The sequence below is a fragment of the Perissodus microlepis genome, chromosome 11, assembly GCF_051167445.1.
Source record: "Perissodus microlepis isolate ML-2025 ecotype Zambia chromosome 11, ASM5116744v1, whole genome shotgun sequence".
Classification (NCBI taxonomy): domain Eukaryota; kingdom Metazoa; phylum Chordata; class Actinopteri; order Cichliformes; family Cichlidae; genus Perissodus; species Perissodus microlepis.
Window position 1 is genome coordinate 5,568,909 of NC_140471.1, and position 144,179 is coordinate 5,713,087.

At 40.7% G+C, this 144,179-nt stretch overlaps 4 protein-coding genes across 5 annotated transcripts; 3 read left to right on the forward strand and 1 right to left on the reverse strand.

The window, feature by feature from the left end:
* The first annotated feature begins 5,779 nt into the window (after window positions 1-5,779).
* LOC146377112 (uncharacterized) lies at window positions 5,780-10,321 on the forward strand. 2 transcript variants are annotated; one of them, XM_084944016.1, is made up of 5 exons: window positions 5,780-6,239; window positions 6,447-6,552; window positions 7,162-7,887; window positions 8,877-9,095; window positions 9,709-10,321. In XM_084944016.1, the coding sequence occupies exons 3-5, from the start codon at window positions 7,394-7,396 to the stop codon at window positions 9,917-9,919; spliced, it is 924 nt and encodes a 307-aa protein (XP_084800142.1). In that variant the 5' UTR covers window positions 5,780-6,239; window positions 6,447-6,552; window positions 7,162-7,393; the 3' UTR covers window positions 9,920-10,321. The 2 variants fall into 2 exon arrangements, with proteins under 2 accessions (XP_084800142.1, XP_084800143.1); XM_084944017.1 differs by lacking the exon at window positions 5,780-6,239 and having other exon boundaries at window positions 6,246-6,552.
* Window positions 10,100-16,961, reverse strand: LOC146377113 (G2/M phase-specific E3 ubiquitin-protein ligase-like). The gene is made up of 13 exons (XM_084944367.1): window positions 16,872-16,961; window positions 15,838-15,964; window positions 15,396-15,496; window positions 14,994-15,303; window positions 14,811-14,893; window positions 14,636-14,655; window positions 14,445-14,573; window positions 14,049-14,132; window positions 12,095-12,411; window positions 11,842-12,023; window positions 11,454-11,626; window positions 10,990-11,204; window positions 10,100-10,873 (listed from the first exon to the last, which is right to left on the reverse strand). Exons 2-13 carry the CDS (start codon window positions 15,956-15,958, stop codon window positions 10,638-10,640), a joined length of 1,971 nt encoding a protein of 656 aa, XP_084800493.1. The 5' UTR covers window positions 15,959-15,964; window positions 16,872-16,961; the 3' UTR covers window positions 10,100-10,637.
* A 389-nt stretch (window positions 16,962-17,350) lies between these two features.
* On the forward strand, window positions 17,351-20,581 carry LOC146377114 (general transcription factor II-I repeat domain-containing protein 2B). The gene is made up of 4 exons (XM_084944369.1): window positions 17,351-17,359; window positions 17,471-18,317; window positions 18,525-18,924; window positions 20,575-20,581. Exons 1-4 carry the CDS (start codon window positions 17,351-17,353, stop codon window positions 20,579-20,581), a joined length of 1,263 nt encoding a protein of 420 aa, XP_084800495.1.
* A 29,255-nt stretch (window positions 20,582-49,836) lies between these two features.
* tgfb2 (transforming growth factor, beta 2) lies at window positions 49,837-110,199 on the forward strand. Its single transcript, XM_084945122.1, has 7 exons — window positions 49,837-51,128; window positions 72,771-72,934; window positions 104,741-104,873; window positions 104,964-105,074; window positions 105,677-105,851; window positions 107,097-107,250; window positions 107,365-110,199. The coding sequence occupies exons 1-7, from the start codon at window positions 50,783-50,785 to the stop codon at window positions 107,521-107,523; spliced, it is 1,242 nt and encodes a 413-aa protein (XP_084801248.1). The 5' UTR covers window positions 49,837-50,782; the 3' UTR covers window positions 107,524-110,199.
* The last annotated feature ends 33,980 nt before the right edge of the window (window positions 110,200-144,179 follow it).

Here is a 144,179-nt window from a genome sequence, read left to right on the forward strand (position 1 = left end):
CTTCTTCTTGTCTCAGCTTGATTTCTTGTTTCTTCGTGTCAAACACCGCAGCCGGCGATTTGGCTACCAACACACTGTGCTACACACTACACACAGTTTGTGTGTGCTGACATTTGTTGAGCTGATAGAAACGCTGCATTTGAAATTATCTGCCAATTCAAAAAAAAAAAAAAAGTCACTCCCTTTATGCTTCTTCCTCTTCGGATAGGTAGATCCCAAGGTACCGAAGCCGCAACTTAGGGACACATGCCGTTTTTTCCGGTCTTGTGGCAAAAAGAAAAAGAAAAAAAGAAGAAAAAAACCAAAGTGTCCCACTCTTAACTCCTGACCTTTTCAAATGTCCACAAAGTCCGCATTGACTCTACAAATCCCTTTTATCTTCGTTCCCATGGTAACGAAGGGATACACATATTTATAAAGGAGAATGCGCTTCTATCTGATTCTATCTGAAAAACCGTTGAGAAGTGCTGTGGTTTTTAGCCCCACTTATTTGCGCTCTTCCTCTCCTTCATCGGGTGCAGCTTCACCTAGGGATGGATGGACACACACACACACACTGGCCTCTTCTCCCTAACCGTCTGAGGCAGCATCTATCTGTGAGAGCTATTGTTCTCGACCTTGCTCTGGTTCACTCCCCCATTTCTGCACTCGGACTTCCACCAACTCTGCACAAACAATCCTCGACCATGTGAACCTATAACTTTTTTACTTATATTATTTTGAGTGCTCAGTACTGAAATTAACTATTAAGGTGATCTAAAATTAACTATAGTCCCCATACTATTTGCCCACACAAGTTTGTTCCAAATATTTAATTGAAATAATTTATAAAATTATTTTAACTTTTGAATGTAGGTGTGTAGTACAGTTTGCGTCATATAATTGTCTTGTCAGCGTCCCCTGACATCACAACCTGAACCCACTGCTCCACCCCTCCCCTGATGCTGCTCAGCCACAAACCACACCCCGCCACAGTGCTTTTCAGATTTTTAAAATGTAGTTAATGAATTATTCAGTGTGTTTCAAACTAAACTGTTTATAAAACCAACAAAACCCCTAAAAATTAATCTTAACTACGTGTTTTGTCAGTTACTCAAAACATTTTTCTAAATGAGATAATATGTGGTTTGTGGCTCAGCTGCAGGGAGGGCTTTGGCTGGTGGGTTCAGGGTGTGGTGTCAGGGGATGCTGACCCACACGGCTGTTCTGCATGATCTGATCATGTTGGGACTGTGTGCTGCACGGGAAGAAGGTGGCTGGAAAACTGCACAAGCAGAAGAAACCAACGACAAACTGTAAATAAAAGCATCTACGTGCTTGTAACATGCATGCTTTACACCCTAACTGTTTATTAAGCATAACAAGGTTTTAATAAAATAGACATTGATTTCCTTAAACAATTTAGAAGAAAAAATAGCAGTCATCATAAAGCTAACAAAAAAACAAAACAAAAAACAAACAAAAACACGGAAAAAATGCCTGAATAGCATAAGTCAGGCATGTCCAAAGTCCGATCGGCCCGCGGTCAGATTTCATGTGGCCCACAGCTTCGGCTACATTCACACTGCAGGTCTTAATGCTCAATTCCGATTTTTTTGTCTGCTTGTTCACACTACAAATAAAATGCGACAGCAAACGCTTTCTAGTGTGAACGCTCAAAGCGGCCCGCATGCGCAAAAGAAGATGTCACACACAACGCGCTCTGTACAACCAGAGCAAACAATATTGTTTGACTGATGGCCCTTAATATAAAGACTTCGGACTTTACGTTTCCCAATTTTTGCTTTAAGTTATTTTGTTATTTACATAATAATGCAGATAACCTAATAATTATCCTTATTGCTGTTTTAGAGGAGCGGTGCTTCAAAGGATAGTTGCAGATTTCTGTCAGAATCTGCAGATTATACAGTACAAATAAAATGTTCACGTTTCTCCAACGTTGTCTTCCCAACAGTTTCACTAACATCTACACGTATTGGCCAGGAAGCGTTTGCGATGTCTTCTCCGGAGCTGATAATTGGCGTCTGTCTTGTGTCAGTGACGTAAAAGACGGATTTAATGTGACATGACCATTCACACAGCAGTCGCTTTCTGTTGTTTCATTTTTTGGTATAGTCATTTAAAGAATACTCATTTATAATGAGCGATGATTTAGATTAGAAATCATATGATTTCGAAGCCAATATTGATCTAGAAGGGAATATGCTTAACACAATTAATGAGACATGTGAATATTATACGGAGGAGCAATTTAGAGATAACGTTGATATAAGTAATATATTTTCTTTAATTAATTTTAATTGTAGAAGCCTCTATAAAAATTTTGCTCCGATCAATGATTTTTTGCATAGTTTGAGAGGCAAGTTTAAAGTAATTGCATTATCTGAAACATGGCTAGATGAGAAAAGGGGCTGTGTGTTTTATATTGATGGGTATGAGTTATATTACATAAATAGATCTAATAAGAAGACAGGAGGGGTGGCACTTTTTGTTAACCGTGATCTGAAATGTAAACAACTTAAAGATATGTCTATGGTTATTGACGACTTGATGGAGACTGTTACAGTAGAACTAGAAATGGAAAGAAGAAGTAATATAATTGTTACGTGTATATATAGAAAACCTGGAACACTGACAGAAAATTTTATAGATGTAGTGGAAGATTTATTAAGTAGGGCTAAGGGAAATAAGACTTTCTGTTTGTGTGGAGATTATAATATTGATTTTCTAAAAGAGACTAATCACATGGCATCAGACTTTTTAGAATTACTACTTGGAAATGGATTATACCCTCTGATTTCAAAGCCGAGTAGAATAACGGATACATCAGCAACATTAACTGATCATATTTTTATTAATAGTTTAGGGAATAATATTAAAAGTGGCCTCATCATAAATGATATAAGTGATCATTTACCTGTTTTTTTTTTTACCTTAGATTACAATATGAGAAATCGTAAGGAGGAGGAGGAAGAGCAATTGGACAGATGTATAAGGATAAGAAATGAGGATGCAATAAATAAATTTAGACATGACCTCATAGAAGAGGACTGGAAGGAGGTTTATGTAAATGATGTAAATGTCGCATATGACGCGTTTTTAAATACTTATTTGGTCTTGTATGGAAAACATTGTCCACTGGTACCACTTAAGGTTAAGAAGAAGAAAACTAATTTTAAACCATGGATAACTAAGGGGCCAGTAAACGCGTGCAAAAAGAAGAACAAACTATACAGTGATTATATAAAACTCAGAACAAAGACCGCTGAAATGAAATATAAAGTCTATAAAAATAGGCTAGTATTAATATTGAGGAAGGCCAAGAAAGAATACTATAACAAACTATTTCAAGAAAAGAAAAATAATATAAAGGGTATTTGGAATATTTTCAGAGAGATATTAGGCAATAAGAATGTTTCCTTAGATTTGCCTAAGTATTTTTATAAGGAAGATAAGATTATAAAGGACATGAATGAAGTGGTAAATGAATTCAATTCCTTTTTTGTAAATATTGGCCCTAATTTGGCGAATCTAATTAGAAAACATGATAAGTTACAACAAAAGGATGATTGGAAAGGTGAAAGCAGAGTAGTTAAGTCTATATTTTTAGCTGATATCACTGAAAAAGAAATTGCAGCAATTTTACACAAGACTAAAAATAAGACATCTACTGATTGCGATGGTTTAGATACGGTTATAGTTAAAAAGACATTGGACTGTATAATTACTCCTCTTTGTTATCTTTTCAAGCTTTCATTCCATACTGGCGTATTTCCTGACAGAATGAAAGTGGCAAAAGTGATACCTCTGTATAAAAAGGGAGATAAACATAGTTTTAATAATTATAGGCCAGTGTCACTTTTATCACAGTTTTCCAAAGTACTTGAAAAACTGTTCGTGGAAAGACTTGATAGCTTTATTGAAAAACATCAATTACTAAGTGAAAATCAATATGGATTTCGGAAAAATAGATCAACGGCATTAGCACTGATGTCTACTATTGACGATATTTCATGTGCAACAGATAATGATAAATATACAATAGAAGTATTTATTGACTTAAAAAAAGCTTTTGATACAATGCAACATTCTATTTTGATTTCTAAGCTTAATACTTATGGGGTGAGAGGAATTGCATTAAACTGGTTAAGAAGTTATCTAGAAAATAGGACCCAGTATGTGCATTATTTAGGCAATTCCTCTGAAAGACTGAAAATTGAATGTGGGGTTCCTCAAGGGTCTGTTTTGGGACCAAAACTTTTTAATTTATATATAAATGATATTTGTGATGTGTCCAAAATGTTCAATTTCGTTTTGTTTGCTGATGATACAAATTTTTATTGTGCTGGGGATAAATTGAAAGAATTGGCTGAATTAATGGTTTCTGAAATGGAAAAACTAAAAAAATGGTTTGATGTAAACAAATTATCTTTGAACTTGACAAAAACGAAATTTATGATTTTTGGAAATCGGGTAAAAGAGGATGAAGTAATTCTGTCCATTGATGGAGTTCCGATTGAGAGAGTTACTGAACTCCGTTTTTTGGGGGTAGTATTGGATGATAAATTAAAATGGAAATCTCATATTGAACATGTTAGAAAAAAGATGGTTAAAAATATTTATATTCTGGGTAATGTCAGAGATATACTAGATTATAAGGCAATGCGTATTTTATATTTCTCACTAATTTTCCCCTATCTCAGTTATTGTGCTGAGGTGTGGGGGAATACATATGTGACTTATATACATCCTCTATACTTGCTACAGAAGAAAGTGGTACGAATGGTTCATAATGTTAAATATAGAGAACATACAAATAATTTGTTTATAAAATCGAAATTGTTGAAATTTGAAGACTTAGTGAAATTACAGACATTATTATTCATGTGCAAGGCAAAAAATAACACATTACCTCTTAAGTTACAAAGTTTGTTTGTATTGTGTTCAGGAAGTGGGGACAGTAGAAGGAAGTTTGACTTTAAGCATAAGTTTGCTAAGACCACACAAAGGCAAATGTGTCCGACAGTTAAAGGTATAAGAATATGGAATTCTCTTGTAGATAATCTCAAGAGTTGTACAAACATGCACCGTTTTAAAATGTGTTACATACTTAAAAGGATAAATCAGTATGAAGAACATGAAAGTAATTAGGGCTAAATGTGGAAGAAAAATTTTTCATTGCCATTTAATGCTGTATATTGCTGATTATATTGATTTGTTGTTTAGTTTTGCATTGTTACATAAAGATACATGTTAGAGGGTTTTTTGGGGGTTATTGGCGCCCTCTTGTAAGAATATTTGGATTGCAGATAGGGGGCAGGTGCTAACAAGAATTTATTCTTCTTCCTGCTCCTTTTCACCCATGGGTGCAGTGTCATATTAATGGGAAGGAGGTTCTGTATGTAGGAAAAGAAACACTGTTGAACCATGTGTGAAATAAATAAAGAAATGAAATGAAAACATCGGATATGTATCGGATTCAGTACCACATACGAAAGTGACCCAGATCGGATTTGAAAATATCGGATTTGTGCCGTTCACACTGTCATACCATGATCGGATATGGGTCGCATAGGGTCCAAAAAAATCGGATTTGATGTGCTTTCGCCTGCAGTGTGAATGTAGCCTAATTATGTATAATTTATGGCTCACTTTCTAAGTCTGAATAAATAAATCCTGGCTTTATAGGTGTAATTCCTTTTTTCACCACATGGTGGCTGCACATTTTTTCTGCTACTTGCACCTGTGCTGCGAGCCCGCCCTTCTCTCCCCCTACGGTGGCCCTGAGAGGCCAAACGGACTGCAACTTCAGAAAACACTTGCAAAAAGAAAAATGCTGCAAAAAGGAAAACGCTACAAAAAGAAAGACGCTGCACTGCAACTTCAAGAAAAACGCTGCACTGCAAAAAGAAAAACGCTACAAAAAGAAAGACGCTGCACTGCAAAAAGAAAAACGCTACAAAAAGAAAGACGCTGCACTGCAACTTCAAGATAAACGCTGCACTGCAAAAAGAAAAACGCTACAAAAAGAAAAACGCTGCAAAAAGAAAAATGCTGCAAAAAGAAAAACGCTGCAAAAAGAAAAGCGCTGCAAAAGCACACAAAGCACAACGGAAATAGGAAAAAAGACAACGGAAATGTTCCTGGGGAGACAATAACCCGACGGACCAGTTGCACGAACCAAAACATGCTAACCAGTGCGCTAGGACTGGGACACACTTCAAAGAAGTGGAGGAGAGGTAAATGTGTTGTAATCTCATGATTCTAATAATACTACAGATATCTGGAATATACATTCAAAGATAATTCTAACAAAGATAATGTTTAATGTAGCCTTAGAAATGAAGCTTTTTTAAACTCGAGAACAAATACTAATAAGTCAAAGTCATTAAGGAATATTGCAGTTAATGTGTTCAGGTTTTCATTTGGCATTGTGTCTTCATCAGGCAATGTATTGTCCATATTGTGGAATCCAGCTAGTGGGGCAAATTGGAGTTTTTTGTGGGTCCTGTGGAACTAACATTCAAGTTTTAGCACCTTTTATAGAGAATGGTAAGCACTTCACTTTCCTAAGTTCTAGTATTTATTGCTCACCTTTTAATTGCTTCATAATGACTTATATACACCACAGTAGCTTCAGTAGTGCGTGTTTAACTTTTTTTTTTTTTGGGGGGGGGGGGATTATTATTCATGTGCCATTCCAAAGTACTATATTCATTTCCTTATTCTAAGGTTTTTGTATTGTTAAAGACTCTGTATGCAAAGATAAATCAGAATTCCAAAAATCGTAAAGGCATGAATTGGTAGGTACTAAGAACTGTATTCTGGTTTAAGCCTGCCATAATTTTAAAAACTAGTTTATGACTTAATAGGACATATGTACACAGTGACAAAATTCTTCTAACTTCTCTAATTTTGCTAATTTTGAGTTGTCAGCATAGAGGTCTTAATGAGAGTGATAAGTCCTGAATCCTGGTCCATGTTCTTTGAGCTTTTGCTGGCCTTTATTTAAGCACACATCAAGAAGATTAAATACTTGAGTCATGTTTATTGAGACTTGTTTCAGATGTGGTATTTTTTTTTTTTAAAAAACACTTATTAAGTGCATTTGTGGATTCCTGTGGTCGTAATTATCTTTTCATGTTTTCTCTTCAACCTTAGGCCCAGTCTCAGTCACAGACATCATCAATAAGTATTTCTCTGAGGGCCATACATATGAAGTGATCCTGGATTTTCTTGAAAACAAGCATAATATTTGTATGAGTCTGAGAACATTAAAGAGGAGGCTAAAAGATGCTGGAATGACTAGAAGGACTGACTTTACTCCCACTTTGTCATTTCCACTGTTACACAAGAACTGAGAGGCTCAGGTCAGCTTCTGGGTTACAGATCCATGTGTCAGACACTGCGACAAAAGTATAATCTGAAAGTTAAAAGAAATGATGTAATGCACATACGCTCAAGACTAGATCCATATGGTGTTAAGCGTCGCTGTAAACGCAGGTTTGTTCGAAGAGGATATTTTTCAGAAGGACCAAATCAAGTGTGGCATGTGGATGGTTATGATAAGCTGAAGCCCTTTGGTGTTGCTATTAGTGCATGTGTCGATGGATTTTCAAGGAAAGTTATGTGGCTCAGCTGTGGCAGCTCAAATAATGACCCAGGTATCATTGCAAAATATTATATGGAGTGCTTGTCACGGTTTGGTCAACTTCCAGCATGCCTTCGTACAGACTGTGGCACAGAAAATGGCACAATGGCAGCCATTCACTGTGCTTTAAGATCAGACCATGGAGATGAACTTGCAAGAGCCCACAGTCATATGTATGGTACCTCAACTACAAATCAACGGATTGAAAGTTGGTGGTCTTCGTTCAGAAAGCAAAGGTACATGGCTTTTAAAATATATTCTGAAACTAAAATTGAATGGTTCTGAAGGTGTTTCGTGGTCAGCGATATACTTTTTTTTGTGGGTGGGGTTTTATACTCAAATATTAAATTACAGTCACAAACAAACAAAGAAAAACATAGTCACCTACACATTTTTCTCATGTGATGCACAACTGCTTCAAAAAATATAATAAATGGTGTGGTATACCAGTGACATTTGTTTGTATTAAAACAACACACTCAAAAAGAAAATCCTACTCAGACATTCCACAAAAGTCCTAAAAAGGAACTATAAAAAACAACAAACAAACTGACATTCAACATTTTAATAAATTATTATAAATCCTAGAGGCAATGGCGTCAGTAAAGATTGATGTATTTAAAATTGAGTAAAATTTATTCAAATTTGTGTGCCTACGTAGTACCAAACTAACATCTAGATCAAATAGTTTACCTGTAGGGAGTCATATAAATAAAAGAACAAGGGATTCTTCAAATTTGAGAACTGTAATATGAGTAATATAAGAACATTGATCCAACATGACAGAAATTTGTTAGAGGAGGTCATTCGTTTCAGACATTTCTTCGACTTTGTGTGCCAAAAAAAAAAATACTGATGTTTTCACTAGCTTTTGGATTTCTGTGTGTTATCTAACAAGTGATAACAGCTTCAGTGTTCATGTAGAAACAAAATAGTACATTTATATGGACAGACCTGTATATTACAACTTTTCTTAAGTTCAACCGCCAAATGCAGGAATAACAGGAGGATTAATCATTTTGTTAAATTTTGTTATTTGTGTGAAATGCTTTTTCTTTCCTGCAGTGCATTGATGAAACACTTCAGAACATGTGAATAAGCTTTTCTTTGAACGAAATTGCGCACATTTCAATATTCTTAAGATTACGACTTTGTTTTAAAGAGGACAATTACATTGAATTACTTGTGTTATTAAATTTTATATGCCTTGTCATTCCACCATTAGAACTCAGTTCTGGATTGAACTCTTCAGTGACCTGAGGGAGAGGCATCTTTTCAACGGCAGTCATGAACATAAATGCCTTCTGCGATATGTCTTCCTCAATGTCTTGCAAAAAGAGCTTGACGAGTACAGAGATCTCTGGAACACTCACACCATCCGACCTATGCGCCAATCTTGTTGTCCATCTGGTAAACCAGAAGCCATGTATCACCTGCCTCATAGGTATGTATTTAGTCCATGTATTTTATTTCATAGTTTTACTAAAATTTTTCTTCCTCAGTATAGTGTATTGTATGTGCAGGATACCTGTCCAGCTTGCTGTTATTAAACCTTTTGTTCATTTATAAAATGGTTCAGGAACAGTCCATCCCTTATGTGCACTCTTTTCTTTCTTGACCTAACCACTTGAGTTAAGTAAGCAGTATGTCATTTAGGTTTAACAATTTGCCCTAACTGTTACTCACAGCAGGTATTACACACACTTTAGCAATTGAATAGTGTGTTTTGTTGTTTTCACCTTTTTGCTGAATAGAAATTAAAGCTGCCACTTGTGTTTTGCCATTAGTTCTGTTCTCTGACTTCATGCACATACGTTTTATTTTTATATTTTTTTCCAAAAAAAAAAAAAAAAATGTTAGACAATCATATTTTAACTTTGGATCACATCTTGGCTAAAAATGACAAATGTAGATATATGCATAATGAAGATTCTTTAAAATCACAATTTCCAGAACTGACTTTTAATTATAAGATTGACTTTGCGCTTTTGCTGTGACCTTGAAGGATAGTACATGGAGAAGTGACTGAATTTGTTCATTTTTCTGACTGACCTAAGGTATGGTGGAAGAGAGTGTGGATTCCAAGTGCCTCAAGAAATCCTGCACCAGTTTGATGACATTCTACCTGCTCAGTACAGTCTATGTGGGGACGACAATCTCCAGGTTCATTTCACAAACTTGGAAAGACAGAGTGAGCTCCCTCGACCAGTCAACTGGACTACTGCAGTTGAAAATTATATAACACTCAAAAATATGACTGGACTTTAGAAGTCAATGTAAAATCATCTGCTAGATGTGGGTACAATTACCACTGACACTAATTGTCACAAACCAACTTTAATGAGTATTGAAAAAAATAGTACCATAGTTTTTATATAAATAGTTTCACTACCGTCAACTTTTCAGTGTGTACGCTTTCTACCTGAAGAAATCAAAAGACCATACTGTACAAAATAACTTGTTCCTTTTAATTAGGTGTTGTAACAAACACGTTGATTAATTTGGAGATCTGTTTTACAAACAAAGGTTTACAAAAGCATTCAGCGAGACCTGTATTTATGTGGGTTTTTCTTTTTCTTTTTTTTTTAACTCCAAGAACAACTTGCATATCTTACAAAAAAATGTAATCAAACACAGAAGTGTTTGATTAAATAAAGCCTTTTAACTGAATTTATCAGATTTTTTTCCCTGTGTTATTATACTAGTGTGTCTCAGTACATTAGAATACTTAAGAAATGTTTTATTTTGTTACATTGGCAATTTCTTAACACAGTGAAATATGTCTAACTTGTTCAATTGTCCCACTATGATACTATGCTTTTGAAATTCCAAAACCTGATTGAACTTTTTGCGATGCATTAAACTTTATGTGATTTACAGAAATTATTATAAATTATTAGAAACAAAATTTTCAGATTTTAAAATCACAAACTTCAAATGTTTGCTAAAACCATAAATGTGGCTTAAAAGCAAAAGGACTTGGACCTTAGGGAAGCCCAAACCCAGGAGAGTTCTGGATGCCATAATCCATGGCTTCTTGGAAGTCCTCATAACTGTGTAACACTGGGATTTTGATAGTATTTGCACAGACATCTGCTACAGGGAAGCGTGAAGTGGTCTGGAAAAGAAGTTGTGGCTTTGGCTGAATTGCTGCAGGAGGAATTTCTCTCAGTCCAGTTGCAAACATAAGGATGTCTTCAAGAGACAGACTTCCATTTCTCTCTGAAAATGTAAAGAGAATAAAAGTTATTTCTAATGATAATAAACAGGAAAAAGGTGCCATTACACTTTGCTGACATAAATGTACTCATTTCAACATTTTCAACCAAATTTAATACCTTCTACAGAAAGCAGATAGTCTTGCCAGTAGCTTAGTACTCTTGTCTCCTCTTGACGCCTAGAGCTGCCAGGTGGACCAAATTGCACATGGAAGATGTTCTCAAGAAGATCAGCTGTCAGCCTGGTCTCAGTGTAGCACATGAATGAGAAGAAGAGTGAAGGATGCTGTTCCAGGGCGTTTAGAAAATCCAGTGTTGCTAGACCCTTTCTGAAACTAGAAAACAGTCTAATTTTTAATAAAATGTTTAATGTTATTTGTGCAAGAAAGCAAAACTGCACAACATTCTTATCTAGCTAAGACACTCATCCTGCTACAAAAAAAAGTCCTCCTGAAAAAGGTCTTGCATTTAGAATATGTTTTTTCCGTCCTTTAAATTTCATGGGAATAAAAAAAAAAAAAGTAACAATTTATTCTTCTGAAAAGATTTTGTAAAATGGGCACATAATAGTCTGAATTCTATACCTTTGGATGGAAAGATGGTTTCGGTAGATGAAGTACCACTGAATGTAATCCGCTACTACCTTCTTCTTATCCTCCAGTGTCCTCATGAATCGACAGCATCCTGCTGTCTGGAGCATGCTTGAGTGTTTTTCTGAGATTACTCGGAGCTCACTTAGAGATGTTGCATTCTTTATCTAAAGAGAAAAATATATATTACACACACATACACATGCACAAGTGACATCCTTCGCATGCTGTCTATTAATGTGCAATTTAACACAGTCTTGGATTACACAATCCGTAATCATTTCAGGCATCAGTTAGTTACCAAGATTATGTTAAGTGGATAACTAAAACTAAAAATTTGCATTTATTGGCGTTTGTCATAATCATAACATCACAAATTTACCTCTAGTAGAGCCTTCTTGATTTCTTCATCTGGTATATCATCAATTTGTGCCTCGAATGTCTTTTCTTTTCCAACAAGGTACATAAAGAAGTTTGGAGATAAACAACATGGCCCTGGACCACCATGGACAATGGAAACTGCAATCATTCTTCCAACGTAGAAATATTCATTTTCATCTGCAGCTAAAGATAAAGACAATTCATTATAATAAAGTAATTTTGACCATGGAAAAAAATGTGAAAAAAATAGATACCTTTACTATGAAATGTGAGATATTTGGCATAGTCTTTTCCTTCGAATATTGTTCTCGTCCTTATGGCTTCCATCAAAAGGGTGAGAAATTCTCGAGTAGGCCCACCTGTGTCTATTGCCTCTTCAGCCAGCCCCACATCATCAGAGAATTTCACCATCATGCCAGAGTTGGGACTATATGAAGACCTTCTGAAGCCTCGGTAGGCACCATCCCAGACATTGGCTCGGTTAATGTTGAATCTGCTACAGGAGGTTTTGTTGATCTTCAGAGCCAGATTTGAGATGACATCTGCAGCCGTCAATCCATCAGGTTCATCACTGTAGAATGAGTCAGTGAAAAGCAACAAAATATTTACACTATTTACACTTTATGTCTGTGAAGGTTCTCAGTCATCCAGGTCATCGTAGTCAAAGGAGCTTGCAAAGAAAAGCGTCTGGACTTCTTTAAGTTACTTGAAGACGTTTCACCTCTCATCCGAGAAGCTTCTTCAGTTCTAAGGTCAAATGGTGGAGAGTCCCAGATATAAACCTAGTGGGAGTATCCCCCCACAGAGGGACAAAAGGACCCCCTGATGATCCTCTAATCGCCTGAGCCAAGGTGTGAAACCGGGTGTGGGTCCCAATCAGCCAGAGTTTCGGGTGTGTTCATTGTGAAACCTGGCCCCACCTTATCATGCGAATTCCTGAGGTCAGATGGCCCAGGATGTGAGTGGGCGTTAAGGCGTCTGGGAAGGGATCTCAAAACTGGATTATAGATGGTAGAGAGTTGGTGTCGTAAACCCCCGCCTCTGTTCAAAGATGGTCGCTCACAGTGGACATAGATGGCTTCTTTCACTCCTCTTTCAAACCATCTGTCCTCTCTGTCCAAAATGTGAACATTGGCATCCTCGAAAGAGTGTCCTTTAACCTTAATTTACACTTTATGTATTTTTTTTTTTGTTTAATCAGAATCAGAATCAGAATACTTTATTAATCCCTGGGGGAAATTATTTTTTGTTACAGTGCTCCATTATAAACCAACATTAAGACAAGACAGACAATACGCTAACTAAGAATAGTACAATATATACATATATATACATACATAAGTCACTCATAAATAAATAAATAGCTGGAAAAGAAATGTGTATTTGTAGCAGTAACCAGTGTGTTAAGTGGATGCGTTGTACAGGGAGATGGCCACAGGCAGGAAAGATTTCCTGTGTCGTTCAGTGGTGCTTTTCGGTAATCTCAGTCTCTCACTGAACGAGCTCCTGTGACTGACCAGCATGTCATGGAGTGGGTGGGAGGTGTTATCCAACATTGTCTTTATGTTGGACAGCATCCGCCTCTCCGACACCACCTTGAGGGAGTCCAGCTCCATCCCCACAACATTACTGGCCTTACGGATTAGTTTATTAAGTCTGTTGGCATCTGCGACCCTCAGCCTGCTCCCCCAGCATGCAACAGCATAGAGGATCGCACTGGCCACAACAGACTCATAGAAAATCCTGAGCATTTTCTGGCAGATGTTGAAGGACCTCAGTCGCCTCAAAAAATAGAGACGACTCTGGCCCTTCCTGTAAAGTGCAGTGGTGTTTTTAGCCCAGTCCAGTTTATTGTTAATGTGTACTCCAAGGTATTTATATTTATTATTTATTAATATCTTTTAAGTAATTTTTCTTGCTTTATCAATTGGCCTTTTTCTGTTAATTAATTTTAAAAAGCAAAATAGTAATCTGAAGAACAATCATCAGCAACCAAATAATTTTAAGAATCTTTTTTTCCTGAATACAATCATCAGCAGAATAACTTCACAGGAAAAGTTAAGCTATGTTTGCTCCTGTAAAAGGTTAGGATCAAAAATAGCAGCAGTACCCAGCACTATTTTTAGTAAAAAAAAAAAATTGATAAATAGGTTAACTGCAAGTCACACACTATGGGTTTATTGTACTTATTCGAGATATGAAAGTTACCAGTTTTCCTTTTGCAACTCCTCTCCCTCAGCATCTGAAGAACTGCTGTCAATAACGACAGGTGCATAGATATTGGTATAGATACTGTCAAAGGAGAGTAAAAACAGAAGATTAAAATACATTTTATGTAATAGTAATTCTGGCTCTACATTTGGCTGGGTTGGGTCTGAAGTACTTCACCGTGACTGAATTTGCTCAAGTTATGGATTAGATAGAGAACCTCTATAATTAAAAAACAACAACAACAACAAAAAACGGTTTCACTGAGCTTATTACTTTATAATTATTTACAAGATATATCATTTCATATTTTTTAAATTTTAGAATCACAATCTGAATCATAATACTTCATTGATCCCTAGGGGAAATCATGTAATTTTATAACTTAAGACTAACTTGTAACTTGTAGTATGTTCTCCTGATGTGGATGCCATTTGAGATTCTGTACCACACTGAACCTTCAGCATAAACACAAACACAACACAATACCATAACAACTGCAGATGTAATGGCATGCAAATGAAACTTAACAATTAAATATGCAACATTGTTATACAAAAGAGTATTATGTACTTGCACATCAGATGTTTGGGATATTGAAGTTGACCTATAAAACATAGATCCAATGATAAAAAGAAAATGTTATAAGACATAACATGCTTTTGTGGCCATCAAATGCTAACATTAAAGTGTTAAGAACATTAGATGTTTATATACCTGCCATAGAGGCCAGATCAATGTGCTAGAAGGTAGCCAACTTACCGACGTATAGGCTCTGGTGTACGTAACGGGTGGTACCCTAACGATAACTTCATCATCCTCCTCAACTTCTGAAACACTAACATCTGTGGGAACGTATGAAATACTTTGGTTAAAATCTTCAACACAGTAATCTTTAACAATATGAGTATAAAAAAGAATTAATGGCAATTCTATTTAACTCACATTCTGACAAAAAGTCCTCAAGTGTGCAGACAAATAGTGTAATTCTTTGGTAAGGCTTGCCAACGGCCTCTTTGTAGAGTTCAATCGTAAAGGGTGTGTCAGTTCCTGGAATATTTTTTATTTGAGAGCCATCAGGGTAGAGCAGGATGTATTCTACATCTTTCATATCTTGGTTGAAAGCTTTAAATTTTTTAATGGCAGCACCCAACAGCCTCTCAGATGACCAGCTTGGGTCAACATGTAATGGTAGTGATTTCCCTCTTATGGGTCTCATGCCAGTCCTCTTTTTGTTCATGATCCCAACAGAAATCTAGATTACATTTTAGGAAAAAAAAAGTGGTCACATATTAGAAAAGTGTTGTCAGACAACAGATTAACATTTAAAAAACTTTGTATTTATACCTTCACTGTTTTCTTTGATTTCTTTTTGGATTTTGAGAACATCCTCCTTTCTGCCTCTTTACCTTCACGGTACTTGAAGAACTGCTGAACAACTGTCTTGGCTGAACAGGAAAAAAGGGTGAAAGACAGAGAGACTCTTTATTGGTCTATCGTTGTTTATAATTCAAAAGCAAACATGAAAAAGTCATTATTCAAAAAACATATGAACATAATGCACAAAAAAATCTACCTCTTCCCCACAGTCACATCCAGCAGAAAAATGTCTTTGCTTTCAGAAATGCAGATTTATTAGTCACATGACACCTGATGTCTATAGTTTTCCTTTTTTTTTTTTCATTTATGACACTATCTGTAAATTACAAACACCTGAACAAATCTTGCCCTTTTAACTTTTTTCCATATAGAACGAGTTACAATAGCAGGAAGTTCAGAAAAAAATTACCTCTTGAGTGTTCTTGTTCTGTGGAAGCATCTTTAGCTGGTACAAAACTTATGTCTTTTCCACAGGAACAGCAAAATTTTGTCAAGTTCTCAAACTGGAATCCACAGAATGGACAATACATCTTAACCTGAAAAACATGAGTTGTATGATTTTAGCAATTTATTTTACAAAACAGTCAAATATATATATATATATATATATATATATATATATATCTGCAGCTCCGAACTGTTGTAAAGGGACCTTTGGCTAATACGTGGGGTTCAGTGTCTGGCTCGCACCTGGAACTAGCTTTACAGTGTTGGTCAACTTTGCTAGCGAGAGACAGAGAGAGGCGTTGAAAGGCTGCTCCAACCGAACTTATTGTTTCGGAGGAAAACACAAACACATTGTACAGTCGAGTCTAAACAGTGTACTTACATCTGGACTCGTCAGGCACTATTTTTGGCTGCAGTGGTTATTATTATATTTACATGCTTCCATCTCCCTTTTCTGCTAGGTGAGAACTCATACTTTTCCACTTTCCTTTTTCTCACTCCCTGGCTCACAGAAACTTAACGTCCATTCTCCCTGCAGCACGGACTACATGAGGGCACATCCTTTATCGCTATGCCTGTAATACTCTGCCTATTGCCTTCATATTAACTAATTTTTTGAACAATAATTATTGAAAATATTTTGTCATGTCATTATACTGCCGCAAGTAGAGGTGGCATGGGCCGCGAAACTGAGACACAGGCATTAGAGCCTCTTAATGCTTGTTTTGTTTGGGTTTCCACCAGAGTGGAATTAACAAAAAATAGAGAGGGCATAGCCTAACATACGAAATAGGAAAATAATGATGTGTAATCTATTTATTTCAACAAAAAAACTGTATTCTGAATACCACCTATTTACACAGTAACTGTAACGGAATACAGTTACTCGTATTTTGTATTTTAAATACGTGACAGTGTTACATGTATTTCGTTACTCCCAAACACTGCAAACATATCTGTAGTATTATTAGAATCATGAGATTACAACACATTTACCTCTCCTCCACTTCTTTGAAGTGTGTCCCAGTCCTAGCGCAGTGGTTAACATGTTTTGGTTCGTGCAACTGGTCCGTCGGGTTATTGTCTCCCCAGGAACATTTCCGTTGTCTTTTTTCCTATTTCCGTTGTGCTTTGTGTGCTTTTGCAGCGCTTTTCTTTTTGCAGCGTTTTTCTTTTTGTAGCGTTTTTCCTTTTTGCAGTGCAGCGTTTTTCTTGAAGTTGCAGTGCAGCATCTTTCTTTTTGTAGCGTTTTTCTTTTTGCAGTGCAGCGTTTTTCTTGAAGTTGCAGTGCAGCGTCTTTCTTTTTGTAGCTTTTTTCTTTTTGCAGTGCAGCGTTTTTCTTGAAGTTGCAGTGCAGCGTCTTTCTTTTTGCAGCGTTTTCCTTTTTGCAGCATTTTTCTTTTTGCAAGTGTTTTCTGAAGTTGCAGTCCGTTTGGCCTCTCAGGGCCACCGTACCTTCTCTGCTTATTTCTGCCATGGCGACTGTATAAAAAAAGAGAAAGGTTGATGGTGAGGGAATTGCAGTATTTTTTTTTACTGAAATTCGAGGCAATTGTGTTTGCCTGATTTGTAAAGAGACTGTTGCCTTGTTTAAGGATTTTAACATTAGGAGACACTACGAGATTAAACATGCTGCAACATATAACAAGCTGACAGGGAGTGAGCGCGCTGAAAGTGAAGTGAAGCAACGCCAAGCTGCTCTGGCTTCGCAACAGCGATTTTTCACGCGGGCCTGTGAGACACATGAAAATATCATGAAAGCCAGCTACGAAGTGGCTATGTTAATAGCTAAACATGGCAAACCTTTCACTGAAGGTACGTTTGTCAAAGACTGTGTCATGAAAATGAACATTTGCCCCGAAAAGAAGCAAGAATTTCTGAATGCTTGCTTGGCACGCAACACTGTGGCACGAAGAGTTGAGGATATATCGTCAGACATTCACAGACAGCTGCGGGACAGAGGAGTGGATTTTGATTATTTCTCATTAGCCTGCGATGAAAGCACCGATGCATCTGACACCGTGCAACTGCTGATTTATTTACGAGGAGTCGACGACAAGATGAACGTGACAGAGGAGCTGCTGGATCTCAAAAGCCTTAAGGGTCAAACCAGAGGAATGGATTTATTCATTTCTGTTTGTGAAGCTGTTGATGATATGAAGCTACCATGGAGTAAAGTTTCTGGGATCATTACTGATGGTGCACCTGCCATGGCTGGTGAGCGAAGCGGATTGTCCACACTGATCTGCAATAAAGTCAGCGAAGAAGCAGGTAACGCTGTTAAACTTCACTGTATCATTCATCAGCAGGCTCTCTGTGCCAAACATCTCAAATTTGATGATGTTATGAAACCAGTAGCAAAGACAATCAACTGTATTCGCTCTAAAGCTCTGTACCACCGACAGTTTCAGCAGTTTCTGCATGACATCCAGGCTGAATATGGTGACGTAGTTTATTACAATGATGTGAGGTGGCTAAGTCGGGGGTCTGCACTACAGCGATTTTTCTCTCTCAGAGAGGAAATCAGACAGTTTTTAGATGAGAAGGGACAACCAATGTAAGAACTGTCTGATCCTGTATGGCTGGCAAATCTGGCTTTTTTGGTTGACATTACGAAGCATCTGAATGCGCTGAATGTTAATCTTCAAGGAAAAGACGCAGTGGTGAGCCAACTATACGCTCACATCAAGGCCTTTGGAACCAAACTGCAACTTTTCCAAAGACACTTGTCCCTAACAGAGCCCTGTACCACACACTTCCCAGCTTTGAAAGAGGTTATTGACAGTTTCCCAGGGGACATTAATGTCCAAATGAAGAGGTACGCAACAGCTATCGCGTCTCTTTCTGGAGAATTTAATAAACGCTTTCAGGACTTTGCAGCTATTGAAAAAGACATGCTGCTTTTCTCATCTCCCTTCTCCGTGGACCCTGATGATGCTCCTCCGCAGCTTCAGCTGGAGCTCATTGAGCTGCAGTGTGACGATGAGTGCCGCGGAAAACACCGGCAGTGTTCTCTTGTTGACTTTTATCGGCAGCTAGACAAAGACAGGTTTCCTGAAGTGCGATCTCTTGCTAAGAGCTTATTGACTATGTGCACGTTAGCATATGCTACTTCCGGTGCGGAAACTCCTTTGGGGAGCTTTGTTTCCGGTGTCCTATTCGCGCCTGGTTTACGGTCCAAAACAAGTTAAGCATGTGAATGAATCAAGCGGCGATTTACATTTCTATAGATGTCTTGGGCATTTACCCAATATATCTGTAAATGATGTTCATCGACTTGTGATATTATTCCCCGCGCCTCAGGGCAAAACAGAAAATGGATTCAAATGTTATATTTCTCAGCTGTCCCTCGTTTATCGCGGGTGTTATGTTCTAAAAATAACCAGCGATAGGTGAAATCAAGTAGTCAATTTTATTTTTTGACGGTGCAAAACGTTTCGTGGACATCGTGGACATACAGTACTGCACTTCAGAGTCACACTGCTAGCGATCGATGCAGCGATTCTGCACTGTACAGGAGAGATGTCACGGAGGAGATCTCTGCAGCGATCAGGACGCAGGACACAATGTGACGTAAAAAAAAAATAAGCATGCAAACTTGCACTAAAAAATTTGCGAAACAGCGAGGTGAAAGGTGAACCACGTTATTAGCGAGGGACCACTGTAATTTTTAAGGTAAGTCACAACATACCCTTCGTACATACTAATGTATAGAAACCCTTACCAGCAATCATTCATTTTTTGTGTGGCTTTTTTCACGGTTTGTTAACATGCTGTGTAGGTGTGTACTTGACTAGCTGATCTCGACATAATGGGGGAAACATCTGGTTTGACTATTCTTCACCTGTAGTTTGAATGCTGAACATTTGCCTGTTTAAATCATAAGACCAGTCACTATACAGAGATGTGCTTCTGAATGTGGACGATGTGTCTTCTGCATGCAGTAATGCAGTTCTGCTTGTGTTTAGTGATGTAAACAACTGATCGATCTAAACTCTTTAAATGTCAAAATTGATCATTAGATTTTTTATGACACAACAGTGGTGAGTGTTCCCACCTTCTCCTCTTTGTAACTTAACGCGATCTTTCCGTTTTCGAGTTTTGGACATGATTTTGGAGTATATCTTTGCAGTAGCGATTGACCGCAAAGTAAAGCTACCAGAAATCTACAACCCCACATCCGGTCTCAAACCAGGAATTTAGCATTTTCTCGTGCACAGGGTCAATTTGGTTCCACATATTTGTGTGAGCAAACCTTCTCTGTCATGAACTTAAACAAGAACCGATTGAGATCAAGGATGAGTGACTCCCACTTGCGTGATATTTTATGCATCTCAACCACTGCCCTCAAAGCAGACCTAATTGCTTTACTAAAATCTAGATCTCAGTATCACCCCTCTCATTAGTCCAGGGATGCCCAAATTCTGTACTGGAGAGCTGCTGTGCATGTTTTAGTTCTTTCTGGTTTAGCACAGTTGAATCAAATGAAGAGCAGGCCTCCAGGAGTGACATCCCTGCATTACTCATGTGTTTCTGAACAGTAAAAAGCATAAAGCATGCTAATGCAATACACAAAAGGAAACGTATTTTGTTAAACTCTTAAGATTTGGTTTTAACTGTTGATGTTATGCTCTTAATTCATAGTTGAGTGTGTTGTGTACATATTGTGTAAATTTACAAATGTGTTTATTTCTTGCAGCAAGTGAACTTCCAGTTGTGCAATCTTCCAGCAGATGTGAAAAAATTTGGCTTCCTGAAAGGTCTTGTAAAAGTCAAAGGGCGAAATTCACTTTAAAAAAAACTTTATTGATAACAGAACACTTTTCATTACTTATAACTCCTGTTTAAATGTTCATTAGGCAAAGATATTGCAAACTCATGGAAATTTAGGGTATTCTATACAGTTTGTTCAATGTTGTCTGACTCTCCAGATATAAATGAAAGGCGGAATTGTGTCTTTAGAGTTGTAAATGCTTGCCTGAGTGTCTTTTATTTAGGTACATTTCTATTTTAAAAATAAAGGTAATTGTGACTATTAAAATTGTTCTTCATTATATTTTCATGTAACTTTGTTATGAAAAAAAAAAAGTCAAAAGGAACCATTGGCCCCCAGGCATCTTCACTTTATAAAATTTGGCCCTTTTTGCAAAAAGTTTGGACACCCCTGGCCTACATAATAAGAAGTACACACTTGGAGTTTTTTTAAATTAAAAAAACTGTTCGATACTAGGGCTGCCACGATTAGTCGACTAGTCACGATTACGTCGACTATCAAAATCGTCGAAGACTAATTTAATAGTCGACGTGTCGTTTGAAGCTTTGTAAGATCCCAAAAGACACAGGAATAAGTAGTAGGACTTGAGAGTGTAATAACGGACTGAAACAGAAGATGGCAGCACTGCGTGTAAAAAAACAAAAACAAAAAAAAAACAAAAAAAAAAAACTTCAGTGAGATCCAAACAAATAAGACACACACACACACACACACACACACACACACACACACACACACACACACACACACAAGCTGCCGTTAAACCCCAAAGAAGAAGAAGCAGTGTCCCAGAATTCATAGCGCGGCCCTGCTCAGTTTCCAAAAATGGCAGCAGCTAATTAGTTTTAATATTACTCTTATCATTCTTTCCAGGTCACAAAATAAATGTTTAACATATTTCAGGCGAGAATGTAGCTGTGTAAACTTCAAATATGTGCTCAGTTTATCAAGACACCACATATTTTCGAAAGCGCCCCGACATTTTCGGAGACGTCTGTTACCCACTAGCTCGATAGCTAGCTGGGGTTCAAGGCTCGCTAGAGCCGGTGAGAACACCAGACTCCTGGCAAATCATTTTCAAACCCACCGCCGTCTTTCGCTACTCAGGTTAAACATGATATCTAAGTCACTTAGATAACTTAAAAATGTTATTGTTTGGCTTTTTTTAGTATTTTATTTGTTCCTGAGTAAATCGGTTTGGCTGAGATTAAGGTTATAGTTTATACAGTCATTGGTTTTTACACAGCTGAATAAACGTCAACCAGACAACTGATCATCAGAAGGGTGAGATGCTCGAGAATATACTCCGGTGTCCTGTTATATTTTAGATAGCAAGGAGCAGACGGCTGAGTTTATTAAACTTCACCGAAACAATCTGCAAATTTAATTAAAATTTAATAAACTATCATCTTGTCTTTATTTTTTAGTTAGCACATACACTTAAAGCTGTAAGCTAATGATAGTTATATAAGAGCAGATGCATGCTGGTGCAATAAGCTCTACGTTGCATGATCTGATTAGTGGACTAATCGCAAAAATAATTGGTGACTAGTCGACTATCAAAATAATAGTTTGTGGCAGCCCTATTCGATACTGTCAATCATGAAATTCTAATAAAAAAAATGGAAAGTATGGGTTTAGGGGAGTGGTTTTGGACTGATAAAAAGCTATGTAGTGAATATGCAACAATATGTACAAATAAATGAGTAGGAATCTAAATTGATGGATGTTGCTTGTGACATACCTCAAAGATCAGTATTAGGTCCAAAAGAATTCATGGATTCTTTATTGTCATTCGCATCACATGTTTACGTGAGGTGGAACGAAAATTACGTGCACGTGGTCCCGGAGCGAAAGAAACAGAGTAACGAAGAAACAGAATAAAAAGAAAACAGAATAACAAGTAATAAGTATTACAAATAAATTAAGTGCAGCAACCTGAGTATTATAAATGCAAGTATTAAAGTAATACAAATAAAATAAATAGAGTGCAACAACCTGAGTACCAGTATGGAGTATAGATATAGAAATGTAGGTATAAATACTTTAGCAGCAAGTGGCATGATGTCTAGCATTGATAAAGTGACGATGTCAGTAGTGATTAGGTGCTACAATAACAGTTCTTGTCCATTATTGACTGAGAAGTCTCACAGTTTCTGGAATGAAGCTGTTTCTCTGTCTGGTGGTTTTGCATTTAATGCTCCTCAGCCTCCTGCCTGAGGGGCAGAAGGTTTATTATGTATAAAAATGATATTTTCCAAGTATCGAAGATTCTAAAGTTTGTAATATTTGCAGATGACACAAATATATTTTGTTCAGGTGTGGAATTGCCACAGGTTTTGGAGGTGATCACACAGGAATTAAAGATATTAAAGAAGTGGTTTGATATAAATAAATTATCATTAAATCTAGATAAAAGCAAATTTATGTTATTTGGAAACCATAATACAAATATCGAAGTAGAAATATGTGTTGACAATGTATATTTAGAAAGAGTAAATGAAATAAAATTTCTTGGTGTGATCATTGACCACACCATCATTGTTAGGGGGAAATTGGAAAGGGGGCATTGCCGTTCTGGGGAAAACAAAGCAAATCTTGGATCAGAAAGCACTTCACATATTATACTGTGTTTCACTACTACCATATATGAGCTATTGTGTAGAGGTCTGGGGAAACACATACAGAAGTAATACACAAACAATAACTATAATGCAGAAAAGGTCCATTAGAATAATAAATAATGCAGGGTACAGGGAACATACAAATGCTCTTTATCAAACTGCATGAAATTCCAAGACTTGGTGAAGTTTAAAACAGCGCAAATAATATATAAAGCAAGAAATAAAATGCTTCCAAAAGACATCTGGAAATTGTTTATAAAAAGAGAAGGGGGGTATAACTTAAGAGGAAAATGGAATTTAAAAATACAAAGTCCTAGAACAACGACAAAGTATGTCTATCTCAATAGCGGGCGTTAAATTACGGAACAGTCAGAACAGAACAAATAAAAGAAAGTAACATCATAAACTAGGGCATGGATATATATATCGCGATATAATTTGAAGCATGTGCGGTAACGATATATATCACCATATATTCTTTTCTTCTGTATAACGTGTTTTCCACACTATAAGGCACACTTAAAATCCTTTAATTTTCTCAAAAATCGAGAGTGTGCCTTATGTATGAATTCTGGTTGTGCTTACTGACCTTGAACCGATTTAGGCGTGCAGAAATCTGTTAAAAAATGTTTTAGTACAACTTTGGTAAGCCGCACTGCTTGATGGATTGTCAGAGCATTACGGCTGCCGTAGTGAGGAGCCTCGCGGAGTAATCTGGGTCCAAAACTCCATCAACTTCAGGTCCCAAAGTCAAACGAACACAATTTGACCGTTTTTTAACCGAGTTAAAAACGGTCTAAATTCTTTCATCTTTAATAAAATCATCAGCGTTGCTGCTTTATCAGGTGTAACAATTAAGTTTAACATCCATACATCCATGAAAACAGAATTTATTAAATTTAACGGAGTTAGAAGTTAACAGGAAGTTAGCTCACTAGCTTACACCTAAACATGACATGTTCCGACTGAGAGATTTTTGAAACTAATTAAAAAGTACAGCTCTGCTATCACTTCCAATATAAATGAAGACAGAAAACTAAACAGCAGTGGCGTTTGTAGGGTTACTGAAGTTGGACTATCTGGTATATAATGTTGTGCTACGTGATTGCTAGCGACACAGCTATGTTAGCATAACATTAGCACAGTGAAGCTGGAGGATGAACGCCAACTTTTTTTCCACTCATTAAAAGTTAACGTGAGGGATTCTGGTGGTTAGGGACAAATGCAATCGTATAGCAGGGTGCTATACACAAGCCAAACGTCAGTCAGGAGAACAACTAAGATTATTCATCCACAATACGAGGTTAGTTATTAATATACTGCAACAACATGGGAATAGAACAGCTGCGAGAGAATTCAACATTAATGAATCAATGTTACGGAAGTGGAGGAAGCGCAGTTTTTGGCTTTCCCCATATTTCAAAAGTGCTTCATCTCTTTGCTATGACTGTCGCCCGGCATAATTTGCAGATGATAATGGTTGTAGCCGCTGCGATGCTTTCGACCAAAACAGGCGCAGCTTGATGACATCATCAACATGCGATAGAGCGATATAGTCAAAATCTCTATCGTTGGCCAAATTTATATCATTTATCGTTTATATCGCCCACCCCTAACATAAACCAGTTTAAAATAAAATATAAAAAACAAATCCTAAACAAATATAAGAATGAAGAAAACGGGGTTAACCCAGGACCGTAATTGAAGTGATGTTTTGGTTTGTTTGTTTCATTATTTGTGAATCAAATTTACATATTCTGTCTTTATTTATATGAAAGAAATGATATTGTCATTTTTTTGTTTGTTTTGCTGTTGTTTCATTTGTTTGTTTGTTTAATTTAAGACTAAAAGAAAATTAAATGAATGAGATGTAAAATTTGAGGGGGTAGGGGCAAATAAGTGTATACTTCTGCCTACTCCTTTTCAAACAAAAGAATTGAATGATATTATGTAATGATGGTGAATGTATATGTTTGAAATAAAAATGAACTGAAGTGAAATAAATATGACCAGTCTTTGGATAAATAGTACTGCGACCACGTTTTGTACTTCTCTCATGCATCGATGAGGTGCATTCTCACAATTCAGTAAGCGCTGGATTATTGTTACTGCTGTTCACAAAAGAGGAGATGTGAGTTAATTTTGTGTGATAAGTGCCTATGGAAACTGTTTAAGGTTCTTTAATTCTGTTATTATTGATTGTATTAAGTTGTCATATACGAAAATGAGAGGTGTATGGTCACTAGTGTTGATTAAGTTGTTTTATAATATTAATGCAAAATGTGTTCACTGCCCTGTGCAGGTTCGTCTTTTTGTTGGAGTGTGAAATTGTGCGAGTGAGACCAGTAAATTCACCTGCAGCGAGCCAGGATTCAGGATCCCAGCTGCGATGGAGGAAGGTTTGCAGCCTACTTAGAAGTGACAGACGCATTACTTCCTGACAGATAAGCTTATGAGATCTCAAAACAATACACTGCCTGGGTAGTACTACTAACATTAACACTATCCACACACACTTCACAGACCTGAACTGAAAAGACTGAAAAGAACTCTGAACTGAGTACACAGGCTGACAAACATGGACTATTGGAATTTTCTCATTGTGAATTGTTGAATGACTATTTATGGTTTTGTTTAAATAAATGTTAACTGTTCTTTTAGCTGTGTGTCACTTGCTCCTTAGTCGATTTCTAGAGAACATAAATCCAAGATCCTAACTTCCTCTACGTTCTGTAGTGGTAAAGTATCATGTGTTACAACTAGGTTTTTAGCGTCACGCTGAGACAGGATATTCTTCATTTCAGAGATATTGCACAAATGGAAGAAAGCAGTCCTACATATTTGTTTAATATGTGCATTGAAGGACATATCCTGGTAAAAAATTACTCCGAAATTACTTTCCTGCAACCAGGAAAGAAATTACTAGCCAGGGAGACGTGGCTAGTCGTTGCTCCATTATTTATTCCAATTCAAGCTCATGCAGTCTTTTGTTACTTTATAGTATTACAACTGTGTATTTACTTTTTCCAAAAATAGCTCACATTATGATGATGATGATGAAGCTTTATTTGTCACTTGCAGTTGCCTGCAGCAAAATTGGACCCCTTCCGACCATACATACATTACACAAACATCACATTGGGGAGACAGGTCAGAACAGGGAGCTTACAGAAAAATAGTGAAATGTACAACACAATAGGGGAGTGGAGGAGGAAAAAAGAGAACTCTACTCAGACTGAGCTCCTGGTAGGGGATCAGTATGAGAACAGAAAACAAAAATTCCTCAGCACAAAAAGCACATGACTCTTCACACTGTAACACCATGAAAACACATGACAAGCAACAGGGATGGGTAAATGGGATGAGAGGTCGCCGGTGTAGACAGCAGCATGATTCCTCGCTGGCCCGGTCAATCGCTGTCTGCATCGGGTGGGTGCAACCATTGGAGGCGTTTGGAGGGGGGAGGGGGGTGAGTGTACATCTGCGTCAGTGTACGTGTGTGTGTGTGTCCTGTTCAACTTGAGAGAGAGTGTCCTTTTACCTGGTTAAGCAAAGCCAACAGTCCTGATCCGACGCAGGTGTCCTTGAAGGATATGATCAGAGAGAATTTCTTGTTCAGGAGCCAAATGAGTGAAGGAGATGATTGCTTGGGTTAATGTGAACAACTGCATGCAATTTCACAGTTGGTCTAATGTCCATCACTGGTCACTTGATCTGTCAATTTCCCATTGCAGAGCCGTGACCTTCTCTAAGATCTTATCCATATTGCGTTCAATAAACGCAGTGTGAGTACTCAGAGATTGCCCATCGTCAATCACGTCGGCCAGCCTTGTGGGACCGCTTTCTTTGTTCTTCGATAAGCCAGGTTCAAGCCAGCTCCGATCAGCCAGAACTCTGTTATCATGGTTCCGAATGGGTAGATCTCGTTCAACGTCCTCTATTGAGAGTGTCGCCAGACACACGACGCAACCGACCATCGAGTATTCGGCAGCAAGGGGCTCTGCAGGACAATCAGGCTCTCCCGAGCCCAGGCTTCTCATCAAAAATAGGGTGTCAATTTCGTTAAGGGACCAGTTGATCAAATTCATAATTCTTTAGGTCTTAGAGAACAAGACTGAGAGACTCTCTGAGGGTTAGAAAGTTACACGAGAATACACAAGGACATGAGAAGCCAAGCAGGAAAGATAAGGGAAGGGAGAGGGAAAAGATGCAACTGCTTCCGTCAAGAGCGAGATAGGATTTCACATATTCTCAATACGTGTTCCATTATCAGATAGACAAAGAGAATCAACATATTCCACTGTCATAGACAAAGCCGATTTTCTTATGAAACTCGCTTCAAAATGAATGCTAAAAAGATAATCCATGAATTTCGAAAGATTCCGAAAGAATGGTGTAATCACTACCATCTTGATATGTGCACTGAATTTAAGTAAATACTTTATGGCAGAAAACAAACAACTAAAACAACACACTATAAAGGTGGAGCCAATCAGTAACATTACAGAACGTTGAATTTACTAGACTAAACAATGTTTCTGTGCTTTCAGTGTCTGACCTTAATAACTAATCTATGCAATATATCGGGTGTGACTGCTTTTATTTTCTATTTCTGGTACAATACTAGCCTGCAAGCAGGAAAGAAATGATAAGGCAGGGAGTACATGTAACATTGGCTGTGTCCCAATTCAGGGTCTGCACGCTTGAAGTACGCGCACTACGCGTACTACGTACGGTGCGTACTATAAGTACGAGAAGTGCGGAAGTGAGAGGCTTGTGAAATGGGACGGTATACGCTTCGTCACGCTGTTCAGGTTGCCTAGCAACCATGATACTAACCGCGAGACACCTTACATACAGCATTGTTTGACAGAAATGAAGGAGAAAAATGTTTTGTTGGTCATTCATTTTTGGCATGACATCACTTTGATTAGTTGAGTATCTGAGGCTGAGACCACGGGACTGTAAAACATGATTGTTGGGCTTCATTTCTGTGCTGAACAGTCATTTAAGATTAGTTAGTAAATAACAATTAGTTAATGTTGTTCATGAGACTAAAGTCATCTCACTGTGGTAATGTAAATACAATATGGCCAATATTATAGTATTGTCAGATTATTATGATATATATATATATGTGTGTGTATGTAGATATATATATATATATATATATATATATATATATATATATATATATATATATATAAAAAACACCCATCTCGCCCCTGCGGGCGGTTTATCCTTCAAGCTCGGGTCCTCTACCAGAGGCCTGGGAGCTTGAGGGTCCTGCGCAGTATCTTAGCTGTTCCTAGGACTGCGCTCTTCTGGACAGAGATCTCCGATGTTGTTCCCGGGATCTGCTGGAGCCACTCGCCTAGCTTGGGAGTCACCGCACCTAGTGCTCCGATTACCACGGGGACCACCGTCACCTTCACCCTCCACATCCTCTCGAGCTCTTCTCTGAGCCCTTGATATTTCTCCAGCTTCTCGTGTTCCTTCTTCCTGATATTGCTGTCATTCGGAACCGCTACATCGATCACTACGGCCGTCTTCTTCTGTTTGTCTACCACCACTATGTCCGGTTGGTTAGCCACCACCATTTTGTCCGTCTGTATCTGGAAGTCCCACAGGATCTTAGCTCGGTCATTCTCCACCACCCTTGGGGGCATCTCCCATTTTGACCTCGGGACTTCCAGGTTATACTCGGCACAGATGTTCCTGTACACTATGCCGGCCACTTGGTTATGGCGTTCCATGTATGCCTTGCCTGCTAGCATCTTGCACCCTGCTGTTATGTGCTGGATTGTCTCTGGAGCATCTTTACACAGCCTGCACCTGGGGTCTTGCCTGGTGTGATAGACCCCAGCCTCTATGGATCTTGTACTCAGAGCTTGTTCTTGTGCTGCCATGATTAGTGCCTCTGTGCTGTCTTTCAGTCCAGCTTTGTCCAGCCACTGGTAGGATTTCTGGATGTCAGCCACCTCCTCTATCTGCCGGTGGTACATACCGTGCAGGGCCCTGTCCTTCCATGATGGTTCCTCGTCTCCCTCCTCTTTCTTGGGTTTCTGCTGCCTGAGGTATTCACTGAGCACTCGGTCAGTTGGGGCCATCTTCCCAATGTATTCTTGGATGTTCGTTGTCTCATCCTGGACTGTGGTGCTGACACTCACCAGTCCCCGGCCCCCTTCCTTCCGCTTAGCGTACAGCCTCAGGGTGCTGGACTTGGGGTGAAACCCTCCATGCATGGTAAGGAGCTTTCTTGTCTTTATGTCAGTGGCTTCTATCTCCTCCTTTGGCCAGCCTATTACCCCAGCAGGGTACCTGATCACGGGCAGGGCGTAGGTGTTGATGGCCCGGATCTTGTTCTTACCGTTCAGCTGACTCCTCAGGACTTGCCTGACCCTCTGCAGGTACTTGGTGGTTGCAGCCTTTCTAGCGGCCTCTTCATGGTTCCCATTCGCCTGCGGGATCCCCAGGTACTTGTAACTGTCCTCTATGTCTGCAATGTTGCCTTCTGGTAGTTCAATCCCCTCAGTTCTGACTACCTTCCCTCTCTTCGTTACCATTTGACTACACTTCTCCAGTCCGAACGACATTCCAATGTCATTGCTGTATAGCCTGGTAGTGTGGATCAGTGAATCGATGTCTCGTTCACTCTTGGCATACAGCTTGATGTCATCCATGTACAGGAGGTGGCTGACAACTGCTCCGTTCCGTAGTCGGTATCCGTAGCCAGTCTTGTTAATGATCTCACTGAGGGGGTTCAGGCCTATGCAGAACAGCAGTGGGGACAGAACATCTCCTTGGTAGATCCCGCACTTGATGGTGACTTGTGCTATGGGCTTGGAGTTGGCCTCTAGTGTTGTACGCCACATCCCCATTGAGTTCCTGATGAAGGCTCTTAGGGTCCTGTTGATCTTGTACAATTCTAAGCATTCCAGGATCCAGCTGTGGGGCATTGAGTCATAGGCCTTCTTGTAATCAATCCAGGCAGTGCACAGGTTGGTCAGTCTGGTCTTGCAGTCTCGGCTGACTGTTCTGTCTACCAGTAGCTGGTGTTTTGCACCTCTGGTATTCTTGCCAATCCCTTTCTGTGCCCCACTCATGTATTGACCCATGTGCCTGTTCATCTTAGCCGATATGATGCCTGACAGGAGCTTCCATGTAGTACTGAGGCAGGTTATTGGTCGGTAGTTGGATGGGACCGGTCCCTTCTTGGGGTCCTTGGGGATCAGGACCGTTCGACCTTCGGTTAGCCATTCCGGGTGTCTCTCGTTAACTAGCAGCTGGTTCATTTGTGCTGCCAGACGCTCGTGGAGTGCAGTCAGCTTCTTCAGCCAGTAGGCGTGAACCATGTCGGGCCCTGGTGCTGTCCAACTCTTCATACTGGAGACCCTTTCTTGGATATCTGCCACTGTGATGGTTACTGGTCCCTGTTCAGGGAGGTCGCTATGGTCTGCCCTCAGATCCACTAGCCACTGAGCATTGCCGTTATGGGTTGCGTCCTTCTCCCATATGCTCTTCCAGTATTGTAGCTTGCCATCACCAGTGTGTGAATGTGTGTGTGAATGGGTGGATGACTGGATATGTAAAGCGCTTTGGGGTCCTTAGGAACTAGTAAAGCGCTATATAAATACAGGCCATTTACCATTTACCATTTTATTGCTCCGTCTCCAGCCTTGGTGGTGCTGTTCTCTTATTGTTCCCTTGCCACTGAGAGTACACCTTTGCTGGTTCTGTGGAGAACAGCTGGTTTATTCTCCTGCCTTCTATCTCTCTGGTGTACCTCCTCAAGCGGCTGGCCAAGGCTGTGAGTCTTTGCTTGGCAGTTTCCAAGGCCTCAGGTATGGACAGTTTGCTGTATTTCTTATGCACCTTCTTTGCCGCACCTTTCTGCAACTCCGTTAGTTGGCTAACCTCCCTCCGTGCTGCTTTGATCTTGCTCTCTAGCCTCCTTCTCCATGGAGGGTACTGCCCCTTGTGGCTGTTCAGCTTGTAGCCAAGCATCTCACTGATCACTCCTGCCGTATTGTAGATCAGTTTGTTAGTGTCGGTAATCGTGGTTGTAGGTATCGTCCGTAGTGCTGCATTAACATCATCTAGCAGACCTTCTGAGGGTACTTCACGTAATCTTGGTAACCGGCTACGGGGGATCCAGGTTTCAAGCTTGGCCATGATCCTATTTCTCAGGTCAGTTCCTCTCGTACTCAACGATCCTTCTCCTATCGCACTTGGGGCTATGTACCCAATCTCGGGTGGGGGTGATGATATCTCCTCCCTGACATGGCGTCCTGACTCCTCCTTGCCGTAGCATTTATGTTGTACCTCGTCAATCTCTAGCTGTGATAGCAGTCCCTTCTTTCGAATGTTGGAACACTGAGCTACTAGTTGTTTCGCCGTCATTGTGGATGTTGGGTATCGAAGAATCCATAGGTCCCTCATCCTATTCATGTAGCCCCTTCCGCCAGGGTTACTTGTGTAGTAGCATTCCAACAACGCCCTGTTTCGTCTCTTCCAGTATTGCTCCGTCTCCAGCCTTGGTGGTGCTGTTCTCTTATTGTTCCCTTGCCAAACACAACAAGCTGAAAGTCAGTGATTATATATATATATATATATATATAATCACTGACTTTCAGCTTGTTGTGTTTGTGGATATATGACTGACTTTACTTATTAAACATTCGCACATAAATAAGTGACGTCATATTCAGTACTTTTGGCAGTTCACTCTTCGTTCGCTCCATCTTATTAGGGAAATTCCATATACATAAATGTAAATTTCAAAACTCAACCCCATCATTTAATTTGTTTTTGATTGAAATTGAATATTACTTAAACTCTCTTAAATTAACTTCCAATAAAAAAGGTTTATCATTGATTGAAATTCATTCAGAAATGTTTAACGAATGAGCTGTCACAACTTTCAAGTACAAAGTTGTTATGAAGTCTGTCACATTCCCCCCCTTTTTTTCTTTTTTTATCCTTTATTTATTCATCCTTCTTATTTGTACTGTATATTGTTACTCTTATTTGCCTTGTATGTCTACTGTACAAACTGAACTGGAATGACTGACTGTTCGCTTTATGATTTCAATAAAGTTTGGAGAAAAAAAAGAAAACCTCTTCGGCCGCTCCCTTCTGTCGTATTTTGCGGCAAAATTATCCACACCCACCGCCGCGCTATGAATTGTGGGATATATGGGACCACGAAGCGTGCACCGGACCACGCTTGATATTTGGGGAAATCGACAGCGCATTTGGAGTATGCATTTGAAGTACACTTCGAATTGGGACAGCCGTCGTCGCGTGGCGGTGACGTAACCGCACTTAAAATGCGTACTTCAAGCGTGCAGACCCTGAATTGGGACACAGCCATTATGAGAAAACAGTGCTGAGCATGCTTCTGACTACTAACAACAGGCCAAACCATGGTCTCACACTGCCACCTACTGGTACAAAAATGGAGCATCAGCTACAAATATCCCAGACTAGTTACCAGGTCTATAGTTAAAACTAGTTAATTTAGAGGATTTTCAAAAGAAAATATCACTTACATTTAAAGTAAAATAGCTTAAATATAAGTTAATTCACATAAATGTGATTAGACGTTAGTGGCTATCACACATACACATTCATACTGTTGCTCTTTGATAGATAACTCTATGGCTGCTGTCAATATACAGGGAGTGCAGAATTATTAGGCAAATGAGTATTTTGTCCACATCATCCTCTTCATGCATGTTGTCTTACTCCAAGCTGTATAGGCTCGAAAGCCTACTACCAATTAAGCATATTAGGTGATGTGCATCTCTGTAATGAGAAGGGGTGTGGTCTAATGACATCAACACCCTATATCAGGTGTGCATAATTATTAGGCAACTTCCTTTCCTTTGGCAAAATGGGTCAAAAGAAGGACTTGACAGGCTCAGAAAAGTCAAAAATAGTGAGATATCTTGCAGAGGGATGCAGCAGTCTCAAAATTTCAAAGCTTCTGAAGCGTGATCATCGAACAATCAAGCGTTTCATTCAAAATAGTCAACAGGGTCGCAAGAAGCGTGTGGAAAAACCAAGGCGCAAAATAACTGCCCATGAACTGAGAAAAGTCAAGCGTGCAGCTGCCAAGATGCCACTTGCCACCAGTTTGGCCATATTTCAGAGCTGCAACATCACTGGAGTGCCCAAAAGCACAAGGTGTGCAATACTCAGAGACATGGCCAAGGTAAGAAAGGCTGAAAGACGACCGCCACTGAACAAGACACACAAGCTGAAACGTCAAGACTGGGCCAAGAAATATCTCAAGACTGATTTTTCTAAGGTTTTATGGACTGATGAAATGAGAGTGAGTCTTGATGGGCCAGATGGATGGGCCCGTGGCTGGATTGGTAAAGGGCGGAGAGCTCCAGTCCGACTCAGACGCCAGCAAGGTGGAGGTGGAGTACTGGTTTGGGCTGGTATCATCAAAGATGAGCTTGTGGGGCCTTTTCGGGTTGAGGATGGAGTCAAGCTCAACTCCCAGTCCTACTGCCGGTTTCTGGAAGACACCTTCTTCAGGCAGTGGTACAGGAAGAAGTCTGCATCCTTCAAGAAAAACATGATTTTCATGCAGGACAATGCTCCATCACACGCGTCCAAGTACTCCACAGCGTGGCTGGCAAGAAAGGGTATAAAAGAAGAAAAACTAATGACATGGCCTCCTTGTTCACCTGATCTGAACCCCATTGAGAACCTGTGGTCCATCATCAAATGTGAGATTTACAAGGAGGGAAAACAGTACACCTCTCTGAACAGTGTCTGGGAGGCTGTGGTGGCTGCTGCACGCAATGTTGATGGTGAACAGATCAAAACACTGACAGAATCCATGGATGGCAGGCTTTTGAGTGTCCTTGCAAAGAAAGGTGGCTATATTGGTCGCTGATTTGTTTTTGTTTTGTTTTTGAATGTCAGAAATGTATATTTGTGAATGTGGAGATGTTATATTGGTTTCACTGGTAAAAATAAATAATTGAAATGGGTATATGTTTGTTTTTTGTTAAGTTGCCTAATAATTATGCACAGTAATAGTCACCTGCACACACAGATATCCCCCTAAAATAGCTAAAACTAAAAACAAACTAAAAAATACTTCCAAAAACATTCAGCTTTGATATTAATGAGTTTTTTGGGTTCATTGAGAACATGGTTGTTGTTCAATAATAAAATTATTCCTCAAAAATACAACTTGCCTAATAATTCTGCACTCCCTGTACAGGCGAAGCTTACGGGTTATGCAGCCAACTTTGTAAGTTGGAACATTAAGTCTATGAATCACCCTGTCAAAGGAGCTTGCAAAGAAAAGCGTCTGGACTTCTTTAAGTTACTTGAAGACGTTTCACCTCTCATCCGAGAAGCTTCTTCAGTTCTAAGGTCAAATGGTGGAGAGTCCCAGATATAGGAATCACCCTGTTAAGCGCAAAAAGGTGCTTACACAACTGAAAAAATCTGATATGTCTTTTCCACAGGGGACTCACCTTTGTATAGCAGACCGATATAGATTGAAGACTGGTTGGGTTGGCCAAATAGTCCATTCCAACTTTAACTCTAAGACAGAGGGGTGGCCATCCTTAGGGGTAAAAACGTCCCATTTCCTGTATCAACCATTTTATCTGATCCTATGGGTCCTATTATAGGTCCGTATTATTGTGGTTGGCCAACATTATGGACTTTATGGACAACTTTATGAACTGATTTAAGCCAACATTTACGCCCCCAAATGGGATGATGAAACCTTAATTGTCTATTAATTCTCGTGAATTCTGGATATGACAACACACAATCTCATTTTAGCTGGAGGTACAAGCTGTGTGCTCTCTAACCTAGAAAGAAGCTCTAATAAGGATACTCATCCAGGGCATGCTCCGACTATATTCCTGTCCACAAAATGTTCTATTGGATAAATTCATTTGTCACTGATAAATGTCCTCTTCCACTTATTGAAACTTGCAATTAGCAATCTATTGTTATTTCAGATCATACCCCCCTATTGATGAGATGGGGGTTGGATGCCTCACTGCCCTCCGCCTCTGGCAGTGGCCCTTTCTACTAAGGAGGCAAGAGTTCTGCATGTCCTGGTGACCCTCCACCTGTTTCACAGGTGGGTTCAGCCTGATCTATCTAGTGAAAGTCTAGACAGACCAGACCAGCTCAACCACACAGACACACCTGTCTTATGTAATGCTCCAAGTCCTTCTGCATGTGAGGCCAGTAAAAGTGATCCCGAATGAGGGCCAAAACTCTCTCCACCCCCAAGTGGCCCATGTCTTCATGTAGTTCTTTATAAACGAGCAAATGGAACTTCTTAGGCAGGAGTAGCTGTGTTCGGCTGGGTGTTTTCCTGTACAGTAAACCATCCTCATCAAGGTGCAGTTTCTGTTTTTCCCTTGCAGGGCAGCGATCTCCTTGTTGCATGCCTGTTTTCTGCCTTTTGGCCACCGATTAGAGATGACATACTTCAGGACTTCCCCGATTACAGGATCCTCTTTTTGTGCATCTCTTAAGTTTGCCTTAGGGATTTCCAGACCTGACATCCCTACCTCCTCACTTTGCTCTGCTACCACAGTTGAGATGTTTAACGGGCAGAGCCAGGGTTCACTTCCCTGCAGCTGAACAGCCAGAGCCTGAGTCACGCTGTTTAGGACCTCAGGTGTCACTGCTTCTGTACAAGTTTGTATGTAGTGTTCCATATCCAAGGGCATTCGTGAGAGACCATCTGCATCTCTGCTAGCTCTGCCAGGTCGATACTTGATGGAGAACTGGAAGTCAGCGAGTTCAGCTACCCATCTGTGTGTGGTTGCATTCAGTTTTGCCATTGTCAGCACATATGTGAGGGGGTTGTTGTCAGTATAGACAATGAAGGGTGGTAATCTCTAAACCTCTCACATATGGCCCACTTCAGGGCAAGAAATTCCAACTTCCCTGAATGGAGGTGGTAGTTCTTCTCTGGGGCAGTAAGGGTCCTAGACCCATATGCAATAACCACTAGCTTCCCATTTTGTCTTTGGTAAAGCACAGCTCCAAGTCCCTCCTACGATGCATCACAATGTAAGATGAATGGTTGCTCGAAGTCGGGATAACCTAAAACTGGGGGCTGAATGAGGAAATTGACTAGCTGACAGACCACCTGATGATGCTCAGCTGACCATGCCACTAGGTGAGAGGATGGTAGCTGACCCCCTTGATTCTTTGTCTTTTTGTTGTGTTTTGACTTCCTGTCTCTCCCTTCCCCTGGTTTTTCTGAGGAGGGAAAGGTCATAGAGTGGCTTTGCAATGCGTGAAAAGTTAGGAATATAGTTGCGATAGTATGAGATGAATCCCAACAGCTTCCTCTCTTCCCCAATTGTGGTGGGGTTCCTTTGTTTTAAAGCTTGGACAGGCGCAATGTCAGCGGGGTCCATGGTGTGACCATCTTGAGTTACCAACCTCCCCAGGAATCTCACCTGATTTTTGAACAGTTCACATTTCCTGGGTGTTAATTTCACTCCATGGCTCTGATAACGCTGCAGGACCTGCTTTAGATCATTTAAGTGGTCCTCAAATGTTTTTGAATGAACAAGGTTGTCATCCAAGTAGGGCAGACATATGTCGTCCCGCAGCCCTGCAAGGCATTCTTCCATCGACCTCTGAAACTCAGCCGGCGCAGACGACAGCCCAAAAGGGATTCTTACCCATTCATACAATCCCCAGGGTGTGATGAATGCAGTGAGAGGGCGACTTGACTCCTCCAGGAAGCCCTGGTGATAAGCCTTCCCTTGGTCTAAGACCGAGAACCAGGAGCTTCCTTTCAATGTGTTGAGCATATCTTGTATGCGTGGTATGGGATGGCGGTCAGGGATTGACTGGTCTGACCCTGTGACTGGTCAGACCAGACCAGTCACAGCACAAGCGGAGGCTGCCATCTTTTTTCCGCACACATACGATGGGGCTGGAGTAGGAGGATTTTGATTTCTTTATCCACCCTCTATTAAGCAAGTCTTCCAGATATTCTTTTACTTCAATATGAAGTGGCTTAGGCACTTATGTATATGTTCGGCGAACAGGTGTGGGGTCACTGAGGCAGATCTTAAGCTGCAGTGAGGGTATATTGCCAACATCCTGTTCATCACGCGCAAAGGCATTACTCTCCCCCCTTAATAGCTGTCTGATCTTCCACTGCTGTGCCGGAGAGAGATGGTCAAGGGGAACTGGGGGGTCCCATACACCTTCACTGTTGCTTCTTGTTCTGTTTTCCTGTTCCCCAATTTAGCTAGCTGGAGGTGCAGCTGTTGCTTCTACAGTAGGTCTTGTTGTTTCCAACTGTTCTATTTCCACTGCCACTGTGTTAGCTGGGTAAATAGTTCGGACCCTCTGAGTTTGTCCCAAAACAGTTCTCGGAGACAGTATGATATCATAAGCTATGGTATTAGTGACTGGGAGGCTAATACGGGACCAGCTGCCTTGCTGTTAATGGACAACACTCATAGCTGGACTGGCCATCGGGCATACCGGGCATTTGCCCGGTGGGCCGATGATTTTTTTTTTTTTTGGTAAAGGTATAAACAATGAAAGGTGGTGGATTGGCCAGATGCTGGCCAGTGTGTAAAAATAACTCAGTTGTTTGGTGGTGGCTATCGCGGAGCTTCCACAGATTCAGTAACATTAGCAAGTGGTGGAGGACAGCAGGTGGATGAGAGAAAGGGGAGGCAGGAGAAGGAGAGACCCGAGGCGGCCGCCGGTCCGAGTGTCAGGTGAACTGAAATTCAGGTAAGAAGTTATGACCTGCAGTCTATCTGGGTCAGATATAAACCAAGTTTAGGTGTAGTTTATTTTTGTTGTGCTGACTTTTTACCGTCAGTTACAATAACTCGTACTGGTACTAGCTAGCATGACGGAGTTTCTATACAGCTGGGTGGGTGCTATGATGTTACTGATAGTGAACTTTATGTTATTCATAAGGTTAGTTAGTAGAGTTGCCAACCGTCCCGTAAAAAGATGGAATCGTCCCGCATTCAGAGAAAATATTACGCGTTTCATATTGAGCTGAAAAGGAGCACAGTTTGTCCCGTACTTCAGCTAGGATGGAAAAAGACACAAAGCTGGAGTTATTCTGTCTTTACGCTGTCAGCTGCCTCTTCTTTGCTCATTCTTCCCCCTCCCTCTGCTGTTTCTACTTTAATGAACATGATCATGAAACTGATCAATGATCAGCTGATCAGCTTTTCTCTCTTGTTTGTTTATCGCCCACTTTGCACCAGAAAGAGGAAACCACAAACAACAGCTGCACGTTTAAGCTTGATCAGCTGTTGTTAGAATTTATTTAATATTAATTTCAAGTATCAGCTGATGTTTGCTGGAGCCACAGCTGTTAAGCTGCTGGTCATGATATCGGTTTGGATAGGTGGTGAGAGGGAAACATGAAGATGAAACCAGGAGATGTCCTTACTGAATCATCAGAGCTGAACAGGTGATGGACAAACAGGTTTACCTTTTAGGTGACATGAATGAGTTGAAGGGACGTTATGAACTGTTTCTGAGAGACAAATAACACCAGGATCCTTTTTTACGCTGACTGTACAGTTTTTACTAAGCTAACTACCTTTAATTTAGTAAACTCCCACCGTAAGGGTGTGTTTTAACTGATGAAACTGTGTCGTACTCAGGCTGATTGCTGCCTTTTATAAGCTTTATTGCACAAGCATAAGCTAACACCAGTATAGTATCCGTGCCTTTACAGAAGCCAGGTAATCAACTGAAAGACACAAAATAAAACATTAACAAAGCAACACTATTAATGACAGTACAGTTTGGTAATAGTCATATTTGTATCTTTAACACGTTATTTAGTTAACACAGAAACTCACCAGCTCGGCTTCATCAGTCATAACAGCAATATCAACGAAAAGAAGATCCGGCAGGTAGGATCTATGAGCGGCTGTTAACACGTACCATCCCAGACTTACATAAATCACTCCGTCTTAAATAAATTTGTCATTTAAAGCAAATATGGGTCTGGCTGATAATAAATCACAACAAAATAAATTGACATGTTAGAAATATGGGAAAAAAACCCACACCTCCCACTTGGGCTACGTGTCAGACTAAGTAGGCCACAATAACCAGTAGCAGTAAACACTAATATAGAAAACAAAAACCCTTATAACCGTGTTTTAAACAGGTTGGGCCTGGTCCCCACACCAAAGAGTCCCCAATCCGCAAGTATTTCTCGGGTACTCAGGGGGATGAACCACGTCCCTCTTGCTCCTCTACTGGCAGTAACACCACCAACCTCCTTACGTCCCTGTGGAGAATGGTGGAATGACATGGTTCCCTGTCCTTCCTTGCCTGAGACCAGTTGATGGGACGACTACAACAAATCCTTACTTTGACGTCCCGAACAACACTCCGGTGATCTGGATCTGCCTCCTCCACGTGGCCCAGCTTGAAACGGCCCCTAGGTGCGTTCTGATCTGCCACCCAGACAAGGTGCCCAACAGAGACATTCCTCGCCGGGGCATGCCATTTTTGCCGAACAAACAGGTGTGGCCCAGCCAACTGGCTCCAGCGTCTCCAAAACTTGTCCACTTCCGTCTGGACTGCACGTAGACGGCTGAATGGGTAGGCAGGGAACTCAAAACCCATGTTGTCGCCTCTGGGTCCTGCCCGACCCAACAACAAAGAGTTTGGTGTCAAAACATCTACAATTTCTTCCTGAACTTGAGCCCTGGCCCGACAGGCCTCTCATTGGTGAGGTTTGCCGCCAAATAGAGGAGGGTTTGGAATTCCAGAGCAGTCAAGTTTCCCTCCTCTCCAACGTTACTCAACGCCCTTTTCAACACGTGAACAGCTGCCTCTGCTGCTCCATTCCGGTGTGGGGAGTCCGCTGGACTAAACTGCCACATCCAGTCAGACCCAACTACGGCTGCCTTTCTTTGGATCTCTTCTTTGTCGATACTCGCAAGGAAATTGTAGAGCTCCTTCAGTGCAGGTTTAGCTCCCACAAAATTGGTCCCCTGGTCAGCCCAGAGTTTCTTGGGGTGACCCTTCAGGGCAGTAAACCGCTGGTATGCCTTCAGAAAGCCCTCAGTTGACAGATCTTCAACTATGTCTGCATGAACTGCTCTTGAGGCCATACAGCTAAAAACCACGCCCCAGACTTTCTTCTTCACTCGTCGCCTTACTGAGTCTCTGACAAAATATGGACCAAACAAGTCCAAAGTAGCGTACTTGAAAGGGGCTGCTGGCGTAGTGCGTACGGGAGGAAGATCACTCATCACCTGAGTGCATAGCTTGGCCCTGCACGTTCTGCAACGTATGCACGAATCAATCACCTTCTGTACAATCCTGGAACCTTGAACTACCCAGCCCCTCTTCCTCATCCGAAGAAGGGTGGCAGAAACACCTTCATGGTTGACGCGATGGGCGTCCTCAGCAAGGAGAGAGCTTAACCGACACTTGTAGGGGATCAATGGGACCCCGGACCTCTCCTCCACAACGGATTGAATCCGGCCATAGCACATCAAGAGCCCCGTTGTTTTATCCTTGCGCACAACCAGGCGGTTGAGCGTCGTCGTAGGGAAAGTCACACGGGACCAGTCTGCCATGAAGAGTCCTCACCAAGCTGCTCAGGGGAACATCCTCTTGTGACCAGGTCAGCCACGTTGAACTGGCCAGGAAGCCACCACCAGTCGGTCACAGGCCCGGCCTTCTGTATCTCTCCCACTCGATTGGCAAAGAAGGTCTGGAACCTGTAACTCTCCCATTGGATGGCACCTAACACAGTCTGACTGTCCAGAAAATGGTACCAACAATCTATTTCCAACCGACTGTACTTCAGAAAGTAACCTTTCAGGCGGGTGGCAAAAACAGCTCCACAAATCTCTGCCTTGACAGCATCTCCCTTTTGTTCGATTGGAGTCAATTTGGCCTTGGACTCCACAAGCCGAGTCTTGACCCCTCCAGACTTTTCCCAGCGCAGGTAGAGGACTGCTCCGTATGAGTCACAACTCCCATCAGAGAACGTGATCCCCCAGGGTTTACCCACCCAGCCGGATGGCGTAATACTCCTGGGAAAGGTGATGGTACTCAGCCGCGCGTACTCCTCAAAGAGCTTGATCGCTCTCCCACGTAGTTCACTTGACAGCGGCTTATCCCACATATCCTTAGTCAGTATCCCGGCCTCCTGAAAGGCTCTTCTGACAAGAATAACACCTTTCTGCTTCAGGGGCGTCGCCAGACCAAGGGGGTCATAGAGCCCTGCTACCTGACTCAGAAGCATACGACGGGTGAGGGGATTTGGCGTCTGCTCCTCTATGTTCTCCTCAGTGAGGTCTACTTGAGTACGCATCTTTTTCTTTCTTGTGGAGAAGTTAATAGCCACCATGAGGAAGAGCTTGTCTTCTTCCACGAGATAACCCACACCCAAGGCCTTGTTGTCCTCGGACCGCAGCTGGTTGGGCAACATGATGGTTTCTGGTTCGGCAGGAACAGCACCTTGCCTCCCACTAAAGCCAGACTGCACCCAAGGCTTGAGGTAAAACCCCCCATGCTTGAGAATGGTTTCAACCCCCTCAAGGATCTCGCTCAGTCTCTTAGGGTCGTTGTGGGACACAAGGATGTCGTCCATGTAAGTATCCTCTTCAATGACACGTCTTTCTTCCACTCTGTTGACAAACTGTGGCAGAAGGGCAGTCTTTCGCATGGCAACCTGAGCGATACAACCTGCAGGCTTGTCACCCATGTTCACACGCACCACAGCATAATCCTTGATGTCCTCCTCCAGGGAATGCCTCCTCAAGAAGCGGTGAACATGCACCTCTTGATCCTCCAGCCATACAGAGTTATACATTTTGGAGACATCCCCTATTGCTGCATGCTCTCCCTCCCGGAAATGGAGCAGAACTGCCCTAATGGGACTCAGAACATCTGGGCCTTTCATCAAGATGCTGTTCAAACTAACACCTCTGTACACCTGGCTGCTGTCCCAAATGAGCCTCACCGGCGTGGTGTTGGAGTGTGGGTTGGGCGCCATCAAATGGTTTATCCACCACACGGCTCCTTTCCACTCATCCAACACTGTCTGGGAAAGCTCGACAGTGGCCCCCCTAGCCAGCATGTCACACACCTGCTTAGCATAAGCTGCCTTCCATAGCGGATCTTTCTCGAGGCGCTTTTCTGACTTCAGGAAAGTCGCCTCCACAGCTTTGCGGTTGTTAGGCAGGGTCGCAGGGTCCCTTTTCCAGGGATATTCAGGATCCCAATGGGGCTTGTCACTGATTGTCCCTCAGCTTGAAGGTTAGACCTCCTCTGATGATCTCCAACTCTCTTTCATCAGCAAGTGACATTTCCTTCCCTCCAGGGGCGCACTTCCCGCAACGGCACCCGCCACACATGGGATCACAGGCGGCACCAATACTGTCCCACTGCAGCCATTTCATGATCTCAGTGTTGGATGTAGCCGTGGTACCGACCTCTACGCTGTTCTTTGGTTTTGGACAGCAGTTACGGAGGGCCACAACTCTCTGAGACTCCGCCCTCATGGAGCACGCAAAATGGGTTGATGAGAGACGTGCAGTCACCTCCACATCTTCAAGCAGATCTGGGTGTGCGCCACTGATGGTTTTCCCTAACGGACCATCCCACAGAACCAAGTCACCACACCTCATCATTCTCTGGGGGGCTAGACGACCCTCCCGGGTGCTGATGAGTAGCTCAACCTTTTCCGGGCGGATCAGTTCCCCCGGTTCGACGGAGCCTGGGAAGAACTTCTCCAGGCGCTCCGAGTCCACGACGTGACCCACATTGGCAATCTCTTCTAATCCATAGCAAACCATCTCATGGAGTAGCCATGTCCCCTTCTTTGGGGCTACTTTTATGCTCACCAGGTATCTCTTTGTCTCTACTTTTGCCTCCATGCCACCAACACCATGAACAACTAAGGTGATTGGTTCACCAGGCAGACCAAGCCTCTCCGCTGCCTGGTGGGTGATGTAATTCGTGTCAGAGGCTAAATCGATGAGTGCTCCAATCCAGTCTCCCCTCTTGGTGGTGACGTCCAACAACATCATGAGGACCGGGAGCTCCTTCAGACAACTCTCATCTTCCGAGCCTCTGCCAGCCCACAACTTTGAAGTCACTTTGTTTGTGCAAGCCTTTCGAACAGCCTCCAGCTGCTCCGGGGACAGACCTAGGCCAGCAAACACAGCCTCTTGCTCTTCCGTCGGGCCTCGGGGTTCTCTCCTTTTATCCCCTTTGGTCCCTTGCCTAGCTGCATCTTTCCTAGTTGGGGTTTTAAGAGACAGGAAGAAATGGTGATCCGATGAGGCATCACCCCTTCTGCATCCCTCATTACAACACAGAAAGTTTTTCCCATGGGACATACTTTTGTCTTTTTCACGTAAGCTCTCAGCTCTGACGGGTTGGGCTTTTTAAACGTCTTACAGCGGTATAAACGCCCTGTGTGACCCTCTTCGCCACACAAACAGCAAGGATTCCGTGACAGCTCACCTCTCGTCTCGCTCGCAGTAGCCTTGGTGAACGAACATCTCTCCATCCTCCGATCTGGTCTCTCTTTTGGTTTCTCGTGGGGGCTCGGATCAGCTGCCCTGGTAGTATTAGACTGTCTGGTGGATTGCAACTGCTCCAGTTGCACCAGAACTGTCTTCTGATCTTTCAGGAACTGCCATAGCTTATCAAACCGGTTCTGTGGACTGACATCGTTGACAGGATCACATCGGTACAAAAGCCACCTTTCTTTCATACTGTCCGGCAGCTTACTCTCAAGTGACCGGATCACTAACTGATTTTTTATGGCATCTTCACAACCTAGGTCTATTAGGTCCAACAGCGCCCTCTCTACAGCTTGGATCAACTGTAAAACCTCTCTGGGTTTGTTGTTGCTTGTTGTTGATCCTTGAGAGACGGTAGACGTGCTCTGTCCTGCCCCAGCACCATCGGGTCTCACACCATGCATTTCTCGAAGCTGCTGTGGCGTGCCTGAGAGGCCAGGGTTGAACACAGGACTCACAAGTCCCTGGGATAGTGGTCCCTGTGGTGGCGCTTGAAGGGTTGCAATGGAAGGACTTGCAGCTCGTGCTCCATCGGGGCCACCTTCATCAATGACCTGGTTACTACTGCCCACTGCAGCACTTTGGCATGCAGCAGGGTGCACATCAGCATCTATCGCACCACCATCATCGCTGGGCCATCATCTCCACCGGTCGCAGCGGGCCCACTGGGCTTGCTAGTGCTGGTCGTCACTCCACCGTCAGCGCCACCTTCATCACTGCCTTCACCTTCACTGCTAGTCCTGCTTCTAAGGTTGCCACACCCAGATCTCCTTCTTCCATCTAGGGTGGTAGCCAGCACCACCATAGCTACTCTCTTCCTTTCCTTGAGCTCTTTGAGACAAGCTCGCATAACATTCACTTCTTTCTCTGGAACATAACGATCCCACTTATGCACAAACTCACTTAGAGCTTCCTCTCTGCCTTCCACGGCAGGGAGCATTGAGTCAAGCTGATCCTGTTTTATTTGACCCGTTTTGAGCGCCTCCACCTGGCTAATCGCATCTTTTAGGTCAACTCTTAGACTGTCAAACAGACCTGATGTACAACGGGGACCATGACGCTTCCTTTAGCTTCATTTCTGTGGTCTGGTATTTTGAGCGGCAGTCCTGCAGCTTCTTCTCCACTTCAGCTATTTCTGCTGCAAACCCACCTGCATCTTCTTCTTCCATAGCAGCAATGTAATCAAAACTGCTATCACAAACCTCACTATAACTGTCTTTGAGTGTCCTACATTCAGACATGAGGTCATGTTCAGTCAGAAGGTCAATGTTAAAGACAATGGAATTGGCTTTCCTAGTAAAATCTGCTTGTGCAGAGGACCGCCTTTTCTTTAATTCTTCTCGGCATGCCATACTGACTTTTTCCTTCTTGTTTATTACCAGCGTTATTCCTTTGCCCTCAACAAAGATGGCGGCGACCCACTTCCGGTCACTTAGCGGCTAGTAACTGAATTAAAAGTCAGTTTTCGGCAGCTGGCTCATCCTATGCCAGTCAAGGTTATTATCGTTAACGAAAACTAACGAAATAACGAAAACTAGAAGTGAAAAAACATTTTCGTTAACGGAAATAAAAATAAAAACGAGACTTTGCGAAAAAAGGAAAACTAACTAAAACTGTAATGAGTGTTCACAAAACTAACTAAAATTAACTGAATTTATAGCAAAAATGTGTTTAGTTTTCGTTGATGTGTGTGTGTCATACAATAGTCAAGGCTGAAAATGAAGTTTAGTTTCCAGGTTTTTTTCTTGCTGTGTCTCATTATGCCAGCAGGTGGCAAGTACATTAGTCGAGTTGTCTGTGTTGCTGCTCCGTCCACGCGCAGATTCATGTCAGGAAAAGTCAGGAGAAAGCGCCAAAGTCCAATTTGGGATTACTTTGAATATGACTGTGTTTTGGATAAAGCAAGTGTCTTGTAGTGGAAAGAGACAAATTATGAGGGACATTTCTAAAGGGAAAAAAAATCCCACAAACCTTAAAGTGCACTTGAAAAGCTCACACAAGAAGGCTAACCTAGCTTACCTTGAGAAGGTAAGGGAGCACACTCAACCCTCATCCCCAGAAACAGAAGCTAACCCCAGGCAAGGCAGCGTGATGCATCCCGAGACAACAGGACTGGGATATCTACACAACTGTGTGAGTCAATTGCCTTCAAAAAGTTTATCAATTCACTTGAACCAAAATTACGAACACCCGGTGCTGCAAGAGTTAATTGTCTCATTGGGGCCAAGATATACCTTTTATAGTTGCCTGGTATCAATGGTTGTTCACCTGCCCTAATTTATTTATTTATTTATTTAAAGAACCCATAGGTGGGAATGTGAGTTGTCTGTCTCTGCATGTTAGCCCTGCGACAGACAGGTGACCTGTCCAGGGTGCAGGGTATGGTAGCTGGAATAGCAACATACCCAAGGATAAGCAGAAGAGCATGACTGATATGATGAAACTGGGATTTTGTTACACTTAATTATTGCAAACACAACTAAAACTATAACTGAAACTAATCAAAACTAAACTGAAACTAAGCATTTTCAAAAAAAAATAAAAACTAAACTAGCAAACAATTGGTAAAAACTAATTAAAACTGATATAAAATTGAAAATCTGAAGTCAAAACTAAATAAAAATAAAAACTAATGAAAATTGCAAAACTATTAAAACCCTGATGCCAGTGCCCTAATAGTCCCAGCAAGGAAATCCAAACACAGTCTCTCACGTACGACGGCTTGACGATGTTTTGGGAACGAAGTCACGTCGATCGGCCGTGACGATCGGCCGGGCTCCGTCTAATTACTGGATTCTCCGTAGCCGACACAGACCCTCCACTTCTCTGTCGCGGGGGCTTGCTAAGTGTTGATTACTGTACGGCGTTTACTAAGCTAACTACCTTTAATTTAGTAAACTCCCACCGTAAGGGTGTGTTTTAACTGATGAAACTGTGTCGTACTCAGGCTGATTGCTGCCTTTTATAAGCTTTATTGCACAAGCATAAGCTAACACCAGTACAGTAACCGTGCCTTTACAGAAGCCAGGTAATCAACTGAAAGACACAAAATAAAACATTAACAAAGCAACACTATTAATGACAGTACAGTTTGGTAATAGTCATATTTGTATCTTTAACACGTTATTTAGTTAACACAGAAACTCACCAGCTCGGCTTCATCAGTCATAACAGCAATGTCAACGAAAAGAAGATCCGGCAGGTAGGATCTATGAGTGGTTGTTAACACGTACCATCCCAGACTTACATAAATCACTCCATCTTAAATAAATTTGTCATTTAAAGCAAATATGGGTCTGGCTGAAAATAAATCACAATAAAATAAATTGACATGTTAGAAATATGGGAAAAAAATCCACACTGACAGCTGGTAACTGTGCAGGGGTGGGTCTAGCAAAGTTTTGCCAGGGGGCCAGGTAGGGCATTAACAGGGAAAAGGGGGCACAAAGAAATACGTTATTCTCATTTAAAATGTCTCGCTTTTATTAAATAATTATCTGAAGCTTACAACCAAAGTTTTAATCTGACGTAAAATGTATAGGAATCATATATATACCAACAAAACAAGTGTACATCACTGTCACAACAGCGTCTGTTTTCATTCAAAGGCCTTATGGCTTTTCGTATAATACCTGGGGGGGACGATCTCTAGTCAAAATACCCGGGCCGATTTTTTGTCCCAGTCCAGCCCTGGCAACGCTCTCTTGCACCTCCAATCCCTCTGGCATCTGGGAGTAGGGACTGGGCTCGAACAGGACATCCTGACCTGCTGAGAGTGGGCCTGCTCTCACACTACACTTGACAACTCTTGTCTGACCAGGTGGGATGCTCATTAATTCTCTCCCAGTTTTCACTCTGCCCTCACCTAGCCCATCGTCTCCACTCTTCATCACCTTTATAGAGACCTCAGCTTTCTTACAGTCAATGGAGAATGCTGTGCTAACAGCTTCTGTTACAGCACGAGGTGACTCTATTCCCCTCTCTAGCATGTGTTCAATCACATTGAAGCCATTGGCTCCTCCGCCACCCCATCTTCCTGAGCTGGCATGAGAAGCTCTAACTGCGCAGCCTCTTCTGTGGGCAACCTGAATTTGATTTCAACCCACCCGGAAAATGGGATTGGTGTCTGATTTACTGCCCTCCCATCTAATATACCAGGCCCAATGATTTCAGTTAAACTCCTAACTTTGAGGTGTGGGATGTTCTGTTGTCTCCATTTTTCATTTATGAGACAAACCTGTGATCCTGTGTCCCACAACGCTGTGCTTTTTACTCCCTCAAGCAGGCAGGATCATGTGCTTCCTCCCAATAAGATTGAGGAGCTGGGCTCTTTGCCTTGGGGAGAGGAGGCTGATGGAGACCGCTTCATTCCTCTTATCTTGTGTGACAGCTGCTACTTTTGTCTCCAAATGTTTTATACTGTCTGTCAAGAGTTTGTGAACATCTTGTTGTTGCTCACCTTGGTTTAGTAGCTGAAAAGAGGGTGACGGGCGTGGGTTCACTGTGCTAGCTGACATACCAATTTCCTCTGCCCTGTCTGGAAGTTTTCTCCGGGTGCAGCATCCCCTTGACAAATGCCCACTTTGTCCACATTTGAAGCAGTGGCCGCAGTTTTCTCCTCTATTGCTGTCCTGACAATCCCTGCAGCCACGTTTGAGACTTGGGCGGTGTGAGGGAGAAGGTCGGTACGACTCACAAATAACTCCTTTTATTTCAGCTATTTCCCCTTTTAGTTGATTGATGATTTCAAACAGCTCAGTTTCCTTCCGAGTCACTGTTGCTGGTGCTTTAGCAGCTTTACCTTTTGTCGAGGTGGAGAATGGCTGGTCTTGCCCACCCACTGCACCAACTGCTGCCTCCTGCACTGACTGTGCCTCTGCTTTTATCTCTCTTACTTTCATTTCTCGGGTGGTCTTTCTGAATTTTTGTTGCCTCTCCCACTCAAGGCTGGCCCGCTTCATTTGTCTTTGCAATCAGCACATCGTCAGTGACTGCTGGATCATCCAGGTAGGGTTTGATCTGGTATTTCACATTGTCGCTGATCAGACCTGTGCCAACGGCTCGCAGAAACTTTTTCTGAATCAGTTCGACACTGTATTGTTCATCTGTCCCTGGCTCCCTTGATGATGCTAGGAGTCTTTCTTTCAGCTCTGTTGCCCTAAATAGAAAGTTCTGTGGGGACTCATTACTTCCTTGAGTGATATTTAGCAGCCGATGATAGAGGTCAGTAGAGCTATCCTCCTTGTAGTGTCCCCTCAGCGTGGTACAAAGTTGCATGGGGGTGAGGTCTGTTTTAATCTCCAACATATCACGGAGACTTAGGCCTGGGCTTATGGCTCCTGTTTTGTCCACAGTGTCTTTCTTGTCCTTAAACAGGTCATTTTGTTTCAATCCCTGGCTGCTCTAGTTTGCATGTTAAATATACTAACCCCACGTTGCTTACCAATGCATCCACTGGAGTGTGGGAGTATTATACCTTATAACATTTAAATAGAAAGTCAAATAGAAATAATAATAACAATAAGCATAGAAGAAAAAAAATCTTGCACAGATGGGTGAATGCTGTACAAAGGGTTTGAGTGCTCAGGTAGAATAGAAAATTACTATATAAGAACCAATCAATTTTCCATGATGTTTTTCTTAAGTTATGCAGCTCTTATTTTTTTTCCTGTCATTTGGCAACCCCATTTCTGCTTTTGATTTTGGAAATAAAAACCACTAATCTCATTATGCAATTTTATTAAGATAATATGTGTTTTTGAAAATGTATGGTTTCAATATCTAAAGTTTAAGAGTCCAATTCTGGTTAAAAATAACAATTAAAAAAATCAATTTGTCTATTGTAACAGATTGTGGACCCATGTACACATGCCCAGGCCATATTAGAAAGGACAGAACCCCGGGTATAAGACCCCGCATTCATGACCTGTGATGAGCCAGCGTATTAGAGTACTGTTGCCGCGCTGTCCCACTGTGCAAAACGAACACTCCTGTTTACTACAAATCGTCTGTTGACCTGGAATTGAAAGCATATCCTGCTCCGAAAAGTGAGGACGATAACTGTGGTTCAAAGCTGGTAGAAGGGGTAGCACGCTGTACGACCAGTCCCTTAAAATGCTCCAGTAAGCAGCCACTACTAACAATTTAGCATTTGTAAATAAGAAACGATCCTTTCTCCAGCTGGATGAGCTGAAGGGAGACGCTCTGCAGTCGTACCAAGAACAACCTCCGAGTTTTTTTGCTGTTGGTTTATTGTTTTCTTTCTCTCTTTTTTAAAGTGCTCTGCTTTTGCAGGAAGACTTTAGCGTTGTGAGAACAAGACTGGAGCTATTTTTGATTCGACTTCGAGGCGGCAGCTTAAGTTTGTGGCGCTGCTAAGAGCACGTTCGAGTTTTGATGCTAGTGTAAACCCATTTATCTGTCTGGACCATCAAAGCGCTGAAGTGTGACAGAGTGACTGTTTGGATTCCAGGAGAGCGATGAGAAGAGCGTTCAGATACTCAGGCTCGCTGAAGATAGCTCTTCAGTTTTAGGCTCCCCTTCGTCTTTTTTTTTTTTTTTAAATCCGTGTGGGCTATTGCAGATCCGTTTGGTAGGCGAAGGTCCTTATCTGGACACATTCAGTACCAGATTTACTCCTCACCCCCTTCAACGATCAAACAAGCCGGGAGCAGACCCTCGCTGTCCCACAGTAACGGATTTCTTTTTGGACTGAGGCAGTTGAATGGATTTTCCGGTACACTGCTAAAATTGGTTAAAACGAACTGTTCGAGATTCAAATAATTTTTCGGTACCAGCTTACTCGTACTCGTAAATGCTCCACTTTGATCGTTGATAAAGGAATATATCTGTTTGGCGATATTCAAAGGCAAAGTGCTCTTGATTTTGTTTCCTGATTATTTATTGTGATATTTGAATACGCTGGTGGAGAAAATGAACGTGTATCTCGTGTGCCTTTTCCTTACTTTGGATATAGCCACCGTGGCTTTCAGTCTGTCTACGTGCAGTACGCTGGACATGGATCAATTCAAGAAAAAACGCATCGAAGCCATCCGAGGGCAGATCCTGAGTAAGCTGAAACTCGCAGCCCCCCCAGAGGACTTCCCCGAACCCGAGGAGGTGTCCCGGGACATCGTCTCTATCTATAACAGCACCCGGGACTTATTGCAAGAAAAAGCGAACGAACGGGCGGCGACTTGCGAACGGCAGCGGAGCGAGGAGGAGTACTACGCCAAAGAGGTGCACAAGATCGACATGCAGCCCTTCTACCCGTCAGAGAGTAAGTCTGTGTGCCCGCACTGATGCCATTTCAGGCCAAAAGGCACAACTTCGAATACCGCTGTTACGCGTGTTTGTAATTCTTTTGGAAAATCCTCTCCATCACGCTGTGCTGGGAGAGTGTAAGGAAAACCAGGTAGTGCTAATATTAAAAATAAGCTACACTTTTTATATATCGGTCGCTTCTACTCTTCACGAGGCTGTGTGTTGCCTTGTAACTTTACCATTACACACTTGGTCTCTCACTCGAACGACAGCGTCAAGTGTGAGCTTTATTGTTTGCCTGAGTAACGTGATACCAAGTCAGCTGGCCACAATACATTTGTGAGCTTGAACCTATGGCACAAAAACAAGCAAATTACTGGACTTCTTGTTCGCTTCATCATGTCGCTAATTGAACTTGATATGTTTTGCTTCCTGATGTACATATTGCACATGCAAGTTTATTTTCCTTCCTCCTTCCTTTATCTTAGGGCTAAAACTGCAATTTGAGACAAATAATTAACTAAATATATGGCCAGATTCTCTCAGGATTTCATGATAGATTAGTGATAATTGATTAGTCTGTTAACTTATTAATTTGGCATTTACCATCCAGGTGGAATGTTACCCGCATTACTCTGACCACTACAGTTTATATTCAGTCACACACACGAATGATTTAGTCAAGTAGGGTAACAAAAACATACTTTGTATGTTAAACTTATTATTGACAGGATTATCAAGGTAACAACTTCCCAGGAGATTTTCCCATAAATATAAATTGTCAGTGCTAATGACTAGTTGAAAAAAAATAACATTTATGCGTTCAAGTTTAATTGTACAAATGGAGTAACACAGTAGTGCTGTGGATAGCACTGTTACCTTCAGTGGTGGGATTGTTAAAACCCTTTTATGTAAGAAACAGCATCTGCTACTGTCCCCACTTGCTGGACACGAATGGCCCAAAAATTTTGTTGTGCTTGCTGCTGCGTTCTACCTGTACATAATTTCTTTACACCCATTTTATGTGTACTAGACGCACCTGTTCTGTCAATTCAAAACATGCATCGCTCATCCATAAAGAAGAAAGCTTTGGCACTATCCCTACTAGTGAAGAGGTGTGTTGTTTCCACAACATTGCTTTCCTCACAAGTCTAGTGGCATTCAGTCAGTCAGTCAGTGGCATTCAGTAGTGGCCTCATTGTTTGACAAACAGAAAGAGCAACTACACAGCACACTAACCATACATTCCAAACATGCCAAATGTCACAAATCTTTGAGTTCTCTGAGTTCTTGGCTAGCTTAGCATTAGCATGCTGTCTGTTCATTTTTTTGCATAAGCCGAGGTTGTATTAGCAGCATAATGCAGTTGTTTCTGCCCTGGATGCAGTTTTCACTTTACCATCATGCTTATGGCCTTATGTAGTAATAATAATAATAATAATAATAATACATTTTATTTGAAAGCGCCTTTCAGAACACACAAAGACACTGTATACAGCAGAATAATAAAAACAAGCATAAAAGCAAGCAGTTTACACAATTATAAGAGCATAAAATATAAAACAAATTTAAAATAGCAGAGTGGTGAGGTTATGTGGGATAAGCTATTTTGAACAAGTGAGTTTTGAGTCTAGACTTAAAAAGAGAGAAGGAAGTGATATTTCTTATGTCAGGAGGTAGGGAATTCCAGAGTCGAGGAGCAGAGCAGCTGAAAGCCCTGCTCTCCATGGTGGCAAGACGGGGAGAAGGGAAAGAGAGAGCGAGAGAGAAGAAGAAGATCTAAGACCCCGAGATGGAATGGTGATCTGAACCAAATCAGAGAGATATGGAGGAGAGAGATGATGAATAGCCATAAATGTATACAAAAGTATTTTAAAATTGATGCAATATTTGACCGGGAGCCAATGAGCTGTGGGACAGCGGTGATGTGATAATTAGAAGGGGTCCTGGTGATAATACGGGCAGCAGAGTTCTGGACACGTTGGAGCTTGTGCATGGATTTTTGAGTAAGACCAACAAGAAGTGAATTGCAGTAATCAATCCAAGAAGTAACACGGCTGTGAACAAGAATGGCAGTGGCATGTGGAGTAAGAAAAGGACGGAGACAATTAATGTTGCGCAATTCAAAATATGCAAACCAAGTGACATTATTAATGTGTGAATTAAAAGATAGAGTACTGTTGAGGATGACACCCAAACTTCACAGAAGAAGAAACGGAGACCGGCGAGTTATTGATAGTAATAGAGAAACTGTTGGTTCTGGATAATGTTGATTGCCCAGAACCAAATAAAAATAGAAATTAAAAGTAATGTCCATGACTCTGCTCTAGATCACTCCACCATTTACTAGGGGTGCAACAATACTCGTATCTATATTGAACCTTCCGATACAGTGCTTTCGGTTCGGTACGCATATGTATCGAACAATACAAAATTTTTTATTTATTTTATCAACTTTTCTTCTGACGATGCTGTCTGTGTTGAGCAATGACTGTATAAAAGATGGACGATGCGACACCGCCTCCTCCCATAGTGCAAAAATGAAGCCAAAATATCCCGCTTGTGGAGGCTGCCATCTTGCAAATTTGGAGCCAGAGTCTGCGCAGTAGTGACTTGAGGTGGAGCGACTGTGTAATGCTCCCGCCCACACACCCGCTGGACGTGACCGCAAACACGCCCCCCCTACACTTTTTACGTAGCCCGGCGGCTCGAGTTTTTTTGCTGGTTTACCGCGACTGACGACTCGTTTAATTAAGGTAAATACAACCATGTCACTGTTATAAAAAAAAAGAGACACACAGCTTATCATCTTATAGTTCTAAAATCACCCTGTTATTAATTCGTTTGCTAGATTAGCCGCTAGCATACGCACTGTGTTGGAGGCTTGTTGCTAGCTAGTTAGGATGCTACACACCTGTTACTCTAATAGTCTGTATTATTGAAGGATTCAGCACTTCTTATGTTTTTTTATTAATCCATTTTTAGACAGCGATGAGCTCAGCTGCACACTCTCCCGAGGCCCAGAGTTACTGTTAATATCAAAAATGTAATGCTGTCCTTTGAGATATTAACATAAGACTGTTAGTGTAATGGATCTAAAACGGTTTAAATCTTCAGAGCCGTCTACATCCTGGTAACATGGAAACTTTAAAAACATCAGCAGAACGTTTCAGTAGTGTAGTCTAATTTGTTCATTTCATTTAATAATAGAGTCCATATTATATCAACAGCTACATTCACCCTAGAGAGAAACTAGTGAGGGAGACCATCAGGACCAAGCTGGGTTTCCTGGGTCCAGAGGTTTGGAGAAACTTCTTCCCTTTTTTTCATGACAGCTGTCCTGTGCCAGAAGTTCTGTTGACCCACTGAGAGAGGCTTCATTTAAGAAACACCAGGAACACTGAAGCTCATCGCATTGATCAAGCAGGACTCATGATCTTCACCAGCAGCTCCCTCACAGGGAAATCTTCAGCACTCCTCCGTAGGCCTGCCCCGGGAGATGGATAAACCCAGCATTTCATGAACACTGTGATGGAGACCTTTGGTTTGTGTAATGTTATAAATACTCCCCAGAGGCTCCGGACTTTTACATAAAGATATTATATTCGGTCCTGTAGAAAGTTATATATTTAAAAATATATGATCCTCTCTGGTTACTCTGGTATGAATAACTCTGCAACTGCAGCTGCAGTTTTCACTACAGCACATGTGGTACTTTAACCTTTGTACTGTTTTCATCAGTTAATTTTGCAGTTAACATGTGAACATGTTGGATGATCTGTCTGCTGTCACTGGGTGGTGCTGAGGTCTGAATCTGAGGGCAGCTCCTGTAATCACAAAGAGAACAGAATCATCAAACTAAAATCTAAATTTTATCCCTCAAAATAAAGCTGATCCTTCTGTCCTCACACACTCAGGATCTGAAGTTCTTCTCTTACATTCTTTTCAGTATTACAGTACACTACAGTACATTAATCCATAGTTCCTGATTAATGAGGAGTTACTGAAGTACAAGCTTTTAAAAAAAATGTTACTGTCTTTACAGATGTGGCAAGAGACTGAAAATCTACTGTTGTTTGCACATATTTAATATTCAGCTCTGCACAGGAGCTGAAGCAGAGTGCAGCCTGTTGCTTTTACAGTATAATACTTGTAATAAAAGTACAGTAACAGTAATTAGTGACTGAGTAGCCCGGGGCGTTTCTCTTGATTTCTTTAGTCAGGGTAAATTCATTCACCTGCACAGATTAGCTAAACGAACCTCAGTGCTCATTTTAGCTAGTTAGGTATTAGGACCGAGCTAAGGACGGTAGTTACGGATTAGCTTACAAACACATTTAACTTACCGAAAAAGTGCAGCGGGGCCTCGGGTCCTTCTGTCGGGTAGTCCAGTTTACTGAAGAACACCTCAGGCTGTCAGGTTAAAACAGTCGGTCGTGTTTTCGTAATGTAAACGCTGGCCCTCCTCTCAGAGCCTACGCTCTATCCGCTATTCCCGAACAGAGATACGCAAGTTTCTCCGTGACTGCAGCTGCCATGATGACGTTTCACCCCAATTTAACATCACCGCGGTAGGAATTAGAATCAAACTTATGGGAGAGGAGACCCCTTGGACATAAATCAGCGTGATGAGAACTATTGAAAACAAAAGAAAGAATCTTTGGAAAAAAATTTTCTGAGGAGAATTAATTAATTTTAGTCTGACCCCAATCCCATCCGCTAACATGGAGGAGACGGGGTTTATGACCTATACTGCAGCCAGACACCAGGGGGCGATAGAGACGTTTTGGCTTCATTTTTGGGGAGCTGTCGCGTCGTCCATCTTTTATACAGTCATTGGTGTTGAGCGCTCAGTGGATCTGGGTTCGACTACTCCGCCTAGGCTGCACTGTCGAGTGCAGATCCACTGAGCGCAGCGCAAGCTAGCAAGACAGAAGCTAAGCTCGTTGCAACATGGCAACTGCCTCAACGCTACCCGAAATTTAACCTCCCCCACCCTCATTCAGTTCTGGCGTTTGGAACTATCTTGGTTTTCATGTGAAGTCTGACACTGATGGTAAGTGCGTCATGGACAAAAGTAAAACAGTATGTCGGATGTGCCACGCAATGCTCAATTGGTGGGAACTAGTGCGTTAGCGCAGTTAGCTTGTTAACGTGTTGACACCGTCCAGCCCCACGCACGGGGCGATCCGTGGTACGAGATTAACGGTGACAGCACTAGTGGGAACACAACGAATATGACTGCACATTTACGCCGACATCATCCTAGTGCAAAGACAAGTGGAAGCAGACAAAAACAACAAGCACGCATGCTACAAACTTTACCCGAGTCATTTAGACAGCCGTTAGCACATGATTCTCCTTATGGGGACCTGATATGTTTAATATGCTGCTGAGAATATACCCCAGAAGAAGGGTTATAGTATAGCTTTTATTTTGGAACGAGCCACATCTCTGTAATAAACTCTCTTTTCCAAAGATGAGTGATTTCTCGATCAGATAGATTTTTTTTTATTATTATTATTTTGTTGTTTCAGCAACATTAAAATTAAAAACTGTACTTTTGAGTTAAAATATATATTTATAATTTTAATAAATTACAAATTAAAAAGGCATGAACATATCGAAAAAATATCGAACCGTGACACCAAAGTATCAAACCGAACCAAACCGTGAATTTTGTGTATCGTTGCACCCCTACCATTTACCTCCTACTACACAATAAAAAAAAATCAACAAATCAAAATCAAAATGTATTTATATAGCACATATTAAAAACAACAAAGTTGACCATAGTGCTTCACAGTCAGTAAAGGCATGAGACAATTAAAACAAAACAATAAGAAAACAGGGCAGGAAACAATAGGTGACAGCACAACAAGCCAGATAACAGCCAACTAGGTAGAATCAAAAGCCAAAGTAAAAAGATGGGTTTTAAGATGTGATTTAAAAGACTGGATAGACTCAGCGGCACGAATATGAACAGGGAGGTTATTCCAGAGTCTAGGTGCTACGGTTGCAAAGGCCTGGTCACCTCTCGACTTCAGTTGAGACCTAGGTTGTGCTAGGAGCATCTGATTGGAAGATCTTAGTGCTCTATTGGGATTGTACAAATGGAGGAGTTCGGAAAGATAGCTGGGCACTAAATTATTTAGAATATTAAAAGTGAACCAAAGAATTTTAAAACCTATACCAGGGGTCCCCAATCCCAGTCCACGAGGGCCAGTGTCCCTGCAGGTTTTAGATCTCACCCTGGGTCAACACACCTGAATCACATGATTAGCTCATTACCAGGCCTCTAGAGAACTGCAAGACATGTTGAGGAGGTCGTTTACAGCTCTCCCTGTGCCGGCACAGGTACCCGGCGCCTTGGTCCCGGCACTGGGGCTTGCTTGTTCGGTGTCTGGCTGCCTCCCCCGGGCTCCTCCGCTCTGGCGGTGAGATGGTCCCCCACCAATGTGACCGCGATCTCCAGACTCGCGGGTCGGTGGCACCGGACCCATCTCGCTTTCTCCGCAGGCAGCCCCTCCACGAACTGCTCCTGGACCACCTTGTCCACCAGCGTCTCCCCCTCTGATGATCCCGGATGCAGCCACCGCACTGCCGCGTCGTGCAGTTTCCGGGCCCAAGCAAACGGCCGATCCTCCCCGGTCAGCTGACAGGCTCCGAACCGCCGGCGACGATCCTCTGGGGCGAGACCCATACTGTCCAACACTGGCCCGGCTCACGTCCTCGAAGCTGCTCCTCGAGGTTTGCGGCAGACTCAGGGCTGCCGTCTGAGCCTCTCCCGACAGTAGAGGAAGCAAACGCGGAGCCCACTCTGCCTGCAGCCACTGGCAGGCTTCCGCCGTGGCTCCAAAAGTCTCCAAAAAAACCTGGGGGTCGTCCCCGTTGCCCATCCGGTGCATCGCCACCGATAGTGGAGGGGCCTTCGGCGGTGCAGCGGCTCCAACCAGCCGCACCACTGGCTAACTCTGATCTATGAGTGAAGAAAAAAGTCATCTGTAAAAACAAAATAATAATGTAAAATGCAACTACAGGTACATGGGGTGGCTCAGGAGGTAGAGCAGGTCATCTACTGATTGGTGGTTCGATCCCTGGCTCCTCCAGTCTGCATACCAAGTGTCCCTGGGCAAGATACTAACCCCAAGTTGCTCTATGATGCATCCATTGGAGTCCCGAAAAGTTGATTCTGTTCATCTGGACAGAAACGTTTCGTCACTCATCCAAGTGACCCCTTCAGTCTCAGCTGACTGCAGGTTTCCCCAATCTTAAGAAGTCACTTGGATAAGTGACGAAACGTTTCTCCCACTCATAACGCTACGTCCAGATGAACAAAATAAACTTTTGGGGATTTACTTACCTGGATGATTGAGCATGCATCAAGAAACATCCATTGGAGTATGAATGTGTGTGAATGTTAGTTAGGAACCACTAAAAAGCTTAGAAGAAAGTGATTGGGTGAATGTGGCATGTTGTATTGAGCGCTTTGAGTACTCCGGGAGAGTAGAAAAGTGCTATGTAAGAATCAGTCCATTTACCATACTGTAACCACAATCTGGTTTTCCTTTTCACATCAGAAACAAGAGCTCATAAACAGAAGTTAAAAGTAAATTAACATGACACTGTATATGTATTAAGATGTATTTTGCAGGGCATGATAGGCTGATATAATCACTGATATCACTAATACGTTCTTTCTGTGTGCCTATTTGATTTCAATGTTGTAGAGAGTAATTTACACAAAATTTCTATCTCTGAATTAGATGTACATGATCTCTACAAATGTAACCACATTGTGCTGTTGTTATTAAAAAACTTTAAGCACCTCATCCATCATGCACACATGCACTGTTACACAAAGATGAAGAGGAAACCTTTTCTGGCTTGTTCCATTTCAGAAGCTGAAAAAGGTTCATGTCCTCATATCCCTAAAAACAAAAACTGTGTTTCATCTTATATTTTTTAATTGGTTGTCCCACAAGAGCGGTGGCAAGCCCCACAATCTAGTAAAGCAAGAGTAAACTCATAATTATCTTTTTACAACATGAAGTAATATTTTCTAAAATAATACTTTTTGATCCCTAGAGTAGAGTTACAGATACTAGGAGAATCAATGCCAAGGTTTGCCATTATGCCATGATGTTGTGACCCAACCCCTTTTGGCTATTTTTCTTAAATACTAACCCACATGTATTTTCTAAATTATTACTATCAACTTTGTAGTTTTGCTTTCCCTACAGTATCCAATACTGACAGACCACAAAGTGAATTGTAATATTTGGTAAAACAAGCAACTTTCTACAACCTAAGTAATACAAATTGGCTAGTAGGCATAATGGAAATGTAAGGAATTACTAGCAGTGTGCTCCACATACTTTTTTGTACTACATTTTTGTTAAGTCATGGTCTAGCATGCAGGACGTGAATGCTATTGCTATTTGAACTGCTCAGCCACGGTGGCCAGCATTGCAAAACAGAAGGGAGAGAAAAGGGGAGATTGAGTGAGAGAGTTAAGAATACTACATTTTCCTCCAACAATGCATTGTTTACAGCAATGGCACCAGTCTGGTGTAAGATGATGGTTTTTGCAGACGTGCCGGGGAAATGGGGGGGAAGATGTTTGATGCTCAGGCTGAGCCTGGGCTGGGGAGCATTTCTCATGCTACATGGGAGTTGGAGCTTTGTTTTTGGCTGTGTCTCAAGTATGGCCTAATGGGTGGTGTGTAATTTATTGAGCCAATATTTGTCGGCCATGCTGTGATGTGTGTGTATACTGCCTTCTACTAACTTGTTGCTATACATTTAAAAAAAAAATGTGATGGAGAGCTATTACAGAACAGGGCTCGCAAAATCACTAGCCCGACGTCCCGGAGCTAGCGATATCTCCGGTCGGGCGACCAAAATCTGTCTCAGCCCCGCCCGTTGGGTTATCATATAGCCCGACGGGCGGGGCTGAGTCCACATCAACTTGTATTTTGCCAAAACCCTAACCTTCCTTCTGTGTTGATGGATAAACCACCTGCCTTAGAGGGCACAACTGTAAGTGCAAGAGTAGCTGAACATATATCAGCATTACATGCTTCCAGGAAAGCATTTACAGAGGCAGAATGTTCAAAAAGGATCAGGAGAGCACTATGCAAGTAACTTGGGCCTATAGATGACAAATATGAGGCAGGAGATAAAGTATACTACAAACGAGTCGACTGTACAGAGTGGAAGGGTCCAGGTGTAGTTATTGGGCAGGATGGAGCTGTTGTATTTGTAAGACATGGGGTGACTCTTATAATAGTGCACCAGTCAAGGTTGAGTAAAGTGGATGCACAGAGTGGAGATAAACAAGTACCACAGAGTACTACTGATGATGACACTGACAACAAAGATACAGTTGAAAATGATGAGACAGAAGCACCCGATGGTGGACAGAGTATTAGCGAGGAAGAAGACATCACTAGTGACAGAGAAACTAACACTACAGAAAACATGTCTGTGACACACTGCGAATGAGCCTTCTACATACACTGATCCTGTCTCCTCTGCAGATGTAAAGTTAAGGGGAGGACAGCTGATCACTTTTACTCACAGGGACAACAGTGTTCAACATACAGCCAGAGTATTAGGTAGAGCAGGAAAAGCCAAAGGGCAATACAAAAACTGGTATAATGTGCAATATCTTGAGCCTGATGGTACTGAAGGTGAAAATAAAGCTTTAGACATGTCACTTGTTGATGGTTTTTGCACTGAACCTGAAAACAGAGATATAGATGTACTCATAACAAAATATATCTCCTTTGATGCTGCTAAGCAGCAGGAGATTGAGAAGTAATGGTGTATTTGATGAAGTGAAAGACCTGGGTCAAAAATGTGTGTCTACTAGATGGATCTGTATACTTAAAGAAACTACTAATGGTATAGAGATCGACAGACCACGTGACTTCCGCGCATTGCATTGTAGGTACGAGTGGCAGCAAAATCAAAACACTGAATCAAGCGCTAGCATTAATTCTGCGATTTTAATCCATACTTGCATTTTATTTGCCCCAAAAACAGTTATGTACAAAATGAAAGAGAACACGGCAGGTCCGTACAAAGACAGAGTTGACGAAAAGGCAAAAAAAAAGTACAGGAAAAAATCAAAGGAGTGAAAGGGTCAGACTCATACGGGCATACAGAGTGGACTAAAGACGTTAGCGTGCTGCCCAACTTGCATCACGCACATATTTATAACTATATGGTCCTAAGTGTGAGCGCATACACTCACAAAATGTTTAGTAACTTCAGATCCCTGCAACAAGCCCAGGTCCAGTTTACTTTGGTGATTTGGACAATTCCATTTCACAGCTGTTGTTAAAATTTTTTTCTTCATCTCCTGTACAGCCCAACGCAGTCTATTTGTCTTTTCAGGTTGTAGTATTACACAGCATTTTCAGATCCAATAGAAATAAAATAAGTGTTTTGTAATTCATTCAATTTATTGTCTTTATTTATAACTGGCATTATTGTTTCATTCTATTATAGAATCTTACAAGAAAGAGGCAAAATTGTATTCTATTGTGCTTTATTAGCTGCTTCGGTGAAAAACAAATCAACAATGCAAAAAAACCCAAAAAACATTTCAAAACAACATACTGGAAAAGAGTTATTCATCACTTTATTGCTTCAATACAACACTTGAGCACATATATGCGTGACTTTTCATGGCTGTTTTGATATTGCTCTCTCTCTTAAACGATCAAATCTCACTGTGGTAGCAGCTTTAAACTCGGTATGACCCAGGTTGATATAGGGTGCCCAGTCTGGTTCGCATTCCAGCATTTTGTAGACTGGTTTTCCTACAAAACACAACAAACATTAGCCCGCAAAGCCACAGTAAACAAAGCAGCATAGCGCTTATTTGTGACCTACATCAACAATTATGTTATGATAAATTACGTAACAACTACAACAAAATACTTACCTTTGTGGAAATGCTTGGAGCAGACTAACATGTGAGCTGGAGTGTTCTGGAATGTTATATTTGGTCTTCGAATGGCTGCAATCCAGGCTCTTTGTTACTTCGGAAACATGGCTTGAACAATTTCTCTTCCACGATGGAATCCGAACTGGATCTCTTTACCAGTCGGCTTCCCGTGGCTGTTATGCGACCGGCTATTGCAGTTAATAATACAACAGCTTCTTGCCATTCTTTGTGTTTCTTTTTATCGCTGTGTGACTGTTTTCTTCTGAAAGCCAGCCTTTTTGCAAGGAATAGAACTGTGAAGAGACATTTATCATAGACCTGAAGCTGGCAAGGACAATGTTCTATGGAAATTCAAAACAGTGTGTGTATGGACTTGCAGATGCTTCACTTTATTGGTACAATAAGGTCAAAGACATGATCCCGCAGTGTTCTATTGGCAGAATGAACAATCTGAGATTACGGGAGTGCTTGCATGCCACTTGGATGATTTCCTTTGGGTTGGTTCAAGTCACTTTGCAACTCATGTCATCGCTGTACTGAAATCTACCTTCCTTGTGGGACGTGAAGAACATGACAGCTTTTCTTATGTTGGTATGGACATTTGTACAGTTAATGATGTAATAGAGGTGCATCAACAACTTTACATTGACAACCTACAACCGGTTCAGTTACAAGCAGCACGGGCTGTACAGGGGGATGCTTCCTTAAGTGAAACAGAACGGGAGCAACTCAGGTCAAAAATAGGACAGATTTTGTGGGTTGCCAAACAAACGAGGCCAGATGTTATGTTTGACATATACAGCCTGGCATCTAATATTAAAGATGCAACTGTGCAGTCCATTCATGATGTGAACAAAGTTATCCGTAAACTTAAGGCAGCGAAAGTGACTCTTAAGTTTCAGCACTTGGGTAACAGTGAGGATTTGGCATTGGTTGTTTTCAGTGACGCATCATTTGGCAACCTTCCTGATGGCGGTACTCAAGCAGGGGCATTAATCGGCCTCATGGGTAAAGGAGGAAAGTTTTGTCCTCTCTTTTGACAGTCTAAAAAAATCAGCCGTGTGGTCAGAAGTACACTGGCAGGAGAAACTCTTGCCATGTCAGATGGAATAGACAGTGCAGTCTTCCTGGCAACACTTTTTTCTGAGCTTACAACTGATAACACTGGTCTGAATGCTCTTCCATTGATCTGTGTGACTGACAATCATTCCTTGTTTGATGCACTCAAGTCCACTAAGCAGGCTACAGAGAAGAGACAGAGGCTAGAAATGAGCAGCAAAAAGAGCTCATACAAGCCAAGAAAATCAGACAGGTTTGTTGGTCAGATTCCAAATCCCAACTTGCTGATTGTCTGACAAAAAAGGGAGTTTCACCTTTAACCCTCCTAAAAGCACTAGACGAAGGACTCTGGATACTGTGATCCTTTGTTTACTAAGTTTTCTTTGTATTAAAATGCACTATTGTTTATTTTGTGCAGTGATAGTATGCTTTAAGTAAAGTGAAGTACATTGAAATGTTTTCTGAATGTTCAACAATGTTGACAATTTTTTTGTTTACATATATATTTATGCAAATGTTTTAAAGAGGTGTTTATATTTTTATTTTAAAAAAGAAAGAAGGAGATTGTTAACTTGTTATTTTCTGTTATATCGCGAGAGTACTGTTGCCCGCGAGGAGTTGTTGTTTTTGTGTACGTGGTGTATGATGGCGTAAAGAATAAAGCGCTTGGAGTGAGACTACGACGTGTCTTTTGACTTTACAATCTGTATGTCAAATCATGGGCGAGATACTAACATGAAGTTTCTCTCTGATACGTCCATTGGAGTTTGAATGTTAAAGCACTTAAGCATGGAAAAGAGTCCTTGTGTGAATGAGATAAGTATAAAGTACTTTGAGCGCTCAAGTAGAATAGAAAAGAGCTATATAAGAACCAGTGGAAAACCTAGTTCATGCGTTTATTACTTCTGGCCTGGACTATTGTATGTCACTATTATAAGGATGTCTTAAAAACATTTAATCCAAAATGTTGCAGCCAGAGTATATCTGTGGTTCCTCGTTTCAAGGACATTGAAGTGCCCAAGAGTGTAAACATTTATCCACTCTCTCTGTCAGAGTTTTTTGTTAACATGAATGTTCAAGATGTTCAATAAACATGTTAAGTGCATATATTTTCCCTTTTTTCTCCAGTCTGTTTGCTCATGCAAAATGAAATGTGATTAATATAGAATAAAAATGAATGATATTTAATCGTGATTAATCAAAATTAATCCACAGTAACCCTGTGATGAATCTGATTAAACATTTTAACTGTTTGACAGCACTAATATATATTATATATTTGTGTATACTTTTTTTTAAAAAAAAGTTGTATTTCACAGGAGAGAACCTGTGCTAAAAGATTAAAGAAAACTATTCAAATTCTCTTTGAATTTAAGCATACATTCTTTGTGTTTATTCTGCATTTACTTCCTTATATTGCATAAATGTCAGTTACAAGCTTAAATATAAAGTTAAAAAAATGTAACTGCAACCATGCTCTTGATCGAGTAATTGTGATTAATTACAGAAAATTGTGAGATTAATTAGTTGGTTTTTTTTTTAGATTTTTTCAAATCTATTGACAGCACTAGTTTTTAGAATTATTGAATCAATATCGCATTATTCAAACTAAAATCGATTTAAATCAGGAAATTGACTTTATAAAGCCAAGAGTTGGAACACCTCTAGGAATTAGTAGCACCAACTTTCAATAGATTAATATAAGATACGATGGGTCCTGATTATTCAAGACCTTGTATGTAAGGAGAAGGATTTTAAACTAATTCTGGATTTAACAGGGAGCTAATGAAGAAAAGCCAGGATAGGAGAAATATGCTTTCTCTAGTCTGTCAGTCTGTCTAGTTTGTCAGTATTCTTGCTGCTACATTTTGGATGAACCAAAGGCTTTTCAGGATATTTTTGTGGCAGCCTCATAATAATGAATTACAGTAGTCCAGCCTAGAAATAATAAATGTATAAACTAGTTTTTCAGCATCCCTGAGACAGGATGTTTCTAATTTTAGAGATATTGCAAAAATGGAAGAAAGTGTTCCTAGGCATTTGTTTAATATGTGCATTGTAGGAAAAAAAACAACTTCAAGATTCCTCATTGTTACTGGAGGTTAAAGTAATGCCAACCAAAGTAAGCATCTGGTTAGATGCCATACTCCTAAGAGATCTTTTATGCCTAAGTTTAATACAATAATCTCAGTTTTATCTAAATTCAGAAACAGAAAATTAGAGGTCATCAAGGTCGTTCCCACTAAACATGGGATGTGCCAGATAGATACGCGGATCATTTCTATATTGGGTCCGTTGCTCCATGACCAATTCTGGACATAAGTTTTCTAAACTAGGCCCACAGTTTGGACATCCAACCATGACCCAACCTGGTTGTCAATATGATGTTCAATTTAAGATATGTCTGGAAGACATATCTGATTTCCTGGCTGCTTGGGACGATCTGCGTGTTTGGGCGTGCTCTCTGCAATATCAAATGTGGAGCTACCCAGTGTGGTAGTTCCACACTGAGTGGCTTGTGAATAAGGTAGCAACCAAAAGAAAGAAACCACATGAAAATTGTTCTGCTGAGGAAATATGTTTTAATTTTGTACTGATTTCTGTGTAGAAATGTGACAAAAAACTGCAACATCTCAGTTAAGGTTGGTTTCAATAAAAATGAGTATTACTATAGAGGAACAGAAAGGGACTTAAACATGCAAGGTGAGGACTCAGTGAAGAGTTACAGGGCAGGGTCGAATTTTTGGACTATGTTCAAAGCATTGCACCATCTGCCTGGGACTATTATGCACTAGTTCTGAAAACATTTCCCACTCTCATTCCCAATAAATAAAACACCTCAAATGTCACTAGCCCCATATACTCTTGGAACCAAAACTTTTGTAGGTTTAACACTAAACATAAAAATAGTACATTTAACACTAATCTTCATAAATCATATTTATATGAGTGATTTAAATACTCTTCCCCCCAAATTTTGTGCTATGAAAGGGACTTGGTGTTCGCTCGCTCTGCGGTAGAGTATCACTTCCTGTTCCTGCTCAAACACAGTGGTGTTTCTGAGTAGCTTATTTGCTTAGCAATTTAATTAACAACTTTTAAATACATTCTTCTTTCATAGTATAATCTTCACGTGCTTCATCCGAAGCACACTTTCTGTGTACTCACTACCTAATTTATAGCCAAAGTATTCACTCACTGTCTCTGTACTGTTTCGCTAGCTTAGCTTAGCTCATAGCCGACTCGTTAGCACCATGGCTACTTCACCTGTCCCTCCTGCACTTTCTTGCTCATTGTGTCAGATGTTTAGTTACTCCTCGGCCTCCTTTAGCAGTAATGATATCTGTAACAAATGTAGCATATTTGCAGCTCTGGAGGCCAGGATTACTGAATTGGAGACTCGGCTTCGCACCCTTCATTCACCCGTAGCTAGCCAGGCCCCTGTAGCTGGTGCAGCCGAAGATAGTGTAGGCCCCGCTAGCTGTTCCCCGGCAGACCCCAAGCAGCTGGGGAAAGAGGGCGGCTGGGTCACGGTGAGGAGGAAGCATAGTCCTAAACAGAAGCCCCAGGTACACCACCAACCCGTTCATGTGTCTAACCGTTTTTCCCCACTCGGTGACACACCCGCCGGGGGTCAAACTCTGGTAATTGGTGATTCTGTTCTCAGACATGTGAAGCTAGAGACACCGGCAACCATAGTCAATTGTCTTCCAGGGGCCAGAGCAGGCGACATTGAAGGAAATTTAAAACTGCTGGCTAAGGGTAAACGTAAATTCAGTAAAATCATAATTCACGTCGGCAGTAATGACACCCGGTTACGCCAATCGGAGGTCACTAAAATCAATATTGAATCGATGTGCAACTTTGCTAAAACAATGTCGGACTCTGTAGTTTTCTCTGGTCCCCTCCCCAATCAGACCAGGAGTGACATGTTTAGCCGCATGTTCTCCTTAAATTGCTGGCTGTCTGAGTGGTGTCCCAGAAACGATGTGGGCTTCATAGATAATTGGCAAACCTTCTGGAGGAAACCTGGTCTTGTTAGGAGAGACGGCATCCATCCCACTTTGGATGGAGCAGCTCTCATTTCTAGAAATATGGACAAATTTATTAAACCCCCCAAAATATGACTATCCAGAGTTGGGACCAGGAAGCAGAGTTGCAGTCTTACACGCCTCTCTCCAGCTTCTCTCCTCCTGCTACCCCCCCAAAAACCCATCTCCATAGAGACTGTGTCAGCTTCCAAAAAGACAAAAAACAAACTAAAAACCAGCAACAAACAACTTAAACATAAACAATCAAAAAGAAAGAACAATACAGTATCCACATCTGAACCAAAGAGTAAAACAGTGAAATGTGGATTATTAAATATTAGGTCTCTCTCCTCCAAGTCTCTGTTAGTACATGACTTAATAATTGATCAACAAATTGATTTACTCTGCCTTACAGAAACCTGGTTGCAGCAGGATGATTATGTTAGTTTAAATGAATCAACACCCCCGAGTCATTCTAACTACCAGAAACCTCGAAGCACAGGCCGAGGGGGCGGTGTGGCAGCAATTTTTCACACCAGCCTATTAATTAATGAAAGACCAAGACAGACTTTTAATTCATTTGAAAGCCTGATGCTTAACATTGTCCACCCCAGCTGTGAAACTCAGAAACCAGTCTTACTTGTTATCATCTATCGTCCACCTGGGCCTTACACAGAGTTTCTGTCTGATTTCTCAGACTTTATATCTAATTTAGTTCTGAGCTCAAATAAAATAATTATTGTGGGTGATTTTAACATCCATGTAGATGCTAAAAATGACAGCCTCAACATGGCATTTAGTCTGTTATTAGACTCAATTGGCTTCTCTCAAAATGTAAAAGAACCCACCCACCACTTTAATCACACTCTAGATCTTGTTTTAACATATGGCATAGAAACTGAACATTTAACAGTGTTTCCTGAAAACCCTCTCCTGTCTGATCATTTCCTGATAACATTTACATTTACAATAATTGATTACACAGCAGTGGAGAGTAGATTTTATCAAAGTAGATGTCTTTCTGAAAGCGCTGTAACTAAGTTTAAGAATATAATCCACCCACTGTTATCATCTTCAATGCCCTATACCAACACAGAGCAGAGCAGCTATCTGAACGCTACCCCAACAGAGGTTGATTATCTTGTTAATAATTTCACCTCCTCACTACGTACGACTCTGGATACTGTAGCTCCAGTGAAAACTAAGGTCTCTAATCAGAAGTACCTGACTCCGTGGTATAATTCTCAAACACGTACCCTAAAGCAGATGACTCGTAATCTGGAGAGGAAATGGCGTGTCACAAATTTAGAGGATCATCATTTAGCCTGGAGAAATAGTTTGCTGCTTTATAAGAAAGCCCTCCGCAAAGCCAGAACATCTTACTATTCATCACTGATTGAAGAAAATAAGAACAACCCCAGGTTTCTCTTCAGCACTGTAGCCAGGCTGACAAAGAGTCAGAGCTCTGTTGAGCCAACCATCCCTTTAACGTTAACTAGTAATGACTTCATGAACTTCTTCACAAATAAAATTTTTATCATTAGAGAAAAAATTACCAGTAATCATCCCACAGATGTAATATTATCTACAGCTACTCTTAGTACCATTGATGTTAAGTTAGACTCTTTTTCTCCAATTGATCTTTCTGAGTTAACTTCAGTAATTACTTGCTCCAAACCATCAACGTGTCTTTTAGACCCCATTCCTACAAAACTGCTCAAAGAAGTCCTGCCATTGATTAATTCTTCGATCTTAAATATGATCAACCTATCTCTAATGGTCGGCTATGTACCACAGGCCTTCAAGCTGGCTGTGGTTAAACCTTTACTCAAAAAGCCATCTCTAGACCCAGCAGTCTTAGCTAATTATAGGCCAATCTCCAACCTTCCTTTCATATCAAAAATCCTTGAAAGAGTAGTTGTCAAACAGCTAACAGATCATCTGCAGAGGAATGGTTTATTTGAAGAGTTTCAGTCAGGTTTCAGAGCTCATCACAGCACAGAAACAGCTTTAGTGAAGGTTACAAATGATCTTCTTATGGCCTCTGACAGTGGACTCATCTCTGTGCTTGTCCTGCTAGACCTCAGTGCAGCGTTCGATACTGTCGACCATAATATCCTATTAGAGCGATTAGAACATGCTGTAGGTATTACAGGTACTGCACTGCAGTGGTTTGTATCATATCTATCTAATAGACTCCAATTTGTGCATGTAAATGGAGAGTCCTCTTCACACACTGAGGTTAATTATGGAGTTCCACAGGGTTCAGTGCTAGGACCAATTCTGTTTACATTATACATGCTTCCCTTAGGCAGCATCATTAGAAGACATAGCATACATTTTCACTGCTATGCAGATGACACCCAGCTCTATCTGTCCATGAAGCCAGATAACACACACCAATTAGTTAAACTGCAGGAATGTCTTAAAGACATAAAGACCTGGATGGCCGCTAACTTTCTGCTTCTTAATTCAGATAAAACTGAGGTTATTGTACTCGGCCCTGAAAATCTTAGAAATATGGTATCTAACCAGATTCATACTCTGGATGGCATTACCTTGGCCTCCAGTAACGCTGTGAGGAACCTTGGAGTCGTTTTTGACCAGGACATGTCCTTCAACGCACATATTAAACAAATATGTAAGACTGCTTTCTTCCATTTGCGCAACATCTCTAAAATTAGAAATATCCTGTCTCAGAGTGACGCTGAAAAACTAGTTCATGCATTTATTACTTCCAGGCTGGACTACTGTAATTCATTATTATCAGGATGTCCAAAAAACTCACTGAAAAGCCTTCAGCTAATCCAAAATGCTGCAGCAAGAGTACTGACAGGGACTAGAAGGAGAGAGCATATTTCTCCTGTTTTGGCTTCCCTTCATTGGCTTCCTGTTAAATCCAGAATTGAATTCAAAATCCTGCTCCTCACATACAAGGTCTTAAATAATCAGGCCCCATCTTATCTTAATGACCTTGTAGTACCATATCACCCTATTAGAGCACTTCGCTCTCGCTCTGCAGGCCTACTTGTTGTTCCTAGAGTATTTAAAAGTAGAATGGGAGGCAGAGCCTTCAGTTTTCAGGCCCCTCTTCTGTGGAACCAGCTTCCAGTTTGGATTCGGGAGACAGAAACTATCTCTACTTTTAAGATTAGGCTTAAAACTTTCCTTTTTGCTAAAGCATATAGTTAGGGCTGGACCAGGTGACCCTGAATCCTCCCTTAGTTATGCTGCAATAGACGTAGGCTGCCGGGGGATTCCCAAGATGCATTGAGTTTTTCCTTTCCAGTCACCTTTCTCACTCACTATGTATTAATAGACCTCTCTGCATTGAATCATATCTGTTATTAACCTCTGTCTCTCTTCCACAGCATGTATTTTATCCTGTCTTCCTTCTCTCACCCCAACCGGTCGCAGCAGATGGCCGCCCCTCCCTGAGCCTGGTTCTGCCGGAGGTTTCTTCCTGTTAAAAGGGAGTTTTTCCTTCCCACTGTCGCCAAAGTGCTTGCTCATAGGGGGTCATATGATTGTTGGGTTTTTCTCTGTATCTATGAAGCGCCTTGAGGCGACTTTTGTTGTGATTTGGCGCTATATAAATAAAATTGAATTGAATTGAATTGAATTGAATTGACACTCCTTATGGAAAAAGCCCAGCCACAAAATATATCTGTCCATGCTTTTCAGCTACTCTTTACTGTTTTTCTATTCTCTATTCTATTCTATTCTCTTCTGAGTTGTACCAAGAATCTGGTCTTCTCTGATTCAATGCTTGTTTTTTCAAAGGGACCAACAGTATTGAGTGTCATACACAGTGAGGCTGCAGCACTGTCAACACGATAGCTGACTTGTGTGGGAATTGTAGGTAGGTGTCCTCTACTGTAATGGTACATGAAATGCAAGTAAACAATAGGTTCATGACTTTCTTAGATGTGGTTACAGCACTTTTGATATCAAATGTAATAACATTTCTCAAAAAGTAACATACTCCACATATAAATACTAACATTTAAAAAAATGGTAGGAGCAAAGAAGATTTGAAGAAGTACTATTAAATGTTTATTTTCTGTATGCCAGAAAGGTGTAATTAAAATAATGAATGGGTTTATTTATATTTGAGAGAAGTCAGTTGACTCTATTAATAAATTAAATGTTTTAATGAAGCTGCCCATGTCAACATCTTTATCAATAGCCACACACTGTAATGACTGTAGTAGGCTTTGTGTTGGTTCACCTGATTTGAGGAAACTTGACACAACACAGGGGCGTTCAGCTTGGTGCAACACCATTTCTTTTTAGTTCTTTTTTTATTTCCCTTTGCATTTTCAGCTGGTTATTTGCTTACTATACTATCGTTCTCAAAGACAGGGGGAGGCATAATTAAGCAACTGGCCACAGCTGCAATAACCAGCCTCACTTCATTTACGTGTGAATTATATTTCTGCATCAGATCTACGTCATAACTTAAGCCATAACTGGGAGTCCCATTTTAACCCTTCGCCACAAGCTTCTACGTAGCCTGTCGGTTTGATGCATACCACAACAATTGGAATGTAACGTTGCAGTATAGGGATTAAAAGGCGATTCTGGTTACCATCTAAGTTTGGATGTAGATTTCCTGAGAAGTCTAAATCAAGCATTTAGGCCAGGGAGCCATCTGGCCTAGCCTACTGCTACCCCTAGTGCCACAAGTGGGAGAAAAAAAATCTGTGGCCGATTTTCTCTCCCACTCGATCACCTTGAATTTAATGAGGTGTAATGCCAGATATCAGCGGCTGATTCACATCATTTATGCGATGGAGCCCTGAACAGAGGGTGAAAGGGCGTCCCAGGACATAATAACCCTAACCACAAGGCGGTTGACGCCCTGAGACAAAATCTGACAGTAGCCCTTGGTCAAATCCAGCGTTGTGAAAAAACAAGCAGTGCCTAACCAGTCTAGAGGGAAGACCCGCCCCAAAGTCAGCATCAACCTAGCATCACCACTGAGTGCAGCACAGACACTACATGTCCCTACCTGTTGTGAGCGCACCACTAAGCATTGTCCCACCAAGTTATCCTGCCTAATCCATTAATCTTAAAAGATTAGGGGTGGACAAGGTGATAGCTCTTGTTAGTAAGAGCAAAGGAACCTGCCATAGCGCCCACTATTCCCTTGGCCACTGGTATGCCTTGGCTGTGTCTTTGATTAATACAATGGAAGACTGCTGCCCCTCCCTTTCTGCTTGTGTTTAGAAGATAATGACAAAGTATGTGCAATTTGTGGGCGCAGTTGTAAATGGTACATGCACTAACATTCATACAGCACTTTTCTTGTCTGGTAACCACTGAAAGCACCCCTTACAACACTTTATCAGATGCAAACTAACACTAATTGGTGGTGACAATTTTGTAATGTCTTGCTGAAGAACTCCTCAAGCAGGCTTGACTAGTAGGGGATTGGACCATTGACCTTCAGTCCCACAACCCTCTCAGGCTGTGATGTCTTTCCTTAATTGTAGTTTCATTTTAGTAGTTGGAATTGACTGCCTCAGTCCAAAGCAAGTGTTCCATTAGCAGTCATAAAGTATCCAATCCTTATTCAGACAATTCCTTTACATTTTTTTTGCAGATGTTATTTCTCCTACACTCTTCAACCCTTACTTCCGGCGGCTGACTTTTGATGTGTCCTCTATGGAGAAGAATGCCTCCAACTTGGTGAAGGCAGAGCTCAGGATCTTCCGTCTTCAAAACCCTGGGGCCCGAGTGTCTGAGCAACGAATTGAGCTCTATCAGGTACAAACACTTTTGTCTGGAGTAACATTCATTATGCCATATTTCCTAAATATGAGTTGCTTTGTGTTTTATAAAGACTAGGAAGGATTGCTTAATATAATTTTAAAATGCAAAGATTTTTTACATTGCAAAAAAATATATTCTGATTTTTGTAGGTTCTTTTTCATAAACTTTGAAGATTCTTAATGATTAGTATAATGAGATTATCAGAATGGGAGCCCTGTGGAATTGTATAACTAACTTTTGTGTGTGGAAGGCTCATCATTTAAATTTTAAAAATTAATTAATCCAATAAATATGACTCAAATCACTGTAGTATAGTTTTCATTCCCAGTTGTTCCAGTGCAATTCAATTATGCGATTACTGGTGTCAAAAGCAACAATGATCCAGCAGGACATGCATAGAGACAGTCCATTGTCTGGCGCCATTAGGAGATTGTTAGTAACTGACTGGACATCTGTTTTTGTGCTAACTGAAACTTTTCAAACAATTGATTCCTTTCACAGACACAGGGATTTTAAAGGACTTTATCAGTAAAAGGAATGTTGGTTGTAGGTCTAAAGCACTCAATTACACTCAACAAAAATATAAACGCAACTTCTGTTTTTGCTCCAATTTTTCATGAGCTGAACTTAAAGATCTGAAACATTTTCGACATACACAAAGGACCCATTACTATCAAATATTGTTCACAAATCTGTCTAAATCCGTGTAAGTGAGAATTTCTCGTTTGCCGAAATAATCCATCCCACCTCACAGATGTGGCATGTCAAGGTGCTGATTAGAAAGCATGAATATTGCACAGGTGTGCCTTAGACTGCCGCAAATCAAAGGCCACTCTGAAATATGCAGTTTGATCACACAGCACAATGCTACAGATGTCGCAGCTTTTGAGGGAGTGTGCAATTGGCATGCTGACTGCAGTAATGTCTACCAGAACTGTTGTTTGTGAAATGAATGTTCATTTCTCTGCCATAAGCCATCTTCAAAGGCGTTTCAGAGAATTTGGCAGTATATCCAACCGGCCTCACAATCGCAGACCACATGTAACCACACCAGCCCAGGACCTCCACATCCAGCATGATCACGTCAACGTTGTGGATTGAGTGGCCCATGATGGCGGTGGGGTTATGGACAATGAACACAAGTGCATTTTATTGTTGGCATTTTGAATGCACAGAGATACCTTGTTGAGATCCTGAGGACCATTGTTGTGCCATTTATCCATGATCATAACCTCATGTTACAGCATGATAATGCACAGCCCCATATTGCAAGGATCTGTACACAATTCCTTGGAAGCTGAAAACATCCCAGTTCTTTCATGGCCAGCATACTCACCAGACTGTTTGGGACGCTCAGCTCGGCATATATGACAGCGTGTTCCAGTTCCTGCCAATATTCAGCAACTTTGCACAAGTATTGAAGAGGAGTTCACCAACATTCCACAGCCCACAATCAACAACCTGATCAACTCTATGCCCACTGCACACCATTTTCCTTACTGTGTGAGGCACCATTGTGAGGCAAATGGTGGCCACACCAGATACTGACTGGTTTTGCGACATCTGTAGCATTGTGCTGTGTTATCAAACTGCATATTTCAGAGTGGCCTAAGGTGCACCTGTGCAAGCACCTTGACATGCCACACCTGTAAGGTGGGATGGATTATCTCGGCAAACGAGAAGTTCTCACTTACACAGATTTAGACAGATTTGTGCACAATATTTGATAGTAATGGGTCCTTTGTGTATGTAGAAAATGTTTCAGATCTTTAAGTTCAGCTCATGAAAAATTGGAGCAAAAACAAAAGTGTTGCGTTCACATTTTTGTTCAGTGAAAATACTTGATTACAGAAGGTCTAAAAGCCTGTGGTGTGCAGCCTGCTGTATGACCCTACTACCGTATTTTTCGGACCATAAGGCACACCGAATTATAAGGCGCACTGTCGATAAACGGGTCTGTTTTCATACATAAGGTGCACCAGATTATAAGGCGCATTAAGCGAAACAAAACAGTCAGGTAAGTCAAACTTTACTCAACTTATTCTTCTTGCTTCCTCCACTTCCGTACCATTGATTCATTAATGTTGAATTCTCTCACAGCTGCTCTATTCCCATGTTGTTACAGTATATTAATGACTAACCTTGTGTTGTGGATGGATTATCTCAGTTTTCTCCTGACTGAAGTTTGGTCCGTTTAAAGCATCCTGCCATGTGATTGCATTTGTCCCTAACCTTCTGGAACCCTCCCATTAACTTTTATCAAGTGGAAAAAAGTTAGCATTCATCTTGAAGCTTCACTGTGTTTGTTATGATGTGTCGCTAGCGATCACGTAGCATTATATACCAGCTAGTCCAACCCTACAAAAGTCACTGCTGTTAAGTTTTCTGTCGGAAGTGATAGCAGAACTGTAGGTTTTAATTTTTTCAGAAATCTCTCTGTCAGAACATGGTATAACATGTTTAGGTCGAAACTAGCGAGCTAACTTCCTGCTAACTTCTAACTCTATTAAATTTAATCAATTCTGTTTTCATGGATGCCTGGATGTTTAACTTAATTCTTACACCTGGTAAAGCAGCAACACTGATCATTCTATTAAAGATGAAAGAATTTAGACAGTTTTTAACTCTCGGTGATGCCGCAGTGACTTTGGGACCTGAAGCGGACAGAGTTTTGAACCCAGATTACTCAAGGCTCCTGACTACAGTAGCTGTAATGCCTCAACAATCCATCAAGCGGTGCGGCTTCATGGCTTACCAAAGTCATACTAAAGCATTTTTGACAGATTTTTGAGCGCCGTGTACCACATAAAATTGGTTCGAGGTCCGTAAGCACAACCAGAATTCATACATAAGGCGCACTGCAATATAAGGCGCACTGTGGATTTTTAAGAAAATTAAAGGATTTTAAGTCCGCCTTAGTGCGGAAAATACTGTAAATATTGAATTGTTTTAGACATGCTAAATAAATGTTGATGATTTTGATCAAGTGACAGTTAAAGCTAGTTTAGTGAGGGAGTCAATAGGACAAAGGTGGTAAATAGATTCGGTCATATATAGCATTTATCTACTGTCATAGATCTTACGGTTGCCTCTTGTTGTTGTACTAGATGAAAGAATGGAAATGTTTATTAATCATGAATAATATATAGGTTTTTTATCATAAAGACATCCATGCTAGGTAACATTTTTCTAAATTAGTGGAAGACCAATTTCTTTTTAGCTTCTTTCACATTTACTGTTGTCTCTTATAAGGGTATATTAACAGCCAAGAGCAAATTATATAATCTTTAAAAGTTTGTAAAAAAATCACATCATGAAAACTTCGCCAAGTATTTTTTCTCTGTTTACTTTTTGTATTGTTAGTCTGTAAGGTTTCTCACTCAAGTCTTAACAGGAGACCAGAGCAAAAAACTAAACTGTGGCTTATAGACACTCAAAACCCTGTACGCATTTCCTGACATTGTCTCTTATCTGCAGGTATCTGAAAATGTCTCTCCCTGGTAACTTGTATATCCCTTGTAACTGATTGAAAGAGGCAAAGATACCCTCCCAGTACAGATTACTGGTTGTGCAAAACTGATTGTGCACCTGTTTCCAAAGTCTAAATGTATTTTCTAGAAAAGATGGATTGCCTACAGTGGGTGTGATAGAAGATAAAGACTTCAAATTAAAGTGTAGTTTAGTAGCCGTCATACATCGACTTATCAATGGGCAGGGAAGACAGCAGTAAAGCTCCTATACAATAAGGCTGAGAAGCTCCAGTTGCAACCATGTGAGGGGACTGCTGTTGTCAGCTAAGCAGAATGTCATGAATTTTATATGCGAAGCCCAGTAATAGAACAGGAAATTTGGAAGCACTAACCCTCACTCTATTTTAGACTTGAAAAGATGTTTCCTAGTAAATTCTGTGTTTTATTGCCCCACGAAAAAGGTAAGATGAGTGAATTCAGGTTTTTAAAAAATGATTTAGGAAGGAACATGGGGAGATTTTATAATAAGTACAACCACTTGGGCAAAATTATCATCTTTATAGCATAAACTCTACCAATGAGTAATATAGGGAGCATGTTGCAGAACTGTATACTTGACTGAAGCTCAGATATTAAGGGAGAGAAGTTAGGTTTTAATAGAGAGGAACAGCTGAGTACCCAGATAAGTGAGCTTCTCATAAACTCTGTCTATACCATGCTGGATGGGAGGTTTTGTAGCCAAGATGGGTTACTCACATGTATAGGGATTAGTTTACTTTTATTCAGACTCATCCTATATCCAGAGAAGGACCCAAATAACTTAATTTTGACGAATACAGCAGGAATAGTCTTTTCTGGCTGGGTGATATATAATAACACATTATCCATGTAGAGTGAGATTTTATTAGTAGTTGTGTCAATATTATAACCAAAAACGTTGTAATTGGATCTTTACGTATGCTTTCAGCAAGGGGGCTCTATTGCTAAGGCAAATATCAATGGAGGGAAGGGGTCTCCCTTAGCACTAAAACCTTAGAAAAGTGCTTGTGTGAATGGGTGTAATTGGGTGAATGAACGAGTTGTATAAAGTGCTTCGAGTGCTCAGATAGAGTAGAAAAGCGCTACATAAGAACCAGTCCATTTACCATTTACAGAGTAAACCAGAGCCAATTACTCTGTCTTATGGTAAATGGTAAATGGCCTGTATTTGTATAGCGCTTTTCTAGTCCCTAAGGACCCCAAAGCGCTTTACACAACCAGTCATCCACCCATTCACACACACATTCACACACTTATCTTATCACCTTCACTGATGCATCCAACATCCAACTGCAGAGTCATCAGAAAACTCCTGAAGATGGCAGGTCACTGTGCAGCTGCTGAAGTCTTATGGTGTAGAGCAGCGGTCCCCAACCTTTTTTGCGCCACGGACCGGTTTATGCCCGACAATATTTTCATGGACTGGCCTTTAAGGTGTCGCGGATAAATACAACAAAATAAAACTAGTACCAGTACCGAAAAAAAGAAAATTTATTCATAACACACGTGAAAAGACCAAGGAAAACCGAGTAAACGATAAAAACGATAACAAAATAACGCTGAAAACCGATAAAAGCCCTGAAAACGGTACATTTCACACCTGAGCCTCAACTCTCGCGGCCCGGTACCAAACGACTCACGGACCGGTACCGGTCCGAGGCCCGGGGGTTGGGGACCGCTGGTGTAGAGGATGAAGAGAAAAGGGGAGTGGATGGTCCCTTGTGTTGAACACGCACATATTGTGGTCTTACTGTCAGGTATTCAAACAATCCAGGACACAAGGGGCATCCAGCTGCATCACTGTCAGCTTATCACCCAAGAGGGTCGGCCTGACGGTATTGAATGCAGGCCTGTAATCCTGAGGGCGACTTAATTAATGCTTCAATCTTAAATATGGTCAACATAACTCAATTAATGGGCTATGTACCAAAGGCATTTAAGCTGGTAGTAATTAAACCACCAATATACCAGGCCAATCTCCAACCTTCCTTTTATCTAAACAATTCTTAAATGAGTAGTTGTAAAACAGATGCCTGATGATCTGCAGAAGGAGGGTTTATTTAAAGAGTTTCAGAGCTCATGAAAGTACAGAAACAGCTTTAATGAAATTTACAAAGAGATGTTCATATGACTTCTGACAGTGGACTCATCTTTGTGCTTGTCCTACTAGACCTTAGTGCAGCATTTGATACCGCTGACCATAATATTTTATTAAGTGTGCCTATGCCAAGAGGCACACTTATTACTATTCCTCGGATTTATTAAGTGTGCCTATGCCAAGAGGCACACTTATTACTAATCGTCGGATTTATTATTCTTATTATTATTCTCCATTCCGCCTAAATTTCGCCGCGTAACTCGCCGCACAGTTTTGAGACAAGGTTCACATATGTTATATCATTTTGTGCGTTTGTGCGGCTGGATCTGGAATGGTGTGCTATGACTTTTGCTGTTTTTGACTTTTATAGTTTTTTAAATATTTAGATTTTAGTGCAAATTTTGGCCCATTTCTAGGCCCATGGGAAAGATTCAACTTTTGGCCCCATAGAAACAGATTTCAAACTTCATTTGTGATGTGTTGGCTCTCTCTAGTGGTATGCCGGGAGTAGTACGGCCTGTCTACCCTTATTTGGATTACCGTAGTGACGACAATATCAACGGCGCGCCCAGCGTAGCTGCTTTCAGGAACCATTGGAAGTTTTAAGGTTGCGCGAACCATTGAATACTTACGGTAAGCTAAATGGGTGTATGCTTGGTGGAAAACGCCATATCCCACAATTCATAGCACGCCTCTAGCGAGTCAAACAATGGCGGCCACCACTTCGATTTTATAATACTTTTATTCGTGTTTCTAGGTCACAAAATAAACTTTTAAGATATTTTCAGGCGAGAATGTAGTTGTGTAAACTTCAAATATCTGCTCGTTTTATCAAGACATCCCATATTAGCAACAGTTCTCTTACGATGTTACTGCTAGCGCCGCATGGCAGCTAGCCGGCTAGCTGGTTGGCGCAGCTTGGCTGACACCCAGGCCGGGCTGGCTGACACCCAGGCCGGCTCACGCTCTCGTTTCACCCCCTAGTCTTTCGTGATTACTCTTGGTTGGCTGCTGGACTTATTTTTCATTTATATGGGCTGGTGATTAATTTATTCATTTTAGTAACGGTAAAAACAGTGAAAGGTGGTGGATTGTCCAGATGCTGTTCGATGTGGAAAAAATAACTCAGTTGTTTGGTGGTGGCTAACGCGGAGCTACAACAGAGGGCAGCTAGCCACCGGTGTATGACAGAAAGGAGATGGGGAAAAAGAGAGATGCGAGGCGGCCGCCGAGCGACTGGGCCTGGCTTACACCGAGAGCGGTTCTCTGTCTCGTTTCACCCCCCCCTCTCTCTCTCTCTCTCTCTCTGTCACGCTGCCGGTACGAGTGTCCGGTGAGCTGAATGTCAGGTAAGACGTTATGTATATTTTCGTTGTGCTGACTTTTTACAATCAGTTACAATAAGTCGTACTGCGCGCTAGCTAGCATGACAGACTTTCTATACAGCTGGGTGGGTGCTGTGTTACTGATGGTGAACTTTATTGTATTCATAAGGTTAGTTAGTAGAGTTGCCAACCGTCCCGTGCAAACGGAATCGTCCCACATCCAGAGAAAATATTACGCGTTTCGTATTGAGCTGAAAAGGAACGCAGTTTGTCCCGTACTTCAGGTAGAACAGAAGAAGACACAAAGCTGGATTTATTCTGTCCTTACGCAGCCTCCCCTGTCATTCTCTCACCTGTTGCAACTTCAATCATGAAACTGATCAATGATGGGCTTTTCTCTCTTGTTTGTTTATCGCGCTAAACAACAGCAGCACGTTTAAGCTTGATCAGCTGCTGTTAGAATTTATTTGATATTAATTTCTAGTATCAGCTGATGTTTGCTGGAGCCACAGCTGTAAAGGCGACTGGTCGGAACCAGGAGATGTCCTTACTGAATCATCAGAGCTGAACTGGTGATGAAGAAACAGGTGACATGAATGAGTTGAAGGGAAGTTATGAACTGTTTCTGAGAGACAGCTGGTAACTGTGCAGGGGCGGATCTAGCAAAGCTTTTGCCAGGGGGCCAGGTAGGGCATTAACAGGGAAAGGGGGGCACAAAGATATACTTTTCTTTCTTACTCTCAAATAAAATATTTAGCTTTTATTAAATAGTTATCTGAATCTTACAACCAAAGTTTGTATAATAATACACAATATTGGATGTAGACCATTGTTAATCATTCAGAACACTGTGTAAAATTAACAAAAAACAAAAAGTGAATGCAAAAGTGCACAAATATTTATTTTACGTGTTTGATGTGTGTGGCGGGGCGTGGTCTGCAGTGCCGCTGCAGGGGAGGTGGACCCACCTCAGCGGCATCTGCAATCACGCCTCTCAGGCGTAAAGTCTGTGCTCTCTCGGCTGTTTTTTTTTTTTTTTGTTGTATGTGTCGGGCTGTGAGATGAAAAGCTACAGCCGGCTGTGTGGGTACAGCAACTATGTGTGAAAAGTGGTCCATAACGTAATGCTTCAAAGCGTGTTCATGCAAACATTGTCGGGTCTGCTCATGAACCTCTGCGCACAGCTTCTGCAAATCGGGGCTGTACGAAGTCACCTCATCTTTACACAAAACTGTAAGCTGTCATCTGTGAGGCGCGAGCGGTGTTTGGTTTTACTATAGTTCATGGTGGAAAATGGCTGCTCTGCTGAGTTTTGCTCTCTGTAGCCGTTTGAATGGCAAACTACACTGATTAGCGGCGGCATAGGCACACTTAAAATTTCTTCTGAAATTTTCGCTTTCTAGTTATAACAATTAGAGCATGCTGTAGGATTTAACAGTAATGTTCTGCAGTGGTTTCTTCATACACTAAGGTTAATTATGGAGTTCCACAGGGTTCTGTGTTTGCACTAATTCTGTTTACATTATAGGTGCTTCAGTTAGGCAGTATCAAAAACATAGCATTTTCACTGCGATGCAGATGATGCCCACCATATATATTCATGCTGCCAAATTACACACATGTACAGCCTGATGCAGGGATGTCAAACGTACAGCATGTGGGCCAAAACCAGCCTGCTGGATGAATTTTGAAATATAAAAACAAAAAATCATAAAAGACAGGAACTCAGAATTCGTAACAAAATGCAATTCCTAAATCGTCCACACGGATGTTAGTCAGAAGAGAGGGGAGCACTGTTTTAGTCAAAGGGGAGGAGCGCAATGTTTTAACTAGAAAAATTTGTATTTCCTGCAAAAATGCTGTGTGGATGCCTCAACGCTGAAGATGTCTGCTGAAAAAAGCTGAAAAAGATTTTAAAAAAAAGTTGTATGGTGGTGAAGAAACTGAAAATTCTGCTATAAATAAGGTGCAGAAGCAGAAATTTTAGCTGAGAAGTGGTGAAAAGCAAAAAATTCTACTGAAAAGGGGTAAAGAAGCTGAAATTTGTACTGACAAGAAATGTTGCCACAAGCAGGATTCGAACCTGGCCCTCCTGATCTCAAGGCGGCTAGTTATCTCACTGAGCCAAGCTCACTCTCACAAAAAAGACGTGGAGAGACTGATAATTCTGCTAAAATGAAAAGAATCTGCTGAGAATTATGCTGATGAGAGGTGAAATGGCTGAAAATTCTGCAGAAAGGAGGTGAATCAGCAGAATTTCTGCTGAAAAGAGGTAAAGAAGAAGAACATTGCACTGAAAAGAGATAAATCAGCAGAATTTCTGCTGAAAAGTGGTAAAGAAGCAGAAAATTGCACTGAAAAGAGGTGAATCAGCAGAATTTCTACTGAAAAGAAGTTTTTGCTGAAAACAGCTGAAAAAACTGGAATTTGTGCTGAAAATGGGTGAAGAAGCTAAAATCTGTGTTGAAAAGAGTTAAAAAAGTTCAACTGTGAACTGAAAATATTGTTGCTACAAGCGGGATTTGAACCCGGGCCTCCTGCTCTGAGAACGGCTGCTCATCTCACTGAGCTAAAACACAGCTCAACCGGGCAAGGAAAACTAGTGACCCCACTGATAATGTGGCAGAAATGGGCAAAAAATATTGCATAAAAAATTCAATATCTCAAAAAGTATAGAAGTTATGATTACCAAAAGTCATAGCACACATTAGCAGAAAGAGCAGAATTTCTTAAAGTTTGAACGGTGAAAATAGCATGAAAACTGAGGGAGTAGTTAAGCGGCAAAAAACGTACGGAAGCAACCAGAATAAAGTATAACTAGAAAAGTTTGCATTTCCTGCGAAAATGCTGTGTGGATGCCTTAACGCTGAAGATGTCTGCTGAAAAGAGCTGAAAAAAAACATTGCCCTGAGCAGGATTCGAACCTGGCCCTACTGGTCTATGGGCGGCTATTTAGCGCACTGAGCCAAACTCATTCTCACAAAGAAGAGGTGGAGAGATTGACAATTGTGCTGAAATGAGCAGAAGCTGCTGAGAATTGTGCTGATAAGAGGTGGAAAGCCTGAAAAGTTTGCAGAAAAGAGGTGAATCAGCAGAATTTCTGCTGAAAAGAGTTGAATGAGCAGAATTCTGCTGAAAAGATTTAGGAAATCTGTTATGTTATAGTATTACTACTAAGTCATAGTATTTCTGCCAAATCATAGTATTTGTGTGAATTTGTATACTGTAATATCACTGTATTATGGTTGGCTAAGTAGGGGGCGGACTGTTTACTAAGTGCATCAGTGTAAATAGGTCATCTCTTGTGTTGGAGTGCCCTCTTGTGGCGCCTTTTGGGTAGTGCCTTAGTAAACGTGAACCCTGTAAGAAGTGGTATCAGACTGATTTGTAGTGGAGGAATTTGTTGCCAGTTTTCTTAATCTTTAATCTGTATGCATGTTGTAATGCATACCCTGTTCTTTTTTTTTTTTTTTTTTTTTTTTTTTTGTGTCCCGTTTGGATCTTTAGCCATCAGAATTGTTGTCTTAAGGCCAAGAAAGATGCCAAGCGGATTTATTTTACCAAGTGGATCATCATGGCCTTGCCATATTGGTCCATTTGATTGACCTTTATTATAATTATGTATTTATTTTATTTTCGGTTGCTACAAACGGGACAGACGTGACTGGGGGATAGGACAGGGAGAAAGAATGAAAGAAAGAGAGGGAGAGAAAGAAAACCAAAGGGGAGAAGAGACGGTGAGAAGGGGGGGAAGAAAGGAAAAAACAAACAAACAAACAAACAAACAAAATGCCTGGATCACCTGTATGGAGAAAAAACAGAAGAGAAAGCAAACAACAAAGAGCAACATAATAAAAACAGCACCATCACAATAAACTAGCTAGCAGTAGATAACAGTAGATACTAAATAATAAACGATATTGTGCAGCACGCAAGATAGACAGCGCACAATGTGCTTTGAGGCAGCAGCCAAGAAAGGTGTAGTCCGCGTCTGTGAACACCCGTGTGTACACCTGTGTGCATACCTGTGTGGATCAGCATGCTTGTATTCCAAAGGTTTCTCCATGTAACGATCTGCTAGGGAGTGTGGGGAGCCATAGCCCCGTCCACCAGGGTATGAAGCAGGTATGGAGGAGATCCAGGCCCCAGATATCCAGAGGCCCCAGAGTACAAGGACCCGAGGAGGACCACCAAAGGGAGGGGGAACCGTGCCACCCTCCTGGGAAGAGCTGAGTAGAGCCCCAAACGAGAGGTCACCCCGCAGCTACGGAGCAGAGGCCAGAGGGGGTTGCAGTGGCGTGCCCGCGGGCTCCGCCGGCAGCCAGCTGTGCCAGAGAGGGCCGAGCTTCAGGCCCAGAGGCCTGAGGGCATCCCACCCCCCGGAAGGAGCCCAGCCGGGCCACAGGCGCCCGGCCCCGCCAATCGGCCACCAGGAGTGAGCCGGTACATGCGTGAGCGCCCAGCCCCAGATGACAAGGACCACCAACGTCTAAGGGCATCAGCCACCGGCAGGGAGTGTGGTGAGGGGAGATAGGCCTCCGTACTTTAGAGGGCCTGAGATGTACCCAGAGAGGTTGAGTCTAAGACCCAACCTGACATATAGACACAGACAAACAGGCACACGCGGACACAGACGTGCATTCCCACCCCCATATGCACAACCAAATACTCGGCACTCACCCAACGTGTAGACAGACACAAATAGACACTGCACAGACAGTCGCACTCCCCAAACATACTCTATATCCCAGGTCCAGGTACCCCCGCCCCCAGAGGGGCAAGCCGCACCTAGACCCAGGAGATGTAACCCTTCTCTCTGGGGTGGAGGCAAGCGGACCACCTCCTTATCTGCAGTAGCAGGGAGGCCCCGCATCCCAGACCCCAGTCTGACGGCCAGCACCTCCTCCCAGCCCCCCAGCCCTGACGGCTAACAGAACCGGGGTGAGTGAAGACCTCAAACCTCCCTACGCCCGCTCATATGTAATGTTGTTGTGTGCTGTTCTAAAGTGCATTTAAAACTCAGGAGAGCATGGTACTAGCTTCCTCTCAGAAAGCAGCACGGCTCCTCCCGAAAACCCTCAGTGTCTAAATGCATTTAAAATTGAGGGTAGGGCACCAGCGCCAGAGGTGGGTTGGAGTACAACGACCATCCTCTGGATGCTGTAAAACGTGCCCACCCCCAAGGCCCTATATGTATGTGTTATGTGAGAGTGTGAGTAATGTGGATGTCTAGGTTGCAGAATAAAATTGAGGCACAGGCGGCCAGAAGGGGACAGAGGGGGAGTGCCTCCCCTGCACCCTGGTGACATACCTGCACCCCAAGCCCTGCGTGTGTGGGTGGGTGTGGTAGAGCGGGAATAGGGAGGCAGCTGAGGATGGGGAGGGAAGAAAGGGTGGGGCAAGCGGCCCCTCCCTGGGGCCAGCTCCCCCGCTGACCCCAGTAGGCACCCCCACGCTCTGGAACCCACCAGGGCAAGGAGGCCCAGGCCCATCCGGACCGGGGCCCGCAGCAGCAGCACTGCCCAGCCCCACAGAGTCCGGGGCAGCCCACCCGACTCCACCCCAGAGAAAACTGCACCCACCCCATCATCCAATCATCTCCCAAACTACACAAGACAATAGACACCCAGGTTGAGTTCATTCTCCCCCTCTCCTATATCTCTCCCCCCACCTGCAGAGTGAGCTCCTGTAGTGAGGAGACCACCTGCAAAGATGTAACAACCTCCCCACCAGTTAGAGAGCCCCCTAGTTGGGCCGATGCACCAGAGGTCCCCTGCACTGGGGCTGAGCCCCCCTGCACCCACCCGCCCACTGCTCCGGCGACACAACAGCCAGGACCCAAGCCCCCAAGGCCCGGCCAGCACCCCAGACCGGGGGGCGGAGCACCCCCAGACCCCCAAGCCTCCACGCCCGTCCCGGACCCTCCCAGGGGCAGCCAGGCTACCAGGCCAGTAACCAACGTCCGCCAGCACAGACCCTCCCCTATCTCCGCTGTACGCAGCCACAAGGAAAACACCATCCAAGAGCCCCAGAGCTTCTAACCAGGTCATGGCCACAGCCCCCAGGTTAGGCCCTCCAGGGAAACGTCCCTAGGGACTCCCCAGACGCCCTAAGGCCGTCCCTACCCCCACATCAACCACAATAGCGAAGGCAGGACCAAACCATGACCCCCCACCCCCACTAGGTGATGAAGCCGATCAAAGGAGCCCAAAGGGATTGATCAAATGTGATGGCAGAGGTTGTATCAAGACTAATGTGATCTATTAGATGGTTTTTATATTGGTTAGAATTAAGATTATTTTTATTTTTCCAGTTAATGAGGACCATTTTCTTGGCAATGCATAGGGCCGTAAAAACAACGTGGGCTGTGTTTATTTCTGCAGTGACCTCATCCAAGTTGCCCAGCAAGCATACTAAAGGGGAGGCTGGAATGTTACATTTCAGACACTTTGATAAGTCTTCACATATCTCACGCCAAAATTTCTGAACTGGTGGACAGAACCAAAGAGCGTGGATGTAATTGTCCGGTGTATTTGCTGTGCAGTGTGAGCAGTTGTTGGAAGGCGTATAGCCCATCTTGAACATCCTATGACCAGTATAGTGCACTCTGTGTAATATTTTGTATTGTATTAATTGCAAACTGGGATTTCTGATCCATTGAAAGGTTTTTAAGCATATCTGAGACCAAAGGTTTGGGTCTAAGTTGATTGATAAATCTGCTTCCCATTTTGCAATAGGAAGGGATATTGATTCATCTATTTTAGAAAGTGTTCTGTATATTTTAGACAATAATTTGGGGGGTTTTAGACTAAGAAATTGTACCACACTTGGTGGTGTTTGTAATTCAGCTTCACTGGGATTAAATTTCTTTTTTACTATGGATTTAATTTGTTGATATTCCAAAAATCGTTTCTTGTTGATCCCATATTGTATAACTAGTCTGTCAAACGAAATAAAGTCTGTTCCTTCCAATATATGTTCCAAGTATTTAATTCCTTTGCAACTCCAATCTGAAAAGTTTATCATATTATTGTTTTGTAATATGTCCGGGTTGTTCCAGATAGGTGTACGTTTGCATGGGATTAATGAAGACTGTCATTTTTAGAAACTCCCACCATGCTGTCAGAGAAGAGCTAATATTGATGCTTTTAAAGCATTCATGTCGTTTGATGTTTGAGCTGATAAATGGTAGGTCTGAAATTTCTAGGTTATTACATAGTGCCTGTTCTACATCTATCCAAGGTTCATCTAAGAAGGTGTGTTTAAACCATCTAGAGATGAACTGAAGCTTGTTGGCTAAAAAATAGTGATTAAAGTTAGGCAGATCTAATCCTCCTTTATCCTTGGTCCTTTGTAGTGTTTTTAAGCTGATACGTGGGGGTTTATCTTTCCAAAGGAATTTAGAAATGTACGAGTCTAGAGATCTGAACCAATCTTGTGATGGCTTATTTGGGATCATTGAAAATAAATAGTTTATTTTTGGCAAGATCATCATTTTTATAGCGGCGACCCTTCCCATGAGTGATATGGGTAAAGAGTTCCATCTAGCCAGGTCGCCTTCTACTGTCTTTAAAAGTGGGATGTGGTTTAATTTAGTTAATTCTGAAAGTTTAGGAGAGACATTGATACCTAAATATTTTATATTTCCACATTGCAGTGGGGAAGGAGAAGAATTATGGAAGGAGCAATTAATCGGAAGAACTGTTGATTTCGACCAGTTAATTGAATAATCTGAGACACTTGAGAAGGAATTTATCAATGCAATTACCCCAGAGATATTGGTTTGTGAGTTTTGGAGAAAAAGTGACACATCATCTGCATAAAGGCTGATTTTATGTTCTATATTCTTACATTTTATGCCCTTAATTGTTGTAGCCTGTCTAATTGCTGCTGCTAATGGCTCAATAAAAATTGCAAACAGTGAAGGGGAGTGTGGGCATCCCTGTCTGGTGCCCCTCAGAAGAGAGAAGCGGGAGGATGTTTGGTCATTTGTTCTGACACAAGCTGTTGGGGAGTTATATAATATTTTTAACCAGTTTATGAAACAGGGTCCAAAACCAAATTTATGTAAAGCTGCAAATAGAAATTTCCAGTTAACTCTGTCAAATGCTTTTTCTGCATCTAAAGAAAATATTATGGTTTCAGTGTTTTTACTGCATGAGTAGTCTATTAAATTAAGTAATCTACGTGTATTTGTTGATGAGTGCCTACCTTTTATAAAACCAGTTTGGTCAGGATGAATTAAAAGGGGGGTTATTTTCTCTAATCTCTTTGAGAGAGCTTTGCAGATTATTTTAAGGTCTACATTAATAAGGGATATTGGACGATAGCTTGAGGGATATACAGGGTCTTTGCCTGGTTTTTGTAAGAGACTGATATTTGCAGAGTTCATATTTGGTGGTAGTCTACCATTTTCTTTGATTTCCTGCAACATCCTGTGAAAAACTGGTGCCAGAATTGTCCAGAATTCTTTGTAAAAATCTGTTGGAAAACCATCTGGACCTGGAGCCTTATTATTGGGCATACTTATCAGAGCTTCCTGGAGTTCACCTGGCGTCAGTGGCGAATCCAGTGCTATTGCTTGGGTGTCTAATAATTTTGGAAGAGTTATGTTGTCGAGAAATTGATCAATTTCGTTTTTAGATGGGTTTATTTGTGGTGTATATAAAGTTTCATAGAAATCCCTAAAAATGTTATTTATTTTTTTAGGATCATATATTGTATTCCCAGATAAATCTTTAACAGCACATATAGTTGTTTTTTCTTTATTGATTTTTAACTGGTTAGCAAGAAATTGTCCGGATTTGTTACCGTGTTCATAATTTTGCAGGCGAAGTCTTTGTACTAAGAATTTAGTCTTTTTATTAATAATTTCATTTAATTCTAGTTTTGTCTTGCGTATTTTGTTTAATATTTCTTGATCTTGGTGTGACACATAGGCTTTTTCTAAGGATTTGATGTTTTTCACTAGTTCCTGAATTTTTCTGTTTTTTTCTTTCTTCTTATGTGATGAGAAAGAGATTATTTTACCTCTCATCACGGCTTTCCCTGCTTCCCAGAGGACAGATGCTGATGTTCCAGGAATGTCATTAAAGCCTAAATATAGAGTCCATTCTTTTTTAAAGTATTTGATAAACTCTTCGTCTTTGAGCAGTGATGTATTAAATCTCCAGTTTTTTCTTGGTGTAGTATTATTCATCTGTATTAGTGTTAAAGATACAGGAGCATGATCGCTGACAGCTATAGGATGAATCTCAGTGTCTGTAATGTTACTCAGCAGTGAGCTGCTGACCAGAAAATAATCCAGACGAGAGTAGGAGTGATGGACATGTGAGAAGAAAGTATATTCCTTACTATTGGGGTGAAGGGAGCGCCATGCATCGCAAAGACCAAAGTCGCTCATATACTGTTTGATTATATTTGTGGACTGCCAGTTACGCTGAGTTCCTGCTGTATTGAGCCTATCCATTTCTTCATTTAGTCCCAGGTTGAGGTCTCCCCCCAGAACAATTGTGCAGTCTAGGTGTTCGGAGAGTGTACTAAAAAAACCGTGGAAGAATGAGGGGTCATCAACATTTGGACCATATATACTTACAATACCTAGCTTTTGGTTAAGTATAGATAGTTTGACGATTAGGAATCTGCCCTCTGGATCTATAACTGTATCGAGTACTGTGAAATTAATATTTTTATGTATTAGAATTGCTACTCCTCTTTGTCTAGAATTATAACAGGCTGAGAACACATTAGGAAACTCAGGTGTTTTAAGTTTATTCAAACCTGTGACAGGCATGTGGGTTTCTTGTAATAAAACAACGTCTGCCTGTAATTTTTTAAGTTGGTTAAGTATTTTTAACCTTTTTTCCCTAGAGCCAGCTCCATGCACATTCCATGTGACAAATCTTAGCATGCCCATAGTTGTGTGTTTGTGGCTAATGATGTACGCTGTGTGTCTCGCTTAGACGGGTGAGGAAAATGGAAACACATCATTTTTTTTTTTTTTTGGTAAGTAAAGAGAAGAAAATGCGCGGCAAGAAGCTCCATAGGTCTGACTATGTGTGTGCATAATAACTAATATGAGCAAATGTGTGCATGTGTCCTATATCTGTGTGCGCTGTGTGGCTGTTGTAAATGTGTTGCCTTTAAACGCATGTGTGTGCGTGATCGTGCAGAGTAAGCATGTAGAAATAAACAGTGTCGTTTGTGAATGGATAGGGAAACAGGTGATCGACATAGTGATAGAAAAGAGAAGCAAATAAACCAAAGAGCAAGGTGCGCGACAAGAGAGAGAGAGGAAAAAAGAAATAAAAACAGAAACATTCCAATTAAAGCATTGGCGGAGAGTGACGGTGACGTTATACTAAATTAGCAAACTGAAATTACATAGTTAAGCAAAAGTTAATACAAGAGAGTGTGAGTGAAGAGAATAGTGTAGCGGATTCTTATTTGGTGTGGTAGAGCTGTCCGTCCACGTAGAGCCGGTCCACGGCGATGACAGCCCGGGAGCCTTTCTGGATAAAACTACGTCGGACTGGGAAGAGGACCCTGCGTCGTTCCAGGATCTCTCTGGGGAACTGATCGTTCACGCTGAAATCCGTTCCTTTCAGCTCTCTGCCGCGACTCTTCACCTGCTCCTTCTGCTTGAAGTGGCCGAATTTGGCTACAATAGGACGTGGTCTCCCACTTCCTGTCTTCGGAGCCCCTATGCGATGCACTCTATCGAACCCTATGTTTTTCACCGTGTCCTCCGGCAGCTTCAGGTGGATTTTAATGAAGCTTCTCACGGTCGTTTCCGGGTCCTCTCCGGCAGACTCTGGAATACCAGAAAACACCAGATTATCTCTCATGCTACGGGCTTGTAAATCTATAACGGTCTCTTTTATTTTTTTATTTTCTATGTTTAATTGGGTCACATTATCGGTTAGAGATTTGACCGAGTCCCGTAGCGTGGCGTTTTCCGCAGCAAGTGTTTCCACCTGCCGCTGGCTGAACTCCAGGGATTCTTTTAGAGATTTAAATTCCCGGTGTAAGATCTCCACCAGGGACAGCCTTGCATCGAAACTGGACAATCGCTTATCGATTGACTCCAGGATGTCGACGATATCTTTGCCGGCAGGCGATGTTGTGCCGGGGGAGTCTGCCGGGCGATATCTTTTAGATGACGGCGTCTCAGCTTTGGCCGGGGAAGACGCGCTCTGGGCCTTCTTCATTACTAAATCTTCAAAGCACCGGTCGATGTATTCTTGGAGAGCGTCTAAACTCTCCTCGTTGTCCTCCAGGGTGTTAGAGATGATAGGACAGATGTTGTTAGTTATATGACAGTTGGTTAGTTTATTTGGCAATACTGAAGTTTAAAGAAACTTTGTTAAATTCTATGCTACCATTCGCTTTTTTTTTTTTCCGCCAAATCTCCGGCGTCTGACGTCACCTACAACATGGGTCGCTTACCTTTCCCCGTCACTTCCGTCACTTACCTCTCCTGCATACCCTGTTCTTAATCATAGAAACCACACCATATCACCTCTCCACATCCTCCTACTGTATCCCATACCTCCCTGTACCATCCATCTGACCGCCAATAAACTCCACCTGTGGTAATCTAATCCCTGGATGTCAGCCTCTCCTTCCAACCGAGGATAGTTACTATTGCAGCACCACCCAGCATTAAACTGACGTACACCATTCTGTACAATAGTACTGCTATTTCATACTATTTAAGCGAAATTACAGTGTTTCTGCAAAAACATTGCATTTCTGCTTAGAATTGTGCTGATAAGAGGTGAAAAGGCTAAAAATTTTGCAGAGAAGAGGTGAATCAGAAAAATTTCTGCTGAAAAGAGGTAAAGAAGCAAAAAGATGAGCTGAAAAGAGATGAATCAGCAGAATTTCTGCTGAAAAGAGTTCAATCAGCAGAATTTCTGCTGAAAAGAGTTTTTTTCTGAAAACAGCAGAAAAAACTGAAAATTTCTGCTGAAAAGAGTTCAATCAGCAGAATTTCTGCTGAAAAGAGTTCAATCAGCAGAATTTCTGCTGAAAAGAGTTCAATTAGCAGAATTTCTGCTGAAAAGAGTTTTTTTCTGAAAACAGCAGAAAAAACTGAAAATTTTGCTGAAAAGAGTTCAATCAGCAGAATTTCTGCTGAAAAGAGTTTTTTTTCTGAAAACAGCAGAAAAAACTGAAAATTTTGCTGAAAAGAGTTCAATCAGCAGAATTTCTGCTGAAAAGAGTTCAATTAGCAGAATTTCTGCTGAAAAGAGTTTAATCAGCAGAATTTCTGCTGAAAAGAGGTTTTTTCTGAAAACAGCAGAAAAAACTGAAAATTTTGCTGAAAAGTGTTCAATCAGCAGAATTTCTGCTGAAAAGAGTTTAATCAGTAGAATTTCTGCTGAAAAGAGGTTTTTGCTGAAAACAGCTGAAAAAGCTGGTATTTGTGCTGAAAAGTGGTGAAAAAACTGAAAATTGTGCTGAAAAGGGGTGAAAAAACTGAAAATTGTGCTGAAAAGGTTTGAAAAAGCTGAAATTGTGTTGAAAAGAGTTAAAAAAGAGTTAAAAAAGTGTAACTGTTAAGTGAAAGAAATGTTGCCATAAGCGGGATTTGAACCCGGGCCTCCCAGTCTGAGAACGGATGCTCATCTCATTGAGCTAAAACACAGGTCAACCCGGCAAGGAAAATCAGTGAGGCCACTGATAATATGCAAAAAAGGGCAAAAAATATTGCAAAAAAAATTCAATATCTCAAAAAGTATAGAAGTTATGAGCACCAAAAGTCATAGCAGGAAAGAGCAGAAAGAGCAGAATTTTTTAAGATTTGAACGGTGAAGATAGCACAAAAACGGGCTTGGCGAGCGATCGGGTGGTGAAACGAGTGTAAGCCGCCTCACTGTAAGCCAAGCCCGGGTGCTTCTGAGCGAAGCAGCGCTAGCCGCGCTAGCTAGCTAACATCGTGAGAAAACTGTTGCTAATATGGGATGTTTTGACAAAACGAGCAGATATTTGACGTTTACACACCTACATTCTCGCCTGAAAATATCTTAAAAGTTTATTTTGTGACCTAGAAACACGAATAAGAGGAATATATTAAACAAAGTGGCAGCCGCCATTGTTTGACTCGGTAGAGGCGTGCTATGAATTGTGGGATATGGAGTGTTCCACCAAGCATACACCCTTGCGGTTACCGTAACTATTCAATGGTTCGCGCAACCTTAAAAATTCCAATGGCTCCTTAAAGCAGCGACGCTGTGCGCGCCGTTGATATTGTCGTCATTACGGTAATGCAAATACGGGTAGACAGGGCGTACCACTCCCGACATACCACTAGAGAGAGCCAACACACCACAAATGAAGTCTGTTTCTATGGGGCCAAAAGTTGAATCTTTCTCATGGGCCTAGAAATGGGCCTAAATTTGCACTAAAATCTAAATATTCAAAAAACTATAAAAGTCATAAACACCAAAAGTCATAGCATACTAGTCCAGATCCAGCCGCACAAAATGATATAACATATGTAACCCTTGTCTCAAAACTGTGCGGCACAAAAGCGCGGGAAAACTTTCACTGAAATATTAATATTTAAAAAACTGTAAAAGTCATAAACACCAAAAGTCATAGCACACCATTCTAGATCCAGCCGCACAAAATTATATAACATATGTGAACCTTGTCTCAAAACTGTGGGGCAAGTTACGTGCCGAAATTTAGGCGGAAGATGAAGAATAATAATAAGAACTAGAAAAATTTGCATTTACTGCGAAAATGCAGTGTGGATGCTTTAAAGCTGAAGCTGTCTGCAAAAACTAGCTGAAAAGCCTGAAAAGTTGCAGAAATTGTAAAAACTTTGCAGAAGCAAAGGAACTTTTCTAAAATGGAATAACTCAGCGGAACTGCAATATCTTAGAGGAAACATAATACTTGGCAGAAATGCAATAGCATAGCAGAACTTAGCAGAAATATTGTAACTTACCAGAAACATGATAACTTCTCAAAAATACAAGAATTTAGGAGAAATAGTATAAGATAACAGAAAGAATATATTTAGCCAAAAATACTTAAGCATTACAGAAACACTATGATTTAGAAAAATAGTACAACATAGCAGAAATACTGTGATTTACCAGAGACACTGTGATGAACTATGAATATTGTAATTTTAAATTAATACTATGTTTTAGCACAAATACTCTGGTTTAGCAGAAATACTATCATTTGGCAGAAATACTATGATTCAGCACAAATACTCTGGTTTAGCACAAATATTATAAGATAGCAGAAATACTATTATATAGCAGAAATGCTATATTTAGAAAGAAAAATATAATATAGTAGAAATTTAGAGATTTAGCAGAAATACTGTATTTAGCACAAGTACCAAAAAGTAGCAGAAATACTATGATTTAGCAGAAATACTATGATTGAGCAGAAGTACTAAGATGTAGTAAAAGTACTTTGATTTAACAGAAATACAATTATGGAGGAGTAATACTTTAAAATGGGAGAAATATTGATACACACACACACACACACACATACACAGAGCCTAAAGGGAAGAGTATTTGTGCCATGGAGTGTTAACAAGAATGTGAGATCCATATTAGAAAAGCTGGTAAAATCATAAAAGTTTGTAGAATTGTTATAAATGATGAATATGAATTACTGGTCTGTGATAGTGTATTAACTTGTAGGGAAAAAAACATGTTGACTAAGGTGGAATCGAACCCACGACGTTTGGGTTGCAGACCCGTGTCATTACCAACTGCGCCACTGGGACAGAGAGAGGGCGCCTTGAAAAACAGGGTGATGAGCAGTCAGAATTAGATCGCGGTGAGAGGCGAAAATCGCCGTTTTTTGGAGTTACAAAATGTTGTGTAACTCAAAAACTAGGTGGACTAGAAGCATAATTCTTCGACTGGGTGAATCAGCGGACTTTGGTGTACTTTGACCGCGATTTTCATTGCTCTCTGTACATCCGTCGCTGAGATATGACGAGAGAAGAAACGGCAGACCTCAGATATGATTGGCTGGCTGGGAAGCCGTGCAGGCCCTGATATGTGCATTTGAATGTCTGAGTCCTCACAGAGGATTGCTGCCTGGCAGAAATATATAGAAATAGTATGATTAAGCATAAATACTATATTTAGCAGAAATACTATATTAAGCACAAATCCTATAAAAAGCAGAAATACTATATTAAGCACAAATCCTATAAAAAGCAGAAAAACTATATTAAGCAATATAAATATCCTATAAAAATCCTATAAAAAGCAAAAATACTGTACTATGATTTGGTAGAAAAATTATAATTAATCAGAAATACTATATTTGGCACAAATCTTATAAAATAGCAGAAATAGTATGATTTAGCACAATAGTAATAACTTAAACAGAAAAATTGGAAAAGCAAAATGGACAGCTGAAAAAAGGGTGAGAAAAGTAAGTTTCTAGCTCAGTCAAGCAGCCTGGGAGCTGCTGAATTTGAATCCACCAATCAGAGAGCCTGTGCACTTTTTCCCGCCAAAACAGGTGCACGCAGCACAGAGAGACACAGGATTTTTGCAGTCTATTTCTCATAATGACGACTCCCCTCAAACAAATGACCATAATTTCCTAACCGTAGGGGCTAGAACGGTCATTCTTACACCGTTTTGTTCAGAAGAGATGGGGGAATCTTCCAGTGTTGACAATTTATCATTAAAATATGAATTATTAAAGATATTTGACTTCTAATGCACCATAACTGAGTAGAGCAAAGCAAAAACTGCCTTGACTTGCCCTCAAACAACGCTTTGTAACTCTAAATCTATTTGGAGTATCGATATCATTCTTTCATCGTAAGAGACAGCAGGCTTTGGTGAACAATCATGGAAATTTTCAGGTCTCTGTGGAAATCCATTAAAAAGATATGACGAGAGAAAAAAGTGGTTCATTTCCAGAGTTTGAAATCTGAAGAAATCTGAGCGAAGGACGAATTTCCTACCCTCAAACAAGTCTAACTCATTTCAGAACGGTAATAGGTGAGAAAATAATTCTTGAATTGTGAGCGTCAGGAGTGTCTGAAGATATACTGGGACAAGCCTTATGTCTTAACTTTGCTTCGTTAAGGAGATATGACGATTCGAATATGCCTCTCATTACAGAAATCAAGCGGTGATTTTGAACAAAACTCTCCATAGAAAGTCAATGGAGAGTTTTGCGACTTTGTGTTGGTCTGAGGAGATTTGCCAAAATTCTATAAATCCCACAACAATGATAGTGACATTTTCGGAAAGCCAGCAAAAATACCTACGTTTTGATGTATAATTTGTGGAAGTTGAGTGAAAATTGAGCAAGTAGCAAGAAGTTGTTCGGACATGAAGAGAAGACTGCAAAACCTTCAGTGGCACACTGGAAGCCAAGTGCATAGCAACCATAACAACGCATGTATTTTGTGAAAAATCACAATTTTGCAACTGAAAACTTTAAGAGGCATAAAAGTAAAATGGTAAAAGATTTGAAAAAGCTGATTTATACCTGAATAGCCCAATAATTTGAGAACATTTTAAAGTTTGAATGGTTGTTCTACGTGAAAATATGAGGAAGTAGTTAAGTTTCAAAAACAAGCAAATTTTAGCAGAATTGCAGAAGTTTCCCATTCATTTCAATGGGACAAATTAAGCTTAATATTTTAAAAAGTATAATAGTGAAAAATACCAAAAGACATAGCACACATTAGCAGAAATAGCAGAATAGTTTAAAATTTGAACGGTGAAAATCGGACAAAAATTGTGGAAGTAGTTAAGTGCCAAAAAGTGTACGGAAGTCCCAAGAGGAACTCAATAGTGTGGATGCTTAAAGCATCCACACAATAAAGAGAAACAGGAAAACAATAGTGTGGATGCCTTAAAGCATCCACACAATTAGAGTAAAAGAAGCAGCAACTCTGCCACTGTGAACAGCAGATGCAAATTCGACTTCTGCAAATTTGGTGTAGGCTACATTATTCCCTACTCACCTTGACACCCTTGTTAGCCAAAATGTTTTTGTCAAAAAGGAGAAAAGTGGATAACGGGGTGTAGGGTTTTCCAAGAGAAATACACCGCTTCCTATTTATTCATACAGACTTGTGTGCTTGGAGTGTAATCAACAAGTGTGTCTGTGCCTAAGGAATATAATATTTATATAATATATTCACTATAAGACTCATCATGGTGGAAAATACAACATCTTGCGAGGACAACTGAGGAGAGAGGAAAAATGAATTGCTGGGGGGTCAATTATTACCCGGAGCCGAGAGGTCAGTGAAGCAGCAGTAAAAGCCACCTATGTAATTGTTAATGAAATAGCATTAACATCAAAGCCGTATTCCGACGGTGAGTTTGTTAAAAGATGCATGACCAAAGCTGCAGAACTCGTGTCCTGAGAAGAGACAAGCATTTGCCAACATTAGCCAACAGCTGTAGGATCTTGCATTTCTGGTGGATATTACAGAGCACTTGAATATTCTGAACAAAATGTTCCAAGGCTGCAAAAAAGTTGTCACACAGTTTTATGACAGCATACGTGCATTCAAATTGAAGCTGACTTGTGGGAGACACAGCTGTCAAGTGGTGACCCTGCACAATTCCCTTGCCTAAGAAAGGTATGTGCAACAGGCATTAATGGTGACATTAAACAGGATAAAGACAAGATTGCAGGATTGCTGTGTGAGTTTGAGAAACGGTTTCAGATTTTTGATGAACTCGAGACAGAATTTGCAGTTTTTCGCTTACCCTTCACACTCAAAGCTTCTGATGTGCCTGTCGAAATCCAGCCGTTGATTTGCAATGTGATTTGAAGGACAAGTTTGCCTCAATAGGTTTGGACACATTTTATCAATATCTTTTGCCAGGGTACCCAAAATTAACAGCCCTGGCTGCAAAAATGTTGTGCATGTTTGGGACAACCACCTTTGTGAAGAAGTTTTCTCAGTAATGAACATCAATAAAACAAAATTGCACTCAAGCCTCACACATAAGCACCTAGATGACATTCTGAGATTGACTGCTAGTCAAGACATGACACCTGATATTGATGCACATGTGCAAACTAAAAGATGCCAAGTTTCAGAAGCAAAAATAAAGTAGCCCAGAAATGACTAACTCCTTTAAAATGTTGCTTCAGACACAGATTACACTTAAAGAAAACAGTTCTGTGAAAAATAATTTTTGCTGTAGTTAAAAAATATTAAATTTAATGTGAGTCAACAGCTTCACTGCGAAAGAGTTTGGTTTGGTGGACTCCTATTGTTCATGCAATGCCATGAATTTTAAAGTGCAATACTACATTTTCCATTTCCGAATGTTTTTGTCTTATAGTTATGTTTGTACTTGTGCAAACACTTACTTTAAGAAATCAGAGGTTGTTATATGTTTTCATATGTTTTGTAAAAGGATATTTGATTAAACATGGAGGTTCTTTAATGTACTTCTACTTCTTTGCAGGAAAAAAAACATGGACTTATTATTATTTATAGGTAATTATGTTATAATTGTAATGCTCCGGCCCACTTGACATCTAATTACGCTCTATGTGGCCCCTGAACCAAAATTAGTTTTTTTTTTTGTTTGTTTGTTTTCCGCCTGTCCTGTTTGGTTCTTTTGCCATCAGAATTATTGTCTAAAGGCAAAGAAAGATGCCCAAACCAAAATGAGTTTGACACCTCTGGCTTAAAGACGTAGAGACCCTCATATCCTCTAATTTTCTGCTTCTAAATTCAAATAAAACTTAGGGTTAGTGTTGTATTATCTACTTATTGTCCACTGATCTCAAATCAAAAGGAAGAGAGTTCCAGAGTCTGGGGCACCATCAGCAGGCCTTGGTCACAGGACTTCAGAGAACTGCCAGACACAGAAGCCCTCTGACATAACCTGGTGCCTGTCCATGAAAAGCTCCCCAAGTCAGCAAAAGAATCTTAAATTGCACTTGGAAACCAGAAACCAGTGTAGCTGCATCAAGATCAGAGTCACACGTGAAAGCTTGTAGGATTTTGTCTGAAGCTTGGCAGCAACATTTTGAACAACTTGCCACCGTTCTAGGAGGTTTTGCCAAGACAGGTGTATAGTGCTTGCAGTAATTCAATTATAAAGAAGCAAAAGCATGAATAATCATGTGACACAATGAAGCTTAGTTTGGTAATATTTCTCAGATGATGAAAGCAGGAATGAACCAGACTTGACATGTGCATCCAAAGTAAAACCAGAATCAAAGGATATGCTAAGGTTCCTAACAGATGATTTTGCTAAAAAACCAAGAGATCTAAGTGTTTCCGAAATGCATTTATCTAGTAGTGCAAAGATAATTGTTTTAGTTTTATGTTGATATAATTGAAGAAAACTGTCTACCTTCCACCTTGTCAAAGGAGCTTGCAAAGAAAAGCGTCTGGACTTCTTTAAGTTACTTGAAGACGTTTCACCTCTCATCCGAGAAGCTTCTTCAGTTCTTCTTAGAACTGAAGAAGCTTCTCGTACCAATAGCTTCGCTAGACCAAGTAAAGTTTCTGGTGCAAAGCTGTCTAAGATAACAGGCTGACTGGTGTGGGAACCATCAACACAGATGCTGAGGAAGAGATTATTTCTTACATTTTTCACCTTGTCAACAAAAAAGGAAAGAAAACACTGACACTCCTTATTTGACAATATAGGAGCAGTAAGTGTAGCAGGAGTAATGATGCCACTAATAATGCTGAATAACAACTTATTATTACATGTATCGAGGAGTGGCCCTAAGGGTACATCAACATTCACCATCTTACAATGCTGTGAATGCAGCCAAGTATAATAGGAATATATGTAAATTAATTTCTCTATAGACTTTCAATTTTTCTGCAGGAACACTTTAAACAGCATATATAATCATGGACCTATGGTGAGGACTGTAAAACTGTTAATTAAGGCTGGCTGATAAAAGAGCCCCTCTCTTATCCCCTTTAGTAAAGGGGACCTTACTGCGGACCGAAGCAGCCAGCTTTATTTTTTACAATTATTATAGATGTTTTAAGGCTGTAAACCCCTCACTACACACTTTCTACACTTTTCTCAGACAGGCACGAACATTTTCACACTTTTCTCTCTTGTTTAAACACTCTCAAAGTTCAAACCTTCATAGAAAAATAAGTCCAGTATTAAAGAATGAAACCAAAGGTACCCGCAGGTGCCGTTGACGGTGCAAAGCGTTTCGTTGACATTGTTGTGTTCGTTGGGGAGAAAACTTACAAACATACAGTACAGCACTTCAGAGTCACACTGTTAGCGATCGAAGATTTATGTAAATTTGACAAACTGAACCCATTCTGTACTGTACAGGAGACACAGCACGAGATTAACTGACAATGGTCTACAGCCAATCAGGACCAGAGATTGGCAGTAACGCAATACAAGTAACGCGTTACTGTAATCTGATTACTTTTTTCAAGTCACGAGTAAAGTAAGGGATTACTATTGCAAAAATGGTAATTAGATTACTGTTACTTTCCCGTAAGCACGCTGCGTTACTGCGTTACTAAAACCGTGATTTTTTTGCGAGAGTGCCTCATGACAACGTAAGCGAGTGCGACGTTCGTGGCAACAGCTGTGTGCAGATGAACAATGGATAATATATACGAGTGCGGAAGAGAGTATGAGCGTGCAGCGTTTAAAGCATGGAAGTACTGACCTTACTTTGAGTCTGATTCCGTAAAAAGAAAAACATTAGCGTCCGCCGTTTACTGCGTGGGGCAAACATCCGCCTGCTATACAGGGAGTGCAGAATTATTAGGCAAGTTGTATTTTTGAGGAATAATTTTATTATTGAACAACAACCATGTTCTCAATGAACCCAAAAAACTCATTAATATCAAAGCTGAATGTTTTTGGAAGTATTTTTTAGTTTGTTTTTAGTTTTAGCTATTTTAGGGGGATATCTGTGTGTGCAGGTGACTATTACTGTGCATAATTATTAGGCAACTTAACAAAAAACAAATATATACCCATTTCAATTATTTATTTTTACCAGTGAAACCAATATAACATCTCCACATTCACAAATATACATTTCTGACATTCAAAAACAAAACAAAAACAAATCAGCGACCAATATAGCCACCTTTCTTTGCAAGGACACTCAAAAGCCTGCCATCCATGGATTCTGTCAGTGTTTTGATCTGTTCACCATCAACATTGCGTGCAGCAGCCACTGTTCAGAGAGGTGTACTGTTTTCCCTCCTTGTAAATCTCACATTTGATGATGGACCACAGGTTCTCAATGGGGTTCAGATCAGGTGAACAAGGAGGCCATGTCATTAGTTTTTCTTCTTTTATACCCTTTCTTGCCAGCCACGCTGTGGAGTACTTGGACGCGTGTGATGGAGCATTGTCCTGCATGAAAATCATGTTTTTCTTGAAGGATGCAGACTTCTTCCTGTACCACTGCTTGAAGAAGGTGTCTTCCAGAAACTGGCAGTAGGACTGGGAGTTGAGCTTGACTCCATCCTCAACCCGAAAAGGCCCCACAAGCTCATCTTTGATGATACCAGCCCAAACCAGTACTCCACCTCCACCTTGTTGGCGTCTGAGTCGGACTGGAGCTCTCTGCCTTTACCAATCCAGCCACGGGCCCATCCATCTGGCCCATCAAGACTCACTCTCATTTCATCAGTCCATAAAACCTTAGAAAAATCAGTCTTGAGATATTTCTTGGCCCAGTCTTGACGTTTCAGCTTGTGTGTCTTGTTCAGTGGTGGTCGTCTTTCAGCCTTTCTTACCTTGGCCATGTCTCTGAGTATTGCACACCTTGTGCTTTTGGGCACTCCAGTGATGTTGCAGCTCTGAAATATGGCCAAACTGGTGGCAAGTGGCATCTTGGCAGCTGCACGCTTGACTTTTCTCAGTTCATGGGCAGTTATTTTGCGCCTTGGTTTTTCCACACGCTTCTTGCGACCCTGTTGACTATTTTGAATGAAACGCCTGATTGTTCGATGATCACGCTTCAGAAGCTTTGCAATTTTGAGACTGCTGCATCCCTCTGCAAGATATCTCACTATTTTTGACTTTTCTGAGCCTGTCAAGTCCTTCTTTTGACCCATTTTGCCAAAGGAAAGGACGTTGCCTAATAATTATGCACACCTGATATAGGGTGTTGATGTCATTAGACCACACCCCTTCTCATTACAGAGATGCACATCACCTAATATGCTTAATTGGTAGTAGGCTTTCAAGCCTATACAGCTTGGAGTAAGACAACATGCATGAAGAGGATGATGTGGACAAAATACTCATTTGCCTAATAATTCTGCACTCCCTGTACAGGTGAAAATAGAGCAACAGGACCGCTGAGTCTTTGATTTTATTTATTTTCTGCTGTGTTTCACTTGCATTTATTTGAAAGACTGAGTGTAAACCCAAAAAAATGTTTTATTTTATGTGCTGGAATGTGCAGAAAATAGGTTTAAATGTTAAACAAATTTCTTCCTGTCAGAGAATGTTGCATATAATTAAATTTTTGCTTGATGCATAAAGTTAAAAGATTAAAACTAATAAAACCAAGCTTTAAAAAGAGACTTTTCCATTTGATTACATTTCGTATGATGGATTATGCAGAAAAAGTAGAATTGGGCTGAAAGATGTATTGCTTTATTACCTATTCAGGTTGTAAATCGTGTTTTTAAAAAGTAACTGAGTAACTAGGTAATTAATTACTTTTGAAAATAAGTAATCAGTAAAGTAACGGGATTACTTTTTTGGGAAGTAATCAGTAATTAGTTACTGATTACTTTTTTCAAGTAACTTGACCAACACTGATCAGGACACAGAACACAATGTGCTGTTAAAAAAAAAAAGAAAAGAAAAAAAAGCATGCAAAATTGCACAAAAAAATCTGTGAAATAGCAAAGCTGCAAAAGTTGAAATGCGTTATAGCGAGGGACCACTGTAGTGGGTTCTCTTCACTGGCTGCCCGTTAAATCCAGAATTGAGTTTAAAATCCTTCTCCTCACATTCAAGTTTTTGAATAATCAGGGCCCATTTCATCTTTAGGAATTCATAATACCTTATCTAGTCATTTCAGAGAGTGAATTATACTCAACAGAGCACTTTACTGTCAGACTGCTGGCTTACTTGTGGTTTCTGGGATAATTAAAAATTGAATAGGAGGCAGAGCCTTCAACTTTCAGTCCTCTGTAAGGTGGAACCAGCTCCCACCTTGGATTTTGGAGACAGACACCCTCTGTTTTTTTCAAGATTAGATTTAAAACCTTCCTTTTTTCAAAGGATATAGTTAGCACTGGATCAGGTTACCTTGAATCCTCTCTTAGTTATGTTGCAATAGGCCTTGGCTGCTTATTTATCCTGTATTAATAATTACAAATGAATCAAAATTGCTAAACAGTAAATCAAATTTGTTTAATAATTACATGCATTCAGGACTCAAAATAATGGCTGAAAACCTGTGCAGAAATTATATTAACATGACATCAAGATGGATAGTTTTATCTGACATAAAATGAAGTGATAATTCAGGTTGACATGATGTTTTTAAACCATACGTTTTAATTAGGGCCCGAGCACTAAAAGTGCGAAGGTTTGATATGCCCATTGTCAGGAATACGCAGAGCGACACCTAGTGGGAACAGGAAATGTCATGTCTTTCACTTTGATATACTGATTTTCACAGGTTCATGATGGCCACCTCAAAAGCGGTGAATATTAACATCCGTCCCTCATGATGCTTCAGTGAGAAAATTGTGAGTTTAAACTGAACGGCGCACCCTGGTGGCATGGCGGTTCACCATGAAAGATGAAGTAGCTTTTGAGGGGCTTAGAAAGTTTAAAAAGTCTTGAAATTTGGCCCACACCTCTAATGTCATGAAGGCTTTCTTGTTATGTGATCATTTCCATGGAATATTGCAAAATGGCTCCACAGTGCCCTCTATAAAATTTTAAAACATCAACCCCTGCTCTGTGTTTCATCTACGAGTCTGAAACCTGGGAAGCTTATGGAAGGATATCAAGATTTACAAAAAAGTATCTTGGAGCAATATCCCAAATCCAACAGGAAGTCAGCCATTTTAACATTAATGTGTAATTTTGGCGACATTTTCCCTTCTTTTCAGGTCTCGTACTTTGACGAACTCCTCCCAGGGATTTCATCAGATTGACTTGATCTCCAGTGCAGGGAATCTAAAGAGCTTTGTGATGTTAAATTGCAAAGCTTTTTACGTTCAAGGAAACGGGGTGGTCACAACAACATGGGGAGTTTCAATCACTTGCCAAAAAGCAGTAATCTGCTGTCACTAAGAAACACAATGTCCAACCTCTCCCAAACTTCATAGGCATGAGTCGAGAGTCAAGCTCGGAAATATTTGATATGCCATTCGTCAGTAATGGTTAGAGCACCACCTAGTGGGACGACTATACTCATCATTGAACGAGATGAAATTTTAGCTGGTGGTTCTACGCATGAATTCCATCAATGCTACATCAGATCGGACATGATGGGTGTAGGTGTTGGACATGGCTCGATGCGCCAGGGTGCGAGGGCCCACTTAACGCTGCTTGCAGCTTTAATTTTAACTATTTATGTCTTGAGGGTGTCTAATTCTAACGACCCTTAGCCCCACAGATGCCATCTGCAAACCTTTATAGACATACATAGGTCTAAAAAGACCTTTATAGGTAATTTTAGAAACCATTTACCAATATTTTTTGTAAATTGTTGGCCATGACTACAAGGCTACAAAATAATTTTATTTAAATTTAGGCACAGTTTTAGTATTAATACAGGTATTTTATCCATCTTTTTATCTGCAGTGTAAATTAGTACTATTGAACATTCAACATTTAATTAATCAGAACCTTGACCTCACATTCCTTTAATTTGTCAACAGATTTTAGGATATAAAGATCTGACATCCCCAACACAGCGGTATATTGACAGCAAGGTAATACGAACACAAACAGAGGGGGAGTGGTTATCCTTTGATGTTACAGAGGCAGTTAGTGAATGGCTAAACCACAGAGGTGAGTACATTCTGTCCCATCAGTATTGCCTTTTCCCAATTGTTTATGCTTTGTGTTAAATAACTTCTCATTACTTTTGTTTTTCCATAGACCGAAACAGTGGATTCAAGATCAGCCTGCACTGCCCATGCTGCACTTTTGTACCATCAAATAACTACATCATTCCTAATAAGAGTGAGGAGCTGGAGGCACGATTTGCAGGTTATTTGAAAAATGTTGCCTCAAGGCACTTTTGTGTTGTAAGGTAGACCCTATAATAATAGTTCACACTAGAAAGCTGTTGTGGTTTGGCACCCCAGTACATCTTAGAATTAATCACCATCTACAACCCAGTCAGACCTCTCACATCATCAGGTTTAGATTTTTTAAATGATCCCAGAATCAGATCTCAGTCTGCTGAGGGTTATTTCAGTTACTGTTGTCCTGTTCTTTGGAACAAGCTGCCTGCTGACGTGAGATCAATTACATCTGTGCGTACATTCAATAACAGATTCAAAATCTTTTTATTCACACACATTAATTAATAGGTGTTGTCATTTTCTTTTGTGCTATTTAGCCATTTTCACTGTGTCAAGGCATTGCAAATCTATGCAGGTTTTGTGTTCTGTGTTAAGTAGAGTACATGCAGTCATTATTTCTGTCTGACCCCCTCTCCCTTTAACAGAAATTTCACCTTTCTGTAAGCACTGGAGCTATGCTGATAATTTTACTCTGAATACTTTGATAATGGGTTTTTTTTGTAATGAACTTTTCTGTCATTACCAGCCCTTGCGGTGCTGCTTATTAATCTCTTATGTTTTCAGGTATCGACGACAACCTAATCCATGGTCGTGACCTAAAGGTTTTTAGGAAGTGGCAGCACAGTGTTCGGGGTCCACATCTTCTCCTCATGTTGCTACCTTCATACCGCCTGGAGTCCCAGTCCCAACATAAGAACCATCGATCCAAGAGAGCTCTTGATGCTGCCTACTGCTCCAAGTACTTGTCTGAAAACCAAATTGCCAAATGCAAAGCAATAACAATGTCCCTATCTGTTGTGGAGATTTTCAGAAATGAGTCGTCAAGTAAAAAGGGGCCAAGCAACACTAATAGCACTAGGCACTGCACAGAATTGGTTGTCATTAGGTACAAAGATATAGAATAACTGTTAACACTCTGACTTCTTGGCTAGAGCCCATAGTGATGTTAAAGGTGAGTGCGTGTTTTAACCCACAGCCCATCAACCACAGCCTAAACTTCAACAAGTAACAAAAGGCACTGATCATGTTCATGTTTCTAAAGTAGAATCACCATGGTGATTGGTTTAAGTCTCTTTGTGCTGGTTTTCATCTTTGCTTTGAGTTCATAAGTGTAAAAGGAAAAATATTATGTGTATCCTCATTAGGATAGGGTTTTGTGTTGATGTGTTGGATTGTACTCAGGTTTATATTGTTAACTGGTAATTATGTGACAATGCATTAATGTAACTATAGTGTAACAAATGAGTTTCATTGTTACTTTTGAGTGATGACCCCTACGCAAGCTATTTTGTTCTTACCACTGTGCAATACTTCATAATGCCATGCAGTCCTTATTTTAAATAAGGAAACATCTTTACCTCCAGGTGAAGGGGAAAAAGTAGCAACAGTGTTGTAAGAAAAAAAGTCTGTACCAGTTCAAGTCCAACTGAAGAAACTGGAACAATTTTGTTAAACGAAGAAGCCAGGAAGAGCACAGCTTTCCAAAGTTTTTTCCAACAGAATGCTGACAATTTGAAAACAAACAAACAAACAAATAAAACAAGGTTCTGGATATAGCTTTCCTTTTCTTCGTGAACTACGCTTGATGTACCCTTTCCTGGTGAATTAAAATGAAAAACTGTGCATTGGTTCAGTTCCCACAGTCCCTCTCTCTGGACAGCCAATGGGGCATACATACTAAGGCACTGATGCTTGGCAGCACGCAGAGAGTGTCAACAAGTTGACCACTAACTGGTATTGCAAACTGCTTTCAAAACAGGCTGAAAGCAGAAGTGAAAGGCAACACCCTGGACAACTTGTTGGCTGATCTGTTTAACTATGTATATTTATCTTTTCTGGTTCAGTGGTTGCCCACAATAAGTAAAGAATCCAATCTGAGCGCATCTTCATCTCTCCATCTGTGACTTTTTATAGACTGCACACACTAGTGACGAGAGGATTCCCACAGCTCTGTTATTCACTTTTCCACTTTATGTCTTTACAGAAATGTTCAGGATAACTGCTGCTTACGATCGCTCTACATTGATTTTAAGAGGGACCTGGGCTGGAGGTGGATCCATGAGCCCAAAGGCTATGAGGCCAACTTTTGTGCAGGGGCCTGTCCATATCTGTGGAGTGCGGACACCCAGCATTCCAAGGTACTGAATGAGGAAGTTTGAAAGGCTACACAGTAAACGTAAACATGAATGCAGTCGCACTGCACTGTAAATCAGATTTTATTTTATGATATGGTTCTAATATGTATATTCCAGGTGTTAGGTCTGTATAACACCATCAACCCTGAAGCATCGGCATCCCCCTGCTGTGTCTCCCAAGACCTGGAGCCTCTCACTATCCTGTACTACATCGGCAAGACCCCCAAAATAGAACAGCTCTCAAATATGAAGGTCAAGTCCTGCAAGTGCAGCTAGAGGTCCTTAGAAAATACATACTCTTCTTTCATCCAGAGTGGAGTGAGTTAACGTACCGTCAAAGTGCCGCTGCACTCATTTACTAGCAATCCTACAGCAGTCGTTTCACACAGGCATGGCCAGGAATGGTGTATTAGAGAATAAAAGGAACAAGTCAATGTGAGTTCAATGCATATTCAACATACAGGACCAGAGCAGTTATAATACCAAAAACTTTAGTTCGATGCACTGTATGGACAAAAATGTTGGGCCTTCATGTAAATTCATGTGTGTTCAGTCTTGTTGCTACAGGTGTTAATAATCATGCACCTAGCCATGAAGTCTGCCTTTAAAAGATCTGTAAAAGAATTGGTCATTCTAAAGAGCTCGTTGACTGAGTATGGTACTATAATAAGATTTAAAGATTGCAACGAGTCATTTTGTTAAATTTTATTTGTCATAGATATGAAGTGATCAACTGTAAGCAGTTTTATTGCAAAGTGAAACAGCAACTCATCCAGGAAGTGAAAGACCGTGTAAAGTTACAAAGGAGTTCTGAAGCATGTTGCACATAAAAGTCGCTAACGCTCTGTTGATTCAATAACTACAGAGTTAATTTATTATTTATACCAGAACTGCATACCAGAGCTGTCAGAAGCTTCATGTATAGGTAACCCAGTACTTTTGTTCATATAGGAAGAATTGTATTTCTGTATTGACACAGGTTTGCAAGTAAAATGAGCTTGTGTGCTGTTCTCCTAATAAATGGTCAAAGAAGAATAATACTTCTTAATAATATTTCTTAGTAAGGGTAATTTACACCATGAAGGCCTGCTCTCAAAAACTGATATAGATAAATCCAGCTACACAAACACTTAAAGTTTTTTAGAAAATGTTTAGTGCCATCTTGTGTCAGTACAGAACATTATGTCACCTCGTTGGTTTGTTGGTTGCTGTTAACAGACTTGCACTAAACCAACCAACTCAGGTGAATATAAGGACACTAAAACTAACCCTAACCCTTTTCTACTCTCCCGGAATACTCAAAGCGCTCTATACAACACGCCACATTCACGGCATTCACACAAGCACTGTCTTCTATGCTTTTAAGTGCTTACTAACTACGGTGGATGCATCAGAGAACAAGTTAGGGTTAATATCTTGCCCAAGCATATTTGGCATGCAGACTGGGATCAAACCACCGACCTTCCGATCAGTAGATGCTCTACCTCCTGAGCTATAGCCACCCTACAGAGTAGGCAGCACAAAAGTGAACCCTTTAAATGAAATTTTAGTTTTAGCCTCCTCATATTCCACTGAGTTACTAGTTTGCTGAAATAAACGGAAGTCAAACAAACCAACCAACTCGGTGATGTAGCATTCTGTATCACAAGATGGTGCTAAACATGTTTAAAACAAGCACAAGTTTCTTAAATCCAGCTACAAGGAGTGTTAAATCCATATCAGTTTTTGAGAGCAGGGCTCCATGGTGTAAATTAGCCTTTGTCCACTTTAATCCATCAGAAAAATAAATAATGAATAGTTCACATAGTTTTTTTCCCTCACCAATATGCAATACTGAAATATTTTCCTCAATAACAAAATTATCAAGTCTAGTATTTACAGTTAATTTTATTATTGAGTCTTCGTCATTGACTTTTTAGGAGTCTTGTTAAAATCCAGTGGCGTTTTAGATCATAACAAACTTTCCACCAGTTATATTTTTGGTTCATTACATGAGGCTAGAGATTTGCTTGTTTGTTTGTTTTTTAAATCATACACTTGCAGAGTTCTGAATTTAAAAAAACTGAAAAGTACTGTCATCTCCAATATCTTTTTGAAACGTTGTGGCGCTAAAGCGGCACACATTCAAAAAATCCAGGCCGGTATAGTATTCAGTACCAAGTTATGTGAGAATACAGCAAACACTGGAAATGTAAGGGATATGTGTATATATGTGAAATAAGTCCTTGAAAAAACAGATCTACTCAGACCTACCTAACACTTTGCTTTCAACCACTTAGCCCTTCAGCAGATATCAAAGGCACAATACCACATTCTTATACATCATTATTTATTTTATTCCTTAAGAAGTATTCTTTAGTTTTGCATTTTCTGATTCTGTACAGTAAAACATTGCAGTAAGATGTCCTGCAACCTTGCAGTGTTGACATATATTATCTACTCCATTTTGTAGTTTATATAATACACACGCACAACTTTTATTAAGCCGTCATAAGAGAGAATAAGATGTTGCATTAGAATTGTAAAGGCTATTTTGATTTATTATGGCAATAGTATTAATTTTATAGCTTCCCATTTATATTATAAAACACTTTTTTAAGGGGTAAGAAAAACAGTGTTGTATGTAATAACTTTTAATTGCTAAATTGGCATACTTTGTTAACAGTTTTAAGCAGTAATGGAGCGATAGTCTCCTTCCAGAATTTCTTATGAAAATTATTAGTTTTGTTTGTTTGGATGAACTGGCAACTGGCCCTTTTAAATAGCCCAGTGTAACAGATGCCATAACACGTTTAAGTAAAAAGCTTAGATTCTGAATCATTACAACCCCGAGTCTGCTGTCTGTGTTGTTTAAAAACAAAAATACATGTTTATTTATGATGTTCAGATTTCTGAAACAGAAAATTCTGTAAATGTGTAATGGCAATGAATAAAATGTGTTTTCATCATTAACAGGTTACTTGCTGAAATTAGTTTACAATGTGAGGTCACATCCTACATATAATTGTGACAGTAATACTGTACGGTATTAGTGACAATAATACATACAGTAAAACTGTTGACAACAGAAATATTTCTGACTTTATGAATAACAACAATACTAATAATAATAATAATAGTAATAATTTTTAAATTATTATCATTAGTATTATTATTATTATCATAGCAATTTTAAAGATATTATAATTCTTTGCGTCAGTTCAGCAGTGTGTGAATGTGTGTGTGAATGGCTGAATGTGTAAAGCGCTTTGGGGTCCTTAGGGACTAGTAAAGTGCTATACAAATACAGGCCATTTACCATTTACCATTCAGCAATTTGAGGTAGGTTGGGATAGAGAGAATATAAAACATGGATATTAATGAAATAAAATCAAATTCAAACAATCTTATTGAGCTGAGTACTGCACTTCAATGGAATGGAAAAATGGAAACAAATGTGGAAAAAAAAGGCCTGCTGCTCAGCTCAATGAAATATCCAGTTATTAGTGCTTAAAATTAGTTTGCAATTTTCACATTAAGATTGTTGAAATATGCAACCCTAAGCTCCACCACATTTTATGTTATAATGGGGAAAACTAAAGATTATCCAGAGGCCATCCAATTAATTTTCATTTACATAGCACCAAATAACAACAATAGTTGCCTGGTGGTGCTTTACATTGTAAGGTAAAGATGGTAAATGGACTGATTCTTATATAGCGCTTTTCTGCTCTCCCGGAGTACTCAAAGCAATCAATACAACATACCACTTTCACCCATTCACACAAGCACTGTCTTCTATGCTTTTAAGTGCTTACTAACTACCCTTCACACACATTCATACTCCGATGGATGCATCAGAGAGCAACTTGGGGTTAATATCCTGCCCAAGGATATTTGACATGCGGACTAGGGGGAGCCAGGGAACCACCAACCTGAGCCATTAACCTGTGGCTGTAGCTCAGCTGCAGGGGCAGAGTTGAGCATTGAGTTCAGGGTGAGGCGTCAGGGGAGGTTAGTTTCCGCAGCCGGCAAGCACCACCTAATAATTCCTTCCCTATTTCAGTAGCGGCTTGGCCAGACAGGAGAGAAGAGCTGCTGCAGCCGAGAGAGAGAGCACTGAGCACTGCAAAGTGCAGAAGCGCAAGAGTAAAAGTGCAAAACACTGTTAATAAAATATCCTGTGGAACCCCATAATTAACCTTTTTGTGTCAAGAAGACACAAGACCACACAAGCATTGGAGAAAAACTAGATAGATATGCTTCAAACTACTGTATTGCAGTACCTTTAATTCATGCTCTAATCCAGGGGTGTCAAATTCATTTTACATTGTGGGCCACATACACTTTGATCTTAAGCGGGCTGGATCAGTGAAACTCCCCTTTCTGTGAAGTTCCATATTTAACTGTTTTTCTACTATTAAAACCCAATTCTTTGATCCCCATGATAGAACAGAGAAAACCCGACTCATAGTGGTCAAAACATTTATAATTCTTTTTATTCAATCATGTTCCGGAAGAAACATGATTGAAACAGCCCCAAAAGCCAGTTGCAGAAACTCTAACATTAGAATCTAAGAACGTCTCACATATAGGTGTTATTTTGGTACTTTACACGTCACACAGTTTTGATACAAACACTCCTTATATGGTACAAGTTCCTCTTTTCTGTCTGGCTTCCTGTATTTAATAATATACTTGTATAGCTCTACACTAACTTCCTGTTTTTCAGTCTGGCTGAGCACTTAGTTTATGAGTCAAAAGTGGCCTTGCTTTACAAACCTTCATTATTAAAGTACATAAAACAATATAATAAAGAAAATAAGCACTAAGGATATATTAATTACATGACAGTTCTCCCCCTTTTCGTCTTTTTTTAAAAGACGACATAAACCCTAATTTATCCCATTAAGTTTTACTTTCATGTTAAAAAGCTAAAATATAACAAAAGAGATTATGCTAAACAAAACGAAACCTTTCAATTGCCCGACCCTATCTGTCCCCTCAACGGGTTGTATGTTTTCAATGTTTCCTTATTATTTTGTCATAATTACTTCTATCCACAACAAATAAATCAAACTCTAAGACAGCACCTGTGAAATGTGAAATGTCCTAAATCTACTTCCTACACCCCCTTTTTACCCAGAATCCCAATTTAAACCCACTTCTGACTTCCTTCAGTGCTCACTGTAAACTCCAAAGAGATACAATTAGCTTTTTCTGGTAAAATGTCCTAGATTATTTTGTCAATCTTTGGAAAACATCCTCTATAGAGTTAACCCGTTTCATCTTTAAAACTTAGTCCTGGTTTCTTCGCCCCCTTTAACGGGTAAATAATATCGGGCATTTTCATAGCCTAGAAATCCTGCAAACTATTGCTAAGTCCCTCTCATTACTTTTATGCTCCCATTATAACCTGTGTCTAACGAGCTTTTGATCTTCTTTGCAATGTAAACAACTACTCTTCAGATAGGTGTCTTTGTGCTCTGTTCTTCTTTTTGGGTTCCCCTTTCTCTGGTTGGTTCCGTTCGGTCTGGGGCTTCCAGGATTCTCGCCACCCCGGTCCGGAAATCTTCTCCTGTAAAGGACAGAAAACAAAACGCGTCTCTCTGCTACACCTCAATAATCTACTGTGTTCATCTATTGTTCCCTTAATTATTCAAAGTTGGTTCAAAATATCATGTTCTGGGCTCTATCCTTTATATTAACTTTACTTAATCTTTACTTAATCTTAATTTACTTAATCTCAATGTTCTTTATGTGTGTGAGCAACACTTTTAATTTTATTAAACCCACCCAGGGTAAGATATACACCATCACCATATCAGCATAAAAACAGACAGAGACGTTCCTCTTTCTGTCACATTCTTCCATAGCTGACAATTTGTTTCACCTTCCAGATGATTCCTGGGGACTTACAATTTCTTGACTCTTCTTCTGTCACTTGTTACTAGGCAAGCTCAACTGCAGTTAGAAGCTAAATGAATTCTTGTTATGAATTCCTATGTTTAAATCATTTGTGTTTGTAAGCATGTATGCGGTTTAACCTTCTATTGCTCCAAGTCACTTACACAATAGATCGTCAGGACATCGCGCCAAACGAAGCTTAAGACCTTGAATAGACTGGGCATCAACTCTTTCATGAGCACAATATGCAATGTGTGTATACAATGATTATAGCTGCACCTTTAATAAAAGTTTTAGTCTAATGCCAGTAACTTTAATAAACATTTTAATGCAATGTTAATGATGAAGGCTATATTGTAGCAGTAAAATATTTTCTTTATTCCCAGGATTATCCTTCCCTCTGTTGACCTTTCAAAAAGAAAGGTCACCACACTTCGTGTTGTGTCACTCCTCGGCCCATTCAGCCGCTTCTAAGTCCATCAATGGCATCATGGCCACCGGAACTACCACTCCGGGGTCCACTGCCCTCGTTATTACCTTTTCCAGCAGTCCTCTGGCACAAGGAATGAGACAACAACTGCAGGTGACCAGTATCCCTAAAAAAGTGGCAGTAGAAAACATTGCAGACATGAAAAACCCCTTCCATTTCCCAAACACTGAGGTCATCCAGCTGTCCAGCGGATTGTCAATTCCCGAGTGTTCATGCATGGTTTTAGACAGAGTTTTCAGCCCCTCCAGAGCTCGGGTTACTGAGCCATTTGGAGCAGTATTGTTGGGGATGAAGGTACAACACGTCTCCCTCCAGTACCAGCTCTTTTAATAATTTACTGTTTTAAAGGGAAAAAACCTTGGTCACTTGGACAAGTCTTTGTTATTCTATAACTGCATTTTTATATGAAAAGTCTAGCGATCCCCTATTTGACTCATAAATATTACTTGGGTTGTAATTATTTTCCTCTATCAAATTTAATTTACTTCTACAGTGGCCTGCTTTTGTTAATAGTAACATGAGTAACATCCAACATTTTCTCCCCTTTAACATTTGGTAATTTCCCCACTATATAATGTACTACCATAATCTCCACCCAGTCAATAAAACAGAATTTTCTTAAAGCAAACATCAGCAACCCAAAATCAGCAGCCCCAGAATTAAGTCTTCCGCTCCTCCTGCTCATGGCAAAAGCAAAGCAAAGCATCCCTTTTCTCTTGCCAGCGTGGTGAATTGTTTGTCAACATTTATTCATCCTACCCTTGGTCCAGTCTTTATCTCAGTGTCCAGTCAGTCCAACCTTTAGTCCACATCGTCAGTCCAGTCACAGTCCATTCACACACATTCACTCACACGCATTCACACCAGATATTGCTGATAGTGGAGACTCCTGCGCAAATAATCAGATTCTCCACACTCAGCAACATGAGCTCATTCATTTGTTTTATTTTGTTTTGTTTTTTGTTTTTTAGGAAAAGAGTTCTTTATGCTCTTGGACTGGATTGACTCGCTGCAATCCTTTTAGACAGGGACTTACAACCTGATCAGGTCCCCACAGGTAACCTTTTCCTCAGCCCATTGTAATCTGGAAAAGCTCACCTTAAATTTGTTCTCCCAGAAAGTTTTTACAGCGCTGTTAATTCAATCTTTCAGGCCTGCTTAGAACAAAAATGAGAAAAAGAGAGCTGATTATTAACTCATCAAAACACAAAACATAATCACCTGACAGGTTTTCTCTTAAATGCACTATTACAATTTTAAAGGGCCCAGTTCTAACCATGTCCATGACTAATAAAACTCCCTCTATTAAAATAAGAAAACAACCCAAACCTAACCGACAGAATCAATCCATCACTAAAACAACAACCCCAAAAATCTTAATCACAGAAACATTTTGCTTATTAATCTATCAATATGTTATGGGGATTAGAACTTCAGGGCCACAAAAGTTTTGCCTTACTCTTGGTTTAATTAATACTTACATAGTCTGAAATCAGACTTAGAATCACTCCCTCTGTTCATTTTCCCCACATCATATTTCAGTGGCCTCAGATTCTTCAGCGTCCTGACAATCTGAGGTCAACTGACATAATTTCACCTGCTAAATACACAGAAAATCTTGTTAAAAGCCACACCGTTTGCACACTATTGATATTCTCATTAAGCCCTTTCTAAAGACGTTGTAACAATCTATCATCACTAAAGTCTAAATTTCTTTTCCAAATCTGGACTACTGCACTTGGTCACAGACCTAACCACTTCATTTAATTATCCTGTATGTTACCAAGCCTTTCTTCTCACACAGTCACAGTGTGTCTTTCAGTGCAAGCCTCAGTCATACAGTCAGATAAGAAACTTAAGTTCCTCTTTTTCTTTTCCTGTCCCCAGTCGTTCAACTAATTTGCATACTGAGTCATATCTCTAGAAGTTGCCGTGACAAGAGAAATGCATATTTAAACATTACCACATTATTGAATTATTTTTATTTCTTTCTACAGTAATCACTTGTTTTGATCAATCTGTACAAGAGCACTTCTAATTCACTATTCTAAAAACTACTTTAAGCTTTAATCACTTTTTCCTTTTCACAAAAATCACTCTATTGTCATGGAACTTCCCTGAGTTATTCCTCAACTTCAGGCTTTAAGTGTGTTAAATTCACACTATTTTAACACTAATGATAGATAGCAAGCTGATTTTCATTGCATGTGTGTGTGTTATTAGCCAGGTTTAATCAATGTCTGTGCAGTGGAGCTGCAGATCCACCAGGGCATGTTCTCAAAGCTGCCTTTCCTACACATTTCTCTGCTATAATTGGATCATTCTTTAACTACTTTGCTATTAGTCCAATGGTCTTTGTATCACTTTTTCATCACGCTAAGTGACTTGGACAAGATGATAAACAGTCTCACATGCTCACGATGCTGTCTAATCTTCATGAGCTCTCTTGTATTTGTAAGTGTTAGTAAGGTTAATACATTTTCTGTTTGTGTGTGTGATTTTGTATATGTTTCTTTATTCAGTGTTTCAGACTCCTTCACAATTTTCCCACTTAAGCAGTCAGTTTTCTTTTTCCCAGGTTTGCTAACCCAAATTTTGATTTCCCACATTAAATAACAGCATTCCTCTGTGTTCTCACCTACTCCTCTCACTCTGTTGTCCTCTCCCACTTCCACAGTCCAGTCCAATACCAGGCAGTTCTCTTTCCACTTTGTCCTGCATTCTCCACTGTCTCTCTTTAACTGCCATGTTATTGCTCTTTGGAACTGCATTCCTTGTCTTCAGCCAGGAGTGAGAGCTCGCTTATCAGGTTTAGGGACACATGGCGCTGTAAACAATTCAACCAGAAACTTGGCCTGAACATTTCCAGTGATGTTAACCTATAACTTTCTTCCGACTGCTGCATGTGGAAAATTGATCCAGGTCTGCTTTGCACCTAAAAGTGACAAAACTAAGACATTTTCATTATTATCATCACTGCTTAAACAACACACTTCTCTCTCTCTCCAGCCAGAAACACCAATTTATGTCATGTATTCACATTCATAAGTGTAAGTGTGTCTTCGTTGCGTCTATGTATTTGTATTCATATTAAGATTGAGTGTAAGCTGATCGTCATTGCCTCGATGTGTTTTTATAATCAGGTTTAATTCATGCATCTTTGCACTGAGCTGTGGATTCAAACTATCTCACTTCTGATTCTTCTCCAAAAATAATTTCACATGTAACAATTTGTGTATGTGTGTTTTCTATTCATTCATGTAATTATTAGCTTATGTATTTCTTTCTCTCTCTCTCCTCTTTTTTTTTAAAAATTTACCTTTCTGTTATGATGCTCTGGACATTTCTAAACCTCCACTAGTTCAGCCTCAATTTTCAATCCAATTCCCCATACGCTTTCACTCGAACTCGTCCGGGCTTGACCTCTCACTGGTCCTTGTCCCTCTTCTCACAGTTTCCTGTGTGGCCTTCAAATCTCCAGCAAACACAGGCCCAACTCAGCTGTTTCTTCTTCCCTGTTTCTTCTCTCTTCATCTTTTCAGTCTTTTCTTTTAGGTTAACTCCCAGCATGGCAAATATCACGTCCAGTGCCTTCAAACAGTCACGTCACTGGTTAGGTTCCCAGCTTGTAATTCAAAGCGCATGTTCCATCAGTGGTATTCATGCATGCTGCTGCTTCAGTGTTTTAGGTCAGTTGCACTGTCTTTTGCCTGCTGTTAATTCTTCAAGTCCACGGTGTTCTATCTGTCTTCTGTCTTCATCAGGAGATTGACTATCCTTTAAGCTTCTTCTCCGGATAAGGACAGAATGAGAGGTCAAGCTGTAAATTTTTAAGCCAAAGGCTGGCCTGTTTGTCGTCCCAATTCTGTTAATCTATCATTTTGCCGCTGTACTCATGTTTTGAGGTTGAGTAAGTCCATGGGCACCTGTATTAACACACTAAAACACTTATTTAATATCATTTTCACACACATCAGCCAGTTCCTTTTATGGGCATGCAAAGTTGTTCACTTCCTGCCAGACACACTCACACTCTCTTCTCTCAGACTTCCTCTTTTCACGCACTCTGCTATGAACCCACGATCTTCACCCCAGTAGTGTTATTATTACTTATTTATTATTTTGTACAAATCACACAGAATCACTCAAATGTACCCACAACGTTCACACACTTAGAATCACTCAAAACATGCTTGTGATAGACTATTTTCATCAAGCATGCTGTTTAGAATCAGAAAGAGGAAGTAGACCGCACCCTGTTAAGTGCGTATACGACCTCACACTGAAAGAAAAACAATTAAAACCTCTAATCAATTCTCGCGTTCCACCCCAAAATCAAGAAATAAATCACACCAGCATTTATTACTGAAATTCTTGCCTAGTTAAACTTGCTACTTAAACAGAGATATTTGTCTTCAATGCCTCAGGGTTTAGGCCCGACACAATATCTGCATAATGCACAATTCATCCACTATATGTCACGGTTTGCCAGGGCAAGCCGTGGGGGATGTTGGAGAAAGGACCCAAACGCTGGACTTAGTGCAATGAACAGTGCATTTATTTACAGTGGGGGTAAATGTACACCACGCAATAGGTCTCCAGAGTGCTCCCTCAACTCCTGTGTTGTGCCTTCTCCCAAGTGCTGGTATTCCGTGCTCTCTGCTCCCGTGCCTACGCACACCCTGTGCGTCCTGCAGTCCCGTGTTCCGCTCTCCTGAGGAAAAAACAACAGACACCGCCGTTATAGCACCAACTCCAGCAGGCATACCCTGACCAGTACTTTAAACACTGACATGGAGTCTAACTCAACGATCCTGCGCCGGAGGAAGCTCCATCGCTCTGTTAAGTAGCTCCCCCGACGAGCCTGATCAGAAGCAGGTGTGTGAGAACCTAGGCGTGACCGGCAGCCGGCAGGGCCACGCCCATCAGGTCTGCAGGTGGCTGTCCTCCATCCTTCAGCCACACCCGCAGACACCTACACGTACACACACCAGCAAGGAACACAAGAGCACAGTGCAGCAAACATACATCCAATACAATAACAATAATAACAATAATAACAATAATAATGGTCCACACTGCTCACGGACCCCGAGTCCCCGGAACCGGGTCCGTGACACTATAGGCCAAAGAATAAATCAGTTCCTCAAAATTCACTAAAAGAAACCCAAACTTTATTTATTATGTTCTAGTATACGTAAGCCAGCGTCTAAAAACCCACAAATTCAGCGAGGTTCACAACAATATATTTATAGAATCACCAATGGTTAAAGGATTTCACAACATGCATACTTTCATACTTTTCAGGAAAATAACAGTCCAAAAAAGGGAAGTAGGCCGCACCCAGTAACTGCGTATGTGACCTTAGTAAGACAAGAGAAATGAGCAAATATGAAGCAACTCCCTGCGAATTAGCTTCAAACTTCTCCACAAAATGCAAAAGTTGTCTCTGTCATGTTTTCACCCAAGCAGTATGTCAAATGCATGTCAGCAAGTTCAGCAATAGTCAGCACAATTTCATCGGCACACCCAGCAATGAGTCAGACACACTCCAAAACCATCCAAACGCCATTCACTCCTTCATTTGAACACACACTGTCAGCCTCCTTTCAGCCTTTAAATCACTGTTAAATTGCAAAGTTCTTTTAAATGCAAAGATACTTATTTTATATTACAAAGACGTCTTATACTTACACAACAGACAGACGGATCCCTGACATACTCAACACAAAGTCCTACTCAATTTTGACAAATTTAATAAACGTCCAACGCCAAGGTCTACACTTTTTCTTATCAATTAACCAGTATCAGTTCCAAACTGTGCCTGGCCTGATTTCTAAACACCCTATTTGAATTTTAAAAGCGTCCAACGCCCAAGATCCAACCTTTGCTGCCCAAAAAAGTGCAGATACCGTTCCAAACAGCAAAGTGATCCAATCACTAGCTATTTTAAACCAAGGCCCCAAGTCTTGGCAGGTGCCACCTGAGATAATGTCCTTTTACACGTCTGTAAAAGGCGGGAGGTTCCCACCCCTGAGCTTATGCACTTCTTAGAACTCCAAGTTCCGTCCTACAATACTTTATTCAAAGGAGCTTGCAAAGAAAAGCGTCTGGACTTCTTTAAGTTACTTGAAGACGTTTCACCTCTCATCCGAGAAGCTTCTTCAGTTCAGAATTGAAGAAGCTTCTCGGATGAGAGGTGAAACGTCTTCAAGTAACTTCAAGAAGTCCAGACACTTTTCTTTGCAAGCTCCTTTGACTACGATGACCTGGATGACTGAGAACCTTCACAGACATACAATACTTTATATTAATTTAAAACAACAGTCAAAACTCCAGAAGTAGTATATAACCGAAGCAGGTCCAACCTTATGATCAATAGGGACTCAAACCCATAAAAATGACCAATTACCTAATACTCACATTACTTCTTTTTCTCTTTTACCATGAAATACCATATTCCTTTTATCTCAGTACTGTTATTCTCAACATTTCATTATCCTTACATCAAAGCTTTACTTTATTCTAAAGAATTTAGTTCTACCACTACTGAGCCAATTTAATAGTTAAGATCGTCAACTCAGCGAACAGATAATTTAGAATTCATCCAATATGTACAAATTTGCTTTTTCTTTGAATAGGTTTGTGCCTACCTTTAAATCTTTTTAGACCGGTCTCCTGTTCGCCTCATATCAGATCCAACCTTCGGCCACATTTGTTCTCTCTGTTGCAAAGGGAACCGGGTGGAAACACCAAATATTAAAACCCGATTCTTTGATCCCCATGATAGAACAGAGAAAACCCGACTCATAGTGGTCAAAACATTTATAATTCTTTTTATTCAATCATCTTCCGGAAGAGAGAGCCCTGCACAGCCCCAAAAGCCAGTTGCAGAAACTCTAACATTAGAATCTAAGAACGTCTCACATATAGGTGTTATTTTGGTACTTTACACGTCACACAGTTTCGATACAAACAAGGTACAAGGAACTTCCTGTTTTTCAGTCTGGCTGAGCACTTAGTTTATGAGTCAAAAGTGGCCTTGCTTTATAAACCTTCATTATTAAAGTACATAAAACAATATAATAAAGAAAATAAGCACTAAGGATATATTAATTACATGACACTACACGTTAAAGAAAAAGCTGCTGTGACAAAGAAAAGAATCTGTCAAGCACAACTCTTTGGAATTTAAATTGTAAGAAATAAATGTATAAAATTACACAAGAAGTTCTGGTAGCTCGTTGCCCAGACTGTCCGTTTTGTTGTTTTCTTTTTTTTTTAACTGTAGTCATAAAAAATAGAATTATATAGCAGAAAGTGGGGAAAAAAAAGTTTTCTGTTTTTCACAAAGTAAGAGAGGTTTTATTAGAGACATAGCTAAAAGGTTTTGCAAAATTTTGCATAAATTGTGATTTTCTTTTGGTATTGAATAGCAGAAATTAGGCTTTGCCAGATGTAATTTTTTGGGGGGGAGGGAAAAAAAGCGGTATACAGCGGCCGACAGCGCTGTATACAACGCTAGACTGGTGTCTAATAAGCAAGTAAATAAGGCAGAAAATAGAGAAACGCACTGCGATTTTATTATCTGCATACTTACTGTGAACCCCTTATATTGTTCTTCATTTTGTCAGTAGTAATATAGGTGCTCTTGTTTAGCAGGCAAAAAAGAGCACCTATATTACTTCTTTTGTCATTGTTCTATTATGTATTTTTGTTCTATTGTTAAGTGTCCTTGGGTGTCTTAAAAGGCACTTTATAAATAAATAAATATGTCTGTGAAGGTTCTCAGTCATCCAGGTCATCGTAGTCTAAGGAGCTTGGAAAGAAAAGCGTCTGGACTTCTTTGAGTTGCTTGAAGACGTTTCACCTCTCATCCGAGAAGCTTCTTCAGTTCTAATGGTCAAATGGTGGAGAGTCCCAGATTTAAACCCAGTGGGAGACAAGAGGGACAAAGGGAAGGTGCACCGTGGTCCTAAACACAACAGATTACCACACAAAGATTACTACTCTCCTCAGTGACAACAATACCTGCAAAGCCTTAAAGCGAGACCCCACAAGCAGCTACAAAAATAAAGTTATAGCTTGCCTTCAAGACCTTGAAAGGGACAAAATCATTGACCGCCTTACATATCACCGCCTTTACCCAGGGGATGCCATACCCTGCATTTACGGACTTCCTAAGATCCACAAAGAAGGTGTCCCACTCAGACCCATTGTAGGTGGCATAAACTCAGCCACTTACAACATCTCGAAACACCTTGCTACCATCCTAGCACCTCTTGTGGGGAACACCCCACATCACATCAAGAACTCCACCGACTTCATCGACAAGGTCTAGAAACTTACCCTGGACCCAGATGAAACCATGGTGCCCTTTGATGTAGTCTCCCTCTTCACTTGCATACCCAACACGGAGGCAGTGGAGACTGTCAGAAAACGACTACAAGAAGACAGCTCCTTGGAAGACAGGACCAACTTCACACCTGATCAGATTTGCACACTGTTACCCTCTGCCTCACCACTACATATTTCAAATACAACAAGGGTTTCTACAGACAAAAACAAGGCTGCGCCATGGGCTCCCCCGTGTCACCTATTGTAGCCAACCTTTACATGGAGTGGAGGAAGTGGAAAGAAAGGCTCTTGGCTCTTTTAAAGGGAGAGTACCCAGCCACTGGTACAGATATGTAGACGACACCTGGGTCAAAATCAAAACACAAGAAGTGGAATCCTTCACCGCGCACATTAACGCCGTGGATAAAAACATCAAGTTCACCAGGGAAGACACAAAGGATAACTGTTTGCCTTTCCTGGACTGCGCTGTGCACATTGAAGAGAATGGCAACCTCAACATTGAAGTTTACCGGAAACCCACACACATGGACCAGTACCTCCTCTTTGACTCCCATCACCCTCTGGAACTCAAACTTGGAGTAATTAGGACCCTACACCACCGGGCAGAACATGTTCCCTCTAAGCCTGAAGGGAAAAAGAAGGAACACACACATATAAAGGAAGCACTTAAAACATGCGGTTATCCTAATTGGGCGTTTATAAAGTCAGCAAAGATGTACAGAACAGAAGATCAGACACCAGCTAGGGAGGATAAGAAAGACAGACGCAACAACATTGTCATCCCCTATGTAGCCGGTGTATCAGAGAAACTCAGGAGGGTTCTCTCCAAGCACGACATCCCAGTGTACTTCAGACCCAGCAACACACTCAGACAAAAACGGGTTCACCCGAAAGACAAAACTTCTAAACACAAACTTAACAATGTGGCGTATGCTGTACAGTGCAGCGAGGAATGCCCAGACCTCTACATCGGAGAGACCAAACAGCCACTTCACAAGCGCATGGCACAACATAGAAGAGTCACCTCCACGGGACAAGACTCAGCTGTCCATCTGCATCTAAAGGACAAAGGTCACTCTTTCGAGGATGCCAATGTTCACAATTTGGACAGAGAGGACAGATGGTTTGAAAGAGGAGTGAAAGAAGCCATTTACGTCAACTGTGAGTGACCATCTTTGAACAGAGGCGGTGGTTTACGACACCAACTGTCTGCCATCTATAATCCAGTTTCGAGATCCCTTCCCAGACGCCTTAACGCCCACTCACATCCTGGGCCATCTGACCTCAGGAAATCACATGATAGGGTGGGGCCAGGTTTCACAATGAGCTCACCCAAAACCCTGGCTGATTGTGACCCACACCCGCTTTCGCACCTTGGCTCATGTGATTAGGTAGAGGATCATCAGGGGGTCCTTTGTCCCTCTTTGGGGGGAAACTCCCACTGGGTTTAAATCTAGGACTCTCCACCATTTGACCATTAGAACTGAAGAAGTTTCTCGGATGAGAGGTGAAACGTCTTCAAGCAACTTAAAGAAGTCCAGACGCTTTTCTTTCCAAGCTCCTTAAATAAATAAATACACTTATTATTGTGGTGGAAGCAGGGCAGCCAAAGAAAGAGGGAACTCATGACAATGTCTTTCAAACGCAAAGTTTAGTGGTCTTCTTATGCTGCTGGTTCATTGAATTTTGCTTTGATAGTGACGATGTGAGATGTCGGCTTTCTGTTCTAATCGATGTAATAAAACATTTTGGTCAATAGTATTGAACGTTGCACTGAGGTCTACCACAGAGATAATTTGTAACCTTCAGTTTGCTGTTTTACAAGTACTCTTTCAAGAATTTTTGAGATAAAGGGAAGGTTGGAGATCATTTCTTCACAAGTAAATTTGAACATTTAGAGAAAAAAATAATTAATAAATTCAGTTCAGTTTTATTTATATTTCACCCAATCACCACAACAGTTGCCTTAAGACACTTTACATTATAAAGCGACCTTTATAAGAGGTTACTTGTTCTGACCTGTCTCCCCAATGTGATGTTTGTGTAATGTATGTATGGTTGGTACGGGGCCCATTCCATTGCAGCTAACTGCATTCATTAATTCATAAATACCTTACAATAATTCAAAGACCTTCAAGAAATCATCAAAGTAGTTTATGTGTAAAGGAATATTCAGTTATTATCATTTTTATTATTTATTATTATTTTAGTAACAGACTTCTGACTCTTAGTCAGCCTTTCTACAGGGCTCGGAAATTTCTCTTCAGCGCTGTAGGACAGGCTGACTAAGAGTTAGAACTCTGTCACTAATAATTTTTTTACCCCTCTTTTTAAATCCTTGGTTCCTTGTCCTGTGATTCTCAGATTCTGACAGTTAATGACTCAGGTGTTGACTCATTTAAACTAACCTTTTCTAAGGCAGAATAAATTAATATGCTGGTCAATTATTAAACAGGAATTATTTAACAGGGTCTTGGAAGAGATATCAAATATTTATAATCACCCATATTTCACTGTTTTAGTCTTTGGTGAAGTTGTAGATATATTGTTCTTTGTGATTGTTTTTATATTTAAATAATGATTTTTAGTTTGTTTGGGAGCAGACAGTCTAAGGACATAACAAGACTGAAACTCTGCTTCCTGCTCCTTGTTTTGGGGGGTTTAATAAATTTGGACAGAGTTCTAGAAATGAGAGCTGCACAATCTAAAGTGGGATGGATGCAGTCTCTCTTTACAAGACCAGGTTTTCCCCAGAGAGTTTACCAATAATCTAAATTATCTAATAAAGCCCACATCAGTTTTTTGGACACCACTCAAACAGCCATCAAAGTAAATATTGGTATAATCACCTTTATTCTTCACAACTTGAAGCTTCCATATCATTTCTTAAAGTGTGAAATTCTCCCAAAAAATTCAATTCAGAATTTGTGTAGTTCTCTGGGTATGATAGTCTGCCCACACAAGTCTGAGATTTTCCATTACTGTAAATTGTACCACAACTGCCCAATCTAACCGGCGCTTTTAGTCCAGTATAGTTTTTAACTAATGTGGAATTATGAAAAGATAATAATTCCACATTATTAAGGACATTTCTCTACGTAAAATAACCAGATAACAGCAAATCATTTATAGATCCACTGAAATTTAAAAAAAGGAACATGAATTATAACCAAAATGTCAGGTTTAAATTTCCAGTTTACGAAATGTTGCTTGCCTTACCTTTGAAAATAATCTCTTATCTTCCTCCCCAGTGCTCCCTCTCTTATATTTGTCATGCAATGGCATTCTTTTTCTTCCTGAAAAATACAGCAACTATACTTATAGCTAAGAAGACAGACTGTGTGCTAAAGTGCTAATTCTGATGTTAGTGCATCTAAAAGTCTGGGGTAAAACTCAGAAGTAGCCATGTGTTTCCACACCGCCACCATACATCTTCTGATCCAAATATGACAATATGTGATAGATCTTGTTTGTCATCTATGCAGTGTACTGTAATCTTTACCACTGTAGGGCAATCAGCCCATTTAAAATAGAATAGAATTCAACGTTATTGTCATTGCACATGTCACAAGTACAAGGCAACGAAATGCAGTTTGTATCCATCCACAAAGTGCTTTAGCAATAATATAGATATATTACAGAATATGGATCTATTATAGGTATGTTACAATGTACACGGTATGGAGGTATGTTATGAATATGCTATAACTATAAGTATGCATAACTATAAGTTATACATATATATGTGTTAGTTAAGATAGTTATACTATTTACTATAGTTAGTTATACTATAGTTAGTATAGTATAACTTGTAGTTATACTATAAGTATAACTATAAGGCTGTAGTGAGTGTACAAGCTATGTACAGGCTTGTACAGGATATAAATATGATTAAAAATATGAAAACTACACAGAAATATGAAATTACAGTGGTCCCTCGTGTATCGTGGTAGTTACGTTCTAAAAATAACCTGCGATAGGTGAAATCCGCGAAGTAGCTAAATTAATTTTTTTACAATTATTATAGATGTTTTAAGGCTGTAAAACCCCTCACTACACACTTTCTACACTTTTCTCAGACAGGCATGAACATTTTCACACTTTTCTCTCTTGTTTAAACACTCTCAAAGTTCAAACCTTCGTAGAAAAATAAGTCCAGTATTGTAGAATGAGACCAAAGGCACGCGCGGTTGCCTTTGATTGTGCGAAACGTTTCTTCGACATTGTTGTGTTTGTTGGGGAGAAAACTTCCAAACATACAGTATAGCACTTCAGAGTCACACTGCTAGCGATCGAAGATTTATGTAAATTTGAACCCATTCTGTACACAGCACGAGATTAACTGACAATGGTCTACACCCCCCAAAAAGAAAAAAAGAAATCAGCGAAACAGCGAGACCGCGAAAGGTGAACCACGTTATAGCGAGGGACCACTGTATATAGTGTCCCGAGTTCTTTGATGTTGGGCTGAGAACAAACAGCCAATACTCAGAGCAGGTCCAGTCAGTACACAATTATTTATTTATCATGCATGCAAGGGAGAAATACACAATACCACCTTCCATGTAGATCTCAAAGAGGAAGCACTTTGATACACAGTTTTATATGTCAGGGTTCACGCCCCTTTGTGCATAAGCAGATAACATAACATGCATCAGTTACAGTTAGTGACAGCTAGATACGATTCCTTTTTTGGTGATCTTCTACAATTACTCAGAAATCTATCTTAACTGCCTTTCACCCCCACCTGTTTCCTGTTGTTCTCGTTATGAGTCTTATAATAGTAAATGACACATCCTGAGTCCATCCTCTTCTGACTGTCGCTGTGCAAGCACGTATGCAATTATAAGCAAAGCTCTTCTTAGTAAGATTAGTACTTAATTTGGTACGATACTACTAAAACATAACACTTTATTGGGGTTAATGATACTTCATATATTGCCATTTAGGCTTTTATTTCCCACATTCCCCCTTTTCACCATCGCAAGAAGGTCACCATACTTCTGATGCTGCTACTCCCCTAGGCACCCCATATATGTTAAAAACCCCACAAATAAGTCAAACAAGTAAGTGTACGTTCAGAATCAGCACCTTGCGTCTATGCCAGGCTGTGAGCTGCCCTGCCCTCTTTCCTGAGACCCTTACCTCCTTTTCACCCAGCATAATAGTACAAACCTGCTCTTGCCCACGGGCCAATTTATGTTATGTTTTCCCCTGGAGGCATTCCCTTGAGCTGGATACACCACCGTACACCAGTCCGCTGGGATCTCTCCTGCATCATACTTCTGACTTCCCTCGCTGCTCACTGTAAAATCAAAACAGGTATAGTTAGCTTTTCTTCAGGTAAAAGGTCCTGGATTAGTTTTATTATAAATTAGTGGAAACAGGCTGGATAGAGTTAAGCAGTTTCCTGTATAAACAGCACTCCTGGTTATTTTAAGCACACAAACAAATCCCCACGTGTCATTCGAATACACAGGGCCAGGTTCGGTGGACAGGTGTGGGCGGGTGGCTACGCACGGCACACAGTCTGACACCTTTTGTTCCTTTATATTTTGAATTAGCCAGTCTAACCCCAGGTTGCTATTTCTATACCCAGTACATGTCAGTTCTCTTAGTTGTCGCGCTTTTTCACTCTCCAGACATCTGTCCCCCTTTAACGGCTGGACCGGATGTGGGATGACCACTGTGTTCGGGCAATTAACATAACATAAAAATCACACAGACTATTTGTGAAGCTAATACTCTCAGACCTCCCATTACTATGAAACTATACAGATGGTAGATATACAGGGTGGGCCATTTATATGGATACACCGTAATAAAATGGGAATGGTTGGTGATATTAAAGTCCTGTTTGTGGCACATTAGTATATGTGTGGGGGCAAACTCCTCAAGATGGGTGGTGACCATGGTGGCCATTTAGAAGTCGGCCATCTTGGATACAACTTTTGTTTTTTCAATAGGAAGAGGGCCATGTGACACATCAAACTTATTGGTAATGTCAAAAGAAAAACAATGGTGTGCTTGGTTTCAACGTAACTTTATTCTTTCATGAGTTATTTTCAAGTTTCTCTTTGTTCACAGCCATTGACATGTCGAAGAGGTTAACACGTGAGGAGCGGATCGAAATTGTGTTGATATCTGGTGAACGCAGTAACCGGGTCATTGCAGCAGATTTCAATGCAAGACACCCTACGAGACCACCCATCTGCCATGCTACAGTTAGCAAACTGCTTGCTAAGTTTCGTGAAACTGGTTCAGTGTTGGATTTGCCAAAATGTGGACGCAAGAAAACTGTCACTAATGAAGAAACATCAGTGGCTGTCCTAGCTTCATTCAGCAAAAGCCCACAGCGTAGCACTCGCCGCATGTCACTGGAGAGTGGCATTAGTCGAACATCCCTTGGGCGGATATTAGCTACTCACAAATGGCACCCTTACAAACTCCAGCTACTGCAGCATCTCAACGAGGATGACCCAGATTGGCGCACAGAATTTGCAGAATGGGCAAAACAAAAATTGGAACAGGACCCTCAGTTGACGCAGAAGATTTTGTTCAGTGATGAGGCAAACTTTTATGTGAATGGTGAAGTTAACAAACAAAACCACCGCTATTGGTCTGACACTAACCCACATTGGATGGATCCCTCCAAGACTGTTGGAACAACAAAAGTGATGGTTTGGTGTGGTATATGGGGTACAACGATAGTGGGTCCATTCTTCATCAATGGAAACCTCAAGGCCACTGGATATTTGAAATTGCTACATGAGGATGTGTTTCCCTCTTTATGCACTGAAGCTGGCACGTTCCCTGAGTTTTTCCAGCAAGATGGTGCACCACCACATTATGGGTGCCAGGTCCGAGCATTCCTAGATGAACAGTTTCCTGGAAAGTGGATTGGTCGTCGTGGGCCAGTTGAATGGCCCCCAAGGTCTCCCGATCTGACCCCCTTAGACTTTTATCTTTGGGGTCATCTGAAGGCAATTGTCTATGGTGGGAAGATACGAGATGTGCAGCACCTGAAACTACGGATACTGGATGCCTGTGCAGGCATTTCTCCTGCGGTGTTGCTATCAGTGTGTGAAGAGTGGGAGAAGAGGGTTGCATTGACAATCTAACACAATGGGCAGCACATGGAACACATTTTATAAGTGGTCAGAAACTTGTAAATAACTCATGAAAGAATAAAGTTACGTTGAAACCAAGCACACCATTGTTTTTCTTGTGACATTACCAATAGGTTTGATGTGTCACATGGCCCTCTTCCTATTGAAAAAACAAAAGTTGTATCCAAGATGGTCGACTTCTAAATGGCCACCATGGTCACCACCCATCTTGAGGAGTTTGCCCCCTCACATATACTAATGTGCCACAAACAGGACTTTAATATCACCAACCATTCCCGTGTTATTACGGTGTATCCATATAAATGTACAATTGTGAGTATTAATTAACAGTTGTAAACAGTTGAACTATAATTATTGTACTGCACGGAATGATTGTCTATGCAGCATTTACAGTAGTGCAGTTGATTGTCTATACAGCATTTACATTAGTGCAGTTTAGATCATATGGATAATTCTATAGTAGTTATCTAAAGTGCTAGTGGTTGTAAGTGGTGGTGGTTCTGTCCATATTATTATTGTGTGTATGAGGGTACAGTTGGCCATTTGTTTGTTTTGTTCATTGTGTGTGTTTTCAGTTATAGGTGTGTATGCTGATTCCATGAGTTTAATGTGGGTGAGGTGTCAGGAGGCAGAGTTCAGGAGTCTGACAGCTGTAGGGAAGAAGCTGTTCCAGTACCTGGTGGACTTAGTCCGGAAGCTCCTGTAGCGCCTCCCAGAGGGCAGGAAGGTGAAGAGTCCATGTGCTGGATGACTGGGGTCTTTGATGATTTTCCCAGCCCTTTTCAGACCCCGCTTCCTGTAGATGTCTTGTATGGCAGGAAGTGGTGCTCTGGCAATGCGCTGGGCGATTTCACGACCCTCTGAAACGCCTTCCGGTCCGAGGTAGAGCAGCTTCCATACCAGACTGTTATACAGTTGGTCAGGATGCTCTCGATGGTGTAGCGGTAGAAGTTCACCAGGATGTCTGAGGACAGGTGGTTCTTCCTCAGAGTCCTTGGAGCAGTTGATCATCCAGATGTGATCCTCAGAGATGTGGACTCCCAGGAACTTGAAGCTGTTCACATGCTCCACAGCCGTCCCTTTAATGTAGATGGGTGGATGTGGGTCAGCATTTCTCCTGTAGTCCATGATGAACTCCTTGGTCTTCTCAGTATCGAGCAGCAGGTTGTTGGTGTCATACCACTAAGCCAGACGATCCACCTCCTCCCTGTCACCGGCCTCATCGTTGTCTTTGATGAGGCCGATCACCGTGGTGTCATCTGCAAGCTTAATGATTGTGTTTGATCTGCAGTCATGGGTGAAGAGGGAGTAGAGGAAAGGGCTCATCACATAGCCTTGTGGTACACCGGTGTTCATTGTGATTATAGATGAGCAGTGGTTGTCCAGCCAGACACCATGGGGCCGATTGGTCAGGAAGTCCAGTAACCATTTGCACATGAGGGAACTGATGCCTAGGTCTGTGAGTTTCCAAATGAGTTGTGAGGGGAAGATTGTATTGAATGCTGAACTGAAGTCTATAAACAGCATTCTGGCGTAGGTGTTTTTATTGACCAGGTGTGAGAGGACAGAGTGCAGCACTGTGGTCCTGTAGTCTGTAATGGTCTGGAGTCCTTGCCACATACGTCGGGGCTGGAGTTGGAGAAGTGTTCTTCTACCTTCTTTTTGTAGTGGTGTTTGGCATTTTTGATGCTCCTCTTTAGCTTAGCCCTGGCTGTATTGTAGGCCTGTGCATCTCCTGACCTGAATTTAAAACCTCTCAAGGGCATTTACAATAATCTTTACTGTCCCCACATCAGTGATGCCTGTTGGGGAAACCAAAACAATCAATTACATTTAGCTCTGAAAGAACAACCTCATTCTTTGGGTGCTCCCAGCATGTTTGAGGCCTAGAAAAATCTCTCATTAAAATGTGATGAGCCCAAATTCCTACCTTTAGGGTGTCAAAACAATGACATGTCCCGGTTTATGACAATAGAAACATTCACGACTCTTTTTAAAACCTAAGGTTTTAGCAGTGCGAGCCTGCTGCACGGTACTAAGCTGTGACTTATCATTAATCAAAAATGAGGTCTTATGGGTGAGCACATGCTCACATGCTCACATGCTCATGCGAGAACAGCTGCAGTCACAAAGAAATACTTTTCTTTCTTATTCTCATTTAAAATGTCTAGGTTTTATTAAATAATTATCTGAATCTTACAACCAAAGTTTTTATCTGATGTAAAATGTATAGAAATCATACATATACCAACAAGACAGTGTACATCACTGTCACAGCAGCGTCTGTTTTCATTCAAAGGCTTTATGGCTTTTCCTATAATACCTGGTGGGCCGGTCTCTAGTCAAAATGCCTGGACCGATTTTTTGTCCCAGTCCAGCCCTGGAGGTGGAAGTAGTGATGTTTTAGTTTTGTGAAAAGTGAAACATGAGTGTCATCACATTACCATTCAGTTTGAGGGTTACAACAGAAAATTATATATTTATTCTTCTCACGTGGTGTCGGATGGGGATTATTTTAACAAATGAAGGACATTTTGCCTGATAATTATTTTTATTCTCCTGTAACTTTACTGTATAAAGAGCTAAGTCTCAGGAGTAGTTAGTTGTTATTAGAAGTGTTTGTGAAATAAAAATCAAGAGTGTGGGATACTGTTTGTCCGTGATTTGGACAGTCTAGCATGTGCTCCTGATGCAGGGGAAATGAATTCTGTCGGGAATACCTACCTTGGCATGACACCTGCTGTTCTAGGCTTTGGCTTGGAAGCAAGTTGGTTTGGAAGCATATTTGGCGATGCTTCAACCTCTGCTTTGCGTTTGTGTGGAAGGCCTGTCAAAAAAACCTGTCCATTATGCTAGCACTGTCCAAGCATTCTTTTTTTTTTTCTTCATACGGCGTCCCCCCTGCAATGGTGGGGGGTGGGAACCACTGCTCTAAGGCAAAACCCCAGCCTGACTGTTTAATCAGGTGTTGTGTGCGTTCCATCGCTGATCCCTCGTAGGTAACACAGAGCCTGGCTCTCCAGAGTTTGTTGGAGGAGAGCGCGATTTACATCCCCCACTCTCTCATTCCAACCCAGCTGTAGGATGAAAGGACAGAGCACGTCTAACACAGAGATCTTTCTAACCCTTCTGGGGTATTGCTGTTGTTCTGGAATCTTCTTGTGATAACTAGCAGGAACCCCAATGGCATCATGTCAGCCGCTGTCTGAGTTGTCCGCTCTGCCTGCACTGGTTCCTGCTTCCCACTGGTTCTCTGAAAAAAACTTCTCATCCAGTTTGGGATACCTCGACTAGAAGGAAAAAAAAATCCATTGGAAAGGCAACTCAACCATCAAACCACATTTTACTTTCAAATCAGTGAACTTTACTTATGGGTCATCAAAAGCTTATCTGTGCATGGATGTACCATCTGTAGAAGTTTAACACCTGTACAGGATTTCACACACAATCACACAACTCAAAAAAAAATAAAAAATAGAGAAAACAGAGAAAAAAAAACTCACCAGAAGTATGAGAATTAAAAAATAAAAATAAAAAAAGGAAAAATGAGATAGTTTTAGGCAACTATTTAAAATTAGGCAATAGTAATGACTACTTACAAATATAAACATAGATGATATTTGTACATGCTGCTGGACCCTGCTGGGGCAGTGCTGTTATATGTTCACCTGCTGTTGACTCTTTATGTTGATGTCGTTGCTCTGGAACTGCGTTTTGTCTTCAGGGAGAGGTTGATTGTCCTCGAAGCTTGTTTTTCAGGATAACATGTACATGGAGGTAAAGCTGTTAAGTATTATGCCAAAACACGGCCTGGGTGTGGGATTAATCATGTTAATCTGTCATTTTGCTCCGACCGCTGTGCTTGTGGAGGAGGTTTATCCAGGTATGTGGTCCTGGAAACGCACACACTTCTTCCCCATTTAACGTCTGAGAGTTAATTACTGACTGGGTCCAGGTGCCGAATGAGGGAATAAGCAGCAGCTGCGCCCTAGAAAGAGAACAAAGAGAGGGAAAGAGAGAGAGAGCGCGACACCGCACCCACATACTCCGACAGCCTCACGGGATGTAACAATAGTTTCTCGGGTTTTGGTTTTATATATATGTATTTTTTTTTAAAAACGAATCATTTCCCTTACAGACTGCCATGGCTTATGCTGCAATGTATTCTGGATAGCTAGTTCAAATGGGTTGCACTCAGAATCCTGAATTGAAGAATTCAGAAGAAACTTCCACCATCAGTTTTGCTCAACTCCAAAGCCACAGCACTGATGGCAGGTCCACAGTGTGTGAATTAAGTCACGTGGCTACAGCTGCCGTCTACACCTTTAAATTGCATTCTGGTTATAACAAGTCCTGCTGAAAAACCAGTGTCCTTTTCTAGCTACAGCTTCCAATGATAATGTTCATTGATTCCCCACTTTCACTCTGATGGCATTCTCTGCCAAAATAAGAAGCTTTCCAAGCAGACGCAAGAGGGGATTTGCTGACACCTGCTGATGTACTGCCAAAATGACTTTTGTACATAATGGCCTGCATCAGACAGGATCTGGAATTTGGTGTATTTCCTCAGGGGACGAAGTCCAAACTAACAACTCTACTGCGTAAATGTGCTATACTTTGCATAACTATGACCAATAGCACAGACTATTAAAATAATATATCCAGCCCACTGAATTGTGTTATTGGAGCTGAAAACAATACATAACCAATTAAAATTCTGAATATCATAATCTTGTGTTGTCTGTAAAGTCCAATATATTTAAGAAATGCATTTAAATCAGAAGCAAACACAAGCAGAAACCTCCCCTCCAAAAAAAAAACCCATACAAAATACACAGAAAAGAGAGTAATCGCCGAAAAAGTAAATAAGATGAATTACAATAAAAAACAAAGAAACTTCTCCAGCATATTTTACTTCGCACATTTCTTACAATCATGTATTCTATTAGTAAAGGACAGAGACACATTGAGATTGTCCCCCCAATGTGATGAATATCACAAAAAATAAATACACACATAAATAAATAATAATAACGATTAAGGCAATCGTTATAGAGAGGTTCTTACAGGTTCTTACAGTGTAAAATCGAATATCTTGTTTAATTAAACAATAAACTGTTCATTCTTAACCTCTGTATTTATTTTAATGCTTTGTGGTTACTTTTGAACATCTGTGGCATCTATTAATGTGAAATCTAGCCTTTCTTTAGTAACATCAGCGGGCTGCTTTTACAGTTAACCAACACTTCTTTTTACACCTTCACTGTAAAATCTAATTAGTTCCCAGAACTCAAAAAAAATTGAGGAAACTCGTTGCCTCAAAAAAATTGAGTAAAGCTTAGCTAAAAATGACTAAATTAGGACAACTTATTTATTTTGAGTACTCTGTACAAGCTCATTTGTTCCCAGAACTCAAGAAAATTGGATCAAGTTTACGTAAGATGACCAAGTCAGAGCAACTTACTCATTTTGAGTACACTGTACAGCCTTGTTAGTTCCCAGAACTCAAAAAAATTGAGGAAACTCGTTGCCTCAAAAAAAACTAAGTAAAGCTTACTTAAGATGACTGTTAGGACAACTTACACATTGCAAGTCTGCAGTATTAAGAATAACTTGATATTTCTGACTGTACAATTTTAATTGTTTACCTACTGACAAACATTTCAAGTTCAACTAAATTAAAAACAATTTGTGGTAACCTGAATATGATTAAAAATAATTAACAACACTTTTTGTAATGATGTTAAAATCAGCCCAACTTTTATTTTCAAACACAACAAAGTATAACAGCCAACATACTGGACACTGTTCTGCTGAACAACAAACAATTATATTGCCATCACTGTTATAATCTTACAATGAAACAAAGTCTCAGATGTAATTATTCTGAAAATAAGTTTAGGCCTACCACAAGTTTGTTTTGTACTTACATTACTTATATAATCAAAATAAAATATTTGTTGTTCTGTCACAAGTGCAGTCTCTGATTTAAACAACACATTTGTTTTTCATTCCAACACAGGAGCTGGAATGTTGTAATGTTTTAAGGATGGCTTGTTTCCAGTCCAGGCATTACTGCCTGAATGACTGTCATGGATCGAGGTGATCCAAATGTAGGTGCAGAAGAAAGTCTTTAACTTCCCTTAAGTACAGTGGCAGTGGATGTGGGTTGGAGATACAATGAGCTTGAACCTGCAGGCGACCATCTTCACTGACCACACCATCTGTGATGGAGGACTCATCTCTCCTGTTGTCCTGCAAGCAAACAATCATATTTTTTGGAACATGAACTTAATTGCTTTCTTAAAACATTTTTTTTTTTTGCATTTGGTATAAAACAGACTCCAATTTACACAATCTCAGGCTCCCTCCCCACCGGAGAGGTGACATTCAATGTCCCAATTGTCAGTCTGGATAGCCCTGACCACCACCCGACACACAATAATGTCATGAAAGCATCATTTTAAAAAGGGCTATGCAAACATGGCCAATAACTTTCATTCTAATGATGTGCAAAATGATTTGGGAACAAAACAAATTTTGCTGTTAGAAAACTTGCAGACTTCACTATATACAGTGTAGACCCTCTAAACTAAGTTTGGGGATGTGATCTTTCAAGAAATGCAGACAAACTGTTGTTGTTTGTTTACTTACACAGCAGTCTTGTAGAATTAACTGGAGTCACCAGCAACAGCATCGTGCAGTCATATCTCAAGTCTAATAACAGAAGACAGGAAAAGATCAGTAAAGAAACAACTTCCCCAAACCAAAGCACAAATAAAACAATAAGTAAAACAGGCTGATCTAAAGTATGATTAAAGTTCAGCCTGATTAATATAAATGTCACTGACAGTTGCTAATATATTGGAAAACCAAAATACTTACCACTGAGTTGATGTCTTTCTGTCCAACAACAGGAGTGCTGGTCCCGAGCCTCAAAGACAGTAAGAAAGAAGCAAGCAGAGGGAGAAAAAACAACATTTTTCAGAAACCGATTTGATCCTTAATGGCTGTGCAATTATTGTAACATAGAGCTTGCTTATGTTGTTAAATGAAGGCTAGATTTGACATTAATAGATGACGCAGATGTTCAAAAGCTGCCACAAAGCGTCGGAGTATTTTTGCAAATATGTGATGTCTTGATAAATCGAACAGATATTTGAACTTTACACAGCTACATTCTCGCCTGAAAATATCTTAAAAGTTTATTTTGTGGCCCAGAAAAAGTAATAAGTTTTTTAGCCGCGCTCCTCCGCCATTGCCGTGCTTACAAGTACGCACAGGCTCCGACAACCGGCGACAAATGCGATCCTCCTTTTCCCCAGACTACCCTTTCTGGGTCACAAAATAACCTTTTAAGATATTTTCAGGCGAGAATGTAGCTGTGTAATGCTCAAATATCTACTTAATTTATCAAAATATCACATATTTGCAAAAGTGCTTCCACGTTTTCGGAGAGCTCTGTTATCCACCAGCGCGATAGCTGACCGGGAGGTCAAGGCTAAAACTGCAATAAACTAAAACTCAAAATGCTGGGTTAGAAGACCCAGGATCGTGACAAATACAGTTTGAAGCTGGATGATCTTTATATATGAGGCATAAGGCTCATGCAAACTAGGTACCTTAACTTTTGTTAGCTGTTGAAAGGATAAAGTTGTGGTATACAGTGGTCAGAAATACCATTATTACTTTAGTATTACGTTAAAACAAAGTCATCCCAGAAGGAAGTGTAATAATGGTCGAGTAGCTCCTCTCCTTGTGTGTTGAAATGAATATGTTGGTGGAGTTTTGGTAAAACTCCTTTGTTAAAGTTTCCGGTTGTGATAAACGCCGCCTCTGGGTGCGGGGTTTCCTGACTACTGATCGCACTGTACAGTTCCCTTAGTGCTCGGTCAGTATCGGCTTGAGGGGGAATGTAAAAAGCTGCAATAATGAATGCTGTAAATTATAGCCAGATGTTATTATATATAGCCAGAGGTTAATAGCTAAAATGGTCCGCACATAATCATCAGGCAGTCCAGGTCTGGTGAGCAAAAGGACTTAATTGGGTGCACGTTCACATAATCACACCAGCTGTTGTTGATCATGAAGCACACACCACCACCTCTGTTTTTTCCAGTTATCTCCTGTGACCTGTACCTGCTAAGAAAAGTAGAATTAAACACAAAAAACAACTGTTGCTTGAGGGAGCTCATGACAAGGCTGCCATACTCGGCACCATCTTAACTGCCTATGAGCAAAGGATCCAAATTTTTTTGTGCTGGCCTCTGTGCACTGTCTTTTTTTTTTGCGGCCTCTCTACGTGTACTGCTCTTGTTGTTTCAAAACATGTATCTCCCTGACTTTATATCCTTTACAAGAGTTTATGTTGTTTTATGTTGAAACACTGAATAAAAACATGGATTGCTCATTCATGACAAAGAAAGCTTTGTAACTATCCCGACCCGGCTTAAAAAGCCATCTTTAGACACAGCTGTCTTAGCTGCTTATAGGCCAATTTCCAACCTTCCTTTCATTTCAAAAGTCCTTGAAAGAGTAGTTGTCAAACAGCTAACAGATCATCTGCAGAGGAATGGCTTATTTGAAGAGTTTCAGTCAGGTTTCAGAGCTCATCACCAGTGTTGGGCAAGTTACTTTGAAAAAGTAATTAATTATAGTTACTAGTTACTTCTTCAAAAAAGTAACTGAGTTAGTAACTGAGTTACAATATTTTAAAAGTAATTAATTTCTTGAAAAGTAACTATTACGTTACTTTAAAAAAAAAGTTTAACCCTCTGGGGTCCAGGGTATAATTGGTCATTTTAACTACTTTTGATTGCACCTCTACATTTCACCTTTAAAAACTATTTACTTTTCCTTGTTTGGTATCATCCTTTTCAGCACAACCTCACGTGTCTGAAAATACAGTTATGTTCATTTTGACATACTTCATTTTAACACAATTGATCTAAAATCGGGCAAAAAACATAAAATCTGAGTAGAAAAAGTTATAGTTTTTACTGTAACAACCACAAACATGTTTAATGAATCATATTTCATAACTTTAAATGGAAATATAAATTGTCGATTTTAAAATCATATGCACAAGTTTTGCAAACAACAAAGTTATTTGCAGCCATTTACCTTTTACCCCCTCCCCCCCTTTTTAATAACCATTTCAAACTATTTATATAACCATCAGGTGAACTGCATTCAATAAGATGCCATACAAATTATTTGTGCCACTCCAAAAAAAAAAAATTCTGTCCACTATAAAGGAGAACATCACAGCCTGATACCTGCAGGTCTGACAGCAGGAGTTGTATCACTTCTGTTTTCTCAACACGTTCTCACTCCCAACTCGTCAAATGTGTGATGCATGGTCAGGCTCCCTCTGCTTCACTTATCGTCGCGCAGGGTACCCCCTCGTGTCGAGAATTGATGTGCAGGGTCCTCTCATTGAATACTATAGAGCTCCCTAAACGTTGCTTATTGACGACAAGAGATTGCAGCGGAAGAGCCTGTTGTCCGTATATTTATACATTTCCAAAATCACATTGTAGTGATGTATACAGAACACAATAAATTATATAATTAAACAGCTACCTGAGAAACAGCAGATAAATTAATTATAGGCTATTACTTTTGTATTGTTTATTGCATTTATGGAGGGAGTGATGTATGCTGGGTAATGGCACAGCTAGCGACTGGGTGACTTTATTCACCCGCTTCGGATGTTATCAGTCCATACAATGGGCGTTATTAGCACAAATCAGTCCCATAGATATGGGCGATCTCCTACTAGATTGTTCAGAAGGTTGTTATCATCCATCCAGATGGAGGATCACTAACAGGAGCATGGGAAGACTCCAGAATCCACTCTGGCTGGAATCCGGTGGATACAGCAGTGTTTACAGGTAAGGCCATTTAAACGGACAGCATTTATAGAATGACTATTAAAAGTCAGCGAGTGTCAATAATGTTAATGTGGTTATGTTAGTAATACACCGAGTGCTAATATATCAGCTTTAAGATGCATTTGTAGATATTATTATGTGTTTTACCGTCTTTATGGTGCTAGCTTAAAGTTACGTGTAAACGTTAGCTTATATTGGAGTAAAGCTGTTACTGTTTAAACGATGTTAGGACAGAAATATTAGCTTCTGTCATGACTGATGAAGTTACTAGTTAATAAAGTTTCCAGTAAAGTGTTTAATCGCAGCCACAGATTGACAGTAAATATCTCGATTAGCTTCAGTGCATCTGTAATAAATATGTGCAAGTTGCAGTGCTTCGTTTAAAGTGTATGATACTTATACTGACCCAGGGTCAGTGTAAAATACAATCCTAGCTGTGTGAACAAAGCCTGGCTCCTTTAATCCTGCATGACAAACCTCAGGATGCAGGTTATTATTACTCTTTCCTGCTGGCACACCTGTCACACCTGAGAGTCAGCTAGAAACTTACAGTGACGTGGACATCATGCAAAGACTGCCAGACTCTGTAATTGAATTGAATTGGCCATATGCAGGTTGCCCTGCAGAGGAATAGGACCCCCCCCCGACTTACACACAACAAAGACATCACATGGGAATACAGTCGGAGCTCGGCAGCGTTACAGAAAAAAAAACACTGAAAAAGTACACAACAATGGGAAAAGTACAAGAGGAAAAAAAGAGACCTCTTCTCACGCTGGGCACCTATGGGAGGACAGCATGAGAACAGGAAACAAAAAAAACTCCTCTGCACAGAGAGCACATAAATGTCCACATCACAACATTGGAGCACGTGACAAGCCACAGGGGTTGGGTAGGGGGGTCAGGAGTAATCCGAAGGAACACAGCAGTTGTCCTACACAGCGCTACCATTCCAGCGCGGCACACAGACCCGCCGTCTTCCCCCACAGGAAACAAGCATCGAAGGCGTTTGGAAAGGGAGGGAGATGAGTGCGAGTCTCCCGAGCCCAGACTTCTCGTTGAGAAAAGGGTGTCAATAGCATTCAGAGACCAGTTGATCAAATCCATAATTCTCTTTAGGTTTTAGAGAACGACAGTGAGAGACTGTTCGAGGGAAAGTAATACACACAAGACAAGACAAGGACACAAGAGGCTAAGCAGGGAAGATAAGGGGAAGGAGGAACTGAGTCACTACAAATGATCAGTGACTCAGGTTAACACGAAACTTTAAACGGTACTTCTGTGTCTCTCTGTGTGCTGAACATTTAGGATTGAGTCAGGCTGCATCAGCTGAAGCTGTTATTTGTATATATCAGTATTTTTTATTCAGCTGTGGGGAAAATACGTAAGACTGCAGTGAAGCGATGTACCAGATTAATCCCTGGCCAAAGGTATCGTACTTAAATCAGACTACTGATCCAGCCACATCAGCCTTTTGTGAGGTCTGTTTAAAGTAGACTTAAAATGAACTCCAGGTTCCTGAGAGGTGGACTGTGAGCACAGAAACACATGTTCATACATACAGCTGCAGCAAACTTACATTAATTTTAAATAGATTTGTTACTCTGATGTCTGTCTCTCTGTTAGTCCTCTGACAGACTGGTGACCTGTCCAGGTGTGCTCTACCTATGACTACTGGGACAGGCTCTAGCCTCTGTAATAGAAATTTTCTGTTATTCTCATTTAAAGTATTTAAGTGCTTATGCATATGCTTAGTTGTGACACTGTTATAGACTGTTCAGTGAAAGTTTCTAAAACTAGATGAACTTACTTCAGCGTCAGCAGTTTGAGAAAACAACTCCCTTTACAGGTGCTGATAAGGCCAAGGGCACAAAACAGCATAACCATTGATCCGTTAGGTTTCATAGCGAGACACGTGAAGTGTGGTAGGATCAGTTTGTAACTTCCTCCCTCTTCCTTGGAATGCATAAAGGAGTAGGAGCACCACTTCTGTGGCTGACATGACTGAACTGTGATGTTTGATGTGTGTTGGCTCTCCTGTGCGCAGTAATAAATAGCTTGATCACAGCTCTTTCTGTGTTGCAGACTTTATTTAAAAAATTCCACGACACCCCCCACCCTCCCACTGTGAACATGAATTGAATATTCAGAAGACATTTGTTTAAATAGTTCTACAAATCTGAGCTGTTGGTGTGTCCTTGGATTGTGTGGTAATAATATTAGAGGTAGCAATCTTTCTTACTGAATCTCTACTATGAGTCATGTTACCTGAGATTAATTCTATGTTTACCTGTCAGCCTGGACAAATGTGCTGTGTGAAGGAAATTAAATTAAATCAGATCTGAACTGCGTACATTTAAGGAACCTGTTCATATTTAATTGAAATATGAACCAGTGATTTTTTGATTGCTGATTCCAAGATAGTCTTTGTGGAAATCCTGTTTGGCTTTTTGTTATTTTAATTCTCTTCTCTGTTTTCCAGAACAGTTCTCCACAGTCATGTTCCACATGGGTCAGTGGGACCAAGAAGCACTGTGCTAATGTGGGACTCTGACCAGCAACATCCAGCAAGACCCAGACAGCGTTTTCTATCTCCCAGCTGGAGTTTTTTGTTTGTCTGTGACTGGAGAGTCAGATTTTTGTTGAGCTTCACACTTGCAGAGGTAAGTCAGTTTGCAGAGATCCCTCCCACCCTGGCTTTTATGTGGTAGATTTCTTATCTGAAACAGTAATATTTCAGTGACTGCTGCTTATACCACAGGTTAATACACTCTACTGATCCCTGATAGGAGAATCATCAATTTTGCCAACAAAGAAACCTGGTGGATGTTTGTTTACAGTCTGATGATGGTACATCATGCTCTGCATCTTCAAAGTTTACCTCCTCATTATTATTCATACCCAGTAATGTGAAGTATGCTTATATCTACTATAACTGAACAAACGTGGTGCTCTTCATTTATGGAGGCTGTTGAGTCTGAATGTTGGATGTTGTGTATCTCGTGTTCTCTGGGCTTTGTTGTCCTCAGTCTTTTTGCAGGATCAGAAAACAAAACCAGGAGGCGCGTAAATGTTTCTTCTCCATGATGTCTGTGAAGGTTCTCAGTCATCCAGGTCATCGTAGTCAAAGGAGCTTGCAAAGAAAAGCGTCTGGACTTCTTTAAGTTTACTTGAAGACGTTTCACCTCTCATCCGAGAAGCTTCTTCAGTTCTAAGGTCAAATGGTGGAGAGTCCCAGATATAAACCTAGTGGGAGTATCCCCCCACAGAGGGACAAAAGGACCCCCTGATGATCCTCTAATCGCCTGAGCCAAGGTGTGAAACTGGGTGTGGGTCCCAATCAGCCAGAGTTTCGGGTGTGTTCATTGTGAAACCTGGCCCCACCTTATCATGCGAATTCCTGAGGTCAGATGGCCCAGGATGTGAGTGGGCGTTAAGGCGTCTGGGAAGGGATCTCAAAACTGGATTATAGATGGCAGAGAGTTGGTGTCGTAAACCCCCGCCTCTGTTCAAAGATGGTCGCTCACAGTGGACATAGATGGCTTCTTTCACTCCTCTTTCAAACCATCTGTCCTCTCTGTCCAAAATGTGAACATTGGCATCCTCGAAAGAGTGTCCTTTATCCTTAAGATGCAGATGGACTGCTGAGTCTTGTCCTGTGGAGGTGGCTCTTCTGTGTTGTGCCATGCGCTTGTGAAGTGGCTGTTTGGTCTCTCCAATGTAGAGGTCTGGGCATTCCTCGCTGCACTGTACAGCATACACCACATTGTTAAGTCTGTGTTTTGGCGTTTTGTCTTTCGGGTGAACCAGTTTTTGTCTGAGCGTGTTGCTGGGTCTGGAATGCACCGGGATGTCATGCTTGGAGAAAACTCTCCTAAGTTTTTCTGATACACCGGCTACATAGGGGATGACAATGTTGTTGCGTCTGTCCTTCTTATCCTCCCTCGTTGGTGTCTGGTCTTCTTTTCCTTTAGAGTGTTGGGCCCGCTGAGCCTTGTCCACAAACTTGTAAACCTCTTCTAAGATTGGAGAGGGTAGAAGGATTTCCAGTTCCTGCAGGGTCTGGCTGATCTTGATCTGGAGGGCATCTATGGTGAAATGGACCTGTCTTATCCTTTCACTTAAAAGGTGATTTTGTGCTCTCTGTAAAATCAAGTCTGCTCTGTATCCCCTGACAGTGGATCCAAGGCGCAGGCTCTTAGGAACAACTCTGCTTTGTCTACATCTTAGGTTGAAACGGAGATGGTTCCTATAATCCGCTAGTTTCCTTGATTCCCTTTCATACTCCCGCACCAGTTGAAGGGTGTTCCTCCCAAAATGTACGGCAATATGTCTGTGAAGGTTCTCAGTCATCCAGGTCATCGTAGTCAAAGGAGCTTGCAAAGAAAAGCGTCTGGACTTCTTTAAGTTTACTTGAAGACGTTTCACCTCTCATCCGAGAAGCTTCTTCAGTTCTAAGGTCAAATGGTGGAGAGTCCCAGATATAAACCTAGTGGGAGTATCCCCCCACAGAGGGACAAAAGGACCCATCTTCTCCATGATGTTTCTTCAAATGTTTCTTCTGGATGATGATATGACCGTGACACGGGATGCCACCTGTGGTCTTGTGATGAAGCAAAGCTCAGGAAGAAGTGTGATTAAATGGTACCCACATGTGTGCTGCTGAGAAGGATGTACAGGGGCACCTGCAGCCAAATCCAAGCCTCAGGTTAGTTGTAGTTGCAGAACGCTATAGGACTGAGACAGCTGAGGCATCAAATGTTTGATTAAACGGATGAAAAAGAGAAGTTTCTTCCCTATAATTATCACTTCTTAAAATCTGTAGCAACTTCAAGTCTGTCATGCTGAGCATGCTCAGAATGTGACAATATATTTTTGTTCAATATTTAATTTCTTTCAGTTGCAATTGTTAAATGAAAAAAATAAATAAAAATATATTCTTATAATTTAGCAAACTAATTTATCAAAAAAAATATATACATATATCTGTATTAGTTTTAATAAATTAATTTGACACCTGTATTGAAAATACCATATTGTATTCATACAGAATCAGTATGGTATCATTGTTTGTCTGTTCACTGATTGTTGAAACTAAGAGCTAGTTTGATCTGTTTAGATCTAAAGTATCCAAAGTTGAGCTCTAATGTTTCTTCACCCCTGTGTGTGTGA

Bases quoted from the DNA above. Each gene is read 5' to 3' on its own strand.
- LOC146377112 (XM_084944016.1), top strand. From the start codon at position 7,394: ATGTGTCAGACACTGCGACAAAAGTATAATCTGAAAGTTAAAAGAAAT. The intron at 7,888-8,876 runs GTACATGGCTTT...TTCCACCATTAG, and splicing joins TCTTCGTTCAGAAAGCAAAG to AACTCAGTTCTGGATTGAAC. The intron at 9,096-9,708 runs GTATGTATTTAG...GACTGACCTAAG, and splicing joins ATGTATCACCTGCCTCATAG to GTATGGTGGAAGAGAGTGTG.
- LOC146377113 (XM_084944367.1), bottom strand. From the start codon at position 15,958: ATGTATTGTCCATTCTGTGGATTCCAGTTTGAGAACTTGACAAAATTT. The intron at 12,024-12,094 runs GTATCTATTTTT...CTTTATCTTTAG, and splicing joins TCTCACATTTCATAGTAAAG to CTGCAGATGAAAATGAATAT. The intron at 11,205-11,453 runs GTATAGAATTCA...ACTGTTTTCTAG, and splicing joins AACCATCTTTCCATCCAAAG to TTTCAGAAAGGGTCTAGCAA.
- LOC146377114 (XM_084944369.1), top strand. The intron at 18,318-18,524 runs GTGACGTAGTTT...TTAATCTTCAAG, and splicing joins TGACATCCAGGCTGAATATG to GAAAAGACGCAGTGGTGAGC.
- tgfb2 (XM_084945122.1), top strand. From the start codon at position 50,783: ATGAACGTGTATCTCGTGTGCCTTTTCCTTACTTTGGATATAGCCACC. The intron at 104,874-104,963 runs GTGAGTACATTC...GTTTTTCCATAG, and splicing joins TGAATGGCTAAACCACAGAG to ACCGAAACAGTGGATTCAAG. The intron at 105,852-107,096 runs GTACTTGTCTGA...ATGTCTTTACAG, and splicing joins GATGCTGCCTACTGCTCCAA to AAATGTTCAGGATAACTGCT.